The sequence below is a fragment of the Perognathus longimembris genome, chromosome 7 (assembly GCF_023159225.1).
Source record: "Perognathus longimembris pacificus isolate PPM17 chromosome 7, ASM2315922v1, whole genome shotgun sequence".
NCBI classification, from domain to species: domain Eukaryota; kingdom Metazoa; phylum Chordata; class Mammalia; order Rodentia; family Heteromyidae; genus Perognathus; species Perognathus longimembris.
The window spans coordinates 61953931-62083676 of record NC_063167.1 but is presented as its reverse complement, the minus strand read 5'-3'; the positions used below and the strand labels follow the sequence as shown (position 1 = coordinate 62083676).

General features: G+C 40.4%; 1 protein-coding gene and 1 pseudogene across 3 annotated transcripts; both read left to right on the top strand.

Moving 5' to 3' along the window:
* The first annotated feature begins 25142 nt into the window (after positions 1-25142).
* Positions 25143-104160, top strand: Lpar3 (lysophosphatidic acid receptor 3). 3 transcript variants are annotated; one of them, XM_048351676.1, is made up of 3 exons: positions 25143-25297; positions 56068-56824; positions 102325-104160. In XM_048351676.1, exons 2-3 carry the CDS (start codon positions 56089-56091, stop codon positions 102651-102653), a joined length of 1065 nt encoding a protein of 354 aa, XP_048207633.1. In that variant the 5' UTR covers positions 25143-25297; positions 56068-56088; the 3' UTR covers positions 102654-104160. The 3 variants fall into 3 exon arrangements, with proteins under 3 accessions (XP_048207633.1, XP_048207632.1, XP_048207634.1); XM_048351675.1 differs by lacking the exon at positions 25143-25297 and adding an exon at positions 31471-31706; XM_048351677.1 differs by lacking the exons at positions 25143-25297; positions 102325-104160 and adding exons at positions 31471-31706; positions 57337-58837.
* Positions 104161-129160: 25000 nt separating this feature from the next.
* LOC125354347 overlaps positions 129161-129746 on the top strand; it is an 851-nt pseudogene continuing 265 nt past the window's right edge.

Here is a 129746-nt window from a genome sequence, read left to right as displayed (position 1 = left end):
GGAACCAAATTTAGCAATTTTTAGATCTAATTTATCTGGAAAGAGGAATGTAAATGTGTTGTTTTTTCTAAAAGATGCAAGGAATTTAACTTTTCATAGGGAAACTTATCAGCAAAGCAGCTTCTTGGAGAATTGCGTTTTTTTATGTCGGTGGTGATTCTCCTTATCCTAATAATACATTTTGTTTTATGGTCTCTTTTGTTTGATGTTTGTTTGATTGTGCAGGTTCCTGTTGGTTAGGTTTCACTTGTATATATGTCTTCATTATAATTTGAATATATTTTATTCCAGTATCATATAGCTAGATTTGTTCAGTTATGCTATTTCTAATGGATCCCAATTGTTATTTTGTTGACATTTCTTGTGATTTATGCCTATAATTATAATTTGCATTTTCCATTAATCATTTTTGTTTCCCCTTCCCCTCTCATTTTACTGGACTAATGGAGTTTCTAGTTATCATTTCTCTTTCTTTCCTTTTGTACTCATTCCACCTTGTATAACTTCTTATCTGACTTAAAAAACATAGAGTCAGTCAAAATCTCTATGCTCTTCAATTATATGACAACGTTAGACTCTGCCTTAGGTTACTATAATTTTCTACTTACTCTCTACATTTTTTTTGCTTGTGTATTTTAAAGCTTTTTTTTCTATCTTCCTTCCTCCATAAGTTATTTTGCATTGTAATTTTTACTTGTGCAGACAATGTTCATTCAAATTTGCTTTATTTTTTTTTTACCACTACTATAGGAAAAATGATTTTGCAGACCATGTCTTTCAATTTCATTCTTTCTTTAGGAACTTATACTTTTGGTTTCAGTCATCATCAGAAAAAAAGAAAATCTTGTTTAGTCATTAGTTTGCAATAATTCTTTATCTGGAAGTGAAAGTTCAGGATGCCCAGCATTTCTCTTCAATACTTTGGCAATTAAATTTCATTTTTTTCTTGCTCCCTTCTCATTCTGAAAACCCTGCTCCCAGTCAAATCTAGGTCTTCTCATTATAATTTTAATATTCATCCATAATACTTCCATTTGTGAGCGTTAAATTTATTTAAGATTTTTATACTTCTTGAATTTGAAAAAATCTATATTTTTTCAATTCTGAAAAACATAGTCATGAGATTTTGAAAAATATTTTCTCCTTTCCAGTTTCTTGTCTTAGTTTTTGACACTTGCTATCAATATGTTGTGCCTTTTCATTCACCTTTCCATTTCTTTTTCTCTTTTTCTAGTTTTGTTGCCTTTCCCCTTTCTTCCACAGTCTAATGAATTTCTTTAGATGTATCTCTCAAATCCTTTGTCACTGATTTATAAACGTTTAAGCTGTTCATTGAAGTTTTTTAAAAAAAATTTCAATGGTTCTTTTTCACTTCTAGAAGTTCTTTAGGATCTTATTTTTAAAGTAATGACCTCTTTCCTTTTGAAAGTATTTTGTTAAAATTCAACTGATTAAACAGGATACGGTAGAGATGGGAACAGAAGATAAATTTAGTCTTTCTCAATAAATTTAGTCTCTGCCCATTTACATTCGGTAGATAATCTGGCCTTCTCCTGACACTTGGGGTAAAATCTTGAACAACTCTTAAAAATGTTCTAGCTATTATTAGGTATTAACTAGATACCTTGTGATTTTTTCTAGACACGAGAACGTTCTACCTAGTATAATAATTAAATTTCTGAATTTTATTCAGAGTTAAAATTTCTCTCTTTCCAAGAATTGAGGTTTTCCAACTAGGAAACTTGAAGTAGGAGAAGAGAGTCAGATGGTTTTTGGGGTTTCGTTTCATTTTCTGCTGACCCAGTAGTCAGTTGCCTTCATTTCTAATGTCTCCAGGGACAAGTCTAGGAAGTGAGTGTAAAAGAAAAAACAGTATTCTGTGGTTTGATCTGACTTTAGGACTCCTTTGGTCTCAAATATTGAGTTATTATCTGTCTCACGGGATGCTTTTCTGAGTTTCCCAGGGATAATACTCCTCTCACTGCACATGCATACAGTTCCAATTTCCCTGAGCAGGCAATGCTTTCCTGGTAGCTTGTTGCTCACTTCTCCAGTGGTGACCTGGGCCTCCAGCAATGTCCCCTAGTAAGTGAGGGGGATGGTTATTTGCTCCAAGGTGGCTTTTGCCAGTCTTTTTAAAACAGCCTTAGGTTGACAAAACTTGTTTAGTTCATGAAAATTAAAACCCTCTGTGCTGTTTCTGGAAAACGTGTCATGTGTTCCCTGGGTAGCTTTCTTCCCCTATACTCTGTCATCTCAGGAAATTGAGATCCAGTTCCTCATTCGAGTCTGATAACTACCCAAAGCCTGGGGCAGAGAATCTCAGACTCCACTGAAGCCCACAGTCACAGGGGTGGGGGGGGGAGTGGGGGTCAGGAGTAGGGGGGGTGGAAACGGGGTTATAGTTAAATGCACATTCTGCTTCATTGAATCTAGGCAGGGGATTGTCATCCTGTGTTTCTAGCAAGCTACCAGACGATGTCTACACTGCTGTCACTTTGCGTAGGAAGACCAAGGATAAAAATGTCAGGGTCATGGAATGATGTTTTCTTTGTTTGAGATCAAGGGGAAGAATCTTTCTCTTCCATCTTGGGCCGGGAAGGAGAAAACATCTTGGTATTTCAATGACATTTTCCAGTGTGATCCTTGCTTGACCCGTTCCATTTGCATCTTTTATAGGCTGAAGGTAGGGCAGGTTGTAGATGCTGGACAAACACCTATCACACTTGTACAAGCAGGGTCTAGCCCGCCAGCATGGAATATGAGCTCCTGATATTTGTTTTATTATAGGCCTTTAAGGCCAAAGGCGAAAACTGAAGAAAGCACCATTAAAGCAATAATACACTTAGAATCATTTTTGTTAGCCAAATATGTTTTTATAAAAATGAAAAAAGTCACAAAATAGAACCACAATAAATATATTTGAAAAATCATATTTATATTATTTCAGAAATTGTTTCCTTTCCAGTGAGTCCTTGTATACACATTTCTATCACCAGACTTTACTTTTGTTTGTTCCAAAACATTATAAAATAAAATCAGAATCACAGACTACAGTATTCACCCTTTCAGATCTAGCTCTTTCCTTCAATTTAATGTTTTTTATTTTTAATTTAATTTTATTGCATTCTTCAGTATATTGCTTTTTAATTTAATTTAATTTTACTGCATTCTTCAGTATATTGATGCAGTGACAATCAGTCCTGAGTCTCAGTAGATTAATGTACCAAGAACTTCTTTCTCTTTCTTCCTTTCCCTCTCCCTGTTTCCTTCCCTACCTCCCCTCTCTCCTTCTCCCCCTCTCTTCCCCCCCTCTTCCCCTCCCTTTCTTTTGTTCTCTCTCTCTGACATTTTTTCTCTTTCTCTCCCCCCCCACCCCACGCTGGCTAGCACTCTGTCATTCAATCCACAGCTTCACTTCTAGCTTTTTGGTGATTAGAGTAAGTCTCATGGACTTTCCTGCCTTGGCTGTCTTCAAAACACGATCCTCAGATCCCAGCCTCCCAGGTAGCTAGGGATACAGGCAAGAGCCACTGGTGCCCAGGTACTTTTTACTCTCTTTCAAACAATCCCCACTCCTCAGACCTGATGGCTCCTTACTGTGTCAACACCTACGTCCTGGCTGCAGCAAGGGAATAAGCAGAGAGGACTGGGAAGGAGCTGGTCACTGCATGAGTCCAAGATCTCCTATTACCTGTACTATACCTTTTGGTCCAGCACTAGTCAAATGGCCCCAGCTCTCTAAATAGGCTAAGAGGTATGAGCTTTTGTGTGTCTCAGAAAAGTAGTAAGAAATGTTTTTGGTGAGTTTTTGTCTCAATAAGAAGAGATGTTCCATTTTCAGTGTTTATGAACTCTTCCTCTAGGAGATCAACTCTGGAGCCTGGTAGGGCAAGCAAAGGCAAACATTGAAGTCAGTTTTTCTCTTTGGGATCTCTCTCTAGTATCTGATGTCAACAAGCCCTGTAAAAGTGGCGGTGTAGTTAGGTAAGACTCTCAAAGTCCTCTATTCTCCCAGTTTAGGGTGAATGCATTACTTATAGAAGCCACAGGGTGAGTAAGGGATGTGTGCTCACATTCCCAACCCACTTGCTGGACAGAGTAGGGAGGCTGACATTGTAAATCAATACACTTTGCCTCTTGGGCCTGAAAACTGAACATTACCTTTTTGCCCAGAATACTGTCATGTGCCAGGATGGGAAATTATAAATGAAGTCATAGTGACAGAGCAAAGCAGATATCACAAAGTTGAAAGTGGTTTTCTACCTCCTCCTCCTCCTCCTCCTCCTCCTCCTCCTCCTCCTCCTCCTCCTCCTCCTCCTCCTCCTCCTCCTCCTCCTCCTCCTCCTCCTCCTTCTCTTCCTTCTCCTCCTCCTTCTCCCCTTCACCCCCTCTCCCTCTCTTTCCTTCTGTGTCTGGTTTAGTTCACTCAACATGATTTCCTCCAGCCCCATCCAATCTGCTGCAAATGACAGAATATCATTCTTCTTGTGTATATCACAATTTCCTTTATCCATCAATCCATCATTGGACATCTACACTGAGTTGTCTTGATTATAGTGAAGGATGAATGCTGGAGGGTAGCAAGTCCAGTGTCATGATGGTAGTCAATTAGGTGCATGTTGAGAATTCTGTCTTTATCTTGCCCAGCGTTATTTTCTGTCTCCCCACTTGGTGTGAGATTTTGCTCACTGTGTGACCCAAACTCACATTCTTCCTGCCTATTCACTTAAATGCTAGGATTATACATGTATTCCACCCAGTGCAGGTTAATGGTTTTAATATTCATCTTGGTTATCATAATATTAATTTTGTCTTTTGGTATCCCATTGAAAAATTATGGAAGATACATAACTTGTTACTTCTATTGATGGACATTTGTATTATTTCCAGTTTTTAACTATTAAAATATAGCTGCCATGAATATTGCTAACTAGCTTCTTGCAAACATGTGTTTTTAGTTCTTGTGAGTAAATAACTACAAGTAAAATTACTGAGTTATATGGTAGGACTATGCTTAAGTCTATAAGAAACTGCCAAGTAGTTCTGTTTCTTTTTTATGGTTGTATCAGTTTGTCTCAGACTCCCAGTTGGTTACTTTTGGAAAATAGTTGCCATGCTTATTCTTTTCAATGTTAGTCACTATCATACATATGAAGTTGTATATCATGGCTTATTGGCTATGTAATTTTGTCATTTTCTGTGTATGTGCTGGTGCTGGGGTTTGAACTCGGGCCGTGGGCTCTCATTTGGATTATTTGCTCAAGGCTAGGGTTCTACCACTTGAACCACACTTTCACTTCCAGCATTTTGTTGATTAATTAGAGATAGGAGTTTCATGAGCTTTCCTGCCTGGGCTGTCTTTGAAGCTCAGTCCTCAGATCTCAGCCTCCTGAGTGGCTATGATTACAGACATGAGCCACTGGTGCCTGGCTATGTATTTATATTCTTTGTGAAGTATTCAAGTATTTTTCTCACTTTAAAATTGGATTGCCGTATTATCACTATTTATCTGTAAAGGATCTTTACTATTACTATTGTCAGAAATATGCACACAGTTTTTTCCAATTTATGGATTATACTTCCATTTTCTTAATGCTATCTTTCAAAGCACAGAACTTTATTATTGTTTTGTAAAATATTTTTATTATCTTTTAGTAGTTGTACCAGAGAATTGCCATTCACCAAAGCAGTTTATGAATGCAGTGCATATTGATCAATGTCACCTCTTTCAACATTCTTTCCCCCCTCCCAACCTAACCCTTCCCTTATTTTTCTTAATTTGAATGTTATGTATTGCATTTTTACCATTTAACAAAGCGGTTTATGTATAGAATGCATCTTGGTCTGTGTAATCACTTCTTCACCCCTCTTTGACTCACTCCTTTTGTATTTCTCAATTCTGTATTATGTGCAATGAATTCTTACCTGTATTCTCCTCCTGTCCCCCCTTCATTCTAGTCCCCTTGGCCCCATTTTCCCCTCTTGCAGGTACCAATTTCCTGGTACAAGCAAAGTAAGCCAAACCCAGAGAAACATTTGTGGTAGCTAGAATGTGCCTATAAATCCACAAGTAAACACACTGGTTGGTAAGTAAGCATGTGGTAACAAACAAGTCAACTGAAATACAATAGACTCTATGGAGAGCTCAAATAGTACACTTCTTTTAAAAGACTAAGTCAAACTTCATTATTTTGAAGTGCAATTTATCAATTTTAAACTTACCTCTGAGTGCTCTTCAATTTTTTATTGTTATTATGAAGGTGATGTACAGAAGGGTTACAGTTATATAAGTCAGGTAATGAGTACTTTTTTTATGGACAATGTCACCTCACTCTCTCCTAGTTTTTCCCTCCCATCTCCACCCACAAGTTTTATCATTTTCAGCATAGTGTCCAGTGAATACCACTGCTGCATTTGTTCACCCTTTGTCCCTTCATTTCTATGCTCCCCCTTACCCTCCCAAAGACAGATAAAACAAACAAGACAAAAAGAAAAGAAAACAAAAACAGCAATGAAGAAAAAAAAATCCTCTTGTTTCGTTTCCTGGAGTTCATTTTGATAAATGTTATTTTATATGATCAGAGGCACACTCTTTGTTCTTATCTAACAAATGGATCATCTCATTTGTCTCTCATATTTTCTTCTGGAAGTGTTACTGTCTCAGCTTCCAAGCATAAGTCTGCAATGCATTTTTCCCCATCTAGATAGCTAATTGTTCTGACATTGCAAACTGAACTGAAAGACAATGCTTTCTTTCTCTATTAACTGCTTGACTCTTCTGTTGAAAGTTATTTGACCCTTCTCATGGAAACCTCCTCTCCCTCCCTCCCTCCCTCCCTCCCTCCCTCTCTGCCTTCCTCCCCCCCCCCCCCCCCCCGTCTCTGTCTCTGTGTGTCTGTTTGTCTCTGTCTCTGTCTCTCTCTGTCTCTCTGTCTCTGTCTCTGTCTCTGTCTCTGTCTCTCTCTCTCTCTCTTTCTCTGTCTCTCTCTCTCTCTCTGGAGGACTCAAACTCAGTATCTGATGCTTTCAGCCTTGGCTGGCCCTCTTCCACCTGAGCCACACTTCCAATCCCATGGAAATAGATCTCTAGACTTGTCTCTCCCACTGAACTACTTGTATAGTTTGCATTAGTATCACAGAGTCTGGATTTCTGGAATTTTGTGGCCTTGAAATCAAATACTTTAAGTCTTTCACTTCCTCATTTAAATTCAGAATCAGCGTACCCATTTGTGGGATCATGATTGAAATAACATGTATGAGAGTCTCTTACTAATATGGTCAATTAACCAGCGATTTCTCTGTTGATTAGTTTCACTTTTTTTTTGTTCTTATTCCATTACTCTCCATGCTTGCCCTTAAATTTCTGTTTTATACCTTCTGTATTTAGTTTTTTTCCTTGCTTTTTCCTTGAGGTAAAAGTTTTAAATATTAAACTTTGTTTCTAATATGAGCATTTAAAGTTCATTTAAACCACTATCTTAAGTACTGCTTTGGATGTAGCCAAAACATTTTGACATGCAATGTTTTCATTATTATTCACCTCAAAATATATTCAAAATTCCCTTTTTATTGCCTCGATTTATGGGTTATTTATATGCATATTGCTTAATTTCCAAATGCTTGAGAATTTCTAGATTTTTTTTTGTTATTGGCTTCGAATTTATTACTACTTGGCCAGAGAAGAGTTTCACTATTCTTAGGCTTGTTGAAATTTGTTTTGTGATTTGTGCATGTTCTATTTTGATGAATGTTATATATGCACATAAAATATGAATTTTGTAGTTGACAAGTATAATGGGGGGGTGGCCAGGTCCTGGGGATTGCACTCAGGGCCTGGGTACTGTTCCTGAGCTTTTTTTCTCAAAGCTTATGCTCTACCACTTGAGCCACAGCTCTATTTCAGGATTTTGCAGGTTAATTGGAGATAAGTGTCTCCCAGACACTGGGTGGGCTGGCTTTGAAATTCATTCATCAGATCTCAGCCTCCTGAGTAGCTGGGATTACAGATTTGAGCCACTGGCACTGGGCTTGTTTTTGAGACAAGTTTTTGTAGTATAGTCTAGGCTTGTCTCAAACTCATGATCCTCCTGCCTCACTCTCCCAAGATCTGGAGTTATTTTGACTCATATATTTTGGAAGTCTGATATTTAATGACATAAACTTTTTTCCATCATGAAATAACATTATTTTTCTCTAGGAATAAGCTAATTTAAATAATCATTGTGGTATTATTTAAAACATTATCATTGTATTTCTTAATTGTACCTGCATTTGGTGTCAGGTACTATTATTCTATTTATTGTTGTAGAGACTGAAGAAATTGGATGAATTGGATGAAGTTAACTAGTTAAGTATGACACAGGGCACTAAAATTCATAGGTTTAGAAGTAATACTTTAATTAATAAAATCCTACAATATGTCTTTAATTCATTTATTTACCTTTTGGCAGTGAGAATGTTTGAACTTGAGACCTTGTGCTTGCTAGGTAAGCATTAAGCCACTTGAGGTATGCCTCCATCCCTTTTTACTTTAGGGTCTTGAATTTTTTTTTTAGGGGGCTGTTTTGTACTATGATCCTCCTACCTACACCTCCTGTGTAACAGGAATTACAGATATGCATTCCCATGCCTGGCTGATTGTTAAGATTTGGTCTAGCTAATTCTTTTTCCAGACTTGCTTTAAACTGTGATCTCCTAGATGAGCACTCTCTGAGTAGCTGAGATTACAGGTGTAAGCCATAGCACCTGGCCTCAATATGTCTTATTTTTAGTCTCTTGATTTTTTTGTTGTTTTTTGCCAATCCTAGGGCTTGAACTCAGGGCCTGAGCACTGTCCCTGGCTTCTTTTTGCTCAAGGCTAGCACTCTACCACTTGAGCCACAGCGCCACTTCTGGCTTTTTCTATATATGTGGTGCTGAGGAATCGAACCCAGGGTTTCATGTAAACAAGGTGAGTACTTTACCACTAGGCCATATTCCCAGCCCCTTTAGTCTCTTGATTTTTTTTTTCAAATTTTTATTATCAAACTGATGTACAGAGAGGTTACAGTTTCATACGTTAGGCATTGGATACATTTCTTGTACTGTTTGTTACCTTGTCCCTCATGCCCCCCTCCCTCCCCCCCTTTCCCTCCCCCCCCAGAGGTGTTCAGTTCACTTACACCAAACAGTTTTGCAAGTATTGCTTTTGTAGTTGTTTCTCTTTTTTTACCCTGTGTCTCTCAAATTTGGTATTCCCTTTGAATTTCCTACTTCCAATACCAGTAAACACGGTTTCCAATATACTCAGATAAGATTACAGAGATAGTGTAGGTACAACCACAGGAAGGTGATACAAGAACATCATCAATAATAGAAACTACACATACACATAGGACGTTGAAAGTAGTTACAACTGTGATATAACAATTGTTTCCATAACATGGAGTTCATTTCACTTAGCATCATCTTATGTGTTCATAAGGGTATAGCTATTGGGCCTTGTGATGCTCTGCTATGACTTGCCTAAACCTGTACTAATTATTCCCAATAAGGGAGGCCATAGAGTCCATGTTTCTTTGGGTCTGGCTCACTTCACTTAGTATAACTTTTTCCAAGTCCTTCCATTTCCTTACAAATGGAACAATGTCATTCTTTCTGATAGAGGCATAAAATTCCATTGTGTATATGTACCACATTTTCCTGATCCATTTTTCTACTGAGGGGCATCTGGGTTGGTTCCAGATTCTCGCTATGACAAATTGTGCTGCGATGAACATTGTTGTGCTGGTGGCATTACTGTGATTTTGTTTGTGGGCTTTTGGATAGATACCCAAAAGTGGGGCTGCTGGGTCATAGGGGAGTTCTATATTGAGCCTTCTGAGGAATCTCCATACTGCTTGCCAGAGTGGCTGAACCAGCAATAAATGATCTCCCATCCAAGAAAAGTCCAGGTCCAGACGGATTCACTGCAGAATGCTACAAGGCCTTCAAAACAGAACTCACTCCAATATTTCTCAAACTCTTCAATGAAATTGAAAGAGAACGTTCACTACCAGACTCATTTTATGAAGCCAGTATAACCCTCATCCCAAAACCAGGCAGAGACTCATCACGGAAAGAGGACTACAGACCAATCTCCCTGATGAACATAGATGCAAAAATTCTCAACAAAATTCTGGCCAATCGACTTCAACAGGTCATCAAAAAAATCATACACCATGATCAAACTGGATTCATCCCAGGGATGCAAAGCTGGTTTAATATACGCAAGTCAATTAATGTAATCCACCACATCAACCGGAGCAAGGTAAAGAACCACATGGTTTTATCGCTGGATGCGGAAAAAGCGTTCGATAAAATCCAGCACCCATTTATGCTAAAAGCCCTGGAAAAACTGGGATTCCAGGGAACATTCCTGAATATAATCAAGGCAGTTTATGACAAACCAACAGCAAGCATAACTCTAAATGGTGAAAAACTAAAGCCATTCCCTTTTTTTTTTTTTTTGCCAGTCCTGGGGCTTGGACTCAGGGCCTGAGCACTGTCCCTGGCTTCTTCTTGCTGAAGGCTAGCACTCTGCCACTTGAGCCACAGCGCCACTTCTGGCCATTTTCTGTATATGTGGTGCTAGGGAATTGAACCCAGGGCCTCATGCATACGAGGCAAGCACTCTTGCCACTAGGCCATATCCCCAGCCCTAGTCTCTTGATTTTTTTTTTTTTTTTTTTTTTTTTTTTTTTTACCTACCATCTTTTTTTTTTTTTTTTTTTTTTTTTATTATCAATTGAACATAAATTTTTTTTTTACAAGGTGCTGTGCAAAGAGGGTGCAGTTACATAGTAGGGCATTGTGTACATTTCTTGTGATATCTTACAACCTGTTTTCCCATCCCTTGTCTAGGTCAGGTAGACCCATATGCAGTATACAATGTATCAAGCACATATACAGTGTTCACAGACTTGGTCTCTACTGTCTCTCCATCTCCCTTTGTTAACAGTCATATATCAGGGAGATCATGCCCCTTTGTTTTCTGTGTTCTAGGCTTGTCTCACTCAACATTATTTGTTCGAGTTCTGACCATTTCCCTGCGAATAACAATATTTCACCATTCCTAATCGCTATGTAGTATTCCATTGTGTATAAGTACCATATTTTTTGGATCCATTCATCTGTGGAGGGGCATCTGGGTTGTTTCCAAATTTTGGCTATTGTGAATTGTGCTGCGATAAACATGGAAGTACAAATGTCCTTTTGATATCTTGGGTTTTGCTGTTTAGGATAGATGCCTAGGAGTGGTATGGCTGGGTCATAGGGTAGGTCTATATTGAGCTTTTTGAGAAACCTCCATACTGTTCTCCAAAGTGGCTGTACTAATTTGCACTCCCACCAACAATGGAGAAGGGTTCCTCTTTCCCCACAGCCCCTCCAGCATTTGTTGTTTCCTGAGTTCAGAGTATAGGCCATTCTAACTGGGGTGAGGTGGTATCTCAGGGTTGTTTTTATTTGCATTTCCTTTACTAGCAGGGATGTTGAGCATTTCCTCATGTGTTTCTTTGCCATTTTTATATCTTCTCTTGTGAAGTCTCTCTTTAGCTCTTTTGCCCATTTCCTAATAGGTTTATTGGGCTTGGAGGGGCTTAGTTTTTTGAGTTCTCTGTAGATGACAGATATCAGGCCTTTGTCTGTTGCTGTGCTGGTAAATATCCTTTCCCATATCGTTGGCTGTCTTTCTATTTTGGTGGCTATGACCTTAGCTGTGCAGAAACTTTTTAATTTGTAGTAGTCCCATTTGTTGAGTCTTTCCCCTATTTGTTGTGCGCCTGGGACTCTATTCAGGAAGTTCCTTCCTGTGCCTATAAGTTCTAGTGTCTTTCCTACTCTGTCCTTCAGTAGTTTCAAGGATTCAGGTCTGATGTTGAGGTCCTTGATCCATTTTGAGTTGATCTTGGTACATGGTGATAGGCTTGGGTCTACTTTGAGTTTTCTGCATATGGCTGCCCAGTTCTCCCAGCACCAGTAGTTGAAGAGGCTATGTTTATTCCATTGTATGTCTTTAGCTCCTTTGTCGAATATCAGTTGGCTGTAAGAGTGCGGTTTTATTTCTGGGTCTTCAATTCTAATCCACTGGTCTTCCGATCTGTTTTTATACCAATACCATGCTGTTTTTGTTATGATGGCCTTGTAGTAGAGCTTGAAGTCTGGTATGGTGATACCTCCTGCACTATGTTTTTTGCCTAGAATTGCTTTGGCTATTCTAGGTTTTTTGCTGTTCCATATGAATTTATGGATTGGTTTCTCTATTTCAGTGAAGAATGTGGCTGGGATTTTGATAGGTATTGCATTGAATTTGTATAACAATTTGGGCAGTATGGCCATTTTCACTATATTGATTCTGCCTACCCATGAGCATGGGAGGTCTTTCCATCTCCTTGTGTCTTCTTTGATTTCCCTTATTAGATTTTTGTAGTTTTCATTGAATAGGTCCGTCACGTCCTTGGTTAAGTTGATCCCTAGGTACTTTATTCTTTTTTTGGCTACTGTAAATGGAATCGTTTCCATAATTTCCTTTTCTGTTTGTCTATTGCTGGTGTACAGAAAAGCTGCTGACTTTTGTGGATTGATTTTGTATCCTGCTACTTTGCCAAATTGGTTTATTAGATGTAGGAGTTTGGGTACTGAGTTTTTTGGGTCCTTGAGATATAAGATCATGTCGTCTGCGAATAGGGATAACTTGATTTCTTCCTTGCCGATGTGGATCCCTTTGATGTCCTCCTCTTGCCTTATTGCTATGGCTAGGGATTCCAGTACTATGTTGAACAGAAGTGGGGAGAGTGGGCATCCTTGTCTTGTTCCTGTGTTTAGGGGGAATGATTTAAGTTTCTCTCCATTTAATATGATATTAGCAGTTGGTCTGTTGTATATGGCTTTTATTGTTTTGAGGAATGTTCCATCTATTCCTGTTCTCTCCAAAGCTTTTAATAGGTATGGATGTTGTATTTTGTCAAAGGCTTTTTGGGCATCGACTGAGATAACAATGTGATTCTTGATTTTAGTTCTGTTTATGTGGTGAATTACATTGATTGATTTACGGATGTTGAACCATCCTTGTGACTGAGGGATGAAGCCTACTTGGTCATGATGTATGATATTCTTGATCACTTTCTGGATCCTGTTAGCTAATATTTTATTGAGGAGCTTTGCATCTGTGTTCATTAGTGATATTGGTCTGTAGTTCTCTTTTTTTGTTGGATCTTTGCCTGGTTTGGGGATGAGTATGATATTAGCTTCGTAGAATGAGTTCGGGATTTTTCCCTCCGTTTCTATTTCGCGGAAGAGTTTGAGGAGTATTGGAATTAGCTCCTCACTAAAGGTTTTATAGAATTCATTGGTGAATCCATCTGGGCCTGGGCTTTTCTTAGTAGGGAGGTTCTTGATTACCTCCTGTATTTCACCGTAAGTTATTGGTTTATTTAGTTGATTTATTTCTTCTTGGTTCAGTTTGGGCAGTTTGTACTTCTCTAAGAATTGATCCATTTCTGTAAAATTATTGTTTTTTGTTGAGTAGAGGTTTTGGAAATAGCTCCTTATGATTGTTTGAATATCGTGTGTATTTGTTGTAATTTTTCCTGTGGAGTCCCTGATTTTACGAATATGAGTCTCTTCTCTTCTTTTTTTTGTGAGTCTTGCAAGGGGTCTGTCAATTTTGTTTATTTTCTCAAAGAACCAGCTTTTAGTCTTATTTATTTGTTGAATGGTCTTTCTATTTTCAATCAGATTTATCTCTTCTTTAATCTTTGTAATCTCTCCCCTCCTAGTCGTTTTAGATTCTGTCATTTCTTGTTTCTCCAGTTGTTTTAGTTTCATCGTGAGGGTATTCACCTGCTCTGCTTCCATTCTTTTAATGTGGGTACTGAGTGCAATGATCTTGCCCCTCAGTACTGCCTTAGCTGTGTCCCATAGGTTTCTTTGTGATGTGTTTTCTTTGTCATTGTGGCTTATGAATTCGTTGATTTCATCTTTAATTTGATCTGTGGCCCAAGTGTTGGATAGCAGCGTGGGGTTTAGCCTCCAAGAGTTTGTATAGGCTCTGTGGTATCCTTTGTTGTTGAGGGTTACCTTTAATCCACTGTGATCAGATATAATACATGGGATGATGTCAATTCTTTTGTATTTGCTGAGGTTCTTTGTGTGGGCTATGACGTGGTCTATTTTGGAATATGATCCATGGGCTGCTGAAAAGAAGGTGTATTGGGTCTCTGTAGGGTGGAAGGTTCTATATAGGTCTGTTAGATCCATTTGGGCAATGGTGTTATTTAGGTCCTCAGCTCCCTTACTAATCCTCTGGGTGTTGGATCTGTCTCTTGGAGAGAGAGGAGTATTAAAGTCACCCACTATGATTGTGTTTGCATCTATCTTGCTCTGTAATTCTGTGAGAATTTGCTTGACATATGTCGGGCCTCTTTTGTTCGGTGAGTATACATTTATCACCGTGATGTCTTGATTCTGGATTTTTCCTTGTATCAATATGTAGTGTCCTTCTTTGTCTTTTTGAGTGGACTTTAAAGAGAAATCCAGCTTGTCTGAGATCAGGATGGCTACACCTGCCGTTTTGGTGGGTGCATTTGCTTGGTAGATCTTGCTCCATCCTTTCATTCGAAGCCTGTTTTTGTCCCTTGCTGTAAGGTGGGTCTCTTGTAGACAACAGATGTCAACTTTTTGCTTGCGGATCCATTCTGCCAGTCTGCTCCTCTTGATCGGGGAGTTTAAGCCATTTATATTTAAAGAGATCAAGGATAAGGGTGTTTTTTCTCCTTCCATTTTCTTGTTGGGCTGTTTTTTCCTGTTGTTTTTTTTTTTTTTCTTCTTGTCTTTAGTGAGCTTGTGTTTCTGCTGGACTTTGGCTATTGAAGTTTCTTTCTGAATCTGTCTGTGTGTCTTTTACGATCTCTGTTGGGTGGGCTTCCCCTCTTAATATTCGCTGTAGGGCTGGTTTTTTATTCACATACTCCTTTAGCTCCTCTTTGGTGTGGAAAGATCTGGTTCTCCCTTCGAATGTGAACTCCAGTTTCGCTGGATATTTGATCCGAGGTTGTAAGTTGTTATTCTGAAGTACTTGGATGGTGTTCTTCCACTCACTTCGAGCTTGGTAAGTTTGTGTGGATAAGTCGGATGTTATTCGAATCCTCTTCCCATTGAAAAAAGTTTCCTTCTTCGCTTTGGCTGAATTCAGAATTTGCTCTTTAATCTTGAGGTCTGTAGTCTTGAATATTATGTGCCTTGGGGTGGTTTTCCTGGGGTCTGGCCTGCCAGGTGTCCTATAGGCTTCGGTTACCTGGATGGGGTCCCCTGTGAGATTGGGGAAGTTTTCTGCAATAACTTTATTGAGAACATGATTAAGCCCTCTGCTCTGATATTCGGCTCCTTCTTCTATTCCAATTATGCGCAGATTATATCTCTTGTCTTTGTCCATTAGTTCCTGGAGTAATCTTCCCTGAAGCTTCACCTTTTCTTGGAGTGTGGTCATTTTCTGGTTGTTGTCAGCTGCTTCATCGTCCAGGCGAGAGATTCTGGATTCCATATGGTCCACTCTTTGTGTTATGGTTTCAATTGCGGAGTTTATGGATGTCAGAGAGCTATTCATGGTTGTCATATCAGCTCTGATCGTGGAAATTTCTTCCTTTAAAGAGTTGTATTTTAAATCTATTTTTTCATGCATTTCAATTCTCAGGGTGTGGAGATTTTCTTTAAAGGCGGCTTGCATTGTATCCATTTTTGCTTCCATTTCTTTAAACGAGGCTTGCATTGTATCCAGTTTTGCTTCCATTTCTTTCTTGGCTTCCTGGGTGTCCTTCCAGATTTCCGCTCTAAACTCCTGGAATTGTTTTCTGATTTCATTTCTGACGGTTTCGATCATTCCTGTTAACATGTCCTCATTTGCTTTTTTATTCTCCATCTCCTCTCCAGTCGTGCTGCTTTTTGGAGCTGGCGAGTTGGCTTGTCCTTTGATGAACTGAGTTATGTTTCTTTGTGATTTGCGCATCTGGAAGTCTGTGTAGATCTTCCCTCCCTTCTGTGTAGGCGTGTCTGCGTCAGCAGGTGCTGTCGCTGTGGCCCCGCCCACCAGTGCAGGGCACGCCTATCAGAGCGGGCGCTTTCGCCGGGGCCCCGCCCTCCTGTGCACTGTGAGTCCCCTACAACAGGCACTTAAGTGGGGTCTGCCTCCCAGAGCGAGCCCTGGGTTGTTGGGTTGTGCTTGCGCCCTCCCGCGAGTCCGTTGGGGGGGGGAGGCAGTATGTGTGGGGCCCAGTGGGATCGACTGTCCGGGTGTGGCTTGGCACTCTCAGACCTCGCCTCCGCTGCGAGGAGGGGGAACGAGATCAGGCTCAGGTGACCCTGCTGGGCTGGTATTGCCCACCAGCGCCTGTGATTTTAGTTGTAAGAGTCCGCAAGGTCTAGGCGCCTCGGGTGGGGCTTGCCCTGCCGGCCGTCCCCGGCCCCTGTTGGGAAGGGGACGGGGCCGGTTCTGCCAGTTCAGGAACCTTTGGGGGCTTGGGGCTGTTCCGCCCTTCCCCTGCTAGACTGGCTTCCCAGCGCCTGATGGGAGCTTCCCGCCTGATTTGGGGATCCTTTGTTCCCACGGGAGTGGGGAGGGGGAGGGAGGGAGCTATAGCTTCTTTGTCGGGCTTGGGTCTCCCGTTGGGGGAAGGGATTATGGGGGACTCACTTTTGCTGCTTTGTGTGTGTGTCCCGCGCCGCCGTTGGCCCTTCAGGGGTTGGCGAAGTGTCGTGGTGGCTCCCCCGTTCCCTCTTTCTGCCGCGCTGGGTTCCCTTGTCCGAATCCGGTGTGGACCCGAACTTCTCGTCGCTGCCGGGTGTGTCTTGGTCCGCACCCTGCTTTGTGTCCGTGGGGTCTCCCGCTATATGGATTCTGCGCTCCTGGCAACCTGTCTGCCGATCGCCGGGTTTCCCTTTCCCAGCCTGACCCTGTTTGGGCCAGGGCCGGCTGGTGGGGGGAGGGTGCCCCGATTAATCTCCGGCTCCGTGTAGGTTTTCGGTTCTTCTTTTTTGCTCCTTTTTGTTTTCCTGCGTTTCTCCACTGCTTCTGGATGCTGGTTTTGCTGGGTTCTTGGTGGAGTGTTGGGTGTTGGAGTTCCCAGCTCGCTATTCAGTTGGTGCGAGTCGGGGTGCCTCCCTATTGTTTCGGCGCCATCTTTCTCCCCCAGTCTCTTGATTTTTAAACAACTTTTTGCATGTGTGTATTTCTGCACAAATGTGTCATTATTCTCCTTACTAATTTGTGTTCTTTTCCTTCTTATTATTATTTGTTTTTATCTGGTCAGTCCACAACACCATGTAATCAAAGTCAACCACATCTAAATAGAAAAGATAAAACTAAGATCTGAGCCAACTAGAAAAATATTTTTTAAGGTAAGATAATGTGTATTGCCTTGTTTTTAGTTGTCAAGTCAGATATTAATGATTTCAGTCAAGAATAAAATCAGGGCTGGGGATATAGCCTAGTGGCAAGAGTGCCTGCCTCGGATACACGAGGCCCTAGGTTCGATTCCCCAGCACCACATATACAGAAAAAAACGGCCAGAAGCGGCACTGTGGCTCACGTGGCAGAGTGCTAGCCTTGAGCGGGAAGAAGCCAGGGACAGTGCTCAGGCCCTGAGTCCAAGGCCCAGGACTGGCAAAAAAAAAAAAAAAAAAAAGAATAAAATCATATGATGCAGTTTTTACAATGTGCTTCTTTCATATGACAGAATCCTATTTCTTTAGTTTCAAAGTTTATTACACTAAAGAAAGCACTGCAAACTGCCTACTTCTTGATCTTTTATTTAAAAAGAATCAATACAATACTTTAAATTAACTAAGGATTAACAGCCCAGTTTTGTTTTTTGTTGGTGGCGGGGCTTGAACACTGGGCTTGGGCACTGTCCTTGAGCTCTTCAGCTCAAGGTTAGTTCTCTACCACTTGAGCTATGGCACAACTTCTGGTTTTCTGGTGGTTAACTGGAGATAAGACTCTCATGGACTTTCTTGCCTGGGCTGACTTTGAACTGCAATCCTCAGATTGGAGCCTCCTGAGTAGCTAGGATTACAGGTGTGAGCCACCGGCACCTGGCTCCCAGTTTATTTATATAGTGTCATTGTACTGTGTTGTTATTCAAAGTATATGAAAACATTAAAAATTAACTTTACCCAAGCCCATCAAATTCAATTGAAAAAAAATCAATTCCCAAGAATGTGAGTGTCATATTACAGCTTTCTTTTGCAAAACAAGGAAAGAGAGTTTAGTATGTAGAATAGAGAACATTCTAGCAGGATTTATTTACAACTATCCATTTCTTTTTCAGGTTTACCAGAATAAATATTTGTGCAGCTGAAACTGTGGCTGGTAGCAAGGTCTTATTGGCTGTCTCCAAAAAGGCAAACATCTAGTCATGGCCTGAGCATCAGGTTTGGAGGAAGTTAGTTTATTACATAAGATACTGCCATTATTCACATGTGGCTTCATCCTTGCCTGAGAGGACCTCTGCACCACTTAGCTCCTGAATACATGGCAGGCTTGATGGTACTTTCTTCAACTGTTCTAATGTGCTATGGTCACATTTCTCAGGCTGTGAGCCTAGGTGGGCTATACACACATACATACATACATACATGCACGCATGCATACATACATATATGCACGCTTACATACAGGCACTCATATACATGTATATGTATATATATGTACGTATAGTATGTGTGTATATGTATAGTATATATACATATGTATGTATGTATCCATGCATGTGTGTGTGTTTTTTTTTTTTTTGGCCAGTCCTGTGGCTTGAACTCAGGGCCTGAGCACTGTCCCTGACTCTGAGCATTGTCCCCTGACTTCTTTTTGCTCAAGGCTAGCACTGTACCAGTTGAGCCACAGCGCCACTTCTGGCTTTTTCTATATATGTGGTACTGAGGAATTGAACCCAGGCCTTCATATATACGAAGCGAGCACTTTACCACTAGGCCATATTCCCAGCCCCCCATGCATGTATTTGTAAAGACCTAAATTCTATTGTGAAACTTCTGTTTTATCAGTACCAGGGAATTTTATCTTGTCATTTTTCAGGTAAACTAACACAAATCTTTATCACTTTAGCTTTATCCTTAATCTTAAACTAAGCAATTTTCATAACTTTAAGTTTTTTAGGGCTTCTGTTGTTTGTCTTCTCTTCGTTTTTCTGAGGTGACTTTACAGTGTCCAGGGGTTTGGGCAGAAGGTAAGCAATGCATGGCTTGCTCACTATAATCCTTTGAAAGGCCATTCTCCCTCTCAACCCTGGGATGTTGGCCTCAGGCTCCATTGCATCTACCACTTAAGTTCTTTGTTAGGCATTTATCAGTAAAGAACTGCCTTTAGTGTCATTCTGCAGCACTCCTGAGGTCCACAAAAAACTCTGATTGAATTTGGTACTTCCTGCATTTAACTCTGCCAGGGTAGTCTTTCAGTACTGCTGTTCTCTGAACATGTGCCTCAGTGCATAAGACTGAACACCTCTTACCCAAATTGCAGTTAGCATCAACTCTATTGGTCAGGATAGACTAGACAATGCTGTGATGATAAATGCTCTGCAAATGTCAATGAGTTTGTAGGCCGAAGTTTATTTCTCACTCACCTAGGCTCTGTGGGTGAGCTCTGCTACTATTCCATGCTCTTTCTACCCCTGAATCCAAGTTGAAAGAGAGATATGATGTTACAGATACAAGGATTAGGACAAAGAGAATAAAGGGGAATTAGTTGGTAAACCCATACCAATGATTCAGCATCTTTCTGGCTTTAGTCCTCTGATGCTTCAGAGAACCCATCATTTGCAAATCACAAACCTTGCCTTTTCAGATTATTCTTATTTTTTGTCCTTCAAGCTTAAGGAAATCTATTGAGAACCATAGCAGCTGTGAATTGACATTGTTTGGGCCTTCTGTTCCCTCCCCCATCTCTCCCCCTTCCCTCCCTCTTTGAAAGCTGTGTGGGTTCATTTTGTTTGTTTTGTGTCATCCCCTGACGAATGCTCCCAGAAACAACAAATGTTTTTGGCTTGGTGGGATGAGGAGTCATTGGGGCAACAATCAAAGAAAACCTCAATTATTATCTCCAGATGCAAGCTCATCTCAATGGAAAAGTTTGGAGTGGTCGCCAAAGTAAAGCCTGCCTGGGTGAGAGCTTTCGGGTGCATTATCCTGTGTGAATTTCTAAAGTATGCTGACCTCGGTGGAGGTGGTTAGTCATCTCTCAGTTCCATGATCTCTAAGGTTCATTTTGAGGGATTTATAAGAAAATCATGATGCTGTCTTCCTATTTGCTACCTTGGCTTTTCCTTAGGAATATTTCTCCATGGTAAATCATGAGCCACACTCACTGGGGTACTACATCAATACTTAAAAACCACATAAGATTAGAGTTAAGCAGTAGATGAATAAAACCCAGAAGCTCAACTTAGAGTCTAGGCTTCTCAAGGCACTTTAACCAGAACAAACCTCCCTCTTTTTACTTGACTGTATTGACCTATAGGATCTGTAGGTGGAATAGCTATTCTACCCAATGCCTGCCCCTCTCATCTGCTTCAGTGTCATATTTCTTTGATATTAATGAAGGCGATTGGATAATGTAGCAACCAAATAGGTTCTTTTGCAAGTGGCTTATTATTGGATAATCAGAGCAAACCTAGATGGTCCTATACAGCCAGCATGTAGACCACCCTACTTATTTTGATTTTATTATGTTTTCATATATGCTGGAGTAAGGTTCTCATTACTTATTTTCAAAATTGGGTCACTTATTTTGGAATCATAGGAATATGCAGAATTAAGTACTGATAAGTTGAATATCCAAGAAATATTTTTAAAATTTCACATCTGAAGTTCTACACTTCATGTGAGATAAGATTTGTAAAGGAATGTATGCCAATTTTTTTCATTTGTTTGATATTTCTGGTCTATTTCTATAAATTTCTATTGCCTTCCATTTGAAGTTACAGCAGCAGTGAGATAGCAGTCTCTTAGATGGTGTTCACACCATCTCTCCTTTCTTTTCTATGTATTTAACTGTTTGCCGAGTCTTTGCTCTGAACCTTGATTTCAGGTAACTGTGATTTCAGGTACCACTTTCTGCAATTCCACTTTCTCACCCCACTCCTCAGCTGCTGGCATCCTCCTCACTGATCAGTACAGATAAGCAACTTTCAGCAAAGCATCTGCTCAGATTGCCAAAGTAAAGAAAGGACAGGTAAATGAATTCCTGCCCGTAAGTTTTGTGGTCCAAACTGAAATCAGAACAGAGGAATATAAATCTCTTTCCATAAGCCAGATTAAAAAAAAAAATCTTCCGAGGGCCCCATCTGCTTCTTGCTGTGAAAGGAAGAAGTTGGTTTTAAATTTTACTAACTTATCTTGCAAATTTATGTCCTGCCTGCTGGTTGGCACAGGTTCTCCAAGGCCATAATTCCTTCAACATTGCATTTCTGTTCTTTCAAACACTGTGGAATGCCTCCTTTCTAGATTATAGTAACAATATTACAAACTTTTGTGTCTCCAAGAAAACATAATTGCTATGTGGCGGATGAGGTATAATCTAGTGATTGCTGTGCATCAATCTTCATGCTTGACATTTTGGGTTTAATTTGTTTGCACTAATGAAATATTCTGATGAAGGAGCAAGACCCAACAAGTACTCACAGAAGCTTGTGGTGGACAATCCTTGTGATTTAGTCTAAAAACCGGGTTTTCTGGACCCCACCTTTCTTTGGATGGGCTTTGAACTCAGGGTCTTGCACTTGCTTGGCAGGTGCTTTACTAGCTGAGCCATGCTTCTAGCCTGACTTTTTTCTGATTAACTGGAGTTAGAATTCCAAGGACTTTTTTGCTTGGGTGGCCCTCCATCTGTGATCCTCCAGACCTGCACCAGTGCTCAGCAATATAGCTTTTGTTTCAGTTGTCCTTTCCCTCTTGTACTCCCTCCCCAGCCCCTACTACTGCCCCTGAGCCCGTGTCATGGCTTCTTTCTTGCCTTTACCTCAAATCTGACCACCTTTGTTAAAAATTAAGTATTAGTTAGTATTTTTAACCATTAGCAACATAGCTCACCATACCTACCCTTTCCCTTTTTCCATTTCATATATTTGTAGTATGAAGGAGTTTTATTGTGATAGTTACATGTACACAGTGCACTTTGGGCAAATTCACCCCCTCTACCATAAATCGATTCTTACCCTCCCTTCTTCCACACCTTCATATCCTTTCTTTATTTTTAAACTTCACATAGGGTCCCTGTTCTCCTTTGCAATATTCAAGTTCAGGAAGTCCTCACATTGCAACATAATGTGTTTCCACACTGCCTTTGTTAGTTGTAGCTTGGAATCGATTTTCTCAGTGAAAGAGGGCTTTAAGTAGTGTTTACAGTTCCCAGTCCAGCTTACAACAGTTTGCTAACTTTACATACTAGACATTTGTTGAAGTATTTACTAAGCAAAGATGGTTGAGAGTTTTTCTGTTCATCACCACTGTGCTTCAGCATTGTGATGTTTGAGTTGGGCTGTTTACTCCCTGACCCAGTTCTCATATATGATATATAAGATAAATGGATATATATGTTTGTGTATACATATGTATTTGCAAATTTCCTGTTCATTCCAGAAAACATATCATCTTTTTTTCTTTTTTTGTGCTGATACTGAGGTTTGAACAAAGGCTTGGACACTGTCCTTTTACTTTTTTATTCAAAGCTGGCACTCTACCACTTGAGCCAAATCTCATTTTGGCTTTTTGGTAGTTAATTGGATGAGAGTCTCAGGACTTTCCTGCCTTAGCTTCAAATTGCAATTCTCAGATCTCAGCTTCCTGAGTAGTCACGATTACAAGTGTTAGCTGCTGGCATTGAGCTTTATAGGATTTTTTTTTAAAGCTTGGATTTTGCAAATTGTACCTCTCCTTACACAGTTCATCTACAAAACACTACATTAATTTTCTGAATATCCAGATGAGGCAACAATAGTTGCAGGTGGAAATTCAGGCGTGTTTCTGTGAAGCTCTGGGGCATACTGTGCCATCTGGTTCTGGTGTGTGGATGACATCCACTGAGGGATGTGGCATTATAAAACATTGTCTTCTAAAAAAATTACACTTGGACATGATAGATTAAACAGGACTCCCAACATTCACAAAGTGAGACCAAAGGACAATATTCTTGGACGAGGATCACTGAGGCTCAATGCTATGTGCACATGATAAATAAAATGAGGCTTATCAAAATAAACTCCAAGAAATGTAGACAAGTGTTTTTTTAATTACTTTTTGTGGTGTTCTCTTTTTCCAAGTTTCCCCTTTTGTCTTGTAAGTAAGTTGATCTGATTTGGGAGAGGGGAAGCACAGAAATGGTGGGACAGAGGGTGAACAAATGCAGCAGTGATACTCACTAGACACTGTTGAAAATGAACTTGTAGGGGAGGGGGATTGGGAGGGAAAAATGGGGAGAAAATGAGGAAAGAGGTGACACTATTCAAAAAGAAATGTGCTCATTGGGGCTGGAATGTGGCTTAGTGTTAGAGTGCTTGCCTAGCATGCATGAAGCCCTGGGTTCGATTCCTCAGCACCACATAAACAGAAAAAAAGCTGGAAGTGGCACTGTGGCTCAAGTGGCAGAGTGCTAGCCTTGAGCAAAAAGAAGCCAGGGACAGTGCTCAGGCCCCGAGAGTCCAAGCCCCAGGACTGGCAAAACAAAAACAAAAACAACAAATGTACTCATTACCTGCCTTATGTACCTGTAACCCCTCTGTACATCACCTTTACAATAAAAACAACAACAACAGCATTGTCTTCAGAGACTGCAGTATCTCTTGGATGGTATGAGGTAGTGTCTGCTTTTTGGCCTCCACATCTGGTGCTCTACAACTTGAGCCACACCTTCACTGGCTTTTTGTGGGTTATTTGGAAATAGGAGTTTCTTGGATCCTTCCACTGGCTACAGACCCTCATTCTCAGAGCTCATCCTCCTGAGTAGTAGGATTATAAGTGTGAGTCACCAGTGCTGGGGTTTGTGTGATTCTTTTTTTTTTTTTTTTGGCCAGTCCTGGGCCTTGAACTCAGGGCCTGAGCACTGTCCCTGGCTTCTTCCCGCTCAAGGCTAGCACTCTGCCACTTGAGCCACAGCGCCGCTTCTGGCCGTTTTCTGTATATGTGGTGCTGGGGAATCGAACCTAGGGCCTCGTGTATCCGAGGCAGGCACTCTTGCCCCTAGGCTATATCCCCAGCCCTTGTGTGATTCTTAAATGAATGAATGATGGCAAAGGGCACAGAAGACATCCGGGCACTTGCTGTCGGTATTTCCCAAGGACTTGAGGCATGAATGGGAAGGCTTTTTCACCTCACAGAATTTCCTTCTTGTAAGGTTCCAGGAAGGCCCAACTTTGGGCATCCCTGTGATCTATCTCAGTGTTGTTTTGCCATCCAGACACAAAGTTTCAATGACATTTGCTTTAGGTTGTCTATTTCTGCTTTACAAGATAGGTCCATGGAAACCTTATATATTGGCTTTATCAAAAAATCGTGTCCAGGATTATTTACCCAAGGAGGCCAAGAAATCTCTTACAAGAAACTTAAATACATTTCCTTCCCTGTTGTAATGAAAAGGTGCCTAGGAGAGACCCAGGCCAGACAGACACGAACATTTCTGACTTCTGGGAGCTGCCAGCAGCCGCGGGTAGCTTTGGGGCTCCAGTTTCAGAGTATTAGGCTTGGGTTGGCAGTGAGCCGGCCTCCCACAGGTAAGTAGTGGGTGTGGCCTGCACTTCTCCCAAGCTGCTTCCCCACCTCATCTTCTCTTTCAGAGAAGAGAGGTGCCAGAGGGACTGCACTTCAATCAGGAGCCTCCTCTGAGGTACGGGCCCCGTGGGGCCTTCAGTGGGAGCCCTCCTCCCTTGGGGTCAGCCTCCAAACTGGGGGTTCAGCTTCCAAGCTGGAGCACATCTGCACAGAGCGGCTCCCTGGGCTGGCCGGTGGGGGGCGCTCTCTCGTGGGAACCTTCGGAAGCGCCGGGCGGGGCGGGACCGGGCGGGGCCGCGGCCCCCTTCATCCCCTCCCCTCGCTCCGCTGAAGTTTCCCCGGGTTCCGGGCGCGTCGCAGCGGCCTCTGGGGAGAGGAGGCACCGGGCCGCGTCCAGCGCTGTTCCTGGACGCCCGGCGGGGAGCCAGGTGCCGGGTTGCCCCGTCGCGCTCGGTCTCGAGGGCATGCGGCAGCCGCTGGGGCCCCGGCTTCCGGGCGAGCGTGTGTGGTGAGTGAGGTGCGGGACGGGAAAGGGGGTTCCCCAATATCGGCCGATGGAGACGCGCGGGGTGACTCCAGGCACTGGGAACTCCGCGGATGCCTGCCCACGGCTTTTCGGGGTTGCTTGGTTTGCAGCTTCCAACCCCCCCCCCCCGCCTCCCGCCCCCCGCCAAATCCAGTCCCAACTCTGGAGGCAGAACTTTCCAGGCGAGTGCACGGGGCATCTTGTCCTTCCCCCCCCCCCCCCCCACTTTATTTTCCTTAGGAGAGAAAAGTTATGGAGACGGCGAATTTGGGGTTGTGGTTCTCCTGGGCTGTGGGGCTGGTGGGCTGATGGGCCGGGGTCACGGGGTGGGGGCGCAGAGGGCGCCCTAGGGGTGCGCTCTGCACAGGTGCTGCTTTCCCAAAGTTGAACTGCTTTGGAGGCGAGGACTCGGGTTCCCCCATGGAGTCCGGGGGAGACTTTCTCAGCTTCGGGTTCACTCGGTGCAGTGGTGTGCAGACTGAGAAAAGCTTGAGCCAGGTACAGGCGTGCGTGGAAAGCTTCGGAAAAGTAATTCTAGACGATTTTGCAAGGCTTATCGGAATTGTTCAGGATGTGTGAGAGTCCGCGGCGACCCTCCAACCCCTCCCTGGGCGGACAAAAAGGGCTTTGTCTGCCAGCAGTGTTACTTTATTGCTTTCTCTCAGAAAGTTTACAGCGAAATTGCTTAGAAATTTCTCAAGCATGTAATTTGAGGAGTGGCTGTGAATACTGGAAACAATTTGGTCTTATTAAGGTGATCATTAAAACTGCCCTCAAAAACATTTGTAGGTCCATTTTTGAAACTTACGAGTAAATTTTCACAAATTTCCTCCCATAATTTGTTTTTGTGCTGAGGCTTGTTGGGCATTTTTTCCCCCTCAATGCTAAAAACTCGACCCCTTGAACCACAACTCCAGTTTTAGATTTTTGCTGGTTAATTGGAGATAAGAGTCTCACAAACTTTTCTGCCAGTGCTGGCTTTGAACTGGGACTTTCAGATCCTCAGCCTTTGAGTCACCTTGGCTTCTCATAATTGGTTATGGTTACTGTAATTTTTCTCTCATTAACTGGTCACTTTAGAAAGTAAAGGTCCATTGAACTTCTCAGAGCTCCCCCTTGTATTTTATAACAGAAAATGAACTTCAGGCACAAATAGACATACTTCCATGCTCATGGGTACTTATTTTTTGCAAACATGCCATTTCATTAATGCATGAATCTATGTACAGCTAAGGAGAATTTTGGCTTTTCCCTAAGACCTATGAGTAGTTCATTTGTTATTAACCCTACTTTTTTTTTTGAGACATTGGATCCAACTTTATGTGGTAGTCTGAGTCCAATGAAGTAGAATTTCTCTTTCTGTCTCTCTCTATGTCTCACTGTCTCTTTCTCTGTCTCTGTCTCTCTTTCTCTCTGTGTTTTATCCAGAAGTGTTACAGTTAGAAACAAGAACCTTGGCTCTGTTAACATCATGCCTATCGAAACAAACATTTTGGACAGGGTTGCTGGCCATTCTAGAAAGCCCAGCAAGCCAACCCTGACAGTGAGTTCTGGAGTACTGGAGATAAGCTTCCAGCACTGTCTCTTGAGAGAGACTGTGTGGACTTCATATCATATACAGACCCAGCCACTTAACCTAACACTTAGGTTGATTGTCACTGACATATTATTAGTGAAATGGGTCATTTGGGCAATGCTTAACATTTCTCCTTTTTCTTTAGAAATTTAAAACTTTGGAAACTTTGGTTTAGTTACAAATCACTCCTCTTTTATAAATCTAGACAATACATTTATCCACTACATGATTGTGAATCACTGGTATTCGGTAGGTGGACATTTGATGATCGTTGTTCTGTATTAGAGTTTGAACTCAAGGCCTTGTGCTTGCTGGGCTGGCACTTTGCTGCTTGAGCCACACTCCAGCCTGGAGATGGGAATTTGGAAGCTTACAGTTGAAGGCCAGCCTGGGAAAAATATTAGCTTATCTCAAACAATCCAGGCATGGGGCTACCTGTACCCTAGCCCCATGGGCAGCATAGGTAGGATGATCAATGCCCAAGGTCTGCTTGTGCAGAAGTCAGACTTTATCAGATAAATAAGTGAAGCAGAAAGAGCTGGAGTATGGCTCAAATGGTAGAGCAATTGCCTTGCCCCCATGAGGCCCTCAGTTCGAACCCTAGTTACCCACTCCCTTCCAAAAGAGTCTGTGCCAAATCAGATCTATTTTGGATATGTGGCTGTGTTATGGAGTGGCTTATAGACAGGTCTGCATATGTTTTCCATGAATAAAAACTCAAGACATTGAAATCTATGATTACATTTTGTGTATGTTCATCAGAACTTATTTGAAATGCTACAGTACATTAGCATCCATGCAGAGAGACAAAGACACACACAGTATTGTCGCCAGACAATATCCAAGGCCCACATTCTCAGTCAGTTGAACACACACGCCATGGGCTGGTTGTTTATCCTCTTTTTACTCCCTTCAAGGGAACAGGAATCCACCATAGCTTAAGCCAACCTCTTCGTTCTTTGGGCTGGGACAAGGGAAATCACTATAATTCAAGTGGGAATTCCTATCACTCAAATTACCCATTAGCCACTCTCCTTGAAGTGTACATTAGTTTAAATGTTTTCTGGCTTGTGATTATATACAACAGAGTGGTTAAGTCTGATTGTACGCTTCTAAATGGCTGAAATTGAGCCCAGGGCATTATTAATGTAGGATAAAGAGAAGAGCCAGGCTTAGCAGTCAGACTAGCCTTTGTTTCAGCCAGCATTGTGAGCTTAGGAACTTTGCTGCACCTCTGTAAGCCTTCATTTCCTCATCTGTATAAATAAAGTTTATATCCATCACCCAAGATTAAAAAAAAGAAAGGTCTCTATATACAGGAAATATTTATGTAGTGGTTGTCCTCATTTCCTCCTAGATACTTGTATCAGTCTGAGTTCAAATGTATATTGTCCCAGCAATGGGTAGATGCTCAAGCCACAGGTGATGAAGAGATGCTAGATACACTTAAGTGTGGTGTTCTCTTTTTGGGCCAAGAGTCTTTTGCTCCTCTCTCCTTCATTGCTCCATCAAGTACTGAGCCTTCTGTGCTTTGGCTAGAAGATCCTTTGTCCTTTCTTGGCCTTACTATGTAGATGGAGGAGTTTCTTGGGACTCCGTGGATGGGCTGGGCATAAACACGGAGAGTTTTTGCTTTTACAAAGGAAGTGCAGGCATTTAGATACATGTGGAGCACAGGAATATGGATTCTAATCTCAGCCTCACTTTTGTGAGCTCCTTTGATCATAAATATATGACTTATCTTCCTTGAATCAGTGTTGTCATTTATGCAATGGAAATAATACTTGCATGAGTTTCTTTCTCTTTCTTTTCTTCTCTTTGCTTACTTATTTTTAGTATTTTATGTACTTATTTTTAAAACTTCTCTTCTTTTTATTCATGTGTTTGTGTGTATTTTGAGACAGGGTTTCTCTATATAATCTGGGCTGGTCTTGAACTCACTGTGTAACCTCTTCTGGCTTTGAATTGAACAATTCTCCTGCCTCAGCCTCCCAAGTGCTAGGATTCTTGGTATATGGCACCACACCTGGCTCTGCATGGGTTATTGGATCCTGTGAAGTCATCTATATGGAGGAACTCTGTCTCTGTGAAGGACCAGTAAGTGCTGGAATTTTTGGAACAGGGCATCCTGATTCTGGTGAGCAAGGCCTACTCAGTGAGCACTGGCTCCACGGTGGCAGGATGTCCATGTGGTAGCTTATGTACCAAGAAGGCATAGCTGCAGTCCATCCTCACTCATTCCTCTCTCCTTTTCTTTGCAGTTCTACTAGACTTCAAGGAAGAGAAATTAGGAAGCTTCTCTATAGGGAATATGTGAGGAAGATTAATTTCAGGGGACTGAGATTATCTAACTGCTGTGATTGAAGGCACAGGGCAAAGTTCCAGAGCAGCTTCAAATGCTCCTTAGAATTACCTATACCATCTCTGACCTCTGTCCTCAGTAGACAGCCATCACAGAGCCAGCTCCCCTTCAGGAGGCATACTCCTCTGAGCCTTCCTGTGAACTTGGGTCTCCAAGGTTCAGCCTGCAAAACAAACATCACTACTCAGCATTCTCCCAAGGCATTTGATTTCTTTTTCTTCTTCCTTCTTCCCCTCCTGACTTGGCCTCTGCCTCACCTAACCCCCAACCTCCTGTCCCAGCTATCGACATGACCCCTGTGACATCACCTCACTCCCATGAACCTTGTCTCCCTTCGTCAAATGTGAATCATTCACATTCTCAGGCTGGGCCAGACTTCATGTCGTTCCAGAAAGCAACCTACACCACCCCTTTCTAACATGCTTAATCAGCCTCTCTTCTCTAATTACTCATCAACTATTAGAATGTCCAGCCTAATTAATGTCCAGGGAAACTGAAGGCTGGAGGATTTGCTAGCCCTGGCGGCTGCACATAGGTGATGTTATCCAGGGAAAGCTTAACAACTGACAAGGTTGCTGGGGTGTGCATTAGCCCCTCCATAAGCTTACCGCTACCCAATGACCTTCTAAGCAAACATGAAGTCTCAACAACAGCAATGTCCTTGCTTTATAAATGAAGCTTGAAGGCAAAGTCTTGTTCTCTCCCTTAAGTCCTACAACTGAACGATTGACCTTGATCTCCAAGTTACATTTGTGTCCATTAGATCTTCACAATTTAAATCCACTGTTTGTTTTGCTTGGAGACATTGGTGTTTGTGGAGAAGTATTCTGTGGGTGTGTTGATGGCTTATTCTCTCTAAATCTCTACCTACAGACTTATCTTTCATTATGATGTCTGCCAGTCAGCCATCTATCTCTCTGAAAGTTGTCAAAGATGAATATTGTCATCACTCTTACATGTGTTAGTTGGCATTCTATTCTAAGGAAGAACTTACTTTCTCATGTTTTTGTATTGTCTTTTGTTTTTGTTTTGGTCTGTAGTGGGGCTTGAACTTGAGTCTGGGTGCCGTCCTGGAGCTCTTTTGCTCAAGGCTAGTACTTTACCACTCTGAGCCATAACTCCACTTGTGGTTTTCTTGTGGTCAATTGGAGATCAGAGTCTCACAGACATTCCTGCCTGGGCTGGCATTGAACTGCAACCCTCAGCTCTCAGCCTTCTGAGTAGCTAGGGTTATAGGCATGAGCCACCAGTGCCTGGCTTTTTATTCTCTTTCATTAAGAAAGATTCATGGACTCCTTTATATTCAATACATTCAAATCTTTTACTTGTTTTATGTATTTTGATGTGCAACTAGTCCTCATTTCAGCCAGTGGAAACTTTATGACACTTGCTCTTATAATCTTTTGACACATGCCTATCATTTGTTGAGTATTTATTTATTTTCTGGCACCACAGGATATTCTAGGTGCATCTTGTACTTTTTCTAAACTAGTTCATCTTCCCTTTTAGTAGAGAATAACACTTTTTTTTGCCAGTCCTGGGGCTTGGACTCAGGGTCTGAGCACTGTCCCTGTCCTCTTTTGCTCAAGGCTAGCACTCTACCCCTTGAGCCACGGCGCCACTTCTGGCTTTTTCTGTGTATGTGGTGCTGAGGAATCGAACCCAGGGTTTCGTGCATGCTAGGTGAGCACTCTACCATTGAGCCACATCCCTAGCCCCGAGAATAGCATTTTTCTTCTTAAAATTGCCTAAGTTTAAGGGAGTACACCATGAATGTTTTGATATACTTAGCTTAATATCACTATATGTACACATGGCGAAATGATTACTGAAGTTTAGCAAATTAACATATCTCTCCCATCTCATACAGTAATCTGTGTGTGTGTGTGTGTGTGTGTGTGTGTGTGTGTGTGTGTGTGTGTGTGTGTGTATGGTAAGAGCACTCAAAATCTGCCATCTTGGCAAATAGCCGGTGTGTAAAACAGTATTGTTAACAATAGCTCACATTTTTATACTTCTGGGGAGGGGAAGGAGAAATAGGAAGATGGAGATCAAGTGGTGCAAAGTTAGATGGGTGCCAGTGGCTCATGCCTGTAATCCTAGCTACCCAGGAGGCTGAAATCTGAGGATCAAAGTTTGAAGCCAGTCCAGTTGGGAAAGTCTATGAGACTCTTATCTCCAATTAACTGCCAGGAAAGCCTGGAATGGAGCTCTTGCTCAAGTGGTGGAGTGTTAGTGTTGAGCAAAACTGCTCAGGGGTAGTGTCCAAGCCTCAAGACAGGCATAATTTAAAAAGAAAAAGGTACAAAATTGCAGTTCTGTAGAATGCAGAAGTCTAGAGGTTTGATGTAAACAGGCTGATGTGAGGAGACCAAGATATGGAAAGTTGAGATGTCCATTCTATGGTGCTGACCTTGCTCCTATATCATTCTCAAGACAAAGCCAGGAAGTCAGTAAGTAATTGAACAAATAAACATGTGTATATACAGTCCATACACCCACATGCATTTATAAAAATTTCTCTGCTAGTTCCATATGAATTAAAAATCATGCATTTTATACTAATACCTCTAATTTCAAACCAATGCTCAGGCATCTTTCTGTTTTTTCCCCTCTTTATATTTGTGCATTTCTTCTCTCGTAATTAGAAGGTTGAATCTGACGGTCTTCAATGTTTTAGCTGGTTTACTCAATGTAACCAGTCACCCTGCCTCCTCTGTGCCCATCTACCTTCTTTCCCAGGACCTCTTGTCCTTGACTGCCAGGCCTGCATCTCTGTGCAGCTTCCCCATCAGGCTCTGTTCCTTCCCATTCACAATGACAGCCCTTGACTTTGTGTACCTGCCCACACTCCCCTTTATCACCCTGCATTCTCAGCTTTGAGCTGACTGTTCTAGGAAGAGAGGAAAAGAGAAGGAAGGGAAGAAAGAAAAAAAGATGGAAATGGACAGAAAGTAAAAATAGCAGCGGAATGTGTACTTTAAAATCTTTTGCTATATGTTGCCAAATAGTATTCCTCGAAAGTTATATTCATTTGTATTCTCATCAATGTGATATTAAAGTACCACCTCTCCCCTGCATCCTTGTTAATCCTGAATATTATTTATCTCTTTAAATGTTCTTAATCTGAGAGCACCTTACTTTGGTCTCTGTTTAAGTTCATACCACACTTCATTTATGCCCCCTTTCACCTGCTGGCTCAGAATTCTTCCTCCTTGGCAATGCTGACATGTTGACAGTTCTTTGTGTGGAGGGCAGTCTTGGGCATTTTGGCCCATGTAACAGTGTTTCTGACCTCTTCCTGGTAGATGCCAGTAGTATAACACTTGTAACTATCTCAGTGTCTCTACATATTTCCGTGTATGTATAGGAAGAAGATAGGATTAGCACTGTTTGGGACCCCACAGTTCTAGATTATAAGGTTTGTGAGGGTATTTTTACATCCTTATTAATGTCTTCATACATCTCTGTCTTTGCATTGCCTATTAGGAGCAGTAAAGAAGTATTAACTGGACTGGGAAAAGAAGAGTCAATGAATGGGTAGACTCTACTACAACAAGACCAGTAGAACTTGTCTATCAATTACGTGCACATAACTCTCCATAAATCAAAGTTCCAGGATCATTCAACAGAGAGAAAAGAAAATAATCCCAAATGAGGTGCAATTTTTACAGGCTAGTAGGCCATTAGGATAAGTAGGATTCTAGGATTACTGGGTCACTATTAGTCTTAGATTTCCACCTTAATTTCATATTGCTACACAATTTACATTTATAGCTATGTCCAACTGATAGACTCTGCTTTGTTGAGGGGCAAAGGAAATTTTCTTTTTAGGGAGAGCTATAAAGTAACAGCTTTCACAGTAGTAGGTAGATGTAAATAGGGTACATCTCTTAACTTTTTCCAAAACAAGCAAATTGATTAATCATTGCGATATTCTAGAATATATTTGCAGTTTGATTTTGACATTTTTACTTGGTTACATGCACTTTTCTCTGATCATCTTTTGTCAAATATTTTAGAGAGAGAGAGAGAGAGCCATTTATAAGTTTTTATGGTACTTACCACAATCAGATTATAGTTCTTCAAGAAACAGTAAAAAAGTTTGCAAAAGGCATTCTTGTCATTATGGAGAATAATTCTCCATATTTCATTTCTCATGGAAGCAGATAATTGGTTTCCAAAAAGAGCTCTAATCATTAGCATGAAAAAAAGAAAGTTGGACTGGGAAGAGGAGAGCTGTCAGAGTCTTCCGGTTTTAGTTTTCTTTTCTGTGAAGTAGAAAATTTCTTATTGATCATCTGACCATCTCACCACAGGATCCAATGGAGAAAGATGTGAGCTCACTCTGAAAGCTGTTTGGTGGTATGTCAATGATGTCAATGAATGTGTCTTCACAGGCTACTCCATGATACCAATGGAGTGGTCTGGAGGAAGTGTGGTAATATACAGCTTACATGTGGTATGTAGATGACTTACATCATAGTAATTGGAAAATGTGCTAGCCTGAAAATTCACTTAATATGGCTCACTTATGAAGCACCATAGGTTAGCAACAAAGTATGCTGTCAGGTGGGGGCTGCTTCCACTTTTGAATACAGGACCATTTGGGAACTTGGCTTAATGCCATTACCGAGCATGAATTGAGGTACCACATATTGCTAGCCCAGACAAAGATTGATATTCAAGGTTGAAGTACATTTGCTACTCAGCGCCATTCACTTTTGCACCATCATGAAGTCAGAATTCAACTAAGTAATCATCACAAATTGGGAACCATTTGTAGTTAGGATGATAGACAGCAGATTTTCAGCTGAGCTGGCTAACCTCTTTTTTCCTGACTATAAATATTCATCTGAGACTGAAAATGTTCAGTGGTATTGGAAAAGCAACAGCTAGTAACTCTGAACTGGGTGGGAGAGAAGGCCTGAACTTCGGGGATGTTCTTCAAGTTACCCTCTAGGCCTGAAGGAGCCATGTCAGTAAACTACTGGATCCCTCACCTCATTTCCTGGGAATAGGCTTAGCATGGGGCTCACTGGACTTTCTGAGTTTTCTAGACCCAGAAGTCCATGGGGTTTTCCAGTTGCTGTGGCATTTATTTCCTCTCAATATTCTAAATTAGATTTTCTCTTCCTTTTTACCACAAAAGTAATTAAGATTCAAAAAGGCGAATTGTTTTCCTGAGGCCCTATTGCTAATTACAGAGATCAAGTTAACACCGGTGTGTCACAGTTTAGGCTTAGCACCTTATTTAAATAGCCTTAGGACAAAGGTACTCTTCCTGTCCCCGTTTTGTAGATTAGGAAATTAAGGCACAAAGAGGCAAATGAACTTGCTAATAAGACTTCAAACAGAAGTCTAGCTCCAGAGACCTTGCTTGTTTTCATGTGACTATTCTATCACCCCAGCATCATTTGGCTTAAAGGCAGTTTTTCCCTACTGTGTGACCTAGTACCCTTGTCAAAATCCCATAATCTTATAGCCGCAGGGTGTTTCTGTGTTCTCTATTCTATTCCTCTGGTCTATGGGTCTGTCATTATTCCAGTGCTATCAATTTTTATTACTGTAGCATTATAATAAGATTTAAAATCAGAAACTGTAAGGCCTTCACCTTGGTTTTTTCTTAAGATTGTTTTGTCAGCTAAGGTCATGGGTGGTACTGTATGGATTTGGGGATATTTTTCCCACTATTTCTACAAAAATATAATTGCAATTTTGTAAAAGATTGCACTTTGAGCACTGTGGAATATTTTAGTAATACCATTTTCTGGTCCATGAGCAGGCAATATTTTTCCATTTATATTTGTGTCTTCCTTAATCAGTGTAGGAGCTTTTAGAACTCCTTGGTTGTTTATTCTTCAGTAGTTTATTCATGTGTGTATGTGTGTTTGTATGTATGTATGTATGTATGTATGTATGTATGTATGTGTGTGTGTGTGTGTGTGTATATAAATGTACACATGTGCATATGGGTACTGAGGCTTAAACTCAAGGCCTGGGCACTGTCCTTGAGCTTTTTTGCTCAAGGCGCGTGCTGTATTACTTGAGTCACAGTTCCATTTTGGGGTTTTTGTTGGTTAATTGGAAATAAGAGTCTCATGGAGTTTCTTGCCCCTAGCTGGCTTTAAACTGTCATATTCACATCTCAGCCTCCTGAGTAGCTAGGATTACAGGAGTGCGCCACTGGTGCCTGGTTCAAGTGATTTATATCTTCAATGTATGTCTTGCAATTTTACTGAATTTATTTATTCTAGGAGCTTGGGGTTTTTTTGAGGTTTTTTTTTCTAGATAGAAGATAATTTAACTTCTTGCTTTCCAATTGGTTGTGCCTTTTTTTTCTTTCTCCTGCTTGTCACTGAGTAAGCATGTCGAGGGTAGGTACTCTGGCCTTGCTCCTCTTCTTAGAAGGAAAGTTTTGTTTTTTCCCATTGAGTTTGATGTTTACTGTGGAGTTGTTCTGGGTAATTACTCGCCCAGAGGCTTATCTGCTAATGTTTGAACACCAAATCAGAGTTCTTCTACTGTAGCATACTGCTTTCTTCTTCCGTCTCTTGCCCTTCCACTCCTCCTTTTATGCTGTGTTTCTCAAACAGTTCAGAGGGAAAGTGACAGGTTTGAAGGCCTCTGCTTTGTCACCATGCCTTTACTGAGGCAGAGATTACCTTTGCTTTAGTGTAGTTATAGGATGGCCTTGTCATCATTCCCTATGAAATTGAGGTGTTAGAGCATAAAATCATAGATACCTAGAGAGTCACAGGCATATTTCATCATATTTCTGGAAATTTTGACTGACCTCACCTTCTTTGGAAGTGCTATCACTGGTACCTCTAGGAAGTACTAGATAAAATGAGAGGATGTATTGGGTTGGGAGAGACAGGGGAGGATGATGAAAGGCATGACATAGATTAAGATGCATTGCACTCACAAAAGGACATGTTGAACTGAAACCACCTTGTACAACCTGTTAAGGATAGTAAAATGAAATACATAAAAGAAAGTACTATAAAAAAGTGGTATTACCAAAACTAAAATTAAAAAATAAAAAGGAAGTAGTGCTAGCCAAATACTTAACTTCCTGTGTGTTAGAAGTGTTGCTTGAATGGCATCCTTCCAGTATCCAATGTGGTTGTAGTGATTCTTGCCATTTTCAAGGAAGGAAAAGGTTCTGTTCAAATTAGTGAGGTACATGGTTAGAGCCACTGTTGGAAGGGATGGACCAACATCTGACAGGGTCCTTCTGGTGGCCTCTCACTGTTCTGTCCCTTCTGTGCACCACAATCTGCCATGCTTTACCCAAAGGGTACAGTCTACCCCAGAACTTCACAGGTCTGGTTCTTCTTTGTCTAACTTGTTTTAAACATCCATGCCAAAATGTTTTGTTTTTTTCCTGTCTTCATTCTGGCTCACCAATACCAGAGGGGAACAGAGATGAAAAATCTACAAGATCAACTCCCATTTAGGAGTCTTGGAGACCTATGGCAGGGTTGAGCGACTCAATTAGGCAGTCTGCCCAACAGGGACTGTGAAGACCTGCCTCCATGGTAGGGGAGTAAGTTTTTGTGGCTGATCATTGCTTCTGCTCTCTAGGTCAGGTCTCTCAGAGGCACAGACTATAGCTTTGTCCCCTGGGAAGTCCTTTCTTGTTCTTGGTCCTCTGTGGCCATGTCTCCTTGACAGAGGAAGAACATAAGCCTTTCCAAGCCAATGGCTTCCCTGGCAATACAGCTTCTTCTGGTTTGCTTGCTTTTAGTCAGTTCTGTGTGCCAGTTACCACATCCAAATTCCAATCTGGATCCAATTTTTAACCATGTCCACTTTCTAGCTTTGGTGCTTGACCAATCTCTTACTTTTTTGCTTTGATATCTCCTTGAAGTCCAGTTGGAACATTTACATGGGTAGGAGGATGCACCTTAGTCAGCTGTTTACTACAAGCCTGCCTCTACTGTAGGCCTATTTTAAGTCAGAGATCTTTGAGAAAGGCTGTGTGTGGTGAATGCTCGTTTTTTGCTTTTTGTGGTTATAAAGACAATTGACTTTTCTGTTCCTCTCAGATCCCGACCCCCAATATCTCGACACCCAATATCTCGACACTGCCCATTGGCTTCCAGTTTTGCTTGAAGATTTACCCCCCTTCTTGCATGAGACCTGCTGAAAGCTAGAAGGAATGGCCAACACTTCCTCCAGTTGTTACCAATCCTTCAGCTAGAGCTACAGGTTTCTTAGGCAAAATACAATTAACTGACAAAAGCAGAAGTTTATTTTTCTCTTGTGTTCTGCAGTGAGTGGTTCAGGTTCAAGGATTCCTTTGTTCTTGTTTCTTTGCCATGTACTGGGCTGTTGCTTCTGAAAAGCTCTGCTTTAAAACTGATTGTCTTTATGTCCAATGAAGAAATTATCTTTTGCTGTCAGTGCAGTTCAGTGGTAGAACAATTACCTAGCATGAAGAAGGCCATAGTTTCAATTTCCAACTCCAGCAAAAAAGGGGGTGGGGAGGGAAGGAAGCAGAGAAGCAGGGAGGAAAGAAGGAGAGAAAGAAAGAAGAAAGGATAGTGGAAGGGAGCGGAGGGAAGAGGCTTAAACTAAGGGCCTTGGTGCCATCTCTGGACTTCTTTTTGCTCAAGGCTAGCACTCTACCACCTAAGCCACGGTGCCACACCAGCATTTTCTTAGTAGTTTATTGGAGATAAGAATCTCACAGATTTTTCCTTCCTGAGCTGGCTTCAAACCACAATCCTCAGATCTCAGCCTCCTGAATAGCTAGGATTACAGGCTTGAGCCTCCGACTCATAGCAAGAATTACTTTTCTTTCTCCCAAATATCAATACTTGTGGTTTATATTCTGTTCAGAGACAAATCTACTGATGATGCATTTGTTTCCCACAGCAATTTCAAATTGCTGTAAACATGTATAAGTATTTATTCTCAGTTTTTGTTTATTCCCATACTGATGGAAACTCACCCATGACTACTTTGATTTGAGCTGCTCGGAGCTTTGGCCTTGCTTGCATGTTCAGTGCTGTATCACAGCCCTGCATGTATTCCAACTTGCCAGAAGGGAAAAGGGTTTGAAGAGTGCATGCTCAGTGTCTTAGGGCTGACCTGCACTAGCACATTCCATTTGTGCTCACTTTGAACTAGCCAGACTTTAGTGGTGCTAAGTGGTCATTCCAGATGCAAGAAGGCCAGAGAGTGGATCATCCAGATGGACATCAAGATTTGAACTACGACTCTGTTATTCTGCAGAAAAAGGAAAACATGATTAAACAGTTCACACTGTAGAACATAAAACTAAAAACATTTTTTGAAGAAATAATTGCAAGAGAAGTCACAGGACAATTTGCAATTATAGCAAATATGTTAGCAGAATGGCTGTGAGATCAGTGTCACAGCATGTACAAGCAGGCGTCTTAGTCAGGGCCTGCTGGCCTGCTGGCCCTTTGATGCAGCCTGATCATCAGAGACCACTTGGGTGGTCAGGCAAATAATGAGAAATTGACCTACAAAGAGGCTGAGATCCATTTTTAGGGAAAACACAAGAAATAAACCCCCAGGTTATAAACTGAGTTAGAAGCCACAAGCCTATTATCAGAGTTCCTAGTCAGCAGCAGATCCCAACGCATCCAGTAATGTAGAAGTCAGGACATAAAGGCATGCATGAGGCGAGGTGGCTACAGTAATTTTACCCTCAGACTCAACAAAACATGGGAGAAGATGGGCCCTAGAGACTCATGTTTATAACCTAGCTCTCAAGAGACTGAGATCTGATGATCATGATTTGAAGCCAGCCTGGGCAGAAAAGTCCATGAGACTTTTCTGATCAATCTCCATTTAACCACCAGAAAACTGGAAGTGGTGCTGTGTCTTGAAGTGGTGGTCGTGGTTTGAAGCCAGCCTGGGCAGAAAAGTCCAAGAGACTTTTTCTGGTTAATCTCCATTTAACCGCCAGAAAACTGGAAGTGGCACTGTGTCTTGAAGTGGTAGGGTGCTAACTTTAAGCAAAAGAGCTCAGGGACAGTGCTCAGGCCACAAGTTTAAGCTCTACAACAGGCAAAACAAACAAACAAACAAATAAAAAAACAACAGGAAAACACAGTACAGAGGGAGAACAAAAATCCTAGCTAGCCAGTGTGAATTGGACAGTTCTCTATTCCCAACCACTTTACCAACTTCATACTGTTCTACAAAAACTCGGGATGAGGAGCCGCCTGAAGTCACCATTACTATAGCCCCTATAGCTAACAGTTTGTTCTTTTTTTTTTTTTTTTGGCCAGTCCTGGGGCTTGGACTCAGGGCCTGAGCACTGTCCCTGGCTTCTTCCCGCTCAAGGCTAGCACTCTGCCACTTGAGCCACAGCGCCACTTCTGGCCATTTTCTGTATATGTGGTGCTGGGGAATCGAACCCAGGGCCTCACGTATATGAGGCAGGCACTCTTGCCACTAGGCCATATCCCCAGCCCTAACAGTTTGCTCTTTATTTTTACTTTCTGTGTATTTTTAAAATTTTTATCTTATTTTAAAGGTGATGTACAGAGGGGTTACAGTTGCATACAGTTGCATAAGTAAGGTAATGAGTTACTCCTTCTCTCATTTTCTCTTGCTTTCCCTCCCTACCCCGGCTCCCTTTCCCTCAAGTAGTAAAGTTCATTTCCAACACAGCGTCTAGTCAGTATCACTGTTGCATTGGCTCACCCTTTGTCCCACTGTTTCTGTGATTCCCTTTCCCTTCTCCAAATCAGATAAACTTATATACAAGACAAAGTGTACAGAAATCAAATACAGTGACGATAGGAAATAAACCAAAGGAGAAAAAAAAGAAAGACAAAATCAATACCTACAAATAGTATACTAAAAGAAAGAGAGAAAGAAGGAAAACAAAACAATAACAAAAAACTCCCGTTTCCATATCATGGTGTTCATTTCCAAATGATCACGAACAAGGCCACACTAAAGCTACCAGCACAACTATTTTCATTACAGCATTGTTTATCATAGCTAAGATATGGAATCAACAAAGTTGCTCCTTAGTAGATGAATGTATCAAGAAAATGTGGTATATATGTGTATATATATGTATACATTATATATATATATGGAACTCTATGCTTCCATCAGAAAGAATGACATAGCCCCATTTGTAAGGAAATGGAATGACTTGGAAAAATCATAATAAATGAAATAAGCCAGATCCAAAGAAACACAAGCTCTATGGTTTCCCTAATTTGTAATAATTAGTATATGCTTAGGATAATTCCAGTAGAGGATTAAAATAGCCTAATAGCTATGTACATATGACCACACTTTTTTCTTTATTGTGGTCTATCATCTCCATCCATTCAACTAAGGGAGGTTGAGAGTTCTAGAAAGCGTATGTGCTATGCATGAAGACCCTCTTCCTGTTTTCCTTCAAGGTACCTTGGGTTTCCAGTGGTAGTTAAAAGCTCACAAGAGGGACAAAGGTGGTGTGAGAGATGGCGGGGCTTGAGGGAATTGTTTAGACTCATCCACATGGAAGAAATAATTTAACAGTAGTCTCTTCGTGGAAGGGAGTTCAAATGGAAAAGGAGAAGGCTGAGAGGCAGCTCATGCCTGTAATCCTAGCTACTCGGAGGCTGACCTCTAAGGATTGTCACAGGAAAGCTTGTGAAACTCTGATCTCCAATTAATCACCTTAAAGTTGAAAGTGGAGCCATGATTGAAGTGGTAAAGTGCCAATTTGGTAAAAGCTAAGGGACAGTGCTAGGCCTTAAGTTCAATTCCCAGTACTGGCTCAGAAAATACAACAACAACAAAAAAGAAATAAGAAAGGAGAGGACAGAGAACCAAGTCTAGATTGCCTACAGTTCAAAGTGGATGGAAGACAGGAGACAGGAATATGAAAGCAGTGGGAAAAGACCCAGTAGAATCAAGCTATAGAAGCTGAAGTAAGACTTTCAAAGAAATAGCCATGGTCAACTTCCACAGGGAAAGAAAAAAAAGAAACATACAGGAAACAGAATTTGGGAAATCAGATTTTATGCCTATTTCAAGATAGATTCTATGTGTGTACTTTGAAGACTAGGTAGGCAGATACTAGTTCTGCTTCCAACACATTTAGCAGTTAGGTTAAGACCATAAATATTTAATAAATTATGTCATAGGAGAGATGCCAAGTATTTCTCAAGTTTTGTTGTTGTTTTTTGCCAGTCCTGGGGCTTGAACTTAGGGCCTGGGCACTATCCCTGAGCTTCTTTTGCTCAAGGCTAGCACTCTACCAATTGAGCCAAAGTGCCACTTCTGGATTTTTCTATGTATGTGGTACTGAGGAATCGAACCCAGGGCCTTATGCATACTAGGCAAGCACTGTATCACTAAGCCACATTTCCAGCCCACCTATACTTTCGTTCCACTTCAGTGTCACCAAAGCATCACTTAGTACTATGTGATCAGATTTCCATTTCCTGTAACCTCCACTCAACCCACTAAGAAATCAACCTAACATGTGCTACGCATTTACCAAATGCCACTACTCTGAGCATTAGGCATACCAACACAAGAGTTCTCTCAGGGTTCAGCCCAGTGGCTGAAAGAGTTTGAATCTAGTGAAAAAATAAAGCTACTTTAGGTGAATCAACATATTCGTCTCTGAAAGTTCTAGATAACAAGGGGCCTAAAGTTGAAGGAGCAGGTAGAAGAGCAGAGCTCTTAGGAATGCCACAATAAGAGGGCGTTGTTGATAGAAAAGGGAGGAGCTTGTTCCTGAACTCTTCTTTTAGTACTCCCAGCTGCCAAGCTTCTTTGCCTATTCAGGGACTGTATCTAGCTTGTGTCTCCAGGATTGAAAGACTGGTCTGTCATATGACAGTTCCATCAAGGCGACAGGCCTCGTGATAGCAATTTTAATTTCCATTTAATTTTAATTTTAAAATAAAAATCTTTTTAAAGTTTATTTATTTGAGATACAGTCTTGTGTTAGTGAAGGCTGGCCTTGAACTCTTGATTCTTCTGTTTCTTCCTTCTGAGGGCTGGGATTAGAGGTCTGAAAACAGCTCTTACCCAGAAGCTTCCATGGTTGACCACACACTGGAGGTGCCACTTTGGAGCATGGGTCAGTGGCACACACACTAAAATGCACACATGTATCTGTGTGTTGCTTTTGCCTTGCAAATTGGCTGCAGGACCCAGTTGGCCCAGGCTGTCATTATTCTACCCTTTGCATTCCTCACAGGAAATGTAAAAAAAGGAAAGTGTATTGCTCCTTTTCTCTGTAATGTCAGCTGCAAATCTGGCTAATCTTTAAAATTAACACAAACATCCATGTCATGGACTTCCTGTGGCATATAAGACCAGGAATATATATGGAAGTCAAATTAATCCTTGACTACACTGAAGAACATTTGTGAGACAGTCTCTAGTATGCAGCAATCTGGTTGGATTGCAACACAGTCATTGTCCCTCTATGCAATCCATATAAGCATGTGCAGATTACTCATTTAGTAGAATTTAGTAGGTTTCTTACCATGTACAGAGAAATCTATTGAATTCTTAGTATGTGTGAGAGAACTACAATCTCAAGCCTTTGGGATTATGATTTATTACTCTCACTCACTTCTTTGAAAGTTGGTATAACTAGAGAATGTTATGTGTACTAGTTTATTCTCAAAGATTATAAAAATCCACAGCATATTGTGGCTTCTCAAGTACATATTTTAAGGCATTTTAAAGTACTCATTGGGTGGTATGGTCAGCAGGGAGAGGGGGATACTGCTTATACAGTGAGTGCAGAGTTCATGGAAACAAGAGATGATGTGGTACCCCAAAACGGAAGCATTTGGGAGCAGTTAACATTCCTCAGGGCAAAGAGGAGGGGAGGTTCACTGCTTGTAGAGAACTGCCTGATACTAAGCAACCTAGCACCCCTTCCCCCATCTCAACTTTGAAGAGATGAAGCAGAGGAAATCACTATCTCAGCCTCAGGCTATTCACTCATCCCACACCTTGCTGGCCAGCACAGAAGCTTTTGATATAGTCTCCAAAGGCAAGCCCTATAGGGTACAGAGCAAATGGAGGGGTTAAAAGGGGAGCTGGAGGGGCAACTTGATGTGTGATCAGGCACTGCATTCACTTGTCTTTTCTATTCATTTGCATGATGTGATTACCTTTATGTCAGGATGTGAACCTGATGGGAGAGGGAGGCAGGCAGGATGAAGAGGTTGAGCCTCCTCCCTCAAAGGTGACTACTGCATAAATTGTAATGATTGGTCTTGCTGGAGGCCCCGTTCTGCTTTGAGATCTCCAAGGCCTACTAGAGGAGCCATTTCCTATGACAGCTGCATGCTTGTAAAGTATTATTTTTCTTTTTGTGGAGAGTTTGAGGATTTAGTGGGGCAAGGAAGAATTTAGAAGCAAGATGGCAGCATTGCAGATCACTGGTCATCTGGTGACTGGTCACTGTGGGACATCAGTAGGAGGAAGATATATAGAGCAAGGGACTCCTTGTGTGTCCTTAAGACTGGTGGCAGGGCTGGGAATATGGCCTAGGTAGAGTGCTTGCCTCGTATACATGAAGCCCTGGCTTTGATTCCTCAGCACCACATATATAGAAAAAAGCCAGTAGTGGTGCTGTGGCTCAAGTGGCAGAGTGCTAGCCTTGAGCAAAAAGAAGCCAGGGACAGTGCTCAGGCCCTGAGTTCAAGCCCCAGGACTGGCAAAAAACCAAAACCAAACAAGACTGGTGCCAGGGGACATGTCACAAGATGCAGTAAACAAGGGAATCCAGTAACAGCCGGATTAGGACAAACCATTTGGACCCAAATTTGTCTGTTGCAGATTTTACTGTACAAAGAGAGATTTGCTTCTCCATGGGAAGGCATTTGTTGTAAACAAGCACTTGAGAGTTTTTCAAAATAATTTTTACAGGGGACAAGGTTCTTTATGAATGAAAAATATTTCTTTCAGCTATAACTTTCCATTTAAATGTTGACATTTTTTACTCTTTCAAAATGTAAGCTACTAAAATGTGGTTACACAGTTCTCTAAAGATCATCTACTCGGGCATTAGAACATGTGGAGTTAGATATGGTAACTTTAAGTATATTCACTAGTATATTTATTTTATGAGAATCAAAGGACAGAAGTATCTCATCTTTCTAGCCCAAGGAGCTAGACAAAGGTGAAGTTTTTGTAATAAATTAAGCACAATTAAAGATTTACATTACATTAAGATAAACTAAGTCAGGAAATTTGATGTTCACATGAAGTACATGTGTCACCTCTTTTATTTATTTCTGTATGTTTCCATGTCTGCCTTCCTGTTTAATCAAGGAGCTTAAGCCTGTCTTCAGTCATCAAGAACATCTGGGGAACAATACCATTGATTATAGCTGTTTGTTAAACAAGTCCTAGTTTAGAAGCTGTGTGTGTACACCACACAGTATAAATCCACCTACTCGATGGGGAGAGAAGACAGTAGGTGAACTGGCTGACATGCCACAGGCTATTCTCCCTGCCTAAAGGGTGCAGAGTTGTGCTTTGACATGAAAACCTATTTATTCTGCTAAGCTCTAAGAAATTGAGTAACCAAGCAACTATAAAGGTTTAGCTTTCCCAAGGAAATGATGTAAGTCTAACATGATAGGGAAGTAGATTGGTAATAGCCCTACCTTTAGCAAGCACCCCAAAAGTAAACATATTGGTTTTTATCTAAGATTACCAGAGGCTTCTAATATTCTATGATGGGCAATATCCTTTTTGTTTAATCTACATCAAATTGCTACTCCTCTATTTATCTTACCATAGCAAAGAGTAAATTATCTGCTTAGGAAACCCAGGAGTGTTATTTATTTTGAAATTATTTCAGTATAATAGAGTTGGTAACATTTGCCCTCTTCCTTCTTAAAAATTAAATATTTATTTGCAGAAGTTTTATATTTAAAGAAACACTGAATAGTTTGCAAAGTTCCCATATTCCCCTCTTAAACCCAGTATCCCCTATTATTAAATCTTACATTCATATAGTATATTTGTAATACTTAACAAGCGGATATGGGTGTGTTATTATTGACTAAAGCCCATATTTTAGGCAGATTAATTTGATTTCTAGCCAATGTCATTTTGAGTTATTCTGTCTCCTTAGGCATTTCTTGGTTGTGAAAGTTTCTAGATTTTTGTTTTTCTTTTTCTCTCTAGCTGAGGAGGTATTGGTGTTTTTCTCGTGATTAGCTTGGAGCTTTTGGTTTGGAAAGAGGATCACTGAGTAAATTGCTATTCCTATTGCTGTTCCTAGCACATGGTATGAAGTTTACACACTAGTTACAGGGTTTAGAACTATTGATGTTGGACCTGATTATCTGGCTGAAATAGATCTTGTCAAGTTTTTCCATTGAAAAGTCATTGCCATTTCCTTTCCCTTTTTTTTTTTCCCTGTCACTCATGGGGCTTGAACTCAGGGCCTGAGCACTGTCCCTGAGCTTTTTTGCTCCTTCTAGTGCTCTACCACTTTGAGCCACAGCACCACTTCTGGCATTCTGGTGATTAATTGGAGATGAGTCTCATAGACTTTTGCTGCCTGGGTTGGCATTGAACCATGATCCTCACATTTATTTCAGCCTCCTGAGTAGCTAGGATTACAGATGTGAGCCATTGGTGCCAGCTTTCCCTTTCCTTTTTGGGAGGAAATCACTAAGAAATGGGTACATGGTCTCCAATTCTTAGAGAGTAGAGTACCTGTATAATCTACTAGGAATTCTTCTTCCCAGGAAATCTGTCTCCTTATGCTGAACTTTATTTCTCTTAGTGCAGACCATGGATATTTATGGTGTACTTTAGATTATAATCTCATTGTACCTTACTTATGTTGTTGCTTGAATGTGCACAGTTCTAGCTATTGGGTCTCCCTACTTTTGAAGTGTTCTGATGTGTGCACTTACAGGAAAGCCACTTCTCTGTGGAACTGTCCTTCAGACCACCCAGACTTGACCTCTTTGTCTGGTTTAGCCACTGTTCAAGGGCAGCAAGCAACATCCTCACACCTCTCAGCCAATGGAAGTTCGAGCCAAGTCTATCCAGGGAAATGAAAGAGTTGTAAGACCTAAATTAGAGAGTACATATCCAGAAGAAGAAAAAAGTAGTAAAGGTCAATTTGGGTGAAGGTTAGGCATGTGAGGGTATGTATGCACTGGATCCATCACTCAGTTCTAAATCTAACAGGTATTTACTGAGAACTCATGTGTGCTGAACCTTCTTTCCAGCTCTAAGGAATGTATCATAACAACACAAAATCTCTATCTTCCTCAGGATACCTTCTATCAACTTAATGGTGTTGGTGAGAAATGCTATAAAGAACAGAAAAGGCAGAGCAAATGGCTTAAGTGAAGTAGGGGTGGGAGTGCCTTTGAGAATGGTGGGAAAGGGATCTTTGATGAAGTGATGTTTGTGCAGGAATGAGGCAGAGAAATGAGCCTTGTGGGCATTTGAGTGGGGAAGAAGCTTCTGGAACAACAAGGCCTTGAAAACAATGACTAAAGTGAACTTTAGGGATTATAGGTGAATTTAAAACTCCTATCCTGGTTTTGCCACTAACATGAATTATTAAAAAGAACCCAGCAAATAAACACAACCACTTATGCTGGGTTTCTTGCTAAGGTATGAAATAACATTCAATTCCCATGTTGGGCTTCTAGAAAAGAGGTTTGTTCTGCATTTGTGGACTGCAGGAAAAGAAAATATGTACACAGCATCAACTGACCTTCTCTTTGATGTACCATGATTCCTCCTGGGTAGGGGGAGGGGAGGAGAGCATTATCAAAAGCCAACAAAAGAGCCAGGCAGCCACTTGTCTTAAAAGACACAGCTAGAAATAAAAACAGCTTGAGTGGTTTTCAAATGTCTTAATTTTCATAATTGTTTCCACATTCTGGGCTGGCTGAATAGTTTATTCAGAGAAGTAAGTTTGGGAGAGTCTAAATGAAAGCTTTGCTCATGAAGTTTTCATTTGAATTCCACATATAGACTTTCAAAACCCTCATTTTATGAAGTCTTAAATTACTGAAGTTTGAAGTTGTGGTAATTGCTCCAAAGTTTAGCAACTTTTGTTTCTGGGTTAGACCTAACAAACTCTAACCCTTTAGTATGAAAAACAAATAAACAAACAAACAGCTTGAGATCTGGCAGAAATAAAGCTTAGCCATCTTAATATGGTACTGAAACTTAATATGGTATGTGTCCTTCTAATTCTAGAAGTTGAACATATATTTTCAGAAAAGCCATTTCTCCCCTTCTGGGCTATTTTTAAAAAGACAAAGACACCAAGGGCTATTTAGAATGTCTATTTATTTTTATTTAATAGTACAGGAAATCTTTGAGTTGGTCAGATCATTTTTATTTTACTAATGCTATAATTAATGTAAGGTCTTGATTCCATCTTGTGTCTCATTTGCTTAAAGAAAGAAAGCATACTGTTGTGGATAAACTTGTGGCTTTTGAGCCAGGACTGCCTAAAGAAAAATTTCCACTTCCCAGCAGTGGAAACTCTGACAGGTACTTCTGTTTCCTTGTAGTAATAGTAACTATCTTATTGTTGGGAAGGTTCAGTGAGATGATCCATGTAAAATGTTTGGCTTAACACCTGGAACAAGATAAGTACACTCAAATACTAGTATTAAAAATACACTAGGGTGGAAATATTCAGTAACTCTTTTAAGAAAATATAGTTAATATGTGAGGAAGCTGACTGTGCTGGGGCATGCCTATAATTACAGCTACCCAAGAGGTATAGGTAGAAGGATTTTGGTCTGTGGTCTGAAGCCAGCCCTGTTAAAAGCTCAAGATGCTATTTAAAAAATGAACTAAAACCTAAAGGACTGTGGAGACATGGCTCAAGTAGTAGAGCACTTGTGCTAGGCCCTGAGTTAAAATGTCAGTACCATTAAATAAATAAGTAAAAAAGTAATTGAGCTCTCTGTCATGTTTACTGGTTGATGTATAAACCAGAAAAGATGCTTACAGGAAGTCCTTTATTTGGAGGGGAAGTGGGACAGAGTGTAGATAGAGGTTCATTCATTTCTTCCACAAATGCCGACACCATCAAGGTGAGTATATTCAATAAGGACCCTTCTGTGCTAGGGAGGGTGGGGGGGATGAGATGAGGGAGTAGTGGGAGTTGGACAGTAAGTGCATATGCAGCAAAGAAAATCCTGGCCATCTAATGTGTCCCTTGTACATCTATGATGAAGCTTCCATGGCTCTCAGATTACAAGAATAAGGAGGTTATTTTGAGTCAGGGGAGGTATCTTATGGGAGATGCCTTCTACACTAGGAATAAAATAACAGTAATTTGTTTGAAATGCCAGAATTACACTTGGGGGAGGTTATGTTTGGGAGAGGTCAGGAAATGATAAATTGGTCATTTGTTATAAACTTGCTAAAGTTTTTGGTGATTTCCAGCTAGGGAAATACGATTACTTCCAATAAGCTTAGAATCACATGGTAGGGAAGAAAAGAAAAACAGAAGTACTAATGAAGAAGTTCCAGTTATTCTGCTTTGGAGCTCTGGGTTGATGGTGATAGGAGACCTTATGAACGTTATATAAGATATGGTCAGTTGTTGGCAGGAAAAGGTTTATATTTAAGGGAAATTTTAAGTAAAAATGTATCATTGTGTCACTGAAAACTTTAGCATGTATTATATAAGTAAGGATGAATGGAATATTGCAAATCTCAGAGGCTTTTTCTTTCAACATTGAACTCCAGTTCTCAGAGCTATAGAAGAAAGAATGTAGGTGTGGAAGTTACACAAGAAGAAAGGTTGTATATGTTAAATTGAATGAGTGTTTATTTACTAATTATATAAACCATGGAGATGAAAACAGAAAAGAACTAGAAATAGTGATTTTTTAAATTGATTTACTTTATTATAGAGGTATTATAGAGGTGATGTACAGAGGGATTACAATTACATGAGTCAGGTAATGAGTATATTTCCTTTTGTACAGTATCTTGTGTTCCCTCATTTTCTCCTAGTCCCTCTGTCCCATCTCTATTCACAAGTTGTATAGTTCTGTACCCTCCCTTTAACCCTTCCAGAGACGTACTCTTGAATATACCATATATAACGTAAAGAAGACAAAAACTAAAAACTGTAAAAAAGGGAGGGGGAAGAAGTCTCTTGTTTCAATATCTTGGAGTTGGTTTCAGTATGTATATTATTTTATATAAATATGAAGAGGCACATAGGTGGGGGCCTTTCTGTTTCTCTCCTAAGAGTATCCTTTTTTTGTCGCATTGTGTATGAGTAGCTAGAATCCTGTACAACTTATCATGCCCAAATGCATTTTAGATCTATTTCCCCACATACCAAACATGTCATTTGTCTCTCTGTGCTTGGCTTACCTCACTTAACATGATTTGTTCCAGTTTCATCCATTTCCTTGCAAATGACATTATTTTATTGGAAAGAATGATTTTCAATTTACATTTTTATTATCTAAGTAGTTGCACAAATGAACTACAATTCATGTCAGTTATAAGTACAATGCATCTTGGTTGATGTTTGTCCTTTCACCCTTCTCCCTCATCCCTCCCAACCTATCCTCTTGATTTTTTTCCTAGTTTGATAGGATGCACATTGAATATTATCACTGCATTTGCCCTTCCTCCTTTCTACATTCCTCTGTCTTCCTCCTCCCTTAGGCCTCCACAAGTACCAGCTTCTTGCTATTCATTGTGTTAGACTGTAAGTTGTTCAGAGGAGTTATACCATTTGAATTCTCCCCTGTATATACCATAGTTCAGTTAGTATGTTAGTGTACATGGTGCATATGACCCTGTATACGTTGACATATCTACTTATAAATTAGATCTAACTTCAACATGAGAGAAAATATATATCTTTTGTCTCTTTGAGCCTGACTTCACTTAACTACTTAACATAATTTTTTCTAGGTCCATCAGTTTCTTTGCAAATGATACAATGACATTCTTCCTAGTGGATGAGTAAAATTCCACTGTGTTTTTATATCACATTTTCATGATCCATCATCCATTGAGAGGCATCTAGGCACTTTCCATACCTTGGCTATAGTGACTAGTATAGCAGTGAACATGATTGTTCAAGTTGCTTTACTTGTAATCTTTTGGATAAATGCCCCGAAGTGATATTACTCAATCATAGGGTAGTTCTATGCTTAATGTTTTGAGGAATCCCCCAACTGCTTTCTGAAGTGCATGTGTATTTCTACTAATAGTATATTAGGGTTCCTTTTCCACCATATCTATTGTTGTTTGTATTCTTGATGATGACCATTCTGAAGTGAGATGGAATCTCAGTGTTGTTTTGAATTGCATTTCCTGTATGGCCAGAGATGTTGAGCAATTCTTCACGTGTCTGAGAAGTATCTATTTAGCTGTTTTGCCCATTTGTTAATTGGGTTATTGATTCTTTGAGGGTTTAGTTTCTTGTGCTTTTTGTAAATTCTGAATATTAGGCTGTTGCCTGACATATAGCTGGAAAAGATCTTTGCAAAAACTTTTCACCAATTCTCTCTTTGATTTGCTGAGCCCCTGGAATTTTACTCAGTAAGTTTCTGCCTGTGCCGAGAAGTTCTAATGTTTCTGTTACTTTTTCCTGTAGTAGTTTCATGTCTTTTATCCATTTTTAATTGGATAGGGATCCAGTTTTAGTTTTCTGCATGTGGATATCCAATTTTCCTAACATTTGTGAAAAGACCATCTTTTTGTCCATCCTATGTTTTTGGCTCTCTTATCAAATAGTAGGTGATTACAGGTCAGTGGGTTTATTTCGGGATCTTCTTCCATTCTTTTCCATGGAGCATTGGGCTTATTTTTGTAGCACAAAGTTCTACCATTCTTAATTAACTATATACATTTTGAAACTGTTTTCCTTACCTTTTCTTACACCTTAAGAATAGTCAACACACATATACTTTGATATATGTGTCATTATGTATATATGTATACAACTATTTGTAATTAAAATAAGGATGTGCTTTTCCTTTCATTACCACAACTTCACTGTAAATGTGATTTTCATTTGCTGTGTAATATTTCAGTGTGTGTGTGTGTGTGTGTGTGTGTGTGTGTGTTAACCAATTCCTAATTTGTGTCATTGCCAGTTTTTCCTAAAAGTAGAATATAGTGTCAGGGAAAAGAGAACTATTTAGTAGGAGTTATGGCTAATCATAATTTTCCTGTCAAATAACAATAATTTTAAGACAAAACAACTTTCTAGTTAATGAAAAGTTTTGCAAAAAACATGTACAAGAATTAGCCACCTTGGTTTTGATGAGGAAAAGTTGAATTTGAAGATTGTTGAAGGAAAAGTCGTTGAGGTTTTAGTGTACTGTATAATCACAAAGTTGATCAAATGTAAGAAACAAAACTAAAAATCCAGCTTTTCTTAAATTTTTAAAAATTAGGGTATTTTAATATGAATTTTTAACATATATCCTTCTGACATATTGGTCTTGACATTTTCTAATAATCAATTGAGGATAACAGTATTTAAATTAGAAAATCTCTTAGCTATGTAGAGTATGCAACAAGATAAAAAACACAGATTGTCATGGTTATTTTTGGTGGTACTGGTGTTTGAATTCAGGGCCTTATAAGCTTCTTTTGCTATAGTTGTATTTTAGACCAGATAATTCATGAACAGAAGAAAGTTAATTGCTCATACTTCTAAAGGAAAGTCTGAAATCAAGTCACCAGCAGACTCACTGTCTGGTGAGAGTCTGGTCTGTACTTCAAATATATGTTTTAACAACCAGATTTTGTCACACTAAGTGACCAAGGAACTGTGACTCACCAAGACAAGGATCCCTCACACAATTCCTGTCAAGCAAGATGAGATTCCCAGTGACCATGGGTGTTGTCTGCTCATTGCCCACTTCCTCATATAAAAGTTTCCTTTGAAGTTTTCTGTTCAAAATGGTTCTTTAAGCTGGGCCCTGGTGGCTCACACCTGTAATCCTAGCAACACAGGAGGTTGAGGTCTGAGGACTGAGGTTCAAAGCCAGCCTGGGCAGGAAAGTCTGTGAGACGGCTAGCTCCAATAAACCCCTCAGAAATAGCTGGCTAGTGCTAAAGCATTAGCCATGAGCAAAAGAAGCTCAGGGAAAGTGCCCAGGTCCAGGTCCAGGCCCAGGCCCTGCATTCAAGCCCCAGGACTGGCAAAGAAAAAAAAAGTGATTTATTGCTATATTCTTACATGGTTCCAAAATGAGACTCAAAAGCTTTCTTTGTAAGTGCATTTTTATATGGACACTAATTCAGCAACAAGAGCATATGACCTTATTATGACCTTATTATCTCCCAAAGACCCCACCTACTACTAGTACCATAATGGGATTAGCTTCCAACATGAATTTGGGAGGAACAAATATTCAGATCATAACATGTGTCTCTTGGATTGCATCTTTTATCCACTTTTTACAGATTGAAAGCTGAATTTTCTCCTGAGATATTTAAATTGAATTTTACTAGTTTAGTATTTTCTATGTAAGACCCATATGCTGTTGGTAGGATTAAAATAAAATCACTCTTGCCAAATAACAGTGACACCTCTGTACTAACTACTCAGAAGGCTGAGATCTGAGGATCATAGTTTAAAGCTAGCCTGGGGAAGGAAAGTCCATGAGACTCTTATTTCTAGCTAACCACCAAAAATTCAGAGCTGTGGCCCAGGTAGTAGACCAGTAACCTTGAATTCAAAAGCTCAGGACTAGTGCATAGGCCCTGAGTTCAAGCTCCAGGAATGGGACACACACACAAAAATCACTTTCAATCACAATTTGACAAGATGCATTACAAATGTTTAGAAAAGTTTGTAATTTTTACCTCCATTTGAAATTTATGGGTTATTCCCACAGAAACATTTGGCCAAATATGTAAAGACTAGGACTGGGAATATGGCCTAGTGGCAAGAGTGCTTGCCTCCTACATATGAAGCTCTCAGTTCGATTCCCCAGCACCACATATATGGAAAACGGCCAGAAGGGGCGCTATGGCTCAGGTAGCAGAGTGCTAGCCTTGAGTGGGAAGAAGCCAGGGAAGGTGCTCAGGCCCTAAGTCCAAGGCCTAGGACTGGCAAAAAAAAAAAAAATATATATATATATATATATATATGTATATATATATATGTAAAGACTAATGAGCAAGAATGAAACCTTGCTTATAAATAAGAAATACTGGAAATAACTTTAGTGTCCAACACTTAGGAAATAGGTAAGTAAAGTATGATGCAGTCATATAATGGAATAGTATAAAGCTGTTAAAATTATGACATCTGTGTTTTTAATTTAGGGAAATGATCACAACAGAGTGAAGATATATTGACCTATATTGGCCTATTGTGTGACTTTACTGAATATTTATAGTTAAATATTGATTAATACCTGTTAAAGAAATTAATTTTTGTTTAATCATTATTAGTATTTGAGCCCCCTTTATTGTAGTTGAAAGTCACTGCAATCATTTGTCTCTTGAGATTACTCTCAGTTTAAGTATATAAAAATTACATTTTTACCTCTCATTTAGAAGGCAGAGAAATAAGTAATTAACCAATTTAAAGATATTGTACTATCAAAATATAAATTAGAAAGTAGACTGTATAAGATACAGTCCTATTTTGTAGTACTTAAGATTGTTACCTGCTCTGCTTATTCTGATTCTGAATGTCGTATTGGATTCCAGAATTAGTAGAAACTTTAAAAAAGTCAGGATCTTTTAGTATACCTTTGCTGCTAGGAGCACTTTTTTCCCTCATTGTGAAACACTTTTGTTAGTCTCTGGTCTTCCATGCAATCTTGTTCTTTGTGAGGCAATCCCACAGTTGTTCTAACTAGAGGCTAGAATCTTTAAGTCCAAATCGCCTTTGATGAGACCCCATATCATGGGATGTGTCCAGACCACTGTGAGGTAAAACACCTACTTTCCCCCACCAAACATAAACAGATGAGCATCCTTGGAATTCCTGCCAGTTTAACATTAGCCAGAATTTCTTATCTTTAGATTCCAAGAGATCTTGCCCATATGATATCCCAGTTTGTATCTAATTTCACGCATGTGTCCCAGGACTTTGGAGGTGTGTTCTAACATCCATGTTGGATTGGATACTGTGTTAGCCACTTTCCATCATTTGACGAAATGCCTTTAAAACTTAATGTAAAAGAGGAAATATTTATTTTGGCTTATAGTTGTCCATGTACCTGTGGCTCAGTTGTGAGGTAGAATATCATGGCAGGGATCATTAACTAGAATAAAACTGCTCATATCGTGGAAGCCAGGAAACAAAGAGAAGAAGGAAGGAGCTTTGAAGGGTATGCTTCCTCCAACCAGACCAAAGTTTCTACCATCATTTAAAATGGATAATTCCATGGATGAAGTCAGAACCCCTCATGATCCAGTCATCTTCTAGTGACTCCACCTCTGAATAGTGCTATACTGGGGATGAAGCCTTCAGCTCATGAATATTTAGAGGGAGATTTTGGATCCAAATCATGACAGATAGCAACCTCACATTTTTACCACTTACTAATTGCAGAGTACCCAAGGAAAGAAACTGACTTGAAGTGATTGAACTAGAAAATCTAGTCAATACGTTGATTGGCATGGATGCAGTTTGAATTAGGAGATTATAAGGAAGAAGTGAGGAAAATGATAGGAAGAAGCACAAAGACCAAAGTCTTCCCTTCCTATACCACATTCTCAGTAAGTGAATGTAATTCAAGCTTGAAACTAAAAGAAAGCCAAAAAAAAAAAAGAAAGAAAGAAAGAAAGAAACCAAAAAGAGCAGAATCTGAAGTACTAGAAAACAGATCTGTTAGAGAGAAGCCATTTGTTGACAGGGAAAAAAAAGTGAATGTCCACTAACTTGGCATACATGTACCTGGCATTCTTGGCATTATCAACTTACTCTTTATTAATGAACATACAGTGTAGATAAAAGTTAACTGAGAACCACCAAAAGAAAGCATTCACTCATGATTCTTGTGCTGTGTTGTAATTGTTAACAGTACCACAAGCTGGTATTGTAGGACTCAAGACATTTGAGATATTGATGCCTCCACGATTATCCATTCATTAGTCAGTCAGCCTTTCAACAATGATCTCTCATGAACCAGGCAGACAACTGGATCTCAAGGTTACTTATAATGATGAACAAAGAGACAGAGACACTCCCTTGATGAAATTATGGCTTATTCTGAGGAACAATTTCATGGGGCTTGAATTCTGTCCCTGAGCTCTTCAACTCAAGGCTTACGCTCTACCACTGAGCCACAACACCACTTACTATTTTCTGGTGGATAATTGGAGATAAGAGTCCCTTGGGGGGCTGGGGATATAGCCTAGTGGCAAGAGTGCCTGCCTCGGATACACGAGGCCCTAGGTTTGATTCCCCAGCACCACATATACAGAAAACGGCCAGAAGCGGCGCTGTGGCTCAAGTGGCGGAGTGCTAGCCTTGAGCGGGAAGAAGCCAGGGACAGTGCTCAGGCCCTGAGTCCAAGGCCCAGGACTGGCCAAAAAAAAAAAAGAGTCCCTTGGACTTTCCTGCCTCAGCTGGCTTTGAACCACGATCCTCAGACCTCAGCCTCCTGAGTAGCTAGGATTACAGACATGAGCCACCAACGCCCAGCTAGGGAAACAAACAATTTTTTAACTTGCAACCTCATTGCCATGATAGGAGGTCTGGGGTGATGTATTAGAATAAGGGCAATCCACACTGAGAGAACAACAAATTAGGCCCAACAATGCTAATTGCTGAGTGACTGATTTCACTAAGATTGATACTTATTTCTTCTCTGTATTTCTTTCTAGGGTGTTCAGCTCTTCTCCACAATGAATGAGTGTCACTATGATAAACACATGGACTTTTTCTATAATAAGAGCAAGTCTGACACTGCGGATGAGTGGACAGGAGCAAAGTTTATGATTGTTTTGTGTGTTGGAACATTTTTCTGCCTGTTTATTTTTTTTTCCAATTCTCTTGTTATCGCAGCAGTGATCAAAAACAAAAAATTTCATTTCCCCTTCTACTACTTGTTGGCTAACTTAGCCGCTGCAGATTTCTTTGCTGGAATTGCCTATGTATTCCTGATGTTTAACACTGGCCCAGTTTCAAAAACTTTGACTGTCAACCGCTGGTTTCTCCGCCAGGGGCTTCTGGACACAAGCTTGACTGCCTCCCTGACCAATTTGCTGGTTATTGCTGTGGAGAGACACATGTCAATCATGAGGATGCGAGTCCACAGCAACTTGACCAAAAAGAGAGTGACATTGCTCATTCTGTTTGTGTGGGCCATCGCCATTTTCATGGGGGCGGTCCCTACTCTGGGCTGGAATTGTGTCTGCAACATTTCTGCCTGCTCTTCCCTGGCCCCCATTTACAGCAGGAGTTACCTCATTTTCTGGACAGTGTCCAACCTCATGGCCTTCTTCATCATGGTGGTAGTATACCTGCGGATCTACATGTATGTCAAGAGGAAGACCAATGTCTTGTCCCCCCACACAAGTGGGTCCATCAGCCGCCGGAGGGCACCCATGAAACTAATGAAGACTGTGATGACTGTCTTAGGTAAGAGGAACCAAGTGAGACATTATTGTCATCCCTTCAGCAAAGTTTTATTGTCTACTATGTGCAAGGTACTTACTAAGCCACCAGAATACAGTAATGAAGAAGATCAGACATAAATCCCCCTATGGAGCTCATACTCTTAATAGGAGAAGATAAAAATAAGTATTCTAGTGGAAGGAAACAAATAAAGTACACTATATAAATAAACAATAATTCTATATAGACCTATGAGCAGAGAGTGAAGGCAGAGCAGGAGTGAACCATTTGGAATCTGGGAAAGGGATCCAGGTAGAAGACTGAAAGTAGCACAGGAGCCCTGTGTAACAGAGGCTAGTGTGAGTGGAGTAGAGGGAGGGAAGAGAACATGAGAGGCAAGGCCAGAGAGCCACAAGGCAAAGGAGTGGTGCACTCAGATTATGTCAGGCCTAGTAGACATAAGGATGCTTTTCTGAGATGAGAAACTTCTGAATAGTTTTGGAAAAGGGTGTGATATGATCTAACTTCTATTTTAGTGGTGTCTCTGACTATTCTTTTAAGAAAACATTGCCCTGGGACAAACAGAAACATTTTTAGAGGTATCACACAGCCCAGAAAGCAGGTGGAGTGACTGATCAGATGTCAGGTATGTTTTACAGATAGAAGTGTTAGGATTTGCTGATGAAAATGAGACATGGAGGAGGATATCGTTACCTGAAATGGGAAACACCGAGGAGGAGGAAATATGGAGAGAGAAATAGGAGTTTTGTTTTGGACAGGCTAACTTTAGGATCATGATAGACACACAAGTGGATTGCCAGTTCTACTGAATAGGCAGTTGGATGTATGAATCAGGAATTCAGGATTTTGTTCTGAGCTAATATGCACTCAACAGTCTTGGTGGAGAGGAAACTCTTCTTTAAACCACAAGACAACATGAGCTTACCATGAAAGTGAGTGTGAATGTCAAAGAGGACCAAAGAAATAACCTTGCTCATGCCCCCTCCCCCAATGAAAGAAACCAAGCAGCCAACCAAGAAGTGCCAGGAGGAGGATTCAGAAACCACAGGAGGTGAAGGTAGGCTCCAAGGAAGAAAAAAAAAAAAAAGCAGCCAAGGAGTTGGAATGCAGGTTGCGTGTCCCAAATGCTTGGGACAGGGAATATTTCAAACTTTTTATGTGTTGGCACTCAAAATGTTATAGATTTTAGAGCATTTCAGACTTCAGATACTCAGATTAGTGATGCTCAAACAGTATTTGTCATGTTAATACTCTTGAGAGGTGACTTCAGACTATGTCTTACTGGCTTTAGCCAGTTTGACGACCCTGAGAGTAACCAAATTTTCTATAACTGACTGCTCGATTAGAATAAAATTAAGAAAGGAAAGGAAGAGAATTTAGGGCAGTCAGTTTGGACAGCTTGATGAGTTTTACTTTGCACAGAGAGCCAAATCTCACAAAGACCACAACTGGTACAGTAGACATTTCCTGTGTTTTGTTTTCACTATGGTAGGTGGTGGCCTGTTCCCCTACCCCACCTCCCCCACCACCACCCAAGTCCAGTCTTGGGTTGCAGGTAGAATTTGTGATGTGTAGGCAAACAGGAACTTCTGTGAAAGACCATGTCTCACTAACTGGTAGCTGCCACAGTGAAGACCATTGTGGAGACAGGTTCCAGGAGTCTTATTTCTGCCAAGTTCCAAAGTGAAGGGACTATAAAGGAATTCTGGGGCACTAGTTGATAATGGAGGATGCAGAATGCATGTGGTATGGCTAGAGACCATCACTATATCCGTTAAGTCCTGATAGTCCTTATAAGAATAGTCCTTATAAGATTGGGCGTTCAGCAGGCACATGTATGATTAAGACAATTTCAAAGCAAGGACTTACTGAATGCAAGGTGTATATTGCCTTTATTGTGTGCCCTGTGTTTATGTGAATGTGCATGCACTTGGTAACTCTGTGAAGTAGGGCCTTCTATTATCTCTACTGACCAGATGAAGAAATGGAGCAAATTGAAGCAGTAGACCCAAAGTCATTTCTCTGGTAGTGATGGGTGTTAGGTCCTCTCCCTGAGGGCTACATGCAGATGTCCCCACCTCATTAAGTCTCCACCCAGTTACCTGGGTAACCTGCAGACCTGGAGGCAGTTACCTCCCCTTTCCCTGAGGTCACCTCCTAATCCACCTGGCCACACCCCTTGCTCCTGCCCTAAATAAAGCATGGCTGGGTGGGGGTCATCTCTCTCTCTCTCTCTCTCTCTCTCTCTCTCTCTCTGTCTCTCTCTCTCTCTGTCTCTGTCTCTGTCTCTGTCTCTCTCTCTCTCTCTCTCTCTCTCTCTTTCTAACAAGAAAGGCAAGGTCACCTTCATCAGTAGTTCTACTTCTGATTGAAGTAGAATATGAATAGTTTTCATAAAGAGTGAGTTATGTTTGATATTTTACAAGGTCTTGGGCTGTGCTATGGCTTATATGTAATTTGTAGACATAATTATTTGTTGGGCCATGTGTGTTGACAAATCATTTGCCTACTTAAAGAAAAAACTTTTTAAAAATATATTAAACATTGTATATGGCAGGAGGTAGAAAGGCTTCTGTACTTTTAGAAGAAGAAAATGGGATTTTTGTGTGCTTATCTTGGTCACTAGCTTTGGTATCATATATAATTTTGCTAACAGTTGTGGAAGCATTTAAAAATAAACGAGGTGTGTGGTTGGATAGGTGTGGTATGAGGTAAGAATAAAACCAGAATAAACAGTGAAATTGCCAAGTTGGATAAGAGAAGTTGAGGGATTAAGATAAAACAGCACTAGGGAATTGGTTAATGGCAGGAAGACAGTTGGGTTTGGAGGATCTGGGGAAGTTCCTTCGTGGTGAGACAGAGGGATCTGGTAGGAGACAGGAAGCTTGGGGAAGGAGAAATGAAACTGAAGATGTAGGTAGTATAAAGTTTTCCAGCTGTCTAGCTCCTGATTCTTTGGCTAATGGAGACTTGGCTCCAATTCTTTCTTTTACCTTTTCTTGATCAAATTTCCTCATCTTCCCAAGCTTAAAGTTCAGTTCAGTGATCCCATTTCAACAATAAGTAACCAAAGGTAGGAATGAGAAGGAAGACAGGAGAGAGAGAAAGAGAGAGGGCGAGAGCTAGAGAGCGAGAGAGAGAGAGAGTTTCAGAGAGACAAGGTGAGAGAAGGAAAAAGAACAAGGAAGGTAGAATATGAATGTATGACTGAGTGAATAAATGGATAAATGAGACTCTTCTAAGGCAGTAGCCAATACAGAGTTCTTTCAGTGAACTGTGCATCACAGCAGAGAACCTCTTTTTGTAAGAGCATCTATACAGTATCCTCCTATGGGGAAAGACCCAGTTTATTTTATCTAATATGTGTAAGAATTTAATTGCCTAAAATAGTCATTTACTAAATTATACAGATTAGAAAAATTTTCCATCATTGTAGTTACGGTGTCTCATAATGTGGAGACAAATAGCTTAAAACTAATCTCTTTAATAGTTAAAGGATATAAGTATTATGACAAAAATGACAGACTGTTCTGTGACATCTTTTGGTATGTATCTTGTAAGGAAAAGTCACATTAAGTCCCATAGTTCCTTACTTACATTATTTTTTGGGGGGTATTAGGAATTCAGTTTATATTGCCGGCCGTGGTGGCGCATGCCGGTAATCAACAAGGAGGATAAGGCAGGAGGATCACGAGTTCGAGACCATCCTGGGCTACACCTTTAATGTATGAAACTGTAACCTCTCTGTACATCAGTTTGATAATAAAAAATTGGAAAAAAAAGAAATTTAGTTTATAAATACACACTAATTACCTATTAAACAACTTAAGGCAAGTGATTACATTAATGATGTAGTGTAATAATATAATAACTTCAAAGAAGGAGAAAAAGGCTGGGATGGGGTTATTGACTTTGGTGACATTTCTTAGAAGACAAGAGGTGTAATGTGGAAGGGACAGAGAACTGCACTGACAGGAGGAAGAGATATTCAAGTAGGAGAAAGAATGTCAACAAAAGTAATGGTAGGAACTTCTAAGGCTTGTGTTGTACACAGGGAAGGGCCCCAGGGAACAAAGGCTTGTTGTGTCACAGAAGCAAATAACACTCTGGACCTGAAAGGTTAGGTCAGCTGTGCTCTTTGAAAGGAGAGAGGTAGACCAAAATACCTTTGTGTTCCCTTCTAGCATAAGTATTTTAGTTGTTCACAAAAACAAACAGAGCAGACTTGAGCATAGAGTCTTTTCTTGAGGGTGATGGTGGTGGCATTGATTGATGGTGTGAGTTTCAAATCTGCATGACTAAAAAGGCAGGAAGGCATTCTGTTCTCATTTCAGCTGCCCTGAGGCAGCATGCTTTCTGACTTCTGGGCTGTGATGTGTACTGGGTCCCTTTATTAGAACTAGCTCATTGGTGCTCATTGAAAAGACATTGAAGATATATGATCCCTCTTTTTAAAGGGCACCACAGTGCTGACTAAAACAGAATTTCAGAATTCTACTTGTCAGAAGTCGAGCTGGTTGGCTTGTTTATTATCAGACAACACACCATGTAAACTGTACATCTAGGGGTCAGAAAATAGGTAAGACTTTCTATTTTGCAATGTTTTGAAATACAAGAGAAAAGAATGGGTGAAGGAAGTTGTGAACCATACATTTGAAGCCATCTTTTGAAACTATGCTTCTGTGAATCTTCCTGTTTCTTAGGGTGATATTCATCAATCTGAATTGTAAACCACTGTAGAGTCCCTAGCTGCCCATGGGCAGCACATCAAACAGCACTAAAACCTACATTTACTATCATTTTTCCTGCACATATATACTAGTGATATAGCTTAGTTTATAAACCAGGCAGAGTAAGAGATTAACAGCAATAACTGGCTATTGAGCTCAGCAAGCTCAGACTACAGGCTGGTTTTATTTTTTGTTTCTTGATCAAGTGGGAAACATCCACCTCTTAAAACAAGTACTTTTGGATCCATTATTAAGTGAAATGAAATGTCACTTGAACACAAACATTGACATGAGAATTGATTTGCTCAACAAGATGATTGCTAAGTGACTAAGGAAGGGTAGCTTATACAGTGTGGATATGTTTAACAAAGGTATTTCGAATGTCCTAAGTGAGACTGAGTGGGACAGTGTAAATTTTGTCATTCTAATCAGAACAGTCATAGTATAAAACTTATACATTTTTTATTTCTGTTTTTTTTTAATTTAATATTTCCTGATTGCCATAAGTGTCTAACTGTAGAAGGTGACACTGTAAATAAGGGGGAATACAGAAGTGATATTTTAACACACTGTTAAACTATCAAATAATATTAAAAGTTAGAATACATTCAATAGGAACTAGTACTTTTCCATCTCTCTCTCTCTCTCTCTTTCTCTCTCTCTCTCTGTATACTTGTTTGTGATTTAAAATGTTTTTCTTACCATGAGTTGTTGACTAGAATATATGAACAGCCATGGCCTGAAGGTGAAAATTTTTGTCATGGACAACAAAACTAAACATTTTTAAAGTATGAATCATTTTAGTTACTAAAGTTTCTGGTAATTGATAGAAGCTGCATGGTTTTCTTCCTACTTCATCCTCTCTCACCTTCACTTAGATTGATGCAAAATCCCCATTACCTTTTCTCAAAGCAGAGGGGAAGGAGGCAAAGTGGTGACAAGTGAAGAAATAATACCCAGAGTTCTCACTAGGCAGAACAAGGTGAAAATGGACTATCATAAAACAGCCCTATAAAGCTTTAGTGATCATCATGCCTCATTCCTGCAGTGCTATGTCTTTTTCAGTGTTTTAATACATTCCTTTCATTTTGTCACTTGGAAACCATGCAAAGTAAGTAGAGAAGATATTTATTGTGCTCTTTTCCTGTTCTTCCCCTAGATGCACTTTATAGTAAAGTGATAATGAGTTACCATTCCCTATTTTGCCTCTTTGAACCTTTGCATGTGTTGGAATACTGTTCCTCTGTTTTTTTTTTTTTGATCTTGTAAAGACCCAATTCAAAATTCTACTTTCTCTGAATCTTTCTTAGCCCTACCTGGGTAAATCTGATGACTTTCCTTTCTCTGGGCCTCCACTCTATGTTGTATATGCCACAGTCAGTACACTGAATTGTTTACATGCCTTTAATTGGAACTAGAGAACTCATTTTTTAAGTTTGGAAGTATTTTTTCCTATTCCCCCTCCCCTCCCACTGCCTGGTGATTGTTTTCATCAACCCTTACATATCTAACATGTCTAGAATATGCTTATTGAAATTTGGGGATGTCTAGTGGCTTTTCACACAACATTGGGTGTGTTCACTGTGGTATGGCCATAGCTGTCTAGTGGTTCTTCAAAAACTGGAGCCCAAAGAAAGCTTGACTTTTGGCAGCTCTGGCTGGGATGAGTCATGCCCATGAAGTACATAGTGGCAGGGGAATGGGTGGCTATCCCATTTTTCAAGATCTTAGAAGCATGAGAGAGAGTTCCATCTTGGGAAGGAGAAAAGAAGGAACCTTATTTCAGAGCCTCCTATGATGAGGCCAGCATGTTGTAAGCTTTTAGGATTTCATTTTATTGAACTCTTATAATAAGTTGGTGCAGATGTATTACAGAGAAACTTGAGTGGGCTTAAATATCTCATCCATAGCTAATAGTCATTGTGTATGATCCATGGTTGTAAGTGATTTACACATTCTATTTCATTTAGTATTAAGAGAACCCTATGAGAAAGGTTATATTATTTATTACCAGGTGAGGAAATTGAGGCCCAGAGAGGTTTCATGTCTTGCGAAAGAGTAGTAGCAGAACTGAGATTTGAAACCAAGCAGATTAGATGTTGTATCCCAGTCTTCCCTACTCTTGCAAGTAAGTGATGGGACTAGAATCATGTAGGCCCAAGTCATTAGGCTCAGAACTTGTATCTCCTTTGATTTTTCTATTTAGCTTGTATTTATAAAGTAACATGCTGTTTCAACATGTAGCTCCCTCTGGGATAGTTTTGAAGATTATTCTTCATAGTAGTGACAGTGATGACAAGGGGGAATGACAGCTCCATATCCTCCTGTGTGCTTATTAAAGTAGATGCTTAGAGTAAGGACTTTGGAAGCTGGGAGGGAATGAGATTTAAAGTCTGGATTTGTTACCTTCAAGTTACATGGCCCTGAACAGTTTACCTAATCCTCTGTTACTTGGGTTTCCCATCTATAAAATGGGGGAAATTAGTACCTTTGTCATGGTGGGGTTTTGGGTATTGAAAGAGACAATGCTCCTAAATCAACTAGAATAGCATTTAGTACATAGGAAGTATTAAGTATTAGCCACTTTTCTTAGGCCTTAGTTTGACTTTGAAGAGCTTGGTCCTGCATTTAAGCAGAATGCTCTTTAATTATTCATTTTAATTCCCGGTATTGTCACCAAGCACCCATAAAAAAGGGACTAGCCTACTGCTATCTATGTTTGTAACATAGACAAGTAGCTAAGAGGAAGTTGACTGAGTATGTCATGGATAGGCTTCCCAATAACTGGCAAAGGGCATAGTGACACTCTCTGTCACTGAAGAAGCAAACCAAAAAACACATCATTGTTGTAAAAACTGAAAAGCTGTACAGTTGTATTGCTAGTCCCTGTAAACTATTTTCTCCTCTATAAAACTTGGTTCATGATTCCTGTCTCAAATAAACTTTTCATTACTCATTTCAATTTTATAATATTTATGAATAAACACAAAGGAGACTCTAACCACCAAGCATTCACTTGATAAGATTCCAGTAGCTCAGTACCAGCATCTTGTACGGAGATTACCACATACTCCTTATAAGAAACTGTCTCCATCTTGCTAACAGATCCTTCCAGAGTACTGCATATGTTAAGTGCTCTGAGCACCTTTGCTAGGATTGGAATATTTGTTCTGAGTTGGAAAAGAACTTGGTTTCATCAGTGAAAATGTCCAAGTTTCATTAGGAATAGAGCAGGGAAGGAAGGTTGAAAGGAAGGGAGGAGGGAGGAAGGGAGGGAATAGAGAGGGGGGAGGGAGGGAGGGAGGAAGGAAGGGAAGGAATGGAAGGAATGGAGAGGGGGAGGGGGGCAGGAGGGAGAGAGGGAAAGGAAAGGAAAAGATAGGAAAGGAAAGGAAAGGAAGAGGGGAAGGATGAAAGGAAGGAAATAAATCATGCTGAATGGGTAATAGTTAAATCCTTTTAGCGTGAAGCCATCTAGGCATTGATACTTGGTACAGCATCCAAAGGTGTTCACACTTTTTTTTTTGTCTTCAAACAGTTAATCCAAAAGCACCTTCTCTACAGAGATGATTTTGCCTATCAGTTTTGTGACATCACAAAAGGGCTTTATGTGTGTTTGGAGGAGTGTGCTTGCTTCCAAGTCAAGCTGTGAGTGAGCATAAAAGTGCAATTGTCTCTCAACTGATCCCCAGCAATACTGTCACACATGGCCCCTGCCTGTGTCAGGTGGAACAACCGAACTGAGAAATCCTCAATATCTGATGTTTTAAAACTGTATTGCTTCGTGCCACCCCCTTCTCAGATTGCCACTCACACCACCTGTTGACTCCTCTAGCATGACGTCATTAGGCGTTTTTCTTTCGTCCTTCTGCCTCTTTCACACCTTGTCTTGGTCCTTTTCTCCCTACCCCACTGTTCTCTTTGCAGTGGGTCCTATTCCCAAGTCATTGTCTTTGTTTCTGGGTCAATTGCTTCCTTCCTTTTGTTTCTTCTACCTACCCCTCAGTCCTCTCTGCTTCATTAATTCCTCTTTCACACACCCTTCTTCAGAAGTTTTGTCTGGCTTTTCTTCTCTTTAGAAGTATGAGACCTTCCTCTTTTCATGGGAAAACAATCACTTACATTTTCTGAGTGCAAGTGACAGAAATGTTTCTCATATTTGGCCTCTTTAAGAAGAAAGTTTTTAGACAAATCCTGTTACCAATAGCCAGCCTTCCTTGCCTACACCAATCTCTTAGAAGGTTCAGGGTTTCAGAACTCAGTAATGCCCCCTCTCAAGGCTTTGATTTCTGTCAGGTGAGAATGTGGTTATTATCTATTAATCATCATATCACCAGGCTAGTTGCATACCTAGTGTGTGCTGGTCCTTGGAAGAATTGATCAAATTCATGTTAACATTGTGTCTTTTGAGGATTTCTACTGGGGCTTCTATGTTCATTGTGTGGATAAAGCAAACATGCCAGGTAGGACTCAGGAGTGAAAGATGTTTGCTGGAGATGAGATGTTTGCTCATAGACATAGGGGTCACTATGGCACAGGGGTACCCTAGAAGGGCTGGTTCTGGGATACCATAGAAGAGCAGTCCTTCCTTTCCATTTAGACAGCTGTCACTACTGCCCATGCACCTACCTTCCTTCGCTACCAGATTATCAGTAGGAGCACTCTGGAGTATGCCAGAAAAGATCTTCTTGCCTTGAGGAATGAATATCTGTGGAGAGGTTTGGCCAAGTGCCCTCTGTAAATAATTGCTAGTACTGTGGCCCGGGTTGTGGACTTTCTAGTTTCTGCATCTTTCTGGTTGGTTCCAACCTCTTGCCTTGGGGAAAGAGACCTGTCCTGGCTGCCTGAGTGACAGTGATGCACAGCAGGGATTATTTGATTGTTTTCATCAAGTCAGAGTGATACTACACAGAGGTGGGCCTATTTTATTCTTTGTGTTTTCTCAACAAGAAAATATTTCTGCTTTCTGTATGTTCTCATCATAAACATTTATGAACCACCTATCAGGTGTGAGGCACTATGCTAACACTAAGAGATGGCCCTTACCCTGAAGGTACTTTGTACCTTGCTTGCTCTGCTATATTATGGTTGTCTGGAGAATCAACAGTTTTCATGGGAGAGATAGATCCCACCAAGGAAGATATGGTCCGTGTGGATTTTGACTTATAGGGAATCATGAGTATGCTTACCTGAGAAGATGAAAAGCCTATCCCAAAAGGTAACTAAAGGTAACTAAATGACAAAACACACACACACACACACACACACACACACACACACACACACACACACTACACAGGGCTAGATTAAGAGGGTCTAGGCAAAGCAAAACAAAATACACACACAAAATCCAAAACAACACTGGGATTAGATGGTCCTTGGAGGACTCCCCCAGAGAGGTAGGATATCTCAGTGACATGAGTGGGGAGGAGAAGGTAATACAGCTGTGCAGAGAGGAGAAAAGATGGCAGGAGGCTGGTATTGGAGGCTGATGCCCACACAGCTAGGGTGCCCTTGCCACACATGTGAGTAAGAAGAGGAGAAAGGCAGACAGTTTTTGGAATGTTGTTCACAAGAATGATGTCAAGAAAAAACTGCTAGATTCTGGAAGTATTCCATATAGAAGGGAAAGTGACCAGGTGAAGGGCCCAGCAGAAACAGCCTAGAAGTTCTCATGTTAAAGGCTTCCTTGGATTCTGGTAAACTAGGAATGTCAGACATGGGAGAGTTCATTCACTTCTAGGTGGGAGAGGCAGGCCTAGGCCTTCTTCCCCAGAAAAAAAGGTGCAGTGGGCTCAGGTGGGCTAGAATCTAGTCACTGTAGCTTGGAGGGGCTATGGCTAGTAGGAGAAGAAAGCTGATTTCTAAACTGAGGATTTTTTTTAATCCTGACTCTGTAGAACCTATGAAACTCCATGACTAGACACTGGGGACCCGGGGACCAGGACACTTACCAGTAACTTCAAGGATCTCAGGCATCAGCAAAGCAACTCCATTTGGATTACTTACATACTAACTCCTAGAGGCTAACTGATCATGGACCTTGCCAGAGCTCATGAACCAGAGGCAGCCTTGGATAATAGGCAGGAGGGCAGGCTAGGGCTAGAGACTATTGTGAGAGGCCTTATTCTCTTAAAGTTGGTTACTCTATTGGAGCTCACTAAGTGTCCTGCTATTTTCTCAAGATGGAGACATGGATGTCTGGAGAGCTGAGGGGATAAATGGCTTCTTGTGGACTTCTAATTGGGGTTTCTCTAATTCCTTAAATCAGGAAGGAGTCATAAGAAGCTGTCATGCGGTGATGGCAGGGCATGCATTTGAGGTAAATTCAGTAGTACAAATGGAGGCTGGCCATATTGAGATAGATAGCCCCTGCCTCATCTGGCTGCTAATGTGTGAGTTCTGCAGCATGTGAAGGGCTGGGGTTGCTGGCAGGCTGTGGCCCAGGATGCTGGATGATTCAGTGGAGGGGAGGGGCTGCTGTTACTGGGCAGGCTCCCAAAGGCTTGCTGCTTAAGGCCTTGTCAGAGGGTGCACTGCCAAATGAAGAAGCACAAACAACATGGACCCTGGGATACATCCAGAAGTTACCAAGGAAGGATTGGGGTATATGCTGAATGGATATTCATTCCTATCAGTCAGGAGCATTTGAGGCTCTGTAGTGGGAAGTCAGGGTCAAGGAAGCCCTGCAGGTGAAGGGACCTAGCTGCTGACATGGGCAGAATAGGAATCAGAATAAGGGAAATACTTCTGGAGTACCAATCAGGTTACATTGGGGACCCTAACTTAGGGACTTAGGTATAAGGAAGCCATCCAGATCTACTCACAAGGTCCAACTGAGATCTTAGGGTCCTCAGGTTCCTCCTGATAGTACCTGGGATGCAGCTGAGCCGAGATAGTGAAATCTCTGCTATCCCTGGGAAATACAAGATATAAATTTTTTTCAAACCTCAGGAAATAGTTCCTCAATCTTGATTTGTAGGAGAACAAACTACAGTGTAGACCTCTTGAAATTTCCCAACAATGTATTGAACTGTCTCCTTTTGTCCTGGCAGGATATATTTTTTAAGTATCGAGTCTCTTCTTCCTGTAAAACATTTTTTAAAAGGTTAAATTTTTCATCATTGTCTTGTTCTTTTAGTTATAAGGGATAAACTGTTTTGTTAGCTTGAAATTAGCCAGTCTGTATTTATATCCACTCTCATTTGCTGTGACACAAATACCTCCTTTGTGGGTAATGAAAACAATTTAATGGCGTAGTCTGAAGGAGAAAACAGTATTACTGAAGTATTAATGGCAGGGGACTCCTCACTGACCTCTTCCAGTGACCTGCAAACTGTGCTTCCAGTGTTACAGCCCTCATGAGGAAGCATGGAGTGAAGCCTTGCCTGAAAATATTGTAGGGAATGCTTCATGGGAAAGAGGCATAAAGAAAAGCAAAGAGATACATGCAGCTATAAATGAGAGTTAAGAAGGGGCCTCTAGAGTTAACTGATGGCAAGGTTTGCTTGTTCTGAGTGGCAGGTCACCAGGAAGTCTGAACTAGGCACAGGGGCCCATCCCTGAAGCATCATGAAGATTACAAATGCAATGAGGTCCTGCGATTTTGTGTGTTGAGACAGTCTTCTGGGAAGACCAGAACATTTGAGTGAATGCAAAGTGTAGCACTTCTAACCTTGGTTGAGACAGGGTAACTTGTTGTTCTTCACTGAACTCTTATATATCTGAAACATCTTTTATGTATTTTTTATGTAGGAACACTTGTCTGAAAACTCTTCTTGACAGTGTTCATTACCAATAAACTTACTACCTTGAGTTTCAATATCATTGTAGCAGAAGCATGCTGGGAATTTGAGAGATATGTAAAGCTAAGTGAAATTAGCTGCTCCTCTGAAATTGGGGGGCAATGGTACCCTCTCATCTGTTTAGAAATGAGCTCTTTTATCTGAAGCCTTGTTAGGAGGGATAATTCAGGAGTGTGGCCATGGGATCTAGTGGAACATGATGTCCCACCCCCATGTCTATAGGGTAACATGAGTGTAATGAGCAAATTTAGAAACACCTCAGTGAATCAAGTGTCTTTTCCTGCTTGGTAAATCTATTGCTCCTGTTTTTGTGTGGTGTCATTTTTTCCTCTAATAAGGGCATGTTCGTTTTGTCAAAGCCTACATTTTCTCTAATTCTTTCCTTTTAGAAATGTTCCATTATGAATAGACATCATTCTATCAATACTTATTCTCCAAGAAATTGTTGCTCTAAGATCTGTAATGCTTTACAATTTTTCTAGTTAAATACACATTGACAAACATTTTTTCTTCTTAATTCTAGGAGACAATTCAAATCTATTAAATGAGTGCTAATCTGGATTAAATTCTGTAATTCTTTTTTTTTCAAATCTTGAATATTATGAAAAGATTTTTCTAAATTTGCTCTGATTTCCAATTTGAGTACCTAAAGCATATCATCAGTACATAATTAAATGATTGGTATTAATAAACATTGACCAAGAAAGTTTGCACAATAAGAACTATACCCTTTTTTCTACTGTTGTTTTTATTTTTATTTAATAAATAATGGCCCTGTAAGCTGTAAATCTAGGGTCATAGTATCAGAGACTAGAGTCATAGTACTTCCTTGCAAGTATCTTCAAGCATTCCTGGGCTGTTCTTATGGACTATATTATTTGCAGATTACTAGGTTAAGAAAAAGCCTATCTTAAGCCAACAACCAATAGTTTATACCTATAATCCTAATTGCTCAGTAGACTGAGAACTGGAGTATCACAGTCTGAAGCCAGCCTAGGCAGAAAACTACCACATTCCATTTCCAGTTAACCAGCAAAGTCCTGGACTGGAGACATCACTTAAGTGGTAGAATGCCAGTCATAAGGCAAACAGCTGAGTGAGAACGTAAGGTCTTGCGTTCAAGCTCAGATACCAGCATGAAAACAACAACAACAAAACAAACAAACAAAGAAAACCCAGAAATGCTTGTTTTGAAATATTGTTAGTATTTCTCAATTGCCCTCCAGTAGGTTATATCCATCTATACTCCCATAGAAGTTCTATAAACCTTTCTTCTCTTTATCCTAATGCTTTCTATCAATACCAAGTGCTTTATAATTCACATGTCTCTAAGTGAAACAATTCTGCATCAGTATTATATATGTGAAAGGCCAAGATCTATCAACCTATCACCTTTGCCAGTAAAAAAAGAGAAAAGAAGGGAGGATGGAGAGGGCAAGAAGCATAGTGTAGTAAACTAAAGCTGACAGAAAGTTCAGCAGAAGCTAAGCTATACACAAAAATATTTGGCTCCCATTTCTATCCATTCATTTGAATAACATTTATTGAGGAGTGCTATGGAGCAGTCCTAGTTTAGACCCTGGATGGCATGAAAAACAAGACAAAGTCCCTGCCTATATGAGCTTGTGTTCTAGTGTAACTGAACCATAAACAAATAAATTAGGATATTACATCAAGTACTGTGAGGAGCCCTGATTTAAAAAAAATAATAAAACAGAAATGGCTCAGGGTGGCAGGAGCAGGTGGGGGGACATGGGCTGAGGGTTTCTCTGCATTTGTCTGAACCCCAAAACAGTGAAGACTGAGCCTACTGATATTGTGGGAAAACTTCCTCTAGGCAGAGCTGACAATAGCTAGTGCAAAAGGCTCAAGAAAGGAGCCAGGAGGGTGGGTTCCAGAATAACCTCAAAGCTGACTTGATTAGCCAGAAAAAAAAACGGGGGCAACTTATTTTCTTTGTAGAATGCTATGTTCTAGGTGATTGAACTTGTGAATCGCTGTGTCTCTTTGAAAGGGTGACACTATTAGTACAGAGCAAGTTTAACTACTCATGTCCACAGTGAGTCTGTAACACTGTCCATCAGATGTGTATTTTATATCGTCTCTCTCCATGCAAAAGACTGTTGGGCGCAATTTATACAGGGTTAAGACATTGCACCTTCAGCATTAAAGTGGACCAACACACTCTTGACCTATGACTCCTTTCTGCTTCTTCTCTTCTCAGAACCTAGTTTATGATTAAGTGTGTTTCAATACCTCTGAAGATGAGAGAGATCACAATAGAAAACAAAGCTTGTTGAAAGCTCATCACAGAAAGAAACTTCTGCTTACCTACCCTGTGTCTAAGGATGATCACTTCCACCTACTTAGAGATTACAGCCAGGGCTGGGAACAGCAGGGGAGGATGAGGTGATTCAAGTGAGAGGATAGAAGGGAAGTTAGGATTTCCTGCAGCCCAGAGCCTCCACAGCACTGGACTTGTGACTCTGCCCTGCCACCCACCCAGGCTTAACTAACTTTTAGCAGTGTGAAAACCAAGTCAGGAATTTTTTTTCTAACTGTCATTGCTATCATTTTAATTTCCTGTTTTAAAGAATGGATGACATTGCCTTGATAGGAAGTTTAAGGAAACTGAAGCATTGCTTGCTGGGTGGATTTGCTCCTTGCGCACTCATTCCTCTTGTTTCAACATGTAGGGAATCTTTTTTCTTTCTTTGCTCTTCTCCAAGAGTCTTATGCAAGAGGGCTCAAACAAGAAAAACCTCCTTGTGAACAAAACAGCACCCCTGGAAGACTTTGAAATCCATGCCAAATGTGATGCTGAACTTGAAATTCAAACACAGGACTGTTATTATTATCATCTGCTCCCCAGAGGGACTCCCAATTCTACCCCCATTTACCTACATAAAGAAAAAAAAAATGTGCTTGTTCATAAATACTTTAACAGATCAGTTTTTAAAGAATGTTATAAATAAGTAATTGCCTTACAATTTGCACCAGTGCTATTCATTTTATCAACATGAAAACGAATATACTTAAAAGGCATTTCTTTTAAAACATCTCTTTAGTTTGGTGCTGCTGGCTCAGTCCTGTAATCCTATCTAGTCAGGGGCCTGAGATCTGAGAATCCAGGTTCTAAGCCAGCCTGGGCAGGAAAATCCATGAGATTCTTATCACCAATTAACTACCAAAAAGCCAGAAACAGAACTGTAACTTAAGTGGTAGAGTGCTAGCCTTGAAAAATAAGTCAGGGATAGCACCCAGGCCCTGATTTCAGGATTGGCACAAAACCACAAAATGAAACAACAAAATTTCCTCAGAGTTCTCTTATAAAGCCACATTAAGGAGAAGGAAAGCCACATCTGCAAGTTCATTTACATAATTAAAATAATTACTATAGAATATGAGGTCTTCTCCCTTTCCAAACTTATTTTCCCTCACTTCCATTATATTGTGGGAAACATGGAAGCTTATAGCTCCTGCATGCATTTATCGAGGTATCTCTTTCTTTCATTTGTTTACATGTTTCTAGGAAGAGACTAAGAATCTGACATTTCCTCTGTTCTCGTCTGACCAAAAATCACGATCTAGGGATGGGAGTTGGATTATTCAGTCTGGTTCAGGTGCCTTGAAGAAACCAGTTTTGGCTAGGAGGGAGACAGGTGTGCCTCAGCTGTGAACCGTATGGATTGAAGATGTACAGGAAAGACTGATAAATAGAGGGGTGTGCAGAAAGCCATAATTTCCACAGAAAAATAATGAAAAATAGTTGATGTAGTTCTCGTTTAGCCAATGTTTTCAAGAAATAGAAGTACCCATTCCAATGATCTTTGCTGAGAAAACCACAGTGGCTTGAACAAGGGATGTGCTGCTTAATTACTCCACAAACTCCTGGTACCATCAATATCTTTAATTATATCATCTTCTTAACCAAATTATTATTTCAATGAGGCATCTGTTTCATTCTGAGGAGCCAGAAGTGGCTTGTGGCTCAAGTGGTAGAAAGCTGGCCTTGAGCACAAAGAGGCCCAGGGACAGTGCCCAAATCCTGAGTTCAAGCCCTAGGACTGGAAAAAAAAAAGTTTCACCATAAAATGGAAGTTCTTTGGCTCCAAAACTTCTCATGACTAAGAAAACATTCCCTTGTAACTTTCTTGTCAGTTGATCCTTGTGTATAGGAATTTATTTTTTATACAAATAAGTGATATGTTCCATCTGAATAATACTTTTGGAACATTGCCTCTTTAGAGTTCATTAAGTGCCTACTCATTCTTCTACTGGTTTTTATTGTTTCAGAGTCTACTGATATGGTATTTTTTGAGGAATACTGCATCTAGGCATTTGATGATTTTTAACAAGTCTTTGGTTGAAGATTTATTTCTAGGACCAGCATATATTTAAGGATTCTCACTTTATCTCTGTTTTTGTTCTGTAAAGCTGAGCTAATGATATTCATTCCATTATATAAGTGCTTGTGGTTTCTTCATTATCATTAAGTTCTTATAATAGCATACCAAACATATAATCCTTCTTATGTGCCAGGGGCTCCTCTAAGCACTCTACAGATGTTTACTCATTTGTTCGTCTCTGAAGTATGGATTATCATTATCCTCACTCTAGGCTGAGAAGTTAAATGATTTGCTCAAGGTCACAGAGTCAGTAATTGGTAGAGCTGAGATTTGAATGCAAACATGTTGGTCCCAGAGTATGCTCTTATATCACTGAGCAATGTCATTATTTATTAACTTCACAAACAACTGACTATATTCTGGGAGACCACCAAAAAATTAGACATGTCTTTTCAATTACAGACCTAATCTGTGAGAAAATAGACCATTATCAGGACTCTGAGAGCACATTAAAGAGATTTTCCAGATCTAGTGACACCTAAACAGCCTCCACTTCCTTATCAGTAAAAGAACATAACCATAGGGGCTGGGAATATAACTTAGCAGTAGAGTGCTGTCCTTGCATGCATGAAGCCCTGGGTTCGATTCCTCAGCACCACATAAACAGAAAAAGCTGGAAGTAGCGCTGTGGCTCAAGAGGTAGAGTGCTAGCCTTGATCAAAAAGAAGCCAGTGACAGTGCTCAGGCCCTGAGTCCAAGCCCTAGGACTGGCAAAAACAAACAAATCATTACCATACCTTCCTCAAAGATAGAAGTAGGCAGTAATCACTGAATGATAAAACAATGGTCATAGTAGACTTCAACCCTGCACAGTAAGCCATTATTAAAGCAAGTGTTACAAGCTCTGGGGTTGTATGAGGAACTGCATTTTGGATCTGTAAAGCATACTGTAGGCAGAGGGAGCTTCAGGGACAAAGACCTAGGAATGGAAGAAAGAATGTTCTGTTTAGTGTCCTGCAAATAATACAGAAGACAGGAATAAGTCATTAAAAGATGGTCAGAGTGACAATGAGGCTAGTCAGTGAACTGACAAGATGAATACCTACCTACCTGCTTGTCAGGTTGTGGACTCGGCCTTATCTGAGAGACTCTTTTTTTTTTTAATTTTAAAAATTTTTATTGTCAAGGTAAAGTACAGAGGAGTTGCAGTTACATACATTAGGTAGTGAGTACATTTCTTATGCAACTTGCTACCCCTCCCTCATTTTTCTCCAACCTTCCCTCCTCCCCAATCCCCCCACAAGTTGTACATTTAGTTTACAACATATTGTCTTATAAGTATTGCTGTTGCATTGGTTTGCCTTTCACCCTTTATCTCACCATTTTATTATTTTCCTTCCTTTCCCTAATTCAGACAGACATATACAAAATACTCAAGGTACCAGAATCAAGTACAGTGACAACAGGGGCTAAATCATGGGGAAAATGAACAGAAGGAAAAAGAAGGGCTGGGAATATGGCCTAGTGGTAAAGTGCTGGCTTCATATACATGAAGCCCTGGCTTCGATTCCCCAGCACCACATATATAGAAAATGGCCAGAAGTGGCGCAGTGGCTCAAGTGGCACAGTGTTAGCCTTGAGCAAAAAGAAGCCAGGGACAGTGCTCAGGCCCTGAGTCCCAAGGCCCAGGACTGGCAAAAAAAAAAAAAAAAAAAAAAAAACAGAGAGAGAAAGAAAAGAATTTCACCTAGTATGTTGAAAATAACAACATCATGATAAACCTCTTGTTTCCGTATTTTGGAGATCATTTCTCTTAGCATCATCTTATGTAATCATATGTACATAGCTTTTGAGTTATTGTGATCATCTGCTAAGACTATCTTAGACATCTGATTATTACCAATAAGGGAGACCATAGAATTTATGTTTCTTTGGGTCTGGCTCACTTCACTTAGTATGATTTAAGCCAGCAGACACCATTGTTAGATTTGATTCTTATAAAGGTCACTGGCCTTTGGGGAATGGATTTAAGGGAGTAAAACAGCAGGCAGGAAGGCTATTTGAAATGCTACCAAAGGATTCCAGACTAGATTGATACTTGTTCTGAAGTAACCATCAGCAGAGGGAGGGATAGGATGTTGGAAAGAAATGAACAGATGAAAAAGAGATTGAGACAGGATTGACAGAATATACCTGATGATTATTCATATGCAGAAATGGAAGAAAGGGAAGTCAAGGATGGTATCCAGCTGCCTGGCCTGGACAATTGAGCAGATGAGCAGTGTAGTAGTCTCTGTAACTAAGGACACATGACCCATATACAAACACAGATTCTGAACCATTACCAATGGGAACATGAAAAGTTAGAGGAATATACAGTACAAGAGGGGGATGTGTGAAAGCATCCACCATGGGTCCAGGTGTTGGCACTGGCCAGCACAGATTTCTTAGCATTCATGCCAAGAGGATAATGACCAGATTATAATTGGTCCAGGGCTGTTGGCAACAGTGGCCTTCTTCTCAGATACCTCCTCCTCCCCTAAGGATACCATTTGTTCCCTAGCCTCTAGGGTTTTGCCTGGTACCAAGTAAGTATAACCTGCGTCTTTAAGTTTTGACCTGATGCTCTGTATGCCTCATATGTGTCAAGACCAGTGGGGTTTTTTAGACTTCCGATGTCCTAAGGAGAATTTTCCAATCATATTCTATTACATGAGGCCATGTAGTTCTGCCATGAAAGGAGGGTATTTCACAAGTAGATGTTGTAGCACTGAAATACACACACACACACATACACACACACACGTGTGTGTATTCTAAGGATTATAATTTCTCAATCACATAATTCTTTTACCTCCAAATAATATTCCTTTCATCTGTTTTGTGCAAGGAAGAACATATGTTTCTGGCAAAGGTAAAAAAACATCTCTTCTTGATTGTACAGTGGCTCAAATAAGATGTGATGTGTAAAGGAAGGGATAACTTGCTTATAGTCTGCATGACCTCTCTTTTTTTTCCCCAAATTTTTATTATCAAACTGATGTACAGAGAGGTTACAGTTTCATATGTTAGACATTGGATACATTTTTTGTACTGTTTGTTACCTCGTCCCTCATTCCCCCTTCCCTCCTCCCCCTTTCCCTTTCCCCCCATGAGGTGTTCAGTTCACTTACACCAAACAATATTGCAAGTATTGCTTTTGTAATTGTTTGTCTTCTTTTACCCTGTGTCTCTTGATTTTGGTATTCCCTTTCAATTTCCTAGTTCTAATACCAGTATTCCAATATACTCAGATAAGATTACAGAGATAGTGTAGATACAACCACAGGAATGTGATACAAGAACATCATCAATAGTAGAAGCTACAGATACACACGGGATGTTGAAAGTAGTTACAACTGTGATATAACATTCGTTTCCATAACATGGAGTTCATTTCACTTAGCACCATCTTATGTGATCATAAGGGTATAGCTATTGGGCTCTTGTGATCCTCTGCTGTGACTTGCCTAAACCTGTGCTAATTATTCCCAATAAGGGAGACCATAGAGTCCATATTTCTTTGGGTCTGGCTCACTTCACTTAGTATAATTTTTTCCAAGTCCTTCCATTTCCTTACAAATGGGACAATGTCATTCTTTCTGATAGAGGCATAAAATTCCATTGTGTATAGGTACCACATTTTCCTGATCCATTCTTCTACTGAGGGGCATCTGGGTTGGTTCCAGATTCTTGCTATGACAAATTGTGCTGCGATGAACATTGTTGTGCTGGTGGCTTTACTGTGATTTCATTTGTGGTTTTTTGGATAGATACCCAAAAGTGGGGCTGCTGGGTCATAGGGGAGTTCTATATTTAGCCTTCTGAGGAATCTCCATACTGCTTGCCAGAGTGGCTGAACCAGTTTACATTCCCACCAACAATGAAGTAGGGTTCCCTTTTGGCCACATCCCCTCCAACAATTGTTATTGTTAGTTTTCTTGATATATGACATTCTTACTGGGGTGAGATGGAATCTCAATGTTGTTTTGATTTGCATTTATTTTATGGCCAGTTATGTAGAGCACTTTTTCATATGTCTCTTGGCTATTCTCATTTCCTCATCAGAGAAGTCTCTTTGTAAGTCTTTAGCCCACTTGATGAGGGGGCTATTGGTTCTTTGCAGTTTTGTTTTGGAGGAAGGTAATTTTTTTAGTTCTGCATATATTTTAGATATGAGGCCTGCATGACCTCTCTTAATCTCACTATTCTCCTGTTTCTTTTTCCTTTTCATTCTCTTCGTGTGTGTGCATGCATGCTGGTATTGGAGTGTGGACTCAGGGTGTGGGTGCTGTCCATTAGCTGTTTTTGCTTAAGGCTGGCTCTCCACTTGAGCCACAGTTCTATTTCTGGCATTTTGGCTGATTAATCATAGATAAGAATTTCATAGATTTCCTAGCAGATCCTCAGATCTCAGCCTCCTGAGTAGCTGGGATTTCAGAAATGAGCCACCTGTGCCTGGTTTTTCCTGTTTGTTTCCCTTGTTCCAACTGTTGGTAGGGCAGCTGCCTTTTCAGTGGCAGCAAGACTTGATTTTACTAGAACAAGGCATAAGCATTAAATACTGTAATTGCTTGAGTATACATCATTGGCATAAAGCAAAACAGTCTTGCAAAAGGCCCATGAAATGTCTTTGTTCTTTCTAGAGTAATTAGAATTGCCAAGCAAACAACATGGTTCGTAATAAAACCTTGGTTCAGTCAAAACAGATACATAAAATTGAGATTGCTGTAAAATTGAGATTGCTGTAATATTGAGATTCCAGGTTATAGGCATGTCACTTCTGGGCTTTTTGTCATCCATTATTATGGAAATTTATTTTTTCTCAAAGGAAGCTCATAAATATTCACTCTCAAGTTCAGACAGTACATGCATCTGCTGTGATAGCTAAATGGAAAAAGCTGATAATTCTAAATGTTGGTTTAGTGATAGAGCCATTCCTGTTCATTTACCCTATCATTTACCTTAGCTCCTACCTGATTACTCAATGGTTGAATGCTGCTGCTCAACCCTTTGTTAGTATTCAAAGATCTTCTATCATCTGGGCATGTATCATTAAGCCATTCATTTATTCACTCGTTTGGTCATTCAGTCATAAATATAGATGAAGTGCTTGCTCTAAGTCAATCATTGTAATGAAACCCAAGGATATGAAAGTAAATTGGCAATATATTCCATAGGTTTAGTCATTGAAAGAGCCCAGATCTTATTGACAAAGAAGATACAATCACACACACACACACACACACACACACACACACACACACACACACTTGCAGTGCTAGTTCTGCAATAGAAATGTGTTAGCTAGATAGGTCTTAACATGCTCCTTCTGCCACTTAGACCTTTTTCACTCATCTCATTTGTACAGTTATGTTCAATTGAGTAAGTCACTGTCCTTCTGCAATTCTGGAGAAAACTGTAGGTTTCTGCAACTCAAGTAGTGCTGGTTTCTTAGTACTTTTCCAGCCTTTCTCAACTTTGATTTTGCTCATTCTTAAAGCTACAGAACAGGATCAACCCAAGAATGGATAGCCTGTGCAAAAAGTCAGCCTGTGTAACCATAGCAACAGGTAGGAATCCTTTTGAGCTCAATATAACAGATTGGGTAGCTGAAGTATGGGTAGCTTAATATAGGTTAAGTAAACACTGGTTACAGTTACCCAGAGGCAATGGGGAAACTTGGGGTTTGAATCCAAGACTTGGACTCTAGAGACCAAGCTGTTAAAGCCCTATACTGTATCACCCTCTGACAATTGTGTTTCCAAATATCAGACTATTATAGTCCTTTCCTGGAAGAGTCTTAAGAGCTCAGGGTCTTAATCAGGATTGTAATGACTTCCTAAAGCCAGATACCACACAGAAGGACCTTCTACCTTCTATTTATCCTCTCTCTCAGACCCCACCAGCCCTGGAGGGGGACTTGTTGTCTATTTTACAGATGAGGAGACAAGGCTTAGAGGATATCACCAAGTTTATTTTACTGGTAATTTCTCCAGTATGTCCCAGTCATTATACACAGTAATACACTTTGAGAAATATAAAAAGGTATATATTGAGAGAATTTTGACTGTTTTTCCCATGGACCCTGACAGAAGATGAGCCTTTTACTCTTTGACTACCAAAATGTCATTAGCTCCACTGTGTGAGGATGGTAGCCAAGGGTCCCTTTGTCAAAGTATTAGAGATCCTTCTCCCTTTCAGTTATCTTTCTCAGTGTTTCTCTTTACTTGCCCAATGTTTCTATTTGTAGAAGTTTACAAAGCTTTTATTGTTTGCACATTTTGAGTTACTAATTATATTCAATTCCTAGTAAAATAATCTAATACTAGTAAGTTAAGTACTAGTAAAAGTAACTTTTCACAAGTCTTTCAAGCAATGATGAGATATAGTTTAAACATATTTAATGGACTCAGAGTGGCTTTAGTCCCAGCACTCATGAGGCTGGAAGAGAGTCCGCCTGCCAGGAGGACCACATTTGACAAGGTGTTTGAGGCTAGCCTGGGCAATATAGCAAAACTCTATCTCAAAAAAAGTATTTGAGGGGCTGGGGATATGGCCTAGTGGCAAGAGTGCTTGCCTCGTATACATGAGGCCCTAGGTTCGATTCCCCAGCACCACATATACAGAAAATGGCCAGAAGTGGCGCTGTGGCTCAAGTGGCAGAGTGCTAGCCTTGAGCAAGAAGAAGCCAGGGACAGTGCTCAGGCCCTGAGTCCAAGCCCCAGGACTGGCCAAAAAAATAAAAGTATTTGAATTACCCAGTGTGGATAAACAGGGGCTGTAAGAAGAGCCTCCAACACTTTGTTTTAAGGGGAAGAGCCCTGGTGTCTCAGGTTACTGGAATAGTACAGGCTGTTGTTAATTTATGGGAAATGAGCACTGGGAGTTGTTCTTCCCACTTGTCATCATGTCAGGACCAGATGTGATACCTGTTCTTGAAGGTATTTGCTGTATCTGTGTGATATGTGTTTGCCCAGAAGACAGGGGACAAATTTCAAATATTCTTCCTACCAGAAAATTCTATTCCTGTATTTCTTTCATGGCTCTATTGTGTCTGTCTTTATAATTCTTGAGTTTCCCCAGCCTGCAATTTCTGCTCTCCATTCTGGCCTCATTTGTCTACTCCATTGATTTGATATGTGTCATTTACTCCCTTATGACAGTTATGTTTGTGCTCACTTTGCCCAACTAGAGGGCAAATTCTTGAAAGGCAAAAATTTACCATCCTGACTTTTACCATCCTGACTTTCCAATATTTATTAGAGAGATTAATTAGTGTCTTTATGATTAGGGAAAGAAATAAAACACTTTAGCATCTGTGTCTATGTTGGGGTGAGGGGCTATTTATGATGGGCAGCATAGATTGAAACAATTTGTATTATATCTTCCATAGGAACTAGGATGGTTCCAAAGTATAGTGTCCCCAGCACATGCACCCCTTGAATTTAACATTGCTCTGTATATCCTAGGCCAATGAAGCAATGGAAATTAAATTTTTCAATAGAAATGATGTCTTAATACAGAACAGGCTTCCCAAACAAGGTCTAGTAGAATTATTTACCAATACTATATTTTGTTAACTCTAAGTTTCATATTTTACTTACTCTATATTCTTTCACATATTCTAACCTCTGCTTTAGTGCTTACCTGCATACTTAAGATACAAATTGATCAAGACACATTGTACTTTGGAGAGGCATAGAGGAATAAAGAGAAGAAGAGGGGAGAATGCAGTCACAAACTTAACAAATATCCTACAAAATTAAGAAAAGTGAGGGAAGCAATGGGTTGGAAGGGATGGGTGAGAATGTTGAAAGGAGTGACATTGATCAAGATGAAATCAACTGATTTCTTGAACGGCAACTCATTTGTACAACTACTTAAAGGTAATTAAAAATAAAACAATACATTGTACTCATAGTTGAACTGAAACCCCTTTGTACAACTTCTTGAAGGAAAGTTAAAAACTAAAATTAAAAAATATGTGAATTCTTTTCTCATATTCTATCAAACTTTGAACATTTGCTGTGAAAAAGTGTGAATAGATTTGCAAGAAATGTTAACTTTTTCTTTTCTTGGATGCATAGTTAGTTCATTAATATAAATCATCAAGAAGATTGTGCTTTACTAATAAGGTTTTTTTCTTGAGGAGTTTGGTAGTGATTTTTTTTCACAAGCTCCTGTCAGTACAGGGCATTCATTATTACCAAATTACCAAATTTCATTACCATAGAAGCCTTCAGAGTGCATCAGAGTTGAAGGTCTTTTGCTCCCTGGCAGAGCATTTCCTGAGAAATTGTTTTCTCAGTAGGACAAAAGCAGTTATGGTCATCAGACTTTCTGATTGGCAGATTAAGAGTTAAAGATCTGAATTTGTATAAAATCTAGCACTTTGCATATTTTCCCGAGCTTGAGCATCCCTTGAGTCCCATTCCATATTCATGGAGTCAGAATCACTAGAGGGGAAGTGAAGTAGGAAGTGCCTGTAGGTGAATTAAGCGGACAAAGTCTCCATTATTGAGTTTGTTTACTAACTGGAGTGATGGTAATTAATAAGTCGACCAACCTAATAAACAAAATAAAAATTTCAGAGAGTGATACAAGGAAATCATCCTGAATAGTATCTGAGTTCAGAATGATTGGGTTAAGTGCTACTTTATGTGACAAAAAAAAGCCTTCTCCAATGAGGCAGTTTAGAACTAGAGTATGAAAAGTCAGGAACTGATTGAGAGATTGGCTTATGTCTAACCTTATTTGCATGTGTCCTGAGCAATTATCACCTACTGTTAGTTCCAGATATGGGCTCAGTCTGTGTCCTTGACTGGCATGTCATACCCAGGATCTGAACAATGAAATCAAGAGTGTTGTATAAGTCTGAGGAATTACCAGCTTAGATAGGGTTACTATTACAAATAGAATAAGATCTGAATTCCTAAGGGAAAAGAAAAGTGAATACATAAAAGCACGTGAAAAAAATAGTCTGTGTGAGAGGTGGGGCTAAGCAGTTGACAAACAAGGAGAATGAGAAAACAAATCTATATTTGCACCTCTGGCATTGTGTACTTCCTGTTAAAAATAATCAGTCATCATTGCCATATTCTTGGGATGGGACAGTGGGAACTTACTAGCATTGCTTTGTCTGTGACAAAGTAAAGGTTAAACGAATCTTAGATGACAATGATGTTGTCATATTACCTTTCTTTGAAACAAATTGTAACTTCCTCCAAATGAGATATGATCAAACTCAGGCATAATAAGTAGAAGGTACTTAATAGAATTTGAATGATCCCCTGCCGAGTTAAAATTATAAAAGTATGTCATTTTGTTCTTGCTTTTAGTTGTTGGCAGAAAGCATAAAAGCAAAATGAGCTATTAGAGAAGCTGATTGGTTGGGAATTAGCATAGTGTACTCACAACTGGTTCACCTGTGCATGTGACCAGTGCTTACCTAGATTACTTTCACTGTGTGAACTTGGAAGACAAGAAAAAAGAAATTAAAAGAAGTGAATGTATTCTCTTGTATTCAACGCTGGTACCTGGTGTTCATCTCTGGAGCAGAGCTAGAAATTATTCGTTTAATAATCTATGGGGGCAAAGGATATAGAACTAATTTTTGTTTTGTTCGGATTTAATTTTAAAAGTAATGATGGTGGTGGGGTCACTTTGTTTCATGAGAGACAATAAAATCCTAAAAATAGCTCCTATAGAGATGATTTGTATTTTCCTAGTGTCCCTAACCATCTTCTGGCACTTATAGTCAGAGTGGAGACACAAGTAGTTATCTCAAAGCCTTTAATTCCTGCTTCATCCCTTAGAGCTAGGCTGGCTTTATTGAATTGCAAGGCTTAGCAAATGTAGTTGCTTATATTCTAAGCCCACAACCTTAGAAACTGCAAAGTGAATGGGACTGGTCAGCAGAGTCTGTCGAGAACAACACATGAAAGAGAGAGGATGATTCTATCTAGAACCGTTCTTTTCAGCTTCTGTTGTATGGAAGATGGTTTGATGCAGACCTTCATTCTCTGAGATTCCATTAGCTCTCCCTTTTGCTAGTATCTGAGATTCCATTAGCTCTCCCTTTTGCTAGTACCCATCCCCTGGCCCCCTACAGAGCTTGTTTTACTTTCCTGTCACTCTTAGGTTTTTTTAAGTGCATATGAATTGTACCAAGGAATTTCAAGACAGAATCTCAGATGTGTATATATTCTGTTTTTGTCAGAGTAACCCACTTAGTTGGTTTCTCTTTCCTCATCCCAGTCCGACCCTCTTATTGATCTACAGCTTTCATAGTTGATTTTTTCTGATAAACATTTTATAAGAAATGGCAGATACTAACTTCTAAGTTCAGCCTCACCTTGCTCCTCCCAGACTCACATGTATTGACTTGCCCTTCTGCCATATTACGACACGGCATGAAGGCCTCCACCCGAGCCTGACACCATGCTCCATTCTCAACCTCCAAGTGAACTTCTCATTTGTAATTTAGCAGTATGTGGTATTTTGCTATAGTAGCAGAAGATGCTGTAAGACAGTACGTGTATAATGTGTGTGCACATGTGAACTTGTAGTATCACAACTCGGCCAAATTAATTGTTTAAGAAGCCCAGAAAATGAAGTAACCACCATGATCTGAGTAGTTACAATTAACATTTGCTGAGTGTCTTTTGTACTAGGTACTCTCCAGTATCTCATTAAACTCCTGTTGGGTCATATCATCACATTTATTCTATTGCTAAGGAAAACAAGAGGTTTTTTTCTCTATTGTTGTTTCCTGTTTTCTTTTCCTTTTGTCTGGTTTGTTTATCTATCTTTGTGAATGGAAGGGGGGGTCACAGAAATGGAGGGACAAATGCAGCAGTGGTACTTGGTAGATACTATGTTGAAAATGAACTATAGACCTTGTGGGTGGGGGGGGGGGGCAGGAGAGAAACACTAGGAGAGAGTGAGTGAAGGGGTAGCATTGTCCAAAAAGAAATATATTCTTTACCTGACTTGTGTAATGTAGTGGTAAACCCACTGTACGTTATCTTAAAATATTAAAACAAAAAGAAAAGAAAATGGAGTTCTAAGAAGGTAAACTGATTTGGTGTTGGTCAGAAACTAGCCTTTGAACTCACAGCCTACCTTAGAATCAAAAGTCTTGGTTTGACAATGTCACGGATAGTAATGGGGTTTTCTCTGAAAGGCAAACTCTATTTGATTGCTAGAGGCTGCTTGAACCACTGTGCTGAAGAAGGTTTTAATTTTTTAATTTATTTATTAATTAAATTTTTTGACAAGGTGTTGTGCAAAAGGGGTACAGTTACATAATAGGGCAGTGTGTACATTTCCTGTGATATCTTCCGTCCTGTTTTTCTTTCCCTTCCCTAGATCAGGTAGACATATATACAATACACAGTGTACCAAAAATATATACAGTAGCCACGTGGCATACGCCAAAGGAAATTCACCTAGGACTTTAAATATAATGTCAACAATAGAGTTTGCTTATCCTTGTCTTTTTTTTTTTTTTTTTTTTTTTTTGGCCAGTCCTGGGCTTGGACTCAGGGCCTGAGCACTGTCCCTACCTTCTTTTTGCTCAAGGCTAGCACTCTGCCACTTAAGCCACAGCGCCACTTCTGGCCGTTTTCTATATATGTGGTGCTGGGGAATCGAACCCAGGGCTTCAGGTATATGAGGCAAGCACTGTTGCCACTAGGCCATATTCCCAGCCCTATCCTTGTTTTATATGATCATACATACATAGATTTTGAGCTATTGTGATCCACTGAGAGGTCTATTTTTGACCTTTATATGTTGAGTAGTTGTTTGGTTTTAGTTACATAATGTAAGGTCACTGACCCAAACCTGTGGGAAATACCATTTGACAAGAAGTTTTTGGTTTCGCAGACCTGGTCTCTACTGTCTCCCCCTCCCCCCACCTTAACAGTCATATATCAAGGAGATCATGCCCCTTTGTTTTCTGTGTTCTAGGCTTGTATCGCTCAACATTATTTTTTCAAGTTCTGACCATTTCTAATTGCTATGTAGTATTCCATTGTGTATAGGTACCATATTTTTTTGATCCATTCATCTGTAGAGGGTTGTTTCCATGTTTTGGCTATTGTGAATTGTGCAGCGATCGATAAACATGGAAGTGCAAATGTCTTTTTGATATCTTGAGACCTGTTGTTCAAGATAGATGCTTAGGAGTGGTATGGCTGGGTCATAGGGTAGGTCTATGTTGAGCTTTTTGAGGAACCTCCATACTCTTCTCCAAAGTGGTTGTACTAATTTGCACTCCCACCAACAATGGAGAAGGGTTCCTCTTTCCCCGCACCCCCTCCAGCATTTGTTGTTGCCTGAGTTCAGAGTATAGGCCATTCTAACTGGAGTGAGGTGGTATCTCAGGGTTGTTTTTATTTGCATTTCCTTTACTACCAGGGATGTTGAACATTCCCTCATATATTTCTTTGCCATTTTTATCTCTTCTCTTGTGAAGTCTCTCTTTAGCTTCTTTGCCCATTTCCTAATTGGTTTACTGGGCTTGGAGGGGCTTAGTTTTTTGAGTTCTCTGTAGATGATGGATATTAGGCCTTTGTCTGTTGCTGTGCTGGTAAAGATCCTTTCCCGTGTGGTTGGCTGTCTTTCTAGTTTGGTGGCTATGTCTTTTTGTGTTTTTTTTGTTGTTGTTGTTGTGTTTTGTTGTTTGTTTTTTTTGCCAGTCCTGGGGCTTGGACTCAGGGCCTGAGCACTGTCCCTGGCTTCTCTTTGCTCAAGGATAGCACTCTGCCAATTGAGTGGTGGCTATGTCTTTAGCTGTGCAGAAACTTTTTATTTTGTAGTAGTCCCATTTGTCAAGTCTCTCCCGTCTTTTGTGCCCCTGGGACTCTATTCAGGAAGTTCCTTCCTGTGCCTATAAGTTCTAGCGTCTTTCCTACTCTGTCCTTCAGTAGTTTCAAGGATTCAGGTCTGATGTTGAGGTCTTTGATCCATTTTGAGTTGATCTTGGAGCATGGTGATAGGCTAGGGTCTACTTTGAGTTTTCTACATATGGCTGCCCAGTTTTCCCAGCACCAGTAGTTGAAGAGGCTATGTTTTTTTCCATTGTATGTCTTTAGCTCCTTTGTCGAATACCAGCTGACTGTAAGAGTGCAGTTTTATTTCTGCGTCTTCAATTCTTTTTTTTTTCTCAAATTTTTATTATCAAACTGACGTACAGAGAGGTTACAGTATCATACGTTGGGCATTAGATACATTTCTTGTACTGTTTGTTGCCTTGTCCCTCATGCCCCCCTCCCTCCCCCCCTTTCCCTCCCTTTCCCTCCCTCCTGCGTCTTCAATTCTATTCCATTGGTCTTCAGGTCTGTTTTATACCAATACCAGGCTGTTTTTGTTATGATGGCCCTGTAGTAGAGCTTGAAGTCTGGTATTGTGATACCTCCTGCACTGCTTTTTTTGCCTAGAATTGCTTTGGCTATTCTAGGTCTTTTGCTGTTTGTTCCATATGAATTTATGGGTTGCTTTCTCTAATTCAGTGAAGAATGTAGCTGGGATGTTGATGGGGATTGCATTGAATTTGTATAACAATTTGGGCAATATGGCCATTTTCACTACATTGATTCTGCCTACCCACGAGCATGGGAGGTCTTTCCATCTCCTTGTGTCTTCTTCGATTTCCCTTTTTAGATTTTTATCATTCTCATTAAATAGGTCATTCACGTCTTTGGTTAGGTTGATCCCTAGGTAATTTATTCTTTTTTTTAGCTATTGTAAATGGTATTATTTCCGTAGTTTCCTTTTCTGCTTGTACATTGCTGGTGTACAGAAAAGCTGCTGACTTTTGTGGATTGATTTTGTATCCTCCTACTTTGCCAAAATGGTTTATTAGGTGTAGGAGCTTGGGGACTGAGTTTTTTGGGTCCTTCAGACATAAGATCATGTCATTTACGAATTGGGATAGTTTGATTTCTTCTTTGCCAATGTGGATCCCTTTGATATCCTCCTCCTCTTGCCTTATTGCTATGGCTAGGGATTCCAGCACTATGTTGAAAAGAAGTGGGGAGAGTGGGCATCCTTGTCTTGTTCCTGAGTTTAGGGGGAATGATTGAAGGTTTTAGGTTATCTCTGGGCTCAGAAGCAAGTAGCACTGTGGTTAATATCAGTGGCCATGAGTATGCCATGTGAAGAACTTTCTGCAGTTGCTGTATGTCAGACTGCATTGTTCCTGCTCTTCACCCTGCTATAGTTCTTCCAGGTTCGCCTCTCTCTAAGGAGAACATTGCTTCTACCCCTTTCCCCAGTTCCCCAGTATCTTTAATAAAAATTATGACATGCATACAGCATAAGATGTTACTATTTCTAGCTAAGGTGCAACTGAAACCTTCTTAATTCAAACAAATGACTCAAACAGTGGGAAGAATTTCAGATCCTTGTGCAGGCTCCTTGACAGCTATTGGTCTTTATTATTATACCTAACAACTGATACTTGAGAATGCACACTGCTGATCTCATGCTTTTTCAGAGATGGCTGAGCCTGTATAGAATAGTTGGTGAGGTTTTGAGGGATGACACATAGGGTGCTTAAAGTGGAATCTGGAGGTGGAGATAGTGTTTTCTTATTTATACAGTTTATGGTTTCCAGCTGTTGCTCAGATTTAAACACTACAATTAGGTCTAGGCTGTGGTTCTAGCCAGTATGGTTCTGCTTGAAACTTTATTCTGTAAAAGCTTTGGCATCAGGCTTTCCCATTTTTCAAAATAGGCCACAAATTTAAAACAAGTGTCTAAAAACAGGTTGTTAGAATCAAAAGATCTGACAGTGGTAACAGTAGTATTAAATGAATCATTTGTGGAAAATTTAACTGTTCAGCATCTGTTCGGAGTATCTCAGTGTTTCCTTGTATTCTGCAATAAAATTAAAGTCAAATCAACTAAAAATACATGTTTGTTTGTTTGTTTGTTTGTTTCGGTTGTGGGGTTCCAACTCTGGGCCTGGGTGCTGTCCCTGAGCTCTTCAGCTCAAGGCTAGCGCTCTACCACTTGAGCCACAGCACCGCTAAGTATATGTTTCTATTCCTTCCATCTTTGTGCCAATCTCTTTTCTCAGTATTTGAATTCTACATTGCTGTGGGTGAATGGGCATGGACTTGAATACATGCCATATCTGAAGTGTTATTTTTGAATCAGTGAACAAGTTCTTTAAAATTATAAGAGCATTTCCTATGAATATTCTGTTAACATATGACATACATGCAGTGCATTGAACCAAAAGTAGCTATTTGCCTTTAATTTTTTACTTTTTCAAATAAGAAGAGAGTATCCATAGAATAAGGGCCACAACTTGATTTTTATGTAAAGCTATAATTTTCTATTTTAGTAAATCAGACAGCTCTGTGGCTTGCTAGGTTAGCATTACTGCTTATGCATTGCTGTCTTTTCCTAGACTAAAAAGAAAGAGTAACAGAGTGAACAAATTTAAAATATATCTTCCTGTTTGATGAAATTAGTAGTCCATGTGCCCAAATGAGACTATTTTGTGTGACAGTTTATGTCATTATGGCTGTTTCGTGTGGCACTTACATGTCAAGATTTTTGGGGGGTAATTGCATGTGTGAATTTTTAAACAGACAAAATATGGCTACAGGCTGCTAGATGAAATATAAAAGTATGTGTCTCAAAGATCAGGTTTCATACAATTTGAGGCTTCAATCTTTTGTACCTTCTGTTTGTCACCAAAACCCCAGGAATGCACATTCCTGTGCATTTAACCCAAAGGGAGGGCTGTCCTCTATTCTGATGTACTGCAACAGGATGAGGTATTAGCCTGGACATGATATGTGATGTTCTACAAGCTGCCAAATTAGACTGATGGAAGAGGGAATTATAGATTATCCAAACATAACGTTGATGTGAGACTTTGAAAGACCTTTTCTTTCACTTGTTACCATTATTTTCTTGGCAATTGTTTCTTCTAAAGCATTAAATTCATTTTAATTTTATATTTCTAATGAGCTTAAATTGTAATAATTAAAACGTCATTTTAGGACTATAACTGAATATTCTAGTATACGATTCACTGTTAACACTCAACACATATTATTGGTTGTTTGATTGATTGTGTGTAAATTGTAATAATTAAAACGTCATTTTAGGACTATAACTGAATATTCTAGTATATGATTCACTGTTAACACTCAACACATATTATTGGTTGTTTGATTGATTGTGTGTGTGTGTGTGTGTGAGAGAGAGAGAGAGAGAGAGGAAGAGGAAGATGAAGAGAGAGAGGACTGGGGCTTGAACTCAGGGTATAGGCACTGTCCTTTGAGCTTTTATTACTTTTGCTCAAGGATAATGCTCTATTATTTGAGCCACAACTCTGCTTTTGGATTTTTTGGTAGTTAATTAGTGATAAGAGTCTCGTGGATTTCCCTACCCAGCTTGGCTTAGAACCATGATTCTCATATCTCAGTCTCAGAGTAGATAGGAATATAGGCATGAGCCATTGGCACCTGGTATGTTATTGAGTTTGAGTATAGGGCACTCAGATTAGTTCATTTGATTCTCAGAGGGAATCTCATTTATACCCTAAATAGGCTATTAGTGCATCTCTTAAATAGGAACTGAAGAAGATAAAACACTACTAAATGAAAAAATAACTAAATATATCAATATAACTGACCTACCACTTGGCAATAGGAGAAAATTGGACTTCTTATCATCATGAATATATTCACTTTTAGTAATTAGCACAAAGTGGGTGGTTGCTTAGTAAATATTTGTTTCCAGAGTTATATATGGCTTCAGGTAACATCTACTGCTAATGACTCCCAAGTCAACATTTCTGAGTCCCAAGCTCATTTCTGGCTGCTTTCTAGACATGGACGAGCCACAAATACTCTATGAACCCACTGCTTAAAGTTGACACACTGTCTACTGCTTTTAAGCCAGGTTATGTCTCCCCTGCTTGCTAGTCACAGCCATATGCTACTCAAGTCATCTCCGTTTATCCCTCCTCCCCCTCACTTGCTAGATCCAAGTCTTTAGTTCCTCCTTGCTGCCCCTCAAAACCCATCTTGACCTCTGTCTTTTCAGATCCTGGTACATTTCACCTGGATTTTAGCCAGGCCTCAGAATATCTCTCTTCCTTGGCCACTGGTTCTAGGATTTTATCCAGGAGCATTTCCAGGGAGCTTGTTAAAACTAGAGATGCCCAGATCACATCTCTGTCAGTTTCTCTTTGGCAGCAATCTGAAGGGCAGGCAGACACCCCAGGTGATGGAGATAGGAACAGACTTGGAATTTTACTTGCCTCCTGTCAGTCCTCAACATATGGATCTAGCTTTCCTCTAAAATGTAAGATTTTGAATCACACCACAGATTCTAAGTTTTCAAAGAACTACCATGCTATAGCAGGTTTTTATACACTTCTTAAAGTTAGTGGAGTGGCCAAGTGGGCCCCAGTGTGCTTATGTGTGTGTTGATGAGGAGAGCTATGGAGGCTGAAGATGAGAATGAATTTTGTGCTACCCAGGACTTTATCAACAACTCCCCACTCACCCCCCATCATCAATACTACCAGTTCTTTCTTTAGTCAAAGAAGTCTTACTATTGAAATTTAAGGTCAAAGTTAATTTGGGAAAAGTATTCCTCTTTAAAAAGAAATGACTTGAGGGGCTGGGGATATAGCCTAGTGGCAAGAGTGCCTGCCTCGGATACACGAGGCCCTAGGTTCGATTCCCCAGCACCACATATACAGAAAACGGCCAGAAGCGGCGCTGTGGCTCAAGTGGCAGAGTGCTAGCCTTGAGCGGGAAGAAGCCAGGGACAGTGCTCAGGCCCTGAGTCCAAGGCCCAGGACTGGCCAAAAAAAAAAAAGAAGAAAGAAAAAAAGAAATGACTTGAGAGTCAGGAAGGTGGCAACCTCTGGGGTGGAGACATGGGTTCTGGTGCAATGTTTGATGTTAACAGAATATTTACCACAGGCCTTGTTTCTCCCAATGAGCAAGCACTTTGACAGAGCAAGCTTGTCACAAAGCACCATAGCCTTGCACCTTCACTATGATCATCCTCACACCACAAACAAAGTAGTCTTCTAGGTCCCAGAAGAGACCTCCTCCTAACGGAGCGGATTGAGACCCTGCACCAAAAAAATTGACCACTTAAGTAACTGTGGCTTAAGCAGACAGAGATGATTGCCACTTCCATTGTGCTTGGCCATACCTCCCCCTCAAAGTAAGTGAGCCAGTATTTGAATAATTCCCATTGTTCAAATGTTTGCCGCTTTGGTATATTTGCAAGTAAGTTAGGTCCAGAAGTAGAATAGCATCTATCCCAAAGCATCATGTCTTCTTTTCACTGTCAACTTGCTCTTCTCTTTCATTACAACTACTGTTTCCCCACAGTCCAAACATCTTCAAACTAAAGTCATCATTAAGAATTTATTTGTAGCCAGGTGCTGGTGGCACATGCTTATAATCCTAACTTCTTAGCAGGCTGAAATCTGAGGATTGTGGTTTGAAACCCACGTTGGCAAAAAAGACTGTGAGACTCCACTTAACCACCACAACGCCAGAAGTGGAGCATTGGCTCAGTGGTAGAATGTTAGCCTTGAGCACAAAAGCTCAGAGACAATACCCAGGCCCCGAGTTCAAGCAATAGGACAGCACAAAGGAAGGGGGGGGGGGGGGAAGAAAGGAAGGAAGGGAGGGAGGGAGGGAGGGAGGGAGGGAGGGAGGGAGGGAGGGAGGGAGGGAGGAAGGAAAGAAAGAAAGAAAGAAAGAAAGAAAGAAAGAAAGAAAGAAAGAAAGAAAGAAAGAAAGAAAGAAAGAAAGAAAGAAAGAGGAAGAAAGGAAGGAAGAAAATGAATTTAGTTCTGAGGTTGGGAGATGGGAAAGAACAATGGTGTTCCAGCACTAGGACAGCACTAAAGCCACCAGCACAACAATGTTCATCGCAGCACAATTTGTCATAGCTAAAACATGGAACCAACCCAGATGCCCCTCAGTAGATGAATAGATCAGGAAAATGTGGAACATATACACAATGGAATTTTATACCTCTATCAGAAAGAATGACATTGCCCCATTCGTAAGGAAATGGAAGGACTTGGAAAAAATTATACTAAGTGAAGTGAGCCAGACCCAAAGAAACATGGACTCTATGGTCTCCCTCATAGGGAATAATTAGCACAGATTTAGGCTAGTCACAGCAGAGGATCACAAGAGCCTAATAGTTATGCCCCTATGAATGCATAAGATAATGCTAAGTGAAATGAACTCCATGTTATGGAAACGATTGTTATATCACTGTTGTAATTACTTTCAACATGCCATGTGAAATGGTAGCTTCTATTGTTGATGATCCTCTTGTATCCCCTTCCTGTGGTTGTACCTGCACTATCACTGTATCTTATCTGAGTACATTAGAAACTGTATGTACTGGTATTAGAACTAGGAAATTGAAAGGGAATACCATAATCGAGAGACACAGGATAAAAAGACAAATGACTACAAAAGCAATACTTGCAAAACTGTTTGGTGTAAACCAACTGAACAACTCATTGGAGGAGAGGGAAAGGTAGAGGGGGGAGGGGGGAACAAGGGAGGAGGTAACAAACAGTACAAGAAATGTATCCAATGCCTAACGTATGAAACTATAAACTCTCTGTACATCACTTTGACAATAAATAAGAAAAAAATGGAAGGAAGGAAGGAAGGAAGGAAGGAAGGAAGGAAGGAAGGAAGGAAGGAAGGAAGGAAGGAAATGAGTTTGGACAGTCCTGAGGTTGGTAGATAGTGGAGAACAATGGTGTTCCAGCACTAGGACAGCACAAAAGAAGAAATAGAAAGAAAGAGCAAGAAAGAAAGAAAGAAAGAAAGAGAGAGAGAAAGAAAGAAAGAAAGAAGGAAAGAAAGAAAGAAAGAAAGAAAGAAAGAAAGAAAGATGAATGAATTTAGTTCTTAGGTTGGGAGATGGAGGAGAACAATGGAGTTCAAGCCCTAGGACAGCACAAAGAGAAGGGAAGGAAGGGAGAGGGAGGAGAAGGGAGGGGAAAGGAGGGGAGGGGAGGGGAGGGGAGGGAAGGGAGAAGGAAATGAATTTGGTCCTGAGGATGGGAGATGAGGGAGAACAATGGAAAGAGTAATACTCATCAAGATGCACTATACTTATAAACTGATAGGTTAAATGGAAACAACTAGTTAAAGTTAGTAAAAGAAAAAGTTTAAGACCCAGGTGGTGGTGGTGCATTCCTATAATCCTAGCTACTCAAGAAGCAGAGATCTGAGGACTGCAGTTCAAAGCCAGCCCAAATGGCAATGTCCATGAGACTCTTATCTCCAATTAACCGCCAGAAAACCAGAAGTGGCCCAAGTGGTAGAGAGCTAGCCTTGAGCTGAAGAGCTCAGGGATAGTGCCTAGGCTGAGTTCAAGCCCCATAATTGACAAAAAAAAAAAAATTAACACTATTACTATTGTTACTAAAGTTAATAATAATGTTGCTGCTCCTCTACTTTATTATTATTATTATCTATTGGCCATTGCCAATTTAAATCCATTATAGGGATCAAGAAAGCTCATTTCCTTTTTATTAGGAATAGAGTTCTAATCACCCAGGCTTAAAATGTATAACCAATTATCCTATGTCACCTAGAGTAAGAGAATATCGACTTTTGTGTCGGGGTTTTTAGTCCCCCGTGCTCCCCCGACCTGCAGAAGAGATGAGGAAGGCACGCCACGACCAGAGGAGCCAAGAAAGGAAAGGGTCAACAGACCACTCGCACCCAGCCCTCCCTCACTGGAGGACAATCAGACCTCATCTGGGAGTCAAGTCGATGCAAGATCTCATTTATTGGGGGGAAGACGTGTAACTAATATAAGGCACAGGAGCCAATCAGGTCAAAGATCGGCAGGAAAGGGAGGGGTGTACACCTATCTAGGGACTGTAAGGGGAGGCATGAGCTGTCCATCAAGGGGAGGAAGAGCCAGGGTGTCACAGCCCACAGAACCGCCTCTGGATTCATCTTAGCCACACATGGCCCCAGGACTGAGAAACAGGCGGGGCCAGCTGGTTGACTTCCAGGCATGTCCCACATTTTAGGATGCAACATTATTTTAAGTAATGTTAAGAAGATATTCTATCAATCACATTATGATATGCACTTGATTATAAAATGTATTTTAGTATCAAAGATGTTAAAATAGTTCTGTATATGTGTGTACATACATATAAAGATGTTTGCATATTTATGTTTGTACAATACATTTGCATGGCTTGGTTATGACATTTTCATATATCCAATGTAATATGTATGTTATATATGTAATGTAATAATCTTTATAGTGTACTTTGGTCATATTTCCTACCCTTTTTTGTTCAATCCTAACCTCCTACTTCCCCTTCTACTTTTGTGTTTTTTTTAAACAATCTAGATTCTGCATGTGAGAGAATGCATGTGCTATTTGCCTTTTTGAGTCTGGCTTATAAGAGTTAACTTGATGGTCTCCAGTTCCATCTATTTTCTCTCACATCACATGATGTTGTGACCACATTTTCTTTATCCATTTGTCTCTGGATAGGCACATAGTTTGAATCCATAAGTTGGCTATTGTGAATAGTGCTGCAATAAACCTGGGAGTACAGGTTTTAAAAAAAGGACTTTAAGGGCTGGGAATATGGCCTAGTGGCAAGAGTGCTTGCCTCATGTATATGAAGCTCTGGGTTCGATTCCTCAGCACCACATTTATAGAAAATGGCCAGAAGTGGTGCTGTGACTCAGGTGGCAGAGTGCTAGCCTTGAGCAAAACGAAGCCAAGGACAGTGCTCAGGCCCTGAGTTCAAGGCCCAGGACTGGCAAAAACAAAAACAAAACCTTCTGGTTGTCACCCACTAAACTGATTTTATAGCCCACTGAGTGGCTACTAAGTCTCAAAAACTTTTGATCTAACATTTCTCATTGGTGCTAGTTTATGAACAATGGGAGATAGAAGTATTATCTTAATTCTCTCAAGGATGGTGTACCATTCATACCATTCTCAATGCTTGTGAGGCAAGTTAACTTATTTCATACTGTGAATGTCTGGGACATTCAGGCTTAATTCTCTGGATGAATTCCTTGAAAAGGGCATACTGTGTCTAATCTGTGCAATAAAGTTAAGCTTCTAAATACTAATTAAGCATAGGATTCCTCCATATTTGGTTTATGTTCACCGTTTAGACTTCATCTTACTTCCTCAATTACCTACCTGGATTCAAACCATCTAATGGTTTAGAATTCCCCAAATGCATCATTCTATTTCTCACCTCTGCACACTCACTGCTAACCCTTCAGCATCCAGCTCTGCTGAGGATCACTCCACATGAGCTTTACTTTGACAGTTGTGAGTCATCAAGACCAATTTTCATCACTGCTAGCCCCTGACTGGCAGGACTATCCTCTGTCCACATCAGCAGAGCTGCAGCTTATATAGGACCTAGCCCAGCATTTGCCTTTGGTAAACTTCAGTTACATTCACCTGACTTAACCTCCTTTGCTGCTGAGAATGGGGTTCCATACTTAGTACTAAGAATATTAACATGACTATCAGGCCTGGAAGACAGGACCTGATATTGTAAAAATAAAATCTACTTCTTTGGCTAGAGCTAAGGTCTCAAGTGGTAAAGTGCCTGCTTTCCAAGCATAAGGCCCTCAGTTTCAACCCCAGTAACTATAAGGAAGGCGGAGGAGGAGAAGGAGGTGGTGTGGGGGGGAGGAGGAGAAAGAAGAGGAGGAGGAGGAGGGGGAGGGGGAGGGGGAGGGGTGGGGGAGGGAGAGAAGGAGATACCTCCAGTATTACAAAAGGCAAAAGAGCTTACATGGAGGAGAGTTGGGTCTAGGTGCAAATTATGACTTTTCTGACATTTTGACCTAGAGCAAATGATCGAGCCATTCTACACTTCAAGTTCATATGTCTGACCAGGATAGTAATAAGAGAAGCAATCTTGTAGAGCTGTGGGTTTTAAACAGAAAGTGCACATAAAGACATAAGAACACTTCCTGACCCAAAGTTCTCAGGAAAGATAGTATAAAATTAAGCAAGTAATATGTGCAGTGCTTATTGATTATTTCAAGTGAGAAGTGCCAGAGGAGTTGAGACAAGGGAATAATCACAATGTGAGAAAGATGGAAGCGGTTTAGTGGAGGAAGGAGAATACGAGCAGGCTTAGAAAGAAAAATAGACCTTAGAGTAAAAGATGGAAGGCATTTCTGGCAGGGAGAAACAAAGAGCTGATGGAGCCCCAGGGAGGAGTATGTGCCTTGCCTATAGACTGCTTTCACAGCTAAGGCTTGTTCATTGATTTATGCACATGTGCCCAAACATTTTTCCAAATGCAAGTTGAAGATATTGATCCCTAGAGATGCTGATTTTTTTCCTTTTAAAGAATCCTGCCTCTTCTCTCTTTTCCATGGTTAGTTTTTTGCTAAGTCTATATAAAGCCTCAATGTTACTGTTAGGGTCAACTTGATTAAACCATTCTGGGTCAGCATAGAAATATGGTTTATCTCTTTACTGGCTGTGCGTTATGATCACCCAGAGAATCTTTTAGTACTCTACATTTCCAGAGATGCTGATCCTGGGTCTGATGCAGGAGTAGAATCTGCATTATTAAACAGCTCTCTTGGCAATTCATTTGGCAAGCTAACTTGGACAGCCACCAACAGAGAATATGTCTTGATCAGTTTTTAGCCACACCATCTTATAATTGTGTGTCTGGGAAGCAAGTCAAATTTATTCGAATTTGAACTAGAACTTAGCAATTTTCTACTTGTCATAGAGTTCAGAAGATACTTAACCTATCTTTCCTTTAGCAAAAAATCTCTTCCCTTTGTGAACCTTAATATGATCCAAGTGAAAGAAATAATACCCTGATGAAAACTGCCCATCAATACAGGAGTGGAATGGTGGGGAAAGAGAAATAGGATGGGGTGGGAGTGGGGTGGGGGGTACCAGTGTAAGGGGTTGGGCTAGAGATAAATGAAAATAGTTAAAATCGATTGCTTGCAACTATGAGAATAGAACAAGAAAACCCTTTGAAGTTGTTTTGGGAAGGTGAGAATGGGTAAGGGATAATGATAAAGAGCGTCAAATTGATTGAAGTATATTGTAAATGTATGGAAATGTATAATGTAAATAACAATTTATTAATTAAAGACAAAAAGAAATACTCTGGTTAAGGAAGATCCTTTGCCTGCTGTAAAACACATTTCTCTTAAATTCCTCCATTTACTTGAGGTCTTAGATCTAAATTCAACCTCTTTATACTCTCATTTGTTCCATGAGGTCTTCTGGAATGACCCCATATAAGTCTTCCTCTCTTTGTGTGCCTGCATTTCAGAAAATATGTGAATTGCCACATTATGGAAAATAGAACAACAATGTAGAGGGTTGTTTAGAGTGATAAGGTCACCTGACTAGTCAAACTAATGCTTTGTGAAGTTATTACATCCTGTCTTTCTTTAGCCCTTTCTTCTTCAAGAGAAACATACGTAGTTTCTTCTACTAGTTCCCAAACAGGCTCTGTGAACCCATTCCAATTTGTCAATGCTCAATTTTCCTTCTCAGTGATTTGAGCTTACCGTGACTTCTTTTAACCCTGATGCTTCCCAGCAGTAATAGAGCACAGAGGCAAAATATGCAAAGAACATTCCTTTTCATTTCTCCTTCTAGATTGGTAGAGGATAAACTGATTTGACCCTCCGAAATTTCCAGGATCATAATCCCCAAAACTAGAACCATTCCTGACATATTCTCTTTTTCTAACTCTTTCAGGCTTCCTAACTAGCTCCTGGTACATGGTAAAAATCTTTTAATAAATAAACTGGTAGACAGAATTTGCCACCATTCTAATATATATTTGCATTAAGGACTTGGCCTCCAGGTGGAAGAGTCTTGGCGGCCATGTATCTCAAGGTAACTGCTGAGGTGTATAATCCTCAGCTCAAGGCATTGTCTCTTGAGACTCCTGTTTCCTGGGTTAGCAGTCCACATTCAAGCTTGTCTGTCAAAGAAGACTTGCATTTCATTGTTTGGTTAACAAAAGCCAAAGAAAGATTTAGTTGTGATATATGCAATGTCTACAGGTGGATATGAGAAACTACAAAGTGAGCTTTAAAGTCCAGAAGTAATCCTCTTTTTACTCATTTTAATCATAAGATGCTTTTGGATCATCGTTGAGCAGCCTAGCATGCAGGCAGAGTGCACAGTCCCTGACTGGATGCCCAAGTTGAAAGCCTGACTTTGCAAGGGTGAGAAATAAAGTGTTCATGGAAGATTTGTGTTTAACATATTCTTTGAACACTATTAGAATCTTATGCTCCCCATTGGCTGTCTCCTAAAGAGATAGCCATGTCATAAATTCTATGTTAAACCACTTCTTGCTTTCTCTCATCATTTTATCACATACAGACATAATATTATGTGGTATTAAATTATTTTCCTGTTTAAAAATATATACACCACAGGTTTTGTTTGGTTTGTGTTATTGTAGTATCTGGATTTATTTCCAGCACCTTATTTTGTTCTTTTTCCTATTTTTTGATGGTTCACTTTTTCTTTACTTCTTTCTTTCTCTTCCTTCCTTCTTTCCTTCCTTCCTTCCGTCCTTCCTTCCCTCCTTCCTTCCTTCCTTCCTTCCTTCCTTTCTCCCTTCCTTCCTTTTTTCCTTCCTTCCTTTCTTTCTCTCTCACTCTCTTTCTTTCTTTCTCTCTCTCTTTCTTTTCTTTTATTTTTTGCGAGTCCTGGGGCTTAGACTCAGGGACTGAGCACTGTCTCTGGCTTCTTTTTTCTCAAGGCTAGCATTCTACCACTTGAGCCACAGCGCCACTTCCGGCTTTTTTTGTTTATGTGGTGCTGAGGAATTGAACCCAGGACTTCATGCATGCTAGGCAAGCACTCTACAACTAAACCACATTCCCAGCCCCTACTTCTTTATTTTTTTATTGGGATTTTTTCCCCTTTCTTGTAATTCCATTTGTTTCCTTCTATTGGTTTGGAAGTCATAAATTTTGATGTGTATTTAACAAAATGTTAATATCAATATGTTTCCTTTCTTTCTACTAATATAAGGATGTTGGAATACTTCTACTGAAATTTCTTTGTAATTATGCAATTCTTTATAGAAAGGGCTCATCACATCAAGGTTTTGTATCTTTATAAAGTCTGGTTTGTGTAGGTCTGTCTTGACAATATAATGACTCTCTTCATAGAATAGCAGAGAGAATAAAAGTTTCACTGTTAGAGAATTACAAATCATTGGTGCTGATGACACCTCAAAGAATGTCTAAATTTTTATATACATATAAATAATCTAAAGTCAAAATAAAACTAATGGAATAAATTCCTTAGCCCTATGTAATGTGCTATGGGCTATTCTATCCTACTTTATTTTTTCATTTAAAAAAGCAAACAACAGCTCCACTTAATTTATGAATCAATTAAATTTATTCCATATCTGCTAAGGCATTATGACCTGTAGTTTAAGAAGCCCAGATACAGCCTAAAGTCATCAAGCTACAATTGAGAAGGCCAAAACCTCAGGCTACAACATGGCTCTCCTAGAGTTGTACAGTAAGTAAACTGTATCTCAACCTCTGCTTTCTTCTATTCCAATTCTCTACCACATATTAGCACAAAAAGATTACAGCATGGTGACAACAAATAGAATGGTAACTACAAAATAGAGAATTAAAGTTCTCTACTGGCTCTTAGACATTGAATTTTGTGGAGACAAAAAAATATGTCATGATATCACTATCTTTTAGACCCAACAGAGTAGTGGGTACTCTTTCCAATTACCTTTGATTCTCACGTCCACACATCCACCCTCCATAGGCTAATTATCCTAACTTTACACAAGAGGGGAAAGGAGGCTCAGAGAAGTGAAATCATTTGCTTAGTTTGGGTAGTTCCTAAGAAACTGGGCATGCTCAGCTGACCCCAGTGCTCATGGTGCCTCCCTATCTTACACTGCCTTCTTATAATTTTTTACTTGTCCTGCTTGGTATTATATCTCTGAGAAGGATGATAAAGCAGAATGAACAATATTGTCCAGGAATAATTATTATCAGTAAGAATAGCTGTTGACCCAGTTTTACAAGTTTGTTTATTCTGTTTATTATGTTAGTTTTTAGCACTCTAAGAATATGATGTTTCTTCACCTACTTCTATGCACCTTGCAAGCTTGAGATGCATGTTTTGAATGGACAAGCAAGTCCACTCTAAGAACACTGAAGTTAAAGCAACCACATCACACTAAGGATGTGTATCACATTGTGGCCAAGGGCCCATCCTATGTAGAAAGACTGCCTGTAATCAAAATTAGGTGTTCTTTTAAAGCTATTTGGTTAGCCAGGCACCAGTGGCTCACATTTGTATCCTAGCTTCTCAGGAGGCTGAGATCTGAAGATTGCATTTTGAAGCCAATCTGAACAGGAAAGTCCATGAGACTCTTATTTCCATTAACCATCAATCCCAAAATCCCCAACTGAAACTATGGCTTCAGTAGTAGAGCGCTAAACCCCAAGCAAAAATGCTGAGAGACAGTGCCCAGGCCCTGAGTTCAAGCTCCAAGACCAGCTCAGAAAAAAAAAAGGCTATTTGGTCAAGTGCCTCAGTTTTCTGGGATGATAATAATGCTGATCTCACAGTGAGTTATTCAAGGAAATTATTTACATCAATACCTACTCATATCTTGGTATAAAGGCAAGCTATTACTTGTATCTGAGATTATAATAACTAAATAGCAGAATATTGAACTTATATCTCATATTTTACGAGAAAAAAATCAGGAAGCTTCTAAAGTAAGTGTAAGCCAATGGCTAGAAACAACTGTTCATGTTCCATTGCAGTCCAGGAAGCACATTTCTAATGATTTCACCATGAAAGATTTATTTGTGACAAAAAATCTATATCTAGAACATAACAAATGGCCTGTGAATATGTCTAAAAGAATACAATACTTACTGAGCATCGATATGAGTTTATGAAGGATGAAATTTTTGAACAGATGATTTAGACACAATCATTACCTGTCTCAGGTACCTGTCTCATGACCTGTCTCAAATCAATACTTGTACAAGATGATTTGAGGTCTGAATTAATCATACTAGATTTTTAAGAAAGCATTTAGAAAGTCTGATGTAGAGAACCAGAGTGTAGTCTGGGAGTAGGTGAGCCCTGGAGTCAGAGAAGTTTCTGAATACATTACCTTGGAAATGGGCCTTGGTTTCTTCATCTGTCAAAGGTGAGTAATGACTGTAGCAGCCTTCTGTGGCTTGGAAAACCACCAGAGATTGCATTGTGTTTCATAAGCAAGAGATAAATGCAAGCTCTTACTGGGTAAATAGATAAGCCGGTAAGTGGAACGTGACAGAAAGTCAAGGGGATCCTCAGCTGTTTGCCTCCCACAGGCCTGAGCCTCAGCTACTCTGAGGAAGGATAGAATCTTGATTTGCAGTCCACAAAGCAAATCCCTTGGTTTCTTGGTGCCTCTGACTCAAGACTGGGAGAGAAAACCTATGAATAAGCACCTGTTGCCTCTTCTCGTCTTCCTCCAGGCGCATTCGTGGTGTGCTGGACCCCAGGCCTGGTGGTGCTGCTCCTGGATGGCCTGAACTGCACACAGTGTGGTGTGCAGCATGTGAAACGCTGGTTCCTGCTTCTGGCGCTGCTCAACTCAGTCATGAACCCCATCATTTACTCCTACAAGGATGAAGATATGTACAGCACCATGAAAAAGATGATCTGTTGCTTCACTCAGGAGAACACTGCAGAAAGACGCCCCTCTCGCGTCCCCTCCACCGTCCTCAGCAGGAGTGACACAGGCAGCCAGTATATGGAAGATAGTATTAGCCAAGCCACCATCTGCAATACAAACAGCTCCTAGGCTGTGGATACCTCTCCCATTGCTGACCCAGGCGTCCCCTGGGGAAAGAGCTGTTAAAAATCATTACCTGTCTCTAACAGATGCCCATGTACAGTGTTATTTGAGATCTGAATGAATCACTGCTAGGTTTTGCAGTTTGGTGGTGGTTGTTGTTTTACCAGTTTAAAAGCCTGGGCAGTAAAGAGAACATAGTTCATTTGGTGAAAATGCAGAGAGAGAAGAAAGGGAGACAGTACAGTGAATGGATTGCTGCTTAGTTTCCTGGGAACTGCCCAGAGAATTGCCAGCCGGCTGGGCATGCCAGGCTCTGCTGCCAGCTTGTAGCAATTTTTCTGTTTCAAGAGATGTCAGAGGTCTTAGGCCAGAATAAATAATGAGTGATGTTACTTGAGCCACCTTATGTAGCTGCTAGGAAAACCTATGTAATTTTTTTCTTCATGCATCTAAACAGTTCAGAAATATTTCAGTAGTAGTATGCTTCTACTGAAGAAATACTAAGTATTTTTTCCCTTGTAAAAACCATGGCAAGTAGATGGGTGTTCAATAGGAATCCAAGAATAACAAATTACTAAGGATTCCAGAATAAACCTGATTTTTCCCCCAAAGGAGTGTCTGAGAAAACATACAAATAATAACTTATATAATAATAATAACTTTACTTAAAACAATAACAAAATAGTGAAGATTTAAAACCTCACTTAGGGCAAAATCCTTCACATGGTCCTCTTATGTAAACAGATGTGTATGTGTATAGGGACATCTACTGATGGATTTGAACCTTGCAATTCAAGACTCCAAGAACAGTGATGGTGAGCTAGACTTCTGCCACCCAAACCCTCCAGTCTTGAACAATAGTTATAGAAATGATCAGTTGTGCTCTACAGAAAAAAAAAAGGTAACGAAATGTTCACTTTTAAACAGACATTTTTAATAGCAAAATAAAAATACATATTGATAAGCCGGCTGAATTCTTTCTATATAAGATCAAATATGGGTCCTTAACTTCAGGTATCTCCACACTACTGATAGGTTGTTGGCTTTCTTATGTGGAACAATTTCACATCTCGTATTTTTGCCCAAGGTTCTCCGCATACTTCATACATGTCTTGTGGACTGAATTTTGAACTAGGTCTTTTGAATTTTTCTCCTTCAAAGACCTAGATAAGCAACCTGAAAGGCAAATGAGTAAGAAAAGAAAAATAATATTTCATAGACATAGGCTACTGACTAAAGTTATCTATGTAATACTTTTAGCATATATTCTGATTTAAAATAATAATAACTTCAGGGCAGATAATATAGTATTTATGTAGTCTGCAAACGAAGTTTACAATTTTTTTGCTATTGTAATATAACCTTCATGTGCAAGAACTACTTGTAATAAAACAATTTCAGAAGTCATGCTTTTAGATATAATAGCCTAAAATAGAGTATTATGATTGGAAGATGTAGAGTTCACCTGTGTCTACCTGAAGCGTATATCAAATCCACCTATAAAATAAAATTTTAAAAAGATCTGTTCTCATTGAGGTGCTTTCTTGCTTTGTCTATCTCCTAAGTAAAAATACAGTTTGTGGTAACTATGGCACATATTTCTATTGCAAAAGAAAAATCAGATTTGCCGTGCAGTACATATCCTTTAGTTATTTATGTAAGCACTTGGAATCTACAGCTGGCCAAAGGGTGGAGAATTGAAATTGAATTCCAGTCCCTGAATAGCTGCTAAGGGATCTTTAAAGGTTTTATTCTGAGGAAAGAACCATTTTTAGTACCCTGCAGCAGAGTGTCATATTCAGAATGGTGCCTGGAGGGGGTCCAAAGTGTGGAAATGCAGGAGAGAAATATATAGCTTTCATTTTTATGTGCACATATAGCTCAGCAATGTGCAAGAGTGGAAAAGTCATGTATTCTTGGTAATATAAAGCCTCAGGGATCATAGAGCCCAATGAGACCACTCAGCACACCCAGTCCTTTGTAGGAAAACAATGCAAAGAAAGAATATTCCTCTGTAAATTCTAAGATTCCCAAACTAATCTGCAAATCATTAAGATGGTGATACTGAGGCTACTGTGGATGCAGATCAGTGGCAAAGTGCTTGCCTAGCACGCACAACATCCCAGGCTCTCCCTAGTACCAAAAAAAGAAAAGACAAAATATATACAGTTAAAGAGACAGAGAAAGAGAGAGAGAGAAAGAGAGGGGGGGCGCTGGGAATATGGCCTAGTGGTAAAGTGTTCACCTCATATACATGAAGCCCTGGCTTCGATTCCTCAACACCACATATATAGAGAAAGCCAGAAGTGGCGCTGTGGCTCAAGTGGTAGAGTGCTAGCCTTGAGCAAAAGGAAGCCAAGGACAGTGTTCAGGCCCTGAGTTCAAGCCCCAGGACTGGCAAAAAAAAACGAAACAAAACAAAACAAAAAAGAGATGGCAGTAGGAAAAGATGATAATACTGAACAATTCCCCTAGCCCTTATCAGAATGGCCATTCATGCTAACTTAGCAAGGACTGCTCTCCCTGACCAAACAAGAGTTCATCTTAGTTTTATAGCAATTGAGCCAGGTAGTGGTGGCTCATGCCTGTAATCCTAGATACTCAGGAGGCTGAGATCTGAGGATTGCAGTTCAAAGCCAGCTCATGCAGGAAGGGCCCTGAGATGCCTATCTCCAACTAACCACCTAATAACCATAAGTGGAACTGCGTCTCCAAGCGGTAAAGTGCTAGCCTTGAACATAAAAGCTCAGGGACAGCACCGAGGTCCTGAGTTTACGCTCTAGGACTGACAAAACAAAAAGATTTTCAGCAGTTGTTCAAGGACATCTGATCAGCCTGCATTGGTGAGAGAAGAGTCAAATCTTTCGAAGACTGCTTTCTTGGTCAGAGATAACTTTTTGAAAATTATTGAAATTTCATGCTGATTTAGTTTTTCTACTGATCAGTAGACTTAGACCACTTTGTGGTTTTTAGAAACCATAAGCATGGATATGATTATGGAACTACACTGTCCACATTTGTGCAATTCCAAATAAAAGCAATATTAAATCAAAAAACACATGTAAGCCTCCAACCAAGTTCTGATTTCCCTCACAGCCAGAATTTTAATGATTTTTACAAATATTAACAATCAAAATGCATCCATTTCAATATCCTGAATTCCTGGGATTCTGAGTACATGCTTATTAGCCCATGCTAAGATACCCCTGGGACCAATGACACAACCAAATTGGTAGCAAGAACATCAGATTCTATTCACCTGTGGACGTGTTTCCAGGGCACACTAAACTGTGTTAGCATTCTCCTCTGTAGATTAGCTTTCCTGGAGTTGAATGTATTTATGCGTATTACTTCATTAGTTTTCTTATCACAGGGGGCAATAAGGTGGCTTGTCCTTTTAAAAAAATATTAGTGGGACGTTTTCTTTTTTCATGTATCTTATTATTATAAAGGTGACATACAGAAGGGTTACAGTTACATAAGTCAGATAAAGAGTACATTTCATTTTTTTAAATTAGTGCCACCCCTTCCTTCCCTTATTCTCACTCAGGTTTTCCAGCCTGTCCCCACCCATAAGTTGTATAGTTCATTTTCAACACAGGGTCTAGTGGGAACCACTGCTGCATTTGTTCATCATTTGTTCTACCATTTCTGTGCCCCCTCCTTGCCCTCCCAAAGACAGATGAATGAACAAAAAAACAAGTTTGACAAGAAATGGACTCACTACCTTACGTATGTAACTGTAACCCCCCTGTATATCATCTTGACAATAAAGTTAAATTTTTTAAAAAGGAAAAGAAAACAAAAAGCAACAAAGCCAGTTGGTGTAACTACTACTTTGGGGGAAGCAAGTATTGTAATAAAAAGATAATATTTAACATAGTCACCCCACTTCTGGAACTGTATGTTGAGAAAATTACAAACAAGGAAAATTATATGCATGATGGCATTCATTTTTTCGGCCCTCGTTTAAATTGGTTGAACAGGCATAATGAAGGTCAGCCCCATGCAGCACCCGTGAAGGTGACTTAGTGGCAAAGTCAGTATCAGTGAGGCCCTAGAGTAAAAATAACCTCAGTATCACACTATGTGATGACACCACTCCCTGTGTACTAAGAATTAATAACACAAAAAACCATATCTGACCTCTGGGAAACTTACTGTAAAATTATGCTCCTTTTGTGGGTCACTAGATGTGGTGTTAAGTTGGAAACCCCCGGAGCTCCTTTCAATTTTAAATGTCACTTTTCAAGCATAAGATCTGGGGTGAGGATCACTTCAAGACTGGTAGAAAAAATATTTTCAGTAAAGGAAGCTGTGTTTTGTGTGATGGATGCTCTCCTGAACACAGTATTCATAAGTTCAGACCAATTTTCATAGTGAAATAATTATTAGGTAGGATGCTACTGCTGTGGATTTTTTTAACTTTTGCTTTACTATTATATTTTATCTTGACATCATTTTCTCCATATCTTGCAGAATGTACCATCTCCAAAATGGACAGATGGTAGACTGATTGCAGTTGTTAGGACAGAGTGTTTTAACATTTATATCTTCTGAGCCAAAGGCTTATAGTGGAAACAATCACACAAGGGTCACGCACTTACATGTGGAAGTTACAGCTCATCAAAGAAAGTGCAGGATCCACTCTGTACTCTGTAGTACAGTGGATCTGTGTGGCAATCTGGGACTACACCAGTCAGTTTGGGAATCTACAAGCGATAGCAGTAATTTTAGACCTGCAATTTTATGCGGAAAGATTTTGCAACTATTTCAACTTCATGTAGTTCCAATTTCCATAAAATATATCTGTAGTATATTTGCTACTGACATCAGAGCCTTTACATAGTGTAGATTAAATTAAAAAGAGGAGAGGTTTTCAGCCACCAGCCCAAATGAAATCTTTGTACATATTAGAAAATAGTATTCCAAAGTGGGGAAAGGGGAATAGAACAATAGGGGGATTTGATGCAAGTAGATTATATGCATGTACTGAAATACTATAATGAAATTGCTTTATACAAATATGCTAATGAAAAGAAGAAAAAATTGAAAAATGCTAGTGTATCTTCAAGGAACTTTTTACACCTTATGATAAACTATGGAATGCACTTGTTTTGTTAAAACATTAGTACTGTCTGTGCTAATGGATATGTCTGTCTTCAGCCTGACTGGCACATATAGAGTTATACAGTTCTTTAATCATTTAAATACACACGACCACCCTCATAAAGAAAGCACCAGATTGCTATTTAGAATGGCTGGGTTCTGGTTTCTATTCTGCCTTCAACTGTCTGTGAGGATCTAGACATGATTGCTACTCTCCTAAATGAGAGGCCTAAGTAGTCAATAATAACTTCTACAACTCCAAAATTCTGTTTCTGTGCCTCACCTCCCAGATGTCCCAGATGTGGGGAATCTCCTAGAGAGTCCTTAGTTTTTTATTCTTTAGATTGCACTTCTTGCATAGGAATTTCAAAGAAAATTAAAACCTGTTTTCATTTGCTGCAGTGCTTCTCAAATACTCGTGCATATAAGAATCACCTAAGTCCTTCATAGGAATAGCTAGTATTAGGCTAGTCATGGTAGAAGATCAAAATACCCCAATAGCTACACCCATATGATCACATAAGATGATGCCAAGTGAAATGAACTCCACATTATGGAGATATGAGTTATACCACTGTTGTAATTATTATCAACAGGCCATGTAAAACCATTTTTAATTTTTTTTCTTGTCTGTTTGTTTGTTTTGTTTTGTTTCTCTTGTATTCCCTTCCTGTGGTTGTACCCCCACTACCACTATACTGTTTATACGGATATTAGAACTGAGGAAGGGAAAGGGAATATCAAAATTGAGAAACAAAGGACAAAAAGACAAACCATTCCAAAAGCAATACGTACAAAACCATTTGGTGTAAATCAACTGCACAACTCTTGGAGGGAGAAGGAAAGGTAGAGGGGGGAAGGGGGGAAATGGAGGAGGTACCAAGTTGAACAAGAAATGTATTCACTGCCTTACATATGAATCTGTAACCCCTCTGCACCACACTTTGGCAATAAAGAAAAAAGTTTAAAAAAAAAAAAAGAATCATCTAAGAAGACTACCTAAAAAAATTGAAAACTTACTTTAGGTAGGTGTGAAATGTAAATCTATCACGAATACAGGAGAGGAAATATTTCTAAAGGAAAATTGACTTTCTAACCCATGCAGGAAACTTGACAGGCTTAATAATCTGCTCAAGTTCGTTAAAAGTGAAGTAAATGGAAATGTGTGAGCTGTTGTTTACTGCGTCAAGGAAAACAGAAAAACATACATTTATTTCACAGTTGAATTAACTAATGTCTTTTGAGTACTTTTTAGGAGCTAGGGAACCCTTCCTCAAAGAAATTGACAAAACCATGAATCAAATTAAGACCCAAATAAATTAAGAAGAATAAAATGAAAAGGAGCTGAAAATAATAGGGGTCGACATGGAAATATATAAGCATATTGTTGTATGTTGTGTAAATATTATTGGTGATGCTGTTGTGGTGTTTTGGACTTGGCCCCTATAGTATGTTTGTGTGTGCGCGCGTGTGAGTGAACACACACACATATGCACTATTACTGGGGCTTGAACTCAGAGTCTGGGTACTATCCCTTAGCTTTTTCACTCAAGGCTGGTAATTCCACCACTGTAGCCACATCTCCACTTCTGGCTTTTTGGTGATTAATTGAAGGCAAGAGTCTCATGAACTTTCCTGCCCACGCTGGCTTTGAACTATGATTCTCAAATCTCAGTCTCCTGAGTAGTAGCTAAGATTACAGACGTGAGCCACTGGCTCCAGGCTGTAGTATATTCTTGACACAAAATTCTCTAAGACCTGGAAAAAGAAAAAGAAATCACATAAATGGGCTGCTTATTTTGGGTTAAAAACATTATGGTTTGGGGATTTGATGCTGATAATCTAACCTCTTTATTTTGTTCTGTTTCCTTTTGTTTAGGTGAATGCCTGACCACAGAAACTGGGGCATATCAGTCAGTTCTCAGTTAAGAAAAACAGAAATCATTATAAGGTATTTGGAGCAAAAGGTATTTAAAGCAGGCAAGTAAATGCTTAGAAAATGGTGGAAAAAGCTAAAGAGAACAAAAAGGAAGGGAAGCCCATAATTGAGCCTCAGGTTTACAGTTTGATTTTAGAGAGTTATTGCTGCACAGATTGGGAACTTTTGGAAACTTCTTCCTCTGGAATCAGGAGATTTGTGGAAGAGTACTCAGAAGTCACTGTGATAATTTTTTTTCTTGTTTTTGGTTGGTCATGGAGCTTGAACTCTGAGCTTGGGTGCTGTCTCTCAGTTTTTCAGCTCAAGGCTAGGGCTCTACCTCTTGAGCCACTGTGCTATTTCTGGGTTTTTGGTTTTTTTCTGGTGGTTTTATTAGAGATAAGAGTCTCATGGGCTTTCCTGCCCTGGCTGGCTTTGAAGCCCAATCCTCAAATCTCAGCCTCCTGAGTAATTAGGATTACAGGTGTGAGCCACTGGCACCCAGCTAATACTGTTTTTCTTTTTGATTGTTATTATAAAGGTGATGTACATAGGGGTTACAGTTACATAAATCAGGTAATGTGTATTTCTTTTTTGGACAATGTCACTGTAATATCTTGAATCTCAGCATGGTCTCTGATTTCCTCTGATCCTTCCACCTCTCGCAATTGTCAGGTGCTCCAGAAACTAAGGGATATTTACTGGGTTTGAATTCTGGGGAATATCAAGGAGAGCATGTGAAGAAGGACAAGCACTAGAACTTACTGCCAAAAGACAAGCAAACACAGAAAGTAAAAAAAAATAAGGAAGGAGTAGGGGACTTTCTGGCTTCTAGAACTTTCCTTTTTTGAAGAAACCACTACTGTTGGGGGGGGGTTGTTTGTTTGTTTATATTTTCTTTTCTTCCTATTTTCTTTTGGCTGAAGGAAGAAAATAATATAAGTCGTTACATGGAACAGAATAATGATTCTAAAACAAAATGTTAATACATGTAATATATAAATTTTACCTTATAGTAATAGGATTTTCTAAAGAGTAAAGATGAAAACAGAACATAAAAGTGTGGTTCACTTATTATTAGCTATTTTTTACCCACATCTAGGATATAAAAATTCAGTTTATACTGGGGTCATAGTTGATATACAACCATGGCAAATATATTATGACATAATCCTTCCTTTGGATCTCTAGATAGAGTAGACTAACAAATTAGCAGAGTAGGTATAACATTCAGATATTCAAAGTTATTAAAAGTCACACTTTAAGGGTTCCTGTGATCTTTAAAGATGCAATGGATCAAATCTGAGTGGGGGGAGCAGTAATAGATCTAAGTCTGGGGAAAATTAATACCACAGCTTCTTCTTTCACAAAAAACAACCAGCCTAATTAATGCATCTAATGAAGAAGTTGTAATATAGGGACTTATCTCAGTCTTATTCACAAGGAAAATGGTGACCACAGATTAAATTTGTGATATTTTAGATACATAGTGATTCAATCAAGAGTCAAATTTAACTGTTTAAATTATCCTTTAGATCTTCTTTATTTAAAAACTTAGTTCCCTAATAATACATAACTTATAATAAACTTGTTTATTAATAATAAAATATTATATTATAATATAATATTCAAATTTGGATAATTCTAATAATAATATAATAACATAGCTATATGATATTTAGGAATTTAGAAGATGGATGCTTAGAAAGTAATTCAGTTTCTTTTCGGGGGGTGGCAGTCCTGGGCCTTGGACTCAGGACCTGAGCACTGTCCCTGGCTTCTTTTTGCTCAAGGCTAGCACTCTGCCACTTGAGCCACAGCACCACTTCTGGCCTTTTCTATGTATGTGGTGCTGAGGAATCGAACCCAGGGCTTCATGTATACAAGGCAAGCATTATTGCCACTAGGCCATATTCCCAGCCTGGTTATTCAGTTTCTTAGTGTATGGGCTAAATAAATGATTCCAAACTAAGAAAAAGATTTGCCCACAGAAGTGATTAAAGTAATATATAACTGTAAACATTTAGGAAATCTATTCAGACACGGAATACATGTAAAGCTTTATACAGGCCCATCGACTCTAGGAACACCTAGACAGATGAAAGAACTGTGTTCCCAAAGAAGAATGAACTTATCTGCTCATGTTCCCAGAGCTTTAGACTTGAGGAGCAGTGAATGTGTGTGTAGTTACAGGGCTTGGTGTCATTCATGTGGTTGTGGACTTAGGCAAGATCTGGACGATTCTCAGAGCATGTTCTACAGGAATGCTGGACAGCTGTAGTAGCCTGGTGTTTGTGAGGCACTAGATGGTCAAATCTGAGCCAGCCTACAAGTTGGAATAAGGACTTGAGCTGAGGAGTGTAGAAGGCCCACCCTGGAACCTCCCAGGCATGCAGAGAGTGAATGGCCTCCTTGAAACAAGTCAGGAAAATTTGGACAGACATCTGTGGCAAGTTGCAATCCACAGCAACACCTCACCTGAAGAGATTGCTCCACAACAACAAAACATTTCATGTGCACACAAACTTTATTACAAATCTGAACCCAAAGAAAAGGAAACTATTCAAGAATAGACCCAAGGAGCTTCACATGCCACACAATGGGCTTCTCCATAGTGATCCTGGGGAAGTGCTCACTGGAGAGGATGGTGTGGTTCTAACATTACCGAGAAACTCCTCCAACATCCTGAGCCTCTGAGACCAAGACGCAATACTCATAGTTCACACAGGTACATGAAGTATTTTGAACCAAGGAATTCCTTCAACACAAAGGCAATATTACTGCCCCATAAGATTTGGAAGGCAGAGACCTCTAGGAAGTTCAGGGGGTGTGGGAAATCCTTGGATAAGGTAGTACTTACTAACTTTACAAGAGAAGACTCAGAAAGAAGACATTAGACTACAATGTTATGTGAGATTGTTCTCTGTCAAACATCTAATTGCAGAAAATATGAGAAAAATCCCCCAAAAGAAAGAAAGATGAACACAGTGGTAGTGATGAGAAACCTTGCCATCAGAAGTCATTCCTCTCAGAACACGGATCCCCTGCAGAAACAAAGCCCATAGATGTAAGGAATGAAGGAAACTCTCCCATCAGAAGCTGGGAGACATGGCCCTCAGAAAATGGACATGGGGAAAACATTTATATGTATAAATTATGTGGGGAAAAGGCACAATGGGGAGAAGTATGAATGTCAAAGATGTGGGAAAATACTTTTTCACGTCCAGCCCCACCATATATCACAGAGCTCAGACAGGTGAGAAGCTCTTCAAATGTGAGGAACATAAAAAAACATTCATGCAAGGAGGACATCTCACTGTGCACCAGGGAACTCACATGGGGGACACACCCAACAAATGTGAAGAAAGTAGGAAAACCTTCATATGTATTTCCTCACTTACTATCCGTCAGAAAATACACACCGGGAGAAGCCCTAGGAGTGCAAAGATTGTTGGAAAACTTTCAGCCAAATGGCCTCTGTCGTGGTCTGTCAGAGGAGAAGCCCTACAAGTGAAACAGAGGTAGCAAAACCTTCATTTCAATATCGAACCTCATCGTGCCCCAGAAGTTTCACACAGGTGAGAATTATGGGAAAGCCTTCTTCTGTAAGTCGAACTGCATTTCATATAGAAGAATCCATACAGGGAAGAAACCCTATATGTGTAAAGACTGGGAAGATTTTCAAACATTTCTTACCCTCACTGTACATCAAAGAATCCACACAGGTGAGAAACTCTATGTGTGCAAAGGCTAAGTGCTACAGTCAATCTTACCTCACAGTACACCAGAGTACTCACATAGGCAGAAAGCCCTACAAATGTCAGAAGTGTAGGAAAACATTTAACCAATTGTCACATTTAACTGTACAGCAGAGGACTCATAGGCAGCAAGCCCTGTGAATGTAATGGATAAGGGGAAAGTTTCAGTAAATTGTCATTGCTAACTATTCACCAGAGAACTCACACAAGTTAGGAACCCTGAGTTTGTAAAGAATGTGGAAATACTGTGTCACAAAAAGGCAGTTTAAACTATAAGTCATCCTTTAAAAAAATACAGACCTTAAACAGTTTTGAAGCCATAGGGATAAAGTCATAATATGGCCAGGTACTAGTAACTCACACTTCTAATCCTAGTTACTCAAGAGGCTGAGATCAGAAGATGAAAGTTCAAAGCTAGCCTAGGAAGGAAAGTCCTTGAGACTTCAAGTCACTACCAACATGCCAGAAATGGAGCTGTGGCTCAAGGAATAGAATGCTAGCCTTGAGCTCAGAAGCTCTCCCCCTGACCCTGAGTTCAAGATTCAGGACAGGGACACACACACACACACACACACACACACACACACCAAAAGCTCAATGGGCCTTAGAAAAAAACCCATTGAGGTGACACAGCACTAGGAAACAAACATGTAGAAAGATGTCCTGCCAGAATTCAACGCACATGAAGAAACTCATACTAGAAGCTCTGTAAGGATATTAAATAGTTGGTGAAAGTGAGAGGGCATTTGTATGTAAAAGAGAAGGGAGGAAGATGTGATTAAGTAGTAGAGCACTTGCTTAGTGTGTGTGAGGCCCAGGAACTCACATTAAGATGGGGGATCCTGGAACCAGTGGCTCATGACTTTAATCCTAGCTACTCAGAAGTCTGAGATCTGATATCACGGTTTGAAGTCAGTCTGGTAGGAAAGTCTGTGAGACACTAATCTTCACTTATCCACTACAAGCCAGAAGTGGAGCTATGGCTCTAATGGTAGAAAACTAGCATTAAGTGAAAAAGCTCAGGGACAGTGCCCAGGCCCTGAGTTAATACACACACATACACACACACACACACACACACACATGCGCGCGTGTGCGCGCGTGCAATGTGTGATGCTTTTACATCTCATCATGTATTAGTAAATTCATGCTGGAAATCCTGTACATAGAATGAATATGAAAGGCACTTTTACCAAAAATCACACAAGGAAGACATTGCGAAAATGGACTGCGAGGAAATTGTAGGAGAAAGTGTACTCAAGCATCAAGAACATTCAGGAAATCTTTTGTCTAACACTTGCCATTAACTCACCAAATCTGGGCTTCTGTGGGATAGTCAGCTTACCCTGCATGATCTTGTGGGGTATAGAGCTATATAGCTGTTCTGCCATGGAATATAAATAAATGTGATTGACATTAATGCCAGTTTGGTACATGTAGCATCTCTCATTAACTTCTTCTTGGGTTCTTAGGCACTCTGGGCCTGAACTGATTGTGGTCGCACAGACAGCCATGGATAGATGAAGTCACTATGACTATGGGTGACCACAGAGAGATGAAGTCACAATAACTACAGGAAATCACAGATAGCTGAAGTCATTAAGACAAAAGTAACTGATTGGAGGGCTGGGAGGATGGCCTAGTGACAAGAGTGCTTGCCTCGTATTCATAAAGCCCTGGATTCAATTCCCCAGCACACACATATATAGAAAAACGGCCAGAAGTGGCACTGTGGCTCAAGTGGCAGAGTGCTAGCCTTGAGCAAAAAGAAGCGAGGGACAGTGTTCAGGCCCTGAGTCAAAAAAAAAAAAAGTAACTGATTGGAAAGAATGTGGATCATCTCATCTCTTGCAAAAGATTGAATTTAACTGAGTAAAAAACACTTTTGAAGCATTGTTCGAGGTCTGGTTTATATTACAATGCAACTCCACAGTAGGTAATTTACTATATAATTTCTGAAGGATTTCTGTCCTTTTACAAAACACTCACACAATAGAAGCCTGTATGGTTATGATTTATTCTCCAGCCAATCAATGATGAATAAAAGAAATAATAGAGAAATTAAAACAGTGTGGACCCTGCATGGATACTGATCGGAGCAGAATGTACTTCAGGAGGAGGGTTCATCATAAGTATGCATAAGGTCCTGGCTTCTGTGCTCAACCAAAATAATCATATTTTACCCAGAAATGTGCTACATTAACCATTAGCATATGATAAAAAGAAAGAATGATATCAAGGGCTTAAGTCTGAACTACTACAATTCAGTCAAAAACGACTTTGTTCTAAGATGGTAGAACACCTGAGGTGAGTTGGGAGAGGAATTAAGAATTTAGCTTTAGATGTATATTTGAATGTCACAAAGAAAGAACTAGAACATCATGTCTGGAGTTTTGAGAATAGATCTAGACAACAGATTTCAATCTCAGAGTCACCAGTGATATATGTTATTTGAAACCATGAAATGAGACAAAAATCACTTGAATAGGGAGTGTATACAGAAATTACAACAGGCTTAAGAACTCACCCCTAAGGATTTCCAATGTTTGCAGTCAGAGAGAAGAGAAGTCAGCTAAGGAGATAGGGAAGTCTGTTGTATAGGAAGAGAACCAGAAATGCATGAAGACATTAGAGTGAACAACTGTTTCATATAATGCTAGCTGAGGCCTGAGATTAGTTGATTTGGCCTTAGGAGTCATGGGGACACTGATAAAGCTCTTCAGTGGAGATGGGGAAGAGAGCCAGGCTGGAGGTTCAAGGGTGAATGGAAGGAAAGATTTGGAGAATGGGAGGATGGGCTACTTTTGAGGGGTTGTTTCATTTGTCCACATTTGGGACCAGAGAAACACAGCAGCAGCTGGAGAGGCCTGTGAGGTCAGGGAGGGAGTTTTGTGTTGTGTTTTTTTTTAAGATGGCAATTGTTACGGTATATTAGGTGCTTGTGGGAATGGTCCAATGGAGATAGAATAATAATCCAGGAAAGCAGTGACAATGGCTAGAAAGAATGGGCTCCAGGACATAGGGGAAGGGATACGGTCTTTGATTCACACTGGGACATTTCCATTCATCAGAAAAGGAGGAAAGATAGGAGAAGCATGAAAAGAGAGAATATTGTAGTTTGTGTTTTGGGGGGGGAGGAGTTGTTCACTTGTTTCCTTCTATTATATGACTATTAGTATTTTAGGTCATTAGGAGATAATAATCAGTATGAGTTGGAGTTTGAGAAGACTAAGCCAAAAAGTATAGTTGTGAAAAGCAATAATTAGACCCCAAAGGACTGGGTAGGGCTGTCAAACCAATGCCTACCTTGAGGTTGGTGGGCAAGAATTAGGGTGTGACCATTCAGAAAGGTCATGTGCTTTTCTGCAGCCCATCTACTGTGGTATGGACAGAGAGTTGAATTGGTTTCTAGGTAATGAATGGATTCCAATTAAATTGGAGTCTCTGGGCTTGGGGTCCATTTAGGAGTACATACAAAGTGATGGTTATATGCAGCCAGGGCTGAGAACCTGTAGTGAACACAAGAAGGCCAGCGGAAAAGTGTACTGACGAGTGTGAGGTCCAGAAACTCCTGCTTGTGAACACTCAGGGTATGTTTAATTACCTAGTATAAGTTATACATTTAATAGCTATCAGAGAATGGAGACCAAAGGATGGGAGGACAACCCCAAGGGAGTATCTACTTTGGGTTAGGAATTTTATTGATATCTTTCTATACTTCATGATGAAACAACCCTTGAAGCTAAGAGTCTCAACTTCTGCTTCAGACTGAATATGCTGAGACTTAGAAATGTGATGGGAGTTGCTCACAACTCCACAACTAATGTGCAGTAAACCAAGGACTTGAAGCCAAGACCAAGTTACACTCTCTATTTTGTAGCAGATGTGAGACTTGGGCTGTGTATTAAAAGAGGAGTAGAATTTTAATACAAACACCTTCTCAGTTTGTGAGGGGGAAAAAAAGGCACAAAGGTAAAAAAAAAAAAAAAAGAACATGCAAAGTACAAGGAATACACAAGGAAAAGGGGGCCTCCTGTGGCTACATGGGCTGAAATAAGTAACAGGAAGAATGACCCAACCACAAATGAATTGAGAGAGAGTGGGTTTTCAATAGCCAGACAGCTGGGCAGCAAACAATGTACTTGGGACCCAAGGAAGCTGCATGGAAGAACTGCTAAGCAAATGTTCTTTGCATTGTTTGTATAATTCAGTGTTTTTTTTAAAGAAAAAATGATAGCTGCTGGGCTCCATTGAGATAAAAGATGGTCTCTGAGTATAAGCTCATTATCATCTGTCACCATGGCTTGGGAGCTTTATGTGTCCACAGAATCTCACAATCTATATTTCTCCAGCTTTAATCTCAGGGTCGATATCCCAACACAGCACTGCTCATAATAAATAACTCATATTAAATGATAAAGTAGGCTACTGTGTTTTATATTATTTGACTTTTGAGCCAATCAATTTTATAGCTGTCTATCTGAGTGCAGAGAAAAACTCTAAAGACAGCTAAGAGTCTTATGAAAAACTAGAATAGGCTGACAAAATGAATCTTTATCTCTCCAGCTTTCTCCTCAGAGGGAGCCCCAGGTAGACTGTTGATTATGCATATAATAAGATGCTGCTCCTGGAAATAATCCTTCTGAATGGCTTACAGAGTCACTCTATTTTATGCTTGCTTGCCCATCAGTCTCAGCCTCTGATCACACATGTGGTGTGCTCAGGGACATTCGTTTGTTGCCTTTTTACATTGAGAGGTTTTCTTTGCCCTGATAATATGGAAATCATAGTTCTTGAAATAGAAGCAAAACCAAAAAAAGGTGTAATAGATGGAACTCAAACTTGCATCTTTCCCCAATACTACTTATGATTATAAAGCTCTATCTCTCCTCTCTCTGCCTAATTTTTTCAAACATCTGTGATCCAAATAAGATGAAAAAGATCTCATCTTTGGATAGGAAGGACTCACTTTTGAGTTTGTATATTGTTGGGGGGAAAGGAGTACAGTCTTTTATCAAAAAGTATGTAATAAATTAACATAAAAGAATTCTTAAATATAATTATGTTTGTTTGGATTTCAGGTTTTGCCCAAGAAATGCCTTTTAGTTCAAGTCAGCCACCAATATAGCATGTACTGTTCCATTTTTTATTGAGCAAACTTTTATATCTACCCTGAGCCAGATAATGTGCTCAGCACCAATAAAGATACTGAGGAAAGTAAATTGAACTCACACTGGTGACTAAATTTTTCTAATAGACAAATGAGGGGTAAGAAAGCTTTGTACTTACTGATAGACTACACTGTACAATGACACGTCTCTCACTGGATTTATGACTATCAAAAGATGTCATTTGGATTGCCTTTGTTTAAGTTGTACTAAATTTATTATTGCTATTGAATCAGTCAGCACTAAGAAGCAACAGCTACAAAGAAATTTGCATATGATGTTCACATTTTATGTAGATGATATAAATAAGTTATAATCATGCTTTAAAAATTATTATTGCTATCCTGAGGCATCTTTGATTTGTCTTTTATTCATTATTTTTAATTTTTAAAATTTGTTTGCTTTTCTTAGAGCAGTGTATTCAGAAAGCCTAAAGACATTACCTAGAGCCCTTCTCTCCCTTCTCTCCCTTCTCTCCCTTCTCTCCGGCCATGGATCATCTTGGCCACAGGCCAGCAGTTCAGTAATAAACTTTCTCTCCTGCCCGAATACCAAGTGGTGTACTCCTTTACTGGCTACCTACTTTAAAAAAAACCTCACCTAAGTAATATGGTGCCTTGTGACTTGGGAAGGGCTTAAGAGTCAGGACAAGCAGAAGTCCCCTCTATTTTTCTCCTTTTTCTGGGAGTATCCCCAGTCCTGATGGCCCGTTTTCCAGGAACTGAACTGCTGTGAGACGCCACGTGGCACTTTTCACTAATACCATTGCTGGCCTCCACCTCCATGTCCACACCACTTGTCTACCCTGGTGAGTGAAACTGCTGCTGCTCAGGTTCTCTGCCTCTCTGTCCACCACTTCTGCCCAGTAAGCTCTCATCCACTCACCAGGCTGCCTCCCTCCCGTGCTTTTTGGGTTTTTGCATCACAGTCATACCTAAGCCAGAAAAATGCTAGCACGCCTCTTGACAGTGCAATGAGGCCTGCTTGAAATACTTGCACAGATACAGTTTTTGCCACTGCAATGGTAAATGGTCAGAAGTCACTTATATTCAGGCTCTCTCTTTCTCTCTTTTCCTCTCTTTCTCTTCCTTTTTCTCCCTCTCTCATCTGCCTGCTTACTTGCTTACTTTATAAAAACTCCAAGTCATACCACCCTGATAATGTGCCTTGCTCACAAAGCTGCCTCTTTTCACAGACCTCCGAAACTGAGGCTTGACCACCAATGTGCTTTGTCAGCAAAGATATCTAAAAGTTCTTTTCTCTAGCATTGACCATGTGGTGGATATTGGGTTTAACAGGCACCAGCTTAGGAACCATTATGCCATGCTACGTGTTCTCTGTTAGTGTGTTTGTATCCTCCTGCAACCCCTCCTCAACATGGCATCCCACTGGAGTTTATCAAAATATGGTTTCTCCATTTTATAATCTGAAAATTTTTGTTTGCTAGCAAAATTGTTTTTCTAACCAACCACATGGGTTCTAAAATATTAGGCAAAAAAATGTCATTTACTATTGGAATTCCAAAAGAATCCAGTGCTGAAATTCATTTTTGCATACTGTAAAACCTAGGTGCACAGTGTGTATGTGTGTTCCATGTGTGTATGTCTGTGTAAACATCATTTGTTAGTGAAGTCTCAGAAAAGGGAATTGAAGAAACAGTGTAGGAAGAAGATGGTATGGGTATGTCTTAAATTCATACAAGACAAATATTGTTAAATTGGTGTACAATTGTTGGCTGTGACTGAAACACTGATGTAAAACCAGTATGTCATTCTTTATATGTCCATCTAGCTATATATCTGTGCTAAAACTCATCACATCTACTGAGTTTTGTCATTGCAGAATTCTGGCAAGTATCTGGTCAATTCTTGACATGGTACAGCCCCTGCCTCATGAGACTTCTTTCAGGCTTCATTTAAGGAGTGGCATCTACTACCAAGGGACCCTGCTGCTCGCCTTCTCCAGGAGGGGCCACATTTCTGCCTTTTACCCATAATGCCAAAGCCTCTTGCCAGCAGGAAGCAGCCAGAGAGAGAGAGAGTCTTAGTCCTTTTTCATAACTATTAAAAGGCTGGAATGTAAGGTCCAGCCCTAGAAGGCTCCATGTAGATGCCCCCACCTCATTAAGTCTCCACCCAGTTACCTGGGTAACCAGCAGACCTGGAGGCAGTTACCTCCCCTTTCCCTGAGGTCACATCCTAATCCACCTGGCCACACCCCTTGCCCCTGCCCTAGATAAGGCAGGGCTGGGTGGGGGTTGGCCCTTCCCACCATTCTCTCCGGGCATGGATCATCTTGGCCCACAGGCCAGTAGTTCGGTAATAAACTTTCTCTCCTGCCTGGAAAAAAAAAAAAAAAAGACATTACCTGGAAAGGAAGACCTGAGGGCTGCTGGGAAAATTAACAACAGGTGTCTGGCCATTGCTAAGGAGCTTTTCATCAATTATCACAAGGACAGCATCCCACGGCATAGCTCCCTTGGCTTCCCGCATACTATATTCTCTTGGTCCCTTCCAAGTCTGCTATACTGGCTTTACTCTTCTCTCTGACTTCTAAATGCTACAAGGCCTAGTCTCCCACCCCCATGCCCTCACTGTTTTGGTTGTCTCAACCAATCATATGGCTCTAAATATATTCTGTATGCTGACATTTCCCAAGATTTTATTTATAGCTCCCTCTTAAACCCTAAACTTGTAGATAAGATCCCACTTGAATATCTGCTAAACATTCCCTCTCACCCTAAATCTGCTCTTAGTTACATATCTCATAGCCCACACCATCCTTCAGTCTGCTGAGGTTAAAACACATACACACACACACACACACACACACACACACACACACACACACACAAAAATCCCAAAAAACAACAACTTCCTTCCAGAATCTTTTCTTCTGCCCTATGCCCTATATCCAATATACCAACAAATCTCTTTTGCCTCTTTTTAGCCTAGAAGCAAAATTTAACCATTTTTCCTCACCTCCTACAGCTACTTCCTGCTATGAGCTAGTTTTAGCTCTTATCTAAATTCCTACATCGTCTCTTACTGTTCTCCCAGTTTTTATCTCTCCCTGCCTGATTTATTCTTTACACTGAAGACCAGGCGAACCTATAGAAAATTCAAGTTAAATTATGTCAACTCCTGAACACACAAAATCCAGTACCTCAATCACTAGCACTTTTTGTGTGCTGGTTATTAGCTAGGCACTGTGGGAATCCCACTACATCCACCAACCATTTCTTTGGACCCCTCAAATGCAGTGCAGTAACTTGTATTGGCAGAAGTCATTTGTATTTCTCCAAGCCACACACAGCTTGTATATTTAGAAAAGTTTCTTTACCACTCTACAATTCTACCTTTCTTAAGTAACAACCTGTTATCAGAAGTGGTTCTTTGAGATATCTTTCCAATAGTTTCAGAGAAATCCTGCCTAACTGTCAAAATTAGTAGTGAAAAGATGGAGAAGTCTGATCCATTGGTCAGACAAAGCCATAAAAAAGATGCCAGGATTAGATACCATTTCAATTCTATGTCATTTTAATAACCAAGAAGAATTGGTGATTCTGAGAGATTGGAAGAATATGAAAAAAAATGAAGAAAGACAACACATTTAAATATCTTTGGACATAACCATAAGTAGATCAAACTCTAACTTAGCAATATATATAGTCTAAGGGGAGAGGGACAGATTTCTCTGAAGAGATAGAGACATTCAAAGGAGATAGAGAAATTCAATAAATCAGAAAGCCAAATAGGGGCCATACACATCAAGATAACCTCATCTGCAGAGCACTGACAGTGCCGCTATAGAAAAAGCACATCCTAGCACTGTTGCTGCGAGGAACACAATCAGCATCCAGCCTCTGTCTCTGGGTGTTGCTGTGTCCCACTGCAGTGATGGCTCTTCTGTGGGGCTAGTGGGTTGAACACTGCTTCCTAAAAAGATGGATCCATACCTAAATCTCCGAAAACGACGTTACCTTATGTGTAAAAGAATCTCTGCAGATGTGACAGTAATAATCTTGGAATAAGATTATCTTGGGCTCAATGCTGGTTGCTCAAGCATATAATCCTAACTAATCAAGAGGCTGAGATCTGAGGGTCATGGTTCGAAGCTAACCTGTGGGAAAGTCTGTGAGACTTTTATCTTCAATAAACTATCAAAAGGCCAGTGGAGCTGTAGTACATGGTAGAGCACTAGACTTGAGCAAAAGAAGCTCAGGGACAGCCCAGGCTTTAAGTTCAAGCCCCAGGCTCAGCACACACACACACACACACACACACACACACACACACACACACACTCATCTTGGATTACCCAAATGGGACTTACATTCAATGACAAGAGGCCTTACAAGTTACAGAAGAGAAGGCAGGCACACAGAGGGAAGACAATGGGAGAATGGAGGCACAGACTGGTGATATAGTCATAAGCTAAGAAAACCAAGGGATATTAACCTCCCAATAAATTGTAAGAAGCCAAAAAGTTTCTCTCTGGAGAAGGCTCTTACGGACAATCAATTTCTGACTTCTGGCCTCAGAACTATGAGATAACATATTTTTGTTGTTCTATGCCACCCAGTTTATGGGCATTTGTTATGGTAGTACTAAGAAACTATTACTGAGTGGCTATTCCTCCATACCAGACTTAGATTTTATGTATGAATGTGTTTGAGGCAGCATTTTGTGTGAGAGAGAAGCACATATCTAATGTGCCTATAATGTTTAAGACAATTTGAGCTAATGTTAGGATTAACAAATTTTAAATTCCAGTTTATAAAGTCTGAATAATTGATTTAGATTTTTATATTATAGTTTCACTAAGTTTGTATATGGTATTGTAGCATTTAAAAGGAGTTAAGTTTAGTCCTATTTGTGACTTTGACTCATTAATGTTACTTGAGACTTGGTTACATTAATTTAATCAAAACATTGAAGTAATCTTTCAAAAGAAATAGAACACATTTTGATTAATAAGTGTAATATAAAATGTGTGAAGGTGCTCAACTAGTTAGGCTGACAAAGTAGCCTCATTTAAAGGCCCTTGGCATCATTTTATAAAGTCTGACTAGTTATTGAGGTGCCAGACCTTGAAGTCAGGCCCCACCACGTGAACCCCATTTTAGAATCGAACCCCGAGCCAATCAGATTTGTACCTGTGTTCTAATCTTGCTTGCACAGCTGATGGTTGTAACCTTGTTCTTTGCCTTTATAAGCCCTGTGTAATCACAGCTCGGGGCTTCCTCCTAACCTCCGCTGTGTCGGTGGGTAGGACGAGGCCCGAGTTGGCAGCTCGTTAAATAAAGCCTTGCCTTGCTTTTGCATTTCGGAGTGTCTGAATCTCGGTGGTCTTCTTGGGGGTGGTCTTGCAACTTGGCACAACATTTGGGGTTTCGTCCGGGATAGCCCCAGAGACCCCGAGATCCCAGACTCCGAAGGTAAGAAAACAGCACTGTTCATTTGTCTTGTCCTGTAATTTGTCTGTTTTGCTTTTGCTTGTAGGGCGCGAGTCAGTTTGGTTTTTGGCCGGAACTGACCAGGAGGACCTCCTAAACGAGACTCAACCCGCCCACCTTGTACTTGGGTCTGCTCCTTCTGCTTATCTGGCAGGAGGTTGTGGGCCAACTTGGGTCCACTCCTCCCATACCCTGGCAGGAGGTTGTGGGCCAACTTGGGAGATCTCCAACTCGTAACTCGGGTCCACTCCTTCTGCACCCTTGCAGGAGGTTGTGGGCCAACTCGGGTCCACTCCTTCTTGCAGGAGGTTGTGGGCCAACTCGGGTCCATTCCTTCTGCACCCTTGTAGGAGGTTGTGGGCCAGCTTGGGAGATCTCCAACTCGTAGCTTTTCTTAGGCCTGTGTGTTTTCCTCCTTTTGTATTATCTTGAGGACCTCCATCGAGCCCCCTAGACTTGATCCTAGCTCACTGGAGGGAGAAGGAGATAGCTCAGAACCAAGGTGTGGCCCTTAAGAAGGAAAAGTGGATCACCCTGTGCAAGTCAGAATGGTCCACCTTTGAGGAAATTGAGGGAGCTTTGACATAGGGAGGAAGCACAGAGGAGGAAATGTTTCCCGCTCCATACTCCCCACCCCAGTTAACTCTACAAGAGGAGGACTCTGAGGAAAATGTTTCAGCTGTGCCCTCCGCTCCGGAGGGTCCTGCCCAGTCAACTCGCCGTTGCCGACAGCCCAGGACACAGACGCATCAGCCCCAAGTCCAAGTCCTGACCCGCAGCCGCCGACGGGGTGGATGTAGGGCCAGCACAAGCTACCCACAGGTGGCAGGGAGTGACCTCACCATGCTGCGTTGTCATCTCTGTGTTGTTTGTAAGTCTAACAGTCTCTTTTGTGTCAAACCTGCATAGCTCATTGGAAAGATGTACAGGCGATGGTTCACAATCAGAGTGTGAGTGTCCACAGAAAGAACTCTAGGGGGACCCCCACCCAGCCTTCTTAAGCAGAAAATTGTTTGGTGCGCTAAAATGTTTTACTAAGACTAAAAATGTTTTACTAAAACTATCAAGCCCTGGAAAATGAGGCTGGAGAATGCTAAAATCATTTGTTAAAGGTTTTTGTCTTAAAATGTACGGCCGATGCTTATTCGGCGTGCTTTAAGATCTTTTGAAAATGTGTGTGTGCATGTGTGAGTGTGAACATGTTCAAGACTGCAGTATGATGCAAAACTAAGTTTAAATTCAAAGGTCTTCATGCCATGCAGTAACTGGGACTGAAGAAAAAAAAAAAAAGGCTCTTTTGAAACAAGCCAGCCCGTAAGCAAAGGGCGGCACCTGGTTTCAGATTGCCTGTGAGCTTCAGTTTTTCCGATGCAGATAAAAGCTAAAGTGTTAGTGTTAAAAAGGCTTTGGAAATCAAGAATACATTTCTAGATAAGAAATTTGGAAGTAAAATTGTCCTAAATAATTATTGCAAAGTGAGAAAAGGAGAATTATGGCTACCAAAATGTTTAATTGCCATTCCAGCTTCTTTGTAGGTTTTTTGTAACAGTTTCCAGCAGGCCCACAGAAAAGCACAGGTGATTCCTACAAGTTTGTCAAGATCTAATACTGACCCTTAATAAGTTCCAGGTAAGAGAGCATGCTTAAAAACTACTTCTGTGTGGACCACCTTGTTGCTTATAATTGGAGTAAAGTGGCCCCTTATAAGACTCATTGATCTGAATCTGCGGTTCGAAGCCAGCCCAGGCAAAGAAAGGTCCCTGTGAGAGACTTGTCTCTAATCAGCCAGCAGAGTGCTGGGAACGGAGTAGTGTGGAGCTCAAAAGTGGTACGGTGCTAGTCTTGAGCTGGAGAGCTGAGGGACAGCACTCAGGCCCTGAGTCCAAGTCGAAAGTCACTCCTCCTGGGACAAAAGTGATGGAGCATCCAGAGGCAGTAAGCCACTGCTTGGATGGCAGAGATGGTGTCAGATCCTAGAGTCACTACTGTTGGCCTTTCTAAAGTTAAAGCCGGGAAGTCCTAGAAGAATAGTTCATAAGCATGCCTTTCCAATGCCCATGTCTGTCTACTGGGCAGGAACTTGCCAGTCATCTGTGATAGTGGTTGGTAAGGGTAAGTTTGTTAAAAGAGGATAGATTAAAATCTCACCCCCCGCATTTACTCAAAGCCCTGACTGGCAGTAAGAATTTTAAGTTGATACATCTGTTTAGGAAAGAAAGCTTGTAGACCTGAGATTGTGTTGTGTCCTTATTGAGATCTGTTAAAAGCCTGTCAGCTTGCCAATGCCCCCAATCAACAGATTAACCACGGTGGAGGGGACCCTGGACGGCATCGCCACTTGGGTTCATTGCTTCCACGCCAGGCCAGCTGACCCCTTTGCCCTGGATGACAACTACCGTGATGGAACATGGGAGGTCTCCAAGCACCCAGCTGGGCCGCTTCGCCTTCGCCTCAAGAAAAGAAAGTTAGACTGAATATTGTTATAATTTTCTTTTTGCCTTCTTTCCTTACTACCCTGGCTAGTGTTGATGTTATTTTGGCAGCTCACTCCAAAGTGAGGTGAATCCTGCAGTCCCTTGGTAAAGTAGACTAAGGTTATAGGTTCCTGGCTAGGTAAGGTCAACGCCCCTGAGTCAGCCTGAAGAAATTACAGAAGATGGATGATCTTCACCCATCAGCCCCCCTTTAAAATCAAGGGACCAGAGTTGTTTTTGGGAAGATGAGGCAGGATAAACTAGAGACATGCAGAACAGAGGTACAGAGAATATTCTTGTAAGAAATGGTGACAGGCCCTTTGATTACTACATTGGGCCCTACTGGCCCATGCCTTACCTCTATATCATCCCCTAGACATGCAAGCCATTGAAATGGACAGAATGGAGCCATGATTGGCTCCCAAGGTACCAAAAAGAAAAAGGGGGAAATGAGGTGCCAGACCTTGAAGTCAGGCCCCACCACGTGAACCCCATTTTAGAATCGAACCCCGAGCCAATCAGATTTGTACCTGTGTTCTAATCTTGCTTGCACAGCTGATGGTTGTAACCTTGTTCTTTGCCTTTATAAGCCCTGTGTAATCACAGCTCGGGGCTTCCTCCTAACCTCCGCTGTGTCGGTGGGTAGGACGAGGCCCGAGTTGGCAGCTCGTTAAATAAAGCCTTGCCTTGCTTTTGCATTTCGGAGTGTCTGAATCTCGGTGGTCTTCTTGGGGGTGGTCTTGCAACTTGGCACAACAGTTATGTGCAATATACAAGGACAAGAAACAGTAAGTTTTGCTGCAGGATTTAAAAGCTTTAGGACCAATTAACTTTAATACATTGAATGTTAATTTTTTAAAGCAATGTTGAGCTCCGAATAGTTTTTACTGCCTTCAACAACCACTCAAGGGCACCAAAAAGATTACACTTTAATAGAAGCAACATTAAAAAAAAACTTTTAAGTTATCTCATCCTGCAGGAACAGGGCTAGGGGAGGCAGTCTGCAGAAGTGAATCAGTGTTCAGTAGATTGAAGGTGAGCTACACTATGGTGGGAGCAGCAGAAGGCCATGAACTTGGCTGGCAAATGCCTTTGTTCTGAGTCAGAGCGTCCTTTGCCACGTGGAGGAACATCAGGTCCAAAGGCTTCTAATGACTGAGCAGATAATGTGCATTCCAACAAAGGTTGCCTTCCACTCTTCTCTACCCCTCCTCCCTGAGACAGGATTGTAGTGTCAAATTTAAGCAAGCATTTAATTTTTTGTTTCTGTTTCATTTGATGAGCCAACTCTATCCCCACAGAGGAAAACAAAGAAAAAGTATGATGAAGAGGTAATGATTTCCTATTTTAGGGCTTTAGTTGCCACTCACTGCTGCCTGTCATATTGTTTTCCTCATGTGTGACTTCCAGTTCTTAATCTCTGTTTGCTTCCAGGTTTGCCATTTGGTCAAGTCCTTTCTTCTTGAGTGTGACCAGACATGTGATTTTATTTCAATTTCTATAACATGGTAAAGATGATAGGAGATCCCTTCCAGGTTATGTTACATATGACATTAATGTCTGTCTTGTTAGGTGACTCTTGCTGGCTATAAAGAAAGAATTGGATTTCCATAGAATGGGCAGGGATGGAGAAACAGCACACATGCAAAGGTAGCCAACAGGTGGCAGACAATGAGGAAAATATAGAGTCCTCAGTCCCTAGTCCACAAGGAACTGAATGCTGCCAACAGCCACATGAGCTTGGAAGTGAACCTTGCTAGGTCAAGCTGAGGAATGAGAAGTTATAGATTTTATTGTGTATTATATAAACTGCTTATTATTCAACTTATGAATAAGATTGAACTATGATTTTTTTCCTTTCTGTTATTACTTAATTTAGTTTTAGGATCAATTTATACTAATTTCATGATGAATGCAAAAAAATGAGATTAGCAGTAAATGATGTTAAAGTTCCATGGAAGATTCCAAGATTCAGCAGCTATGCTCATCCAATGTAAGTGGCTAAAGCATTATAAACTTTTCAAAGAGAATACATAGGAATCCATTCCTTAACACCAATTCCTCACTCTATCTGTTATGTAAATGGCAGAAAAGGGTGAACACTCCTGGTAAGGATGTCCTTAGAAAATGTTCCTGGTAGGAATTGACCAGCTGAAGAAAGTCTGTAGTTCCCCTTGAAAACTCCAGATGGGTCATCTGTAGTCAGTCAGGTGGGTTCTATGGCATTGTGTTTGATTCTCATTCAGACATAAAAAGCAAGGGAAGGACTGGCCAAATGTTTGGGTGGTGAATAAAAGAACTGTGCTGCTAGGCTTGAGTCAACTGGCAGTCCAGAATCTCCCAAAACAACGTGTGAGTGTTTTCTTAGCTCCTTTAAGGTCAGATCTGCACAAAAGAGCTGGCGTTGGGTCATCTAAGGTCATTGAAAGTCATTGGTGAACGACTTTCATTACAGGAGAAGCTGAAGATGAGTACTGTTTCCTTTGGCACTAGGGAGCAGTGAATGAGCAACTTCTAGAATACAGTTTATTCATCTAGATAAAAGGAAATCATTGGCCACCACTCGCTTGCACCCAGTCGCTCCCTCTCCCGAGACAGTGCTGCCACTTGCCCCCACCCCCACCGCCCATGGGTCGACAGAAGGAGCTGGTGAACTGCTGTAGGGAGATGCTGCACATTGCTTCGTCAGGCGCTGACGTAGGGGCCTCATCCTCGCGATGTTTGGCTGTGGCTCCGTGGCTCAGGTGATTCTCAGTCGAGGCACACACGGTGGTTTCCTCCCTATCAATCTGGCCTTTGGTTTTGCTGTCACCCTGGGCATCCTGGTAACTGGCCAGGTCTCTGGGGCCCACCTGAACCCAGCTGTGACCTTTGCCATGTGATTCTTGGCACGGGAGCCCTGGATCAAGCTGCCCATCTACGCCCTGGCTCAGACACTGGGTGCCTTCCTTGGTGCTGGGATAGTTTTCAAGCTCTACTATGATGCAATTTGGAACTTTGCTGACAATGTGCTTATAGTGTCGGGCCCCAATGGCACAGCTGGCATCTTTGCCACCTACCCCTCTGGACACTTGGACATGGTCAATGGCTTCTTCGACCAGTTCATCGGTACTGTGTGTATGTGCTGGCCATTGTTGATCCATACAACAACCCTGTGCCCCACGGCCTGGAGGCCTTCACAGTGGGCTTTGTGGTTCCGGTCATTGGCACTTCT

Bases quoted from the DNA above. Each gene is read 5' to 3' on its own strand.
- Lpar3 (XM_048351675.1), top strand. From the start codon at position 31,656: ATGGTGCTGACCTTGCTCCTATATCATTCTCAAGACAAAGCCAGGAAG. The intron at 31,707-56,067 runs GTAAGTAATTGA...ATTTCTTTCTAG, and splicing joins AAGACAAAGCCAGGAAGTCA to GGTGTTCAGCTCTTCTCCAC. The intron at 56,825-102,324 runs GTAAGAGGAACC...GTCTTCCTCCAG, and splicing joins GACTGTGATGACTGTCTTAG to GCGCATTCGTGGTGTGCTGG.